We start from the raw sequence: 144,179 nt of genomic DNA, 5'->3' as shown, positions 1-144,179 counted from the left end.
AAGAAAATGTCACTCTTTTGAGTAACACATTAGACCCGACTTTGCTCGCCTCTTTGGACCGGATGCTAGCAGCTGAGGATGGAAGTATAACTATGGAACATCTTTTTCAACAAGTGCATGAGTACCGTAATGAGCATAAGCAACGCTTACTAGTTATTGGATCATCAATCACCGCCACCTGTATTTTTATCTTTGTCGTAGGTTTAGTATACTATCGGCTCAAGAGGAAGGTAGCCCAAATCCCGCCCCTTCCAACCTTTAACCTAAGGGTCCAGGCAAAATCACTGAACAGTTGTGATGCACTGCAGCAGAACAGTGAGTAATGTTTATGGACAAAGATTATACTGAGGATAGAAGTGAGAGAACACAGTGTAAACAGTGAATCAATCGCATTTTGCGGTGTTTCTGAAGTGAACTGAACTTGTTTTGACTTTTTTGTTGAATTCGGGAACGACATCTCTTTTCGTAAAAGAGAAGAATTGTAGAGGACAAGAGGTAATTGTTAGGAAATATGGTGCGAAATTGTAATTTAGTGTGTTTCGCTGTGCGATACGCCAGCCTCACGCAAACTGAGGACGAAGGCTGACCAGCGCGTTATGCAGGTGACACAGCTTTGCAACGAGCGTCGGTATGTGTGTACGTGCGCGGCAGCCATCAGAACGCAGCATTAGCAGAATTATGCTGGCGCGGGCCGCGTGTGGCGCGGTTGTGTTAGCCAACTCATCGAGAACATTCTAATAAACACACCACCGCGTAACCGGCGGTTTCAGCGGCGGTCTGCACTATTTAAGGGCATCAGAGGTGGGCGTCGGGATGCGGTTCGACGTCGGGATGCGGTTCGACCGACTGGGCGTTCGGTCGCTGTCACGTCGTCGTCATCAGTGACGCTTGAAAGGTGGCTACACTGAGCCACAGCGCCAAAGATCGCGCTAGAGAGTATTGTTCCGCCGCCTCCACTGGCAGTGCTTTATTGAGACGTAGCGGCAGGCAGTTCTTACCGAGAAGTTGTGGTGGACACTGCTTGTCGTGAAGTCAGAGTGAGATGTGGTAGTGGAGAGTGTTGTTCCATGTTTTATGCAGTGGTTTGATGGGAGAGATAGCAGATGTTGTTCTAATGGAGATATTGTAATGGTCAGAGTGCATTTCGTCAATATATATGGAGGTATTTTCTTTTATTCTTTTATTCTTTCAGTGACCTGAATAATGTGTCATTACAGGTTCAGTCAACAAAGCATCTGGCGTGTGTTCTTGTATTAGAGTGTAATTTTGGTTTTCTTGCACAATTATAGTATTTGTAATTTTCTTTTATCACGTCAGTATAATTGCTATTTAAAAATTCTTGTCTTGTTGAAGAAGAACCGTGCCAGATGTGCGTTGAGTCATACTACCACATACAGAACAGCTACACTTGTGCTTTGTTGGTTTCGTAGGTTTTATAGTTGCTGGGGACTTAATTAATTAACTGTGTTAACGAAAACTTTCTTACATTCTTTGTTGTCATTCTAAGCAGTCAGATTGCGTACTAAAACTAGTCAGGGCCAGCCGTTTACGAGACTTACGTAACCGGACAGACAGCTACAAAAAATAATATTTTCATTAATATTTAACTAAGCCCCCATGCACGCTGTCTCCGAGGACCGGTCGGCGGGGGGCGTTGCCCGCTGCTACACCGGCGACTCCCAGCGTCGTCACGAGCCGCCGCGTCTGCAGGAGGCGAGCTGGGCCAGGCCTCAGGCCGCTAACCTCCTACTGCCTGCGCAGCCGCTGACCGAGCGCGGCGTCGCGTTCCCCGGACTGCGTGCATCACCTCATCTCCACCACGATACGAGTGGTGGGGCTGAGCTACCGGAAAATGTATTGGGAGAAGCAACAATAAAGACGAAGATTGCTAAAAACAGCCACCGTCTTCTACCCAGCCACACCTTACAACCCCAACCATGTCACCCGCTCCGGTTATCCTATTACACTTGATATGGCACTGAAGACAAGTTCATTATGGCTGTCAGTTTCTCCTTGCCAGTACATCTTCCTCCTCGGGATCACAACATACCCACTAAGAGAAGAACAGCTATAAAAACCCGCAATTTCTTTTCAGTGCAGTATGTCATTTTTTTTTTTTTTTTTTGGCAGTATGCTGATTGGTATATGTAACCATCAGGCTAATAACCTTTTCATAAAAAAAATTCATTTTATTCTTAAGCACTCCTACCTTTTTTGTTAGATACAGTATTCATTACAGGTCATTCTACAGTTGATTCAGGAATGCTGTCTTTTGTCCAGTTACACCTTTCTTCTTTCCTAGAATTGTGTTTTGAAAAAGAATACCATTTACATTTTTTTTTGATGGAGGAGGAATAGCTGACTGAGATATCTGATGCTTACTTCCTGTATTATTTCTGTTGTTGCTACACATTGAAGATGTACCAGGTATTTGTTCTTTCTGAAAAGAATTTGTTTCCATTGGTGAATCTACAGTCAATGTCCGACTATGTGGGTCAGTAATCAAAACTTTTGCATTTAGCTGACTTGCAGGAAAGTTCTCTATTCAAGGATTATTCTCAGCACCTCTTTGTCAATAATGTCACCTGTGGCATTCAGAGGAGGAGTTAGGGCCACATCTACACGATTATTTGGTAAATTATCATGCTGTACAGAGTTTCGTATTGGTCATTTAGTGTAATCCTTTTCCTGCAAGTAAATCGGAAAGATATCACATATTCCTACCATCCTTCTGGAAGGATGTTTAGAAATAAGGCGCAAATACTACCTACGAAACTATTTCTAGATATTATTTTAGCACTATACATAAGATTAAACATTTAAAGTGTTATTAACATAAAAATAATATAAATAATAAATATTCATAATAATGTTGACTCACCCACGCAAAACTATGTCAGTCAGTTCATCCATTGCTGCAGAAGAGTGATTTTCAAAGCTCTATACAAATGACTGTGGCACCAGTATATCACTGTTGGCTACATTCTGTCAACATGGACTTAAAATTTTCGTTTTATTGTTTGAAAAATGTTCCACAATTCCAACAATGTGAGTTATTTTAATTATTGTACTTCTATGCATACAATTGTTCTGGAAGGATCATAGAGTCATCTGAGTTAAATATATACTGTATAATTTGTTTAAATTCAGGAACAAATGCTACAGTCGCAGGTTCGAATCCTGCCTCGGGCATGGATGTGTGTGATGTCCTTAGGTTAGTTAGGTTTAAGTAGTTCTAAGTTCTAGGGGACTGATGACCACAGCTGTTAAGTCCCATAGTGCTCAGGGCCATTTGAACCATTTTTCAGGAACAAAGTTTAGTTAGTCGATATACACTGCTGGCCACACCCTGAAGGAAGCATCCGAATCAAGTGAAATTTACACCATGGGTTTGCAGCGATGAGATATGCAACTGATTAGAATTTCAGCGCAGACGCACATCACGCGCGCCTGTGGCGCCACCTCATAGCGCCATTTAAGGCTTGGCGATTTCGACGAGTGTACGTTCGGCACGTGTGTTTACCTTGTGGTTGTTTCACAAGACGATCAGTTATGCCTCGTAGACAACAGCGAATATCTTTTGATCAAGTATCCGACTTCGACAAAGGAAGGATAGTGGCTTACCGAGATTGTGGATTATCATACAGAGAAATCGCTAGTCGTGTTGGACGAAACCAAACAACTGTAATGCGGATATGTGACCGTTGGATGCAGGAGGGTACGACGGACCGACGTGGTCGATCGCGTTCACCTCGGTGCACCACTGCACGTGCTGATAGGCAAATTGTGCGCATTGCAGTGACGGATCGCTCAGTGACATCCCGAACCATAGCACAGCACATTGCGTCTGTAACGTATCATCCAGTGTCTGCGCGTACCATTCGACGCCGTTTATAGCAGAGTGGTCTGTCCACAAGACGTCCATTGCTTCGTCTACCATTGACGCAGAACCACAGACGTCTCCGTCGCCAATGGTGTGATGACAGACGGATGTGGACGGCAGAATGGAATGACGTTGTCTTCACTGACGAGGCACGCTTCTGTCTGCAGCACCACGATGGTCGGATTCGAGTGTGGAGACACCGTGGAGAGAGGATGCTGGACAGCTGCATTATGCACCGCCACACTGGTCTTGCAACGGGTATTATAGTATGGGGCGGTATTGGATATTACTCTCGCACGCCTCTAGTATGCATTGCCGGTACTTTAAATAGTCGGCGCTACATATCCGAGGTGCTGGAGCCAGTTGTCCTTCCTTATCTTCAGGGCTCGGCCACAGCCATATTTCAACAGGATAATGCGCGACCACACGTGGCACGCATTGTCCAAAGGTTCTTCGTCAATAACCAGATTGAATTGCTTCCCTGGCCGGCTCGCTCTCCGGATCTTTCGCCGATAGAAAACATGTGGTCCATGGTTGCTCAACGAGTGACCCAGATTACATTCCCAGCTGCCACACCAGATGATCTTTGGCACCGTGTGGAAGCTGCTTGGGCTGCTGTACCCCAGGAACACATCCAACGTCTCTTTGACTCAATGCCGACACGTCTGGCAGCGGTGATCTCCAACAATGGCGGCTACTCTGGCTACTGATTCTGGCAGGAACCACATGTCACAGACGTCTGTAAATGTAATCATTTGATACTTGGTCAACATGTTATCGACAAAATAAATTTTGTTGTGCTACCTCTTGTCTTTCTTGGTGTTGCATTTACGGTGGCCAGCAGTGTACTACAGTAGTTCGAAAAGCGACACATGTGTCTGACACATTGTGGGTGGCTGTACGTGTAGCCATGTGCATATCTGCTTGTAATGAGGTGATACAGGAGCATCATTTTTCTGATGGTGTGTGTCTGGCAATATGCCCATGCTTTTCTTAGTTGACATAACTAAATATATTCAAGCATTTATTAAAAAGCTTATCTTGTTCTAGGAACAGATAGGGAAAAGACAGTTGGCACATTGGGGATCTTGTTTATGCAAAATCAAGAGATACTGGATTTTGACAGGTACGTGTCTTTGCTGCAAATAATATGGAATGAATTTGAGGACATACCGATTTTAAACATCAAGAGCCATATGTGAAAGTGTTACAAAATCCTTTTGAGGTTAAGATTGAAGACACAATGCAACACCTATAGATAGAGTTGACTGAACTTAAAAGTAATGAAAGCCTTAAAACTCCCCACCATTGTTACCTGCAGAATGAACTGATAGAATTTTATATAAAAAAATACATCAAACCTGATCAGTATCCAAGTCAGCGTTTCAACAAGGGTTCTTATTCGTAAGCATATGCATTTGAAAGCAGCTTTTTGAAGGAATGAGAATTTAGAAATCTAAAACAATATATTTGATAACAGACAGCTATCTGGGAGGAAATAGGAGAATTTTGACACAAAAAAGTTATTTGTCTCCTTAATCTATCGTTTTATTCATTTTATTTTTCATTAATTCTCATTTTCATTTAAAGTTTGTAGTAAGTAACCTAATATAAGCACATACTGCCTGACTATCTAGAAAAATAGTATTTTGTTACCATTGGTTTAGTGGCTTCACTGAATCTTTTATGTTTGACCCACTACACTGATAGAAGTTAATAACATGGCCCACTTCTAACATTAGTTGGCCACCCCTGGAGTAGAGTGTAGATTTTTTGAAAACAAAAAAACCGAAATATAGACATACCAGATTTCATACCCGATATTCATGAAAAATAAATCTAAAATCCGAAATATGGACAGCTGAAAGACATTTATTCTAATAATTTACTTGCTTCAATGCTAGAAGTTTTTAAAAAATCCAGCCTGTCACCACACCTTTTCTTATGAAGAGCAAATTACAGTTCACATCACAGGTTTCAGGAGGCATTTTAGATAACAACTGAGCAGCTACAATTGCACTGAATTTGAAATTCTTGTAACTTCTAGCAATGGCTAAAAACCATAATGTAAACCACTTGCAGCTTTCAGCCTCTCTCATGACTATTCTTTTTCGTTAATAATGGTTTGATGATGTTCAGCTGCTTCAAAATGTATCTTCCTTTCATTCTCAGATAATTACGAAAATCATCGGCTCCCACCTCCTAAGTAAGAGAGTGTGAATGAATTTCTTTTTTTGCAATAGCCACTTCTTTGTCCACAGCTTACTCTCGCCTTTTCTTGAGCTTGTTACCTCTAAAACAGCTAAAGAATATCCCAATCTTTGTTTCAATGTTAAACAAAGCAGCAGCTCGTTGAACATAACCTCAATGAGCTTACTATAAAAATTTCTAATCAGCGGTAGGCGATGCTGTAATCGCTAAGTGAAGTCAGACGAGAGATGCGCGAAGTCTATGACAAACAGTCACGAAACTTCATAGGGCTAAAAAAGTGCAGGCTATCGAGTCGGGTTGTACACCCCAGCCGCTTCAGCTGTTGAAAGTTTTGACAACTGTCTCCAAGAGACAGCTGTGTAGTAACAGAAACATGGAATGCTATAAATGGAGAACAAACTGTTTTTAATGGTGTAACTTCCACATTTTGCAGTAACTAAACGAGGTAGTGACTTTTCCAGTACGAAATGGAAAGCGTAATTATCCCGTTTCCTGTTATAGTCGGCATATAATAGTGAAATCTTGGTGCAACGTATGTTGTTGTTGTGGTCTTCAGTCTTGAGACTGGTTTCATGCAGCTCTCCATGCTACTCTATCCTGTGCAAGCTTCTTCATCTCCCAGTACCTACTGCAACCTACATCCTTCTGAATCTGCTTGGTGTATTCATCTCTTGGCCTCCCTCTACGATTTTTACCCTCCACACTGCCCTCCAATATTAAATTGGTGATCCCTTGATGTCTCAGAACATGTCCTACCAACCAACCCCTTCTTCTAGTCAAGTTGTGCCACAAACTTCTCTTCTCCCCAATCCTATTCAACACCTCCTCATTAGTTATGTGATCTACCCATCTAATCTTCAGCGTTCTTCTGTAGCACCACATTTCGAAAGCTTCTATTCTCTTCTTGTCTAAACTATTTAACGTCCATGTTTCACTTCCATACATGGCTACACTCCATACAAATACTTTCGAAAACGACTTCCTAACACTTAAATCAATACTCAATGTTAACAAATTTCTCTTCTTCAGAAACGCTTTCTTTGTCATTGCCAGTCTACGTTTTTTATCCTCTCTACTTCGACCGTCATCAGTTATTTTGCTCCCCAAATAGCAAAACTCCTTTACTACTTTAAGTGTCTCATTTCCTAATCTAATTCCCTCAGCATCACCCGACTTAATTCGACTACATTCCATTATCTTCGTTTTGCTTTTGTCGATGTTCATCTTATATCCTCCCTTCAAGACTCCATCCATTCCGTTCAACTGCTCTTCCAAGTCCTTTGCTGTCTCTGACAGAATTACAATGTCATCGGCGAACCTCAAAGTTTTTATTCCTTCTCCATGGATTTTAATACCTACACCAATTTTTTTTTGTTTCCTTCACTGCTTGCTCAATATAAAGATTGAATAACATTGGGGATAGGCTACAATCCTGTGTCACTCCCTTCCCAACCACTGCTTCCCTTTCATGTCCCTCGACTCTTATAACTGCCATCTGGTTTTTGTACAAATTGTAAATAGCCTTTCGCTCCCTGTATTTTACCCCTGCCACCTTCAGAATTTGAAAGAGAGTATTCCAGACAACATTGTCAAAAGCTTTCTCTAAGTCTACAAATGCTAGAAATGTAGGCTTGCCTTTCCTTAATCTATCTTCTAAGATAAGCTGTAGGGTCAGTAGTGCCTCATGTGTTCCAATATTTCTACGGAATCCAAACTGATCTTCCCCAAGGTCGGCTTCTACTAGTTTTTCCATTTGTCTGTAAAGAATTCGCGTTAGTATTTTGCAGCCGTGACTTATTAAACTGATAGTTCGGTAATTTTCACATCTGTCAACACCTGATTTCTTTGGGATTGGCATTATTATATTCTTCTTGACGTCTGAGGGTATTTCGCCTGTCTCGTACATCTTGCTCACCAGGTGGTAGAGTTTGTCAGGACTGGCTCTCCAAAGGCCGTCAGTAGTTTTAATGGAATGTTGTCTACTCCGGTGGCCTTGTTTCGACTCAGGTCTTTCAGTGCTCTGTCGAACTCTTCACACAGTATCATATCTCCCAGTTCATCTTCATCTACATCCTCTTCCATTTCCATAATATTGTCCTCAAGTACATCACCCTTGTATAGACCCTCTGTATACTCCTTCCACCTTTCTGCTTTCCCTTGTTTGCTTAGAACTGGTTTTCCATCAGAGCTCTTGATATTCATACAAGTGGTTCTCTTTTCTCCAAAGGTCTCCTTAATTTTCCTATAGGCAGTATCTATCTTACCCCTAGTGAGATAAGCCTCTACATCCTTACATTTATCCTCTAGCCATCCCTGCTTAGCCATTTTGCACTTTCTGTCGATCTCATTTTTGAGTCGTAACATATATGAATACGGTTCACAGAAGCAGAGTTGCAGTAGCATCACTGGAAAATCGTTTAAGACTAGTAATGAATGTGTTTTGGGTTCAATAGGAACTGTTTATGAGTAGACCTACATCAACATGCTTGGTATGTACTTTCTGATGATTTGTGTCGATTGCAGTTCGCTTCACGAGTTTCTTCGTAGATTTCAGACTCATTTTAATTTATTCAAAATTAGGTAAGATTTTTATAATCTTGGAGGTTTTTATACTGCTATAATTTATTTACAGCAGCGCAATTAACGCCAAAAGACGACATCATTTGCCTTTTGAGTTTTATTCTACACTCCATATATAAAATAGACCATTGTTATGTAGTGCGTTTATAAATGCCAGCAACTTGCAACGCTCCAGCAGCAGTTGGAAAAAGCTGTGGGAGTTTCACAACTGTTTGTGTGTAGACTGCAAACAAAGTTGGTTAGTCGGTCGATTGTTGCAGGTGTAGCGCCATTTAGCAATTATTAATTTTGACGGAACATTTTAGAAATTTACATAAAGAAGCTCCTTTTCGAAACAGCAAATTTGCAACCAAAGCGTAATTCGCTGAAAAATCAAGAACTATATCACAACAAAGGCCAATTCACATTGGCCGTCACGCTACGTCATGGTTTCGAGAGAGAAGAAAGTTACGGCAGTGTCGTCGTCTGCTAACTCCGGAAGTTAACCTATTTTCACTGTGCACACTGATTCTAGAGGTGGGGATTGCGTCCTTTTGTGTCATCTTTTTATTATTAATAATTATTATTGTTATGTTGCTTTCGTGGCTAATAGCAAATGCTGTACAACGACTTGGATACTGAGTATTCTTCCACAAGCAAGGTCAGATATTCGAAAGCGAAAAATTATTTAGGTTTTACAATAACAGCACGGAGCTGGCACCTAAAGACATAAGTTGATAATGCAATTTTCATTAAATAACATGCTAAGTGAAAAATTCATCTCTAATGGGGGAGAAAAATACGGTTGTTTATGACATTATTAAATGTGTGAGACAAATATGGATACAGTAACAGGCTCTGTTTATCCCCTCATATTTTGATGTATTTGTATGTATATATGTCTGCTAGCAAACAAATGTCGATGTTTTCAAATATTATTTCACTACTCGCACTTTACCTTACAAAGCTGATCAAGAATTTTTTTATGAATAAGGATGGGACTTCCTTTTTGAAAGTACACAAATATTGTTTTTTTAATACTCAAACAAGCTTTGCTATATCATCTTCAGTAGGCTTTTTTTTTCTTTTTCTGAAATACATACATACAGATTACGTAGATCGGGAAATTTGCTACGCCATTGTTGTTATTGAAATTATATATGCATTTTACCCTTTATTTTACATTGTGTGGGTCCTGTGGCTGCCAATGGAAATCAGGCACAGATCTCAATTTGTACAACATATTATCTGCAAAGGTAATGGGTGTTAGGATATCGTCTGCACTGAATTTTTGTTTGTAATCCAAATTTAAAGTATGGCTTATGTCCCTTTCTGGCCGTACTATTGCTGTATTTGGCTTGTCCTGAGCTATGACAGGTTTGTATTTATGTGCTAAACATGTTTTTGTGCAACCGGAATTTAAATCCATCAAGTTGGAATGACCTGTGGACTTTGCACGACTTTGGTATGGTTCGTTATTCATGGTTTATGTTTCGTATTTCAACAGCATTTACTCACGTTTTCTCGTTATTTCCGAGTACTGCGTCTTGTTTGTTTGATGTGGCTTGGACACATGTTTCACTGTCCAATTTAGGTTTTGGATGCACTTTTGACTTTCGTTTGTTTCACTGTTTTGCTTTCATTACAGGTATCTTATCCAGAAATTTCTACAAGTCTGTCTCATATATATACAGAGTAATAGTCTTTGCAGAATAGCTGGTACGTATCTGCATTGTTGAATTGTCTATGGTGGTGTTAGGTATTTTTCAATCTTTTCTGCAGTGTGTTGCTTGTTCTATATGCTGCACATGTACCTTGTTTCCTCAAGGATGATTGGATGATTTAGAGGGAGGCGACTAAACAGTGAGGTCTTCGGTCCCATTTTTTCATGGTTCTTGCTCTGTGTTACTTTGTTGTCACATGTCAGTTTGTGACAAGTTTTCCAATTTTTTGTGGTTTCTTCATCTTGTGTGTTCTCTGTTTTGGTGGTTGGTGAACCAGGTCTGGATATTAACGATAACTGTGTATTTGCGAAGAGGTGTGCTCACCCTTCATTCATCATTATTTTCTGCAAGCTCAGGAACTGAGCTAAAATTTCCATTATGATACTTCATAGCGTTTGGGTTTGCCATCATTAAACTTTATCATTGTTACTTTAATTCCAGTACCATACGCTGACTTTTTGTGTCATTGTGCTCACTCATACTGTGAAACAAGATAACTTTGGGGCAGTTTCAGATGTTCTTGTCAATGCCTAACAACTCAGAACACTTTTAAGATTTGATCTGTAGTGCAAAAAAATTGACCTATCCAAATATGGATAGTAGTATTCTACTTTATGAACATTGCAATTTTCATAAATGCCCTCAATCAATGTCCCAATTTTACATTGACATGTGGAATAACATTGGGACTGCACCATTTTCATTCTGAAATACTATGAAAAATCACTTTTTCCACTGTTACGCTTCAATCATTAAATTATGGATACACAAGGCAAAAAAATATATGTACAGTAAATTTGTCACATTTCTTTAATGTGGTTAATCCATATAAAATTTATGTGAAGGTGATCCCATAAGTGAGGTTTCCGAAGCGCTGGGCCAATAGAAAAACTGTTTTTGTGGCTGTTTGGCCACATTGTTTTTCCCCTTGCTCCCTCCACACTCTACAGAAACCATTGGACATCTGCTGGAGCTTCCAGTCTTGGCTTGCGAGCTAGTTGTAATGGAGCTCCTGTTAGCCACTAACATCAGGTGCAAAGTTCGCCCAGTTTTTCGGTTTTGAGAGCGAAAGGCGTTAAACCAATTGACGTTCATTGACAATTGCGAAGGTTGAACAAATCATGCCTCAAGATCGCTGGATCACACTTGATGAGCTCTGAAATGTTGTTCCTGACGTTTCTCAAAGCACCATTCAATGGACCTTGACTGAAATGTTGAAATTTCTGAAGGTGTGCTATGTCCCAAGAATGCTGACAGACTACCACACACAGCAATGCAGCGAAACTTCCAACAAGTTTCTTCCACGCTATGCAGATGAATAGGACAACCTTTTGGAATCAATAGTCATGGGTGATGGAATCTGGGATTTCCAGTGCACACCTGACACCAACCGCTAGTCATGTGCGGAAATGTAAAAGAACACTTTCTGCCAGTATAGTCATGGAAACCGTGTTTTGGGATCGAAGGGAGATATTGCTGGTCGACTTCATGGTTTTTTGGGACAGGTATTGTCAGGCATTAAAAAAACTCAGGTGGGAGATTCAGAGGCAAAGAACAGAAATGTTGAGCAAGAGCATAAGCCTTCTCCACAGCAACGCTCACCCTCTCGCCGCCCCCCCCCCCCCCCCACCTAAAGTCGCCCTTCAAATCCTGGATCTTCTGTAACAGTTTGGATGGGACCAATCCACCTTATAGTCTGGACTTGGCGCCCAGTGACTACCACTTGTTTCCCTAGTTGAAACAACATTTGACTGGAAGGCGTTTCAGTGACGACGGTGGCGTGAAAGATGAGGTCGCATGCTTCTGCAATGGCATAGTGCTGGACTGGTATGACATGGGCATACAAAAACTGCTACAGTGTTTACAAAAATGCATCGCTCGACATGGCGATTACACCGAAAAAATAGAAAAATGTTATATATAAATGTTATATATAAATTATATATAATTTATTGTATATATATAATTTATTGTAAATAAAAATAATACCCCCATCTTACAAAGGAATGGGTCCAATCCAACATGTCGAACCTTACCCTGGAATTTTTTATACATTAAGAATACACAGGAAGAAAATCTCAAAATTTTAGCTGTAAAGTATGTTTTAAAAATTTTGGAACTGCCAAATTCGTACCCTGGTAGGCGCCTGGAGGAATGTACACACCTATAGGAGCTCTGGCAGATTGGGTACGCGCAACACAGTAGGTACATAGCCATAGTTGATGGTACACCGGTAAACAGATACTCTGACAACTCAAGTTATATTGTGTTAAGCGAATTACAGTTGCCGTTGATAGTTTCTGACACCGTTGTTCACAGTTCCTATTCGCTGCAACTCATTTAACATCTATACTAACTACCAGTTGCCAGTTGGTTTTGTGGAATTTGTTTAACAATGGAAACAAAGTCGAACCATATTCATTGTGTTTTCTTCATGTACATCTGCTAGTAGCACCTGTCATCACACAAGCTTCAGGGTTTCACAGCAATGTGGAATCCATTTTATGTTCTCAAAGTTGCAAAGATGAAATATAAAGAACATGGTGTCCAACCAAAATCACCTACTTCTCCTGAAGACTTACATATGTGTTATTTGCTATTTTCTCGGCCATTAATTAGAATGGCATCAATATTTCGTTAGAAACTGTGGAAACATTAGAAGTCTTGACAATTCCGTGAACTGTGGTACGAACAATGATGGTTGTCCCAATAGGAGTGGAACAAGAATACCTTCCCAGTCCTAAGGAAATGTGTGCAGTAATAGCTTTCTCCTGACATAGAAAAGGCTGTGTAGTTTTTGTTAAACGAAGGAGGGAGAAAAACTTCAGGAGTGTGCAAAGCCAGTTTCGTTTCGTAAAATCTGAATATGAATTGTATAAATAATTATATGAAGCAAGAAAGATGCCTATCACTTAAACTCTCAGAAGTGCGAAAGAAAAACCTATTTGAAAGACTGCTCGTGAGAGACCGTGCATCATTACCGATGGAGAACTGCGAGACTGCTCCTCCAAACTATATGTTGATGAAAACTACTGATTTACAGGCTTATTCGGCTGCTAACATCGCTGTCAAGGCTTATTCGACCTAGTTATGCAAATTCATGTAACTGTACGGCATATGAAGACGAAAATTACGACGTTTGCAGCAAGTAAACATGTAGAGATGCCATTGACAAAGATTCATAACTGACAAAGACGAAGTTATTATCCCCGCTGTGCTGTGTACAACGCTGATCAGCCAGGTTTCGTGAAAGAACTGCATGCAAATAGCACTATCATTCCTATGAAACATTCGTGTACAACAGCGCCAGTGATAAGCGTGAGGGAAGTTCTGTTTCCGCTGACTTACATCTGTCCTCAAAAACCTCAAGGCAAATCAAGACCTAACACTATCATTTCGCATTGCCACATTTTATAAATTGGGTGAAGTATACCTTATACGTAAGAAAAAAAAGGAAGAACAATGGCTGGGACTATTTTTTGCCTCATTTTCTTCTATCAGATAAGCTCATCATCATCATCATCATCATTTAAGACTGATTATGCCTTTCAGCGTTCAGTCTGGAGCATAGCCCCCCTTATAAAATTCCTCCATGATCCCCTATTCAGTGTTAACTTTGGTGCCTCTTCTGATGTTAAACCTATTACTTCAAAATCATTCTTAAGCGAATCCAGGTACCTTCTCCTTGGTCTGCCCCGACTCCTCCTACCCTCTACTACTGAACCCATGAGTCTCTTGGGTAACCTTGCTTCTCCCATGCGTGTAACATGACCCCACCATCTAAGCCTGTTCGCCCTGACTGCTACATCTACAGAGTTCATTCCCAGTTTTTCTTTGATTTCCTCATTGTGGACACCCTCCTGCCATTGTTGCCATCTACTAGTACCTGCAATCATCCTAGCTACTTTCATATCCGTAACCTCAACCTTGTTGATAAGGTAACCTGAATCCATCCAGCTTTCACTCCCATACAACAAAGTTGGCCGAAAGATTGAACGGTGCACAGATAACTTAGTCTTGGTACTGACTTCCTTCTTGCAAAAGAGAGTAGATCGTAGCTGAGCGCTCACTGCAATAGCTTTGCTACACCTCGCTTCCAGTTCTTTCACTATGTTGCCATCCTGTGAGAATACGCATCCTAAGTACTTGAAACCGTCCACCTGTTCTAACTTTGTTCCTCCTATTTGGCACTCAATCCGTTTATATTTCTTTCCCACTGCCATTACTTTCGTTTTGGAGATGCTAATCTTCATACCATAGTCCTTACATTTCTGATCTAACTCTGAAATATTACTTTGCAAACTTTCAATCGAATCTGCCATCACAACTAAGTCATCCGCATATGCAAGACTGCTTATTTTGTGTTCACATATATTAATCTCACCCAGCCAGTCTATTGTTTTCAACATATGATCCATAAATAATATGAACAACAGTGGAGACAGGTTGCAGCCTTGTCTTACCCCTGAAACTACTCTGAACCATGAACTCAATTTACCGTCAACTCTAACTGCTGCCTGACTATCCACGTAAATACCTATAATTGCTTGCAAAAGTTTGACTCCTATTCCATAATCTCGTAGAACAGACAATAACTTCCTCCTACGAACCCGGTCATATGCCTTTTCTAGATCTAAGCATAGATACAATTCCCTGTTCCACTCATAACACTTCTCCATTATTTGCCGTAAGCTAAAGATCTGGTCCTGACAACCTCTAAGAGGCCTAAACCCACACTGATTTTCATCCAATTAGTCCTCAACTAATACTCGCACTTTCCTTTCAACAATACCTGAGAAGATTTTACCCACAACGCTGATTAAAGAGATACCTCTGTAGTTGTTACAATCTTTTCTGTTTCCATGTTTAAAGATTGGTGTGATTACTGCTTTCGTCCAGTCTGATGGAACCTGTCCCGACTCCCAGGCCATTTCAATTATCCTGTGTAGCCATTTAAGACCTGATATTCCGCTGTATTTGACGAGTTCTGACTTAATTTCATCCACCCCAGATGCTTTATTGCACAGCAATCTATTGACCATTTTCTCCACTTCCTCAAATGTGATCCTATTTCCATCATCATTCCTATCCCATTCTACCTCGAAATCTGAAACATTACTGATCGCATTTTCACCTACATTGAGCAACTCTTCAAAACATTCCCTCCATCTGCCCAAGGCATCCACAGGATTCACCAGTCCAAAATACTTGTCATTTCCTTCTTACCTCCCTTTCGAAGACTGCTAATTACACTCCAGAATGGTTTTCCAGCAGCTTGACCCATAGTCTCCAACCTGTTTCCAAAGTCTTCCCAAGATTTCTTCTTGGATGCTGCAATTATCTGTTTGGCTTTGTTTCTTTCTTCAACATAACTTTCTCTGTCTACCTGAGTTCTAGTATGTAGCCATTTCTGATACGCCTTCTCTTTCCTTTTACAGGCTGCCTTGACTGTGTCATTCCACCAAGCTGTTTGCCTCATCCTACTTTTACACACTACTGTTCCAAGACATTCTTCAGCCACTTCTAGTACTGTGTCCCTGTACCTTGTCCATTCCTTTTCCAATGACTGTAATTGACTACGTTCAACTAACTGGTACTTTTCTGAGATCGCTGTTATGTACTTGTGCTTGATTTCCTTATCCTGAAGTTTCTCCACTCTTATCCTCCTACATATGGACCTGACCTCCTGCACTTTCGGCCTCACAATCCCAATTTCACTTCAGATTAAATAATGATCAGTGTCATCAAAGAATCCCCTGAATACACGTGTGTCCCTCACAGCCTTCCTGAATTCCTGATCTGTTATTATATAGTCAATGACAGATCTGGTTCCCCTGCCTTCCCAAGTATACCGGTGAATGTTCTTATGTTTAAAAAAGGAGTTCGTGATTACTAAGCTCATACTGGCACAGAAATCCAAGAGTTATTTCCCGTTCCTGTTGCCCTCCATATCCTCTTCAAATTTACCCATAACCTTTTCATACCCTTCTGTTCGATTTCCAATCCTGGCGTTAAAATCACCCATGAGCAGCACACTGTCCTTGTCCTTTACTCTAACAACTACATCACTGAGTGCCTCATAAAAACTATCCATCTTATCTTGATCTGTCCCTTCACAATGTGAATATACTGACACAATCCTAATTTTCTTGCTAGACACTGTCAAATCTATCCACATCAGTCGTTCGTTTACATACCTTATTGCAACTACGCTGGGTTCCATTTCTTTCCTAGTGTAAAGCCCTACACCCCATTGTGCTATTCCTGCTTTGGCTCCTGACAGGTAGACCTTGTATTCTCCCACTTCCTCTTCTTTCTCACCCCTTACCCGAATGTCACTAACAGCTAAAACGTCCAGCCCTATCTTACTTGCAGCCTCTGCCAGCTCTACCTTCTTTCCAGAGTATCCCCCATTGATATTAACAGCTCCCCATCTCATTACCATTTGTTTGCCAAGTCGTATCTTAGGAGTCCCTGGTTTGTCAGTTAGAGGTGGGGCTCCGTCACCTCCAAAGGTCCGAGGCATTTTGCCCTGATTTTTGCCAGCATCATATTTAAAGTACCAGGGAAGCAGGTTGCTAGCCTTACTTGCCCCGAGTCCCATTGGGTTTTACCCCTAACGGCTGAGGGACTGACCGGTGGATTTGGTAGTCTTTGTCGTATGAGCACAAAGGTGACCACGACTCCGAATATGTCCGAGATGCCCAGCCTTATTCCAAAGTAACTGCTATCCCAACTGTCGGGACCACTTACTTGGCCACTCATACGTTGCCCGTGGTTCATGAACTAGGACATGACTACAGGAACCCACACCCTGAACCACATCAGATATGCTTGGTATAATAAAAATGTTTGCTTTTGTTGTTGAACAGACACTTCCGTATTTCTGTGTCGACTATAGGGAATAAACAAGCAAATGTTATACTGTTAATAAAATGTACAGTATTTTACAAAATAAAAAAGGCCCGATGCTAGTAGGGCTCGCGCACTGAGGTTCCGTGCAGACTTACTTATGAATGTATACAGTTCAATTGATTCCGTGAATAGAGAATCTTGAAGATTTTTGCCGTTTACCCACCCTGATACTCGCCTGATATCGCTCCCACGGATTCCTAGACTTTCGAGAATTGTTTTAATTTCAAGCTTGTGGTCGAATAACAAATAAGAAAAGAATTATTTTTCGTGTTACATTACAAATTAGCATTTTATGATTTATTTTCCTTTACTTGTACTGTGAAACTTCTTCCCAAATTTTATGATTCTAGACCAGTGGGTAGTACTAATACCTTGTAGGTTTTGATGAGCGAGTTTGCGAGAATCAAAATACCGTACAGTGTGTAAACTTTTAGATGGCAGACCTCTCCCTAGTCCTGAATCGGTAGAAGTCGGTAAACGTCGGGAGGCTTCGGTAGGCACGCAGTTTAGACTGCTGCCAACATTACGTAGCTGACTGTGTTGTACAAAGTAGCCATTGTCGTCTGCTTCGTTATTGTTTTGCGCTGTACTGTTCTGCGTGTTTTTTTTGTGCAGTTGTGCTAAACATTATCAATATGAGTGAAGAGGCAGTTGCTGGCCCATATCGGGAGTCGCCAGCAACCCCTACCGGTAGGCCTACGGTTAGAAGGAAACCAGCATTACGTAGCGATGCTCGCAAAATTATATTGTGTGTGATTGAATGCTGCGAAAGGGAGCAGAAAAAATTGCTTCACCCCATTTACAAATCTTCAGTGAGAGCTGCTACATACACAGGACAAAACATGCGTAGCATTGGGAGATTACGCCCGTGATTTTATATACTTTAACACGTTTCCGGAACGTGTTGCGAATAGTGTTAGTAGTGAAGAAATAATAGAACAAAACGTCATGCCTGACGCGGCACTTTTTCACTCATCTCGATGTTTACCACGTCATATCTCCTGAATTATATGTCGTAAAGGTACATAAATTTGCCGGCGCATTTACTGATATATGTGGATACTGTGTGCGAAATATGTTGCGATTAGAGTTAATAGTAACGAAATAATACATTAAAACGTCATTCCTACTGCGGCAGGTTTACGGTATGTACTGAGAAAACCTAATAAGCGACAACCTTTTTTCCTTTCATTATTTTGTGGTGGGTGTCAGCGAGAAAAATTTTCGTAAAAGTTTGAAATTGTATGTAACGTTCGTTGCTAGTCGCTATGTGCTCTCATTCTCAAATAGTGGATGCACAAACACAAATCTGGGTATTTTCCCGCGGTGGCATCTCATTGTTTATGACGTCATATCTCCTCAAGAATGTGTCTTATTTCTTTTTTTTCCGGCTAGGAACCTTCGTGGGAGTACGGAGAACAAATCACCAAAATTTCATCGCAATCGGATGAATGGTTTGGGAACGCACAGAGGGCAGACATACATATATTCATTTATATATATATATATATATATATATATATATATAGATTTTAATGTACATGACGATTTCAGTTTCGTTTACGAACAACATTTAAAGCGAGTTTTAATTCCAATCCTTTCGTCTAAGCATGACGCGCAATTTGTAGTGCCAGCACTGCAACTGGTAGGCTCGTCATTTAGCACAATTCAGAGGGCACATCTAGCTTGGGAAATATATATTCTACAGACTTTATCATTTTCTCCCCTGATCATCCCAGTGTACTTTAACAGTGCTGGCGAAAATGCAAAGTGCTTAGATTCACCAGTATGAAGCCTACAATTACTTTAGATCCTGGCAGAAACATTAAATTCTGAGAAGTTTTAGTCACATGTTAAGTCAATCAATATGTTGTGGATATACCTGCTGTTGATATTAAAGGCAGAAATTTGTAAACACCTCATTTAAAGATGTATTCATGTACCAAAGTTTGACCACTGCACAGACATAAGTAATGAATACCGAAAAGGAAATAAGAGTGGTGAACATGAAAGAGGCAACAGATCCTAACACACAATTCAAGTTTGGTTTTACATTGAATGAACACACTGAATAAGGTCGAGACTGGAGGAAGAGTGCAGGTCACCACTACTAATTTTGCAAACAGGACACAAAATAGGATACATAGAATTACAGTAAAGTAATAGTGACACCCATAGGTTTTATGATGATATGTAGAAGAAAATAAGTTTCTCTCAAAATGTCGAGATGGCTTCAGAAAAACCAATGTGAAACACAGATTGCTTTATTCGTACGCCTTGCAAACAATAGATGCAGATGAACAGGTAACTTGTGTCTTCCTATGTTTGCAAAAGATGATTGACACTACAACAAAGCGTTGACTGCTAACCAAAATATGTGATTATACGGAATATCTTAGCAAATATGTGACTGGTCTGAGGAATATGACTAATATAACCCAGTATATGAATTGGCTGATCACATAAAATCAGCATTGAGGAAGATGAATTGACGACTTTCGCTGGAAGGTTTCTGTTCAAGTGCAGTGCATCTGTAAATACAAGATGAATCAGTCTTTGGAGTCCCTCTCATGACAACAGACATTGAACAAATTAAAGACACACACTGTGCTAGAACTGTAATATCTCAGACAGCCTGCACAAATGCCAGGAAACAAACTCTAAATCTGCAGAACAAAGATGATATAATTTTCCTGAAATCGGTAAATTGTGTATCTCACGTAAGAATCAAGAGGATAAGAGATTAGAGCAGCTACACAAGCACTTCGACAATCTTTTTTTCCCTTGCTCAATGTGCAAGTGGGTTACAAAATAAAACCTGTACTATTGATAAACTTTACCCTCTACCATGCACTGTATAATGACCTGCAGAGTATACAGGGTGAGTCACCTAACATTACCACTGGATATATTTCGTAAACCACATCAAATACTGACAAATCGATTCCACAGACCGAACGTGAGGAGAGGGGCTAGTGTAATTGGTTAATACAAAACATAAAAAAATGGACGGAAATATGTTTTTTAACACAAACCTACGTTTTTTTAAAATGGAACCCCGTTAGTTTTGTTAGCACATCTGAACATGTAAACAAATACATAATCAGTGCCATTTGTTGCATTGTAAAATGTTAATTACATCCGGAGATATTGTAACCTAAAGTTGACGCTTGAGTACCACTCCTCTGCTGTTCGATCATGTGTATCTGAGAGCACCGAATTACGTAGGGATCCAAAGGGAACGGTGATGGACCTTAGGTACAGAAGAAGACTGGAACAGCACATTACGTCCACATGCTAACACCTTTTTATTGGTCTTTTTCACTGACGCACATGTACATTACCATGAGGGGTGAGGTAAACGTACACACGAGGTTTCCGTTTTCAATTACAGAGTGGAATAGTGTGTGTCCCGACATGTCAGGCCAATAGATGTTCAATGTGGTTTCCATCATTTGCTGCACACACTTGCAGTCTCTGGCATAGGGAATGTCGTACACGCCGCAGTACATCTGGTGTGATGTCGCCGCAGGCTGCCACAATATGTTGTTTCATATCCTCTGGGGTTTTAGGCACATCATGGTACACGATGGCCACCACATTGAACATCTATTGGGCTGACATGTAGGGTCACAGGTCTGTAAGACATGTAGGATAGTGTCACAGAGATGCTGAAGAATCTGAACTGAAGAACACCTTAAGAAGATAAGTTTGTGTCTATCCCAGAAGGCTTGCTTAAAAGGTTTCAAGAAACAGCTTTAAACAATGACTCTAAAAATACAATGCAATCCCTACACATCATCACTTCCATATGGATTGTGAGGACCAGATTAGATTAATTACAGCACACGCAGAGGTCATCACTCTTCCCATGTACCAACCATATGTGAATGGAACAGGAAGAAGCCCTACTAACTGACACAATGGGAAGTAGCCTCTGCCCTGAACTACACTGTGGTTTGCAAACTACTGACATAGATGCTGAAGTACACAGTATAGACTATGCACTAAGTAAATCAATTTTAACTGTGCAGTTTTGTGAAACTGTTCTCAGAAGAGATTGAAGGCTCACTATCATGTAGTTTTTAGCTCATGCTGAACTACAAACAGGACTTCACTTTACCAAACACATTAGTACCTTCAATACATACGAGGAAAAACCAATAACACCAAATGTAAAAGAAATGATGCTCATGTACTGACCATATTTTAGTATTATTTTGGGCAGACTTTTACTGTATATGGTTATGGTAAAACTATCCAGGGATTGGTTCCTTGTTTACTTCAGGTAGTTTCAATAGGTTTTTTTTAATACCTCAAGTGCTCCTATCAACATTATAAGTTTGTGTGTGTGCGTGCGTGTGACCATCTTGTATTATCTTACTGGGTAGACATTCATCAATCTTGACTGTTTCATGTTTGAGTACTGCTCTTAAGTTTGTTAAGAGCTGAACTACCAGTATTTTGTCTTCTAAACAAGATGTTTGTATCAATTCCAACATGCACAAATACGCTCTGCTTTTGACAAACTTCTTGCTTCAGTGAGTATCATTGCTGTAATGGCCTTATGATTGCTAACCTTTTTGTCTTCAATTACAATCTGGGTCTGATAGTAGCCAGATGAGCTAAAATATTTGTCTCGTTTGTTGGCTGTTGACCTAATTATTGAAGGCAACTATTTTATAACGTGTTCAGTATTAGTCCAAAAGACCATCCCTATCTGCTGGTAAGGTATGTGTAATTTATCCAGTAAATCTTACACACATTAATGTGACCCTCAACTACCATTAAATAATTCGACTATTTCCATGGCCGGTACAAACATCTCATCCCACACTCGCTTATTACTTTTGTCAGTGCTATTTTGCAACTGTAAACTTACTGGACTTATATGTTTTAGCTTCTCATAAACTCTTTTAAATGTTTCCTTCCTATATGTAGCATGTATTTATGAAAATTTTCCAAAACCCTACTCCAGTTTTCAACCATTTCACTTCTTAATATTATGTGAGAGTAACTGCTTTTGATGGTCTCTTTTCTAAGAGAGATTATTCTGCACAAGGAAAATGCACATGCACATTACATCCGTCTAGTTATTGTAAATGTTTCCATATACTAGCAACTGAAAAGCCTACAATTAACAACTCATCCTTTCTTCTGTGTCTTTACCTGGACTTTGAAAGAATCTGCTGTTTGAACACACTGTGAGCTCTGTTTCATTATCAGTGAGAGACAGGGCCTTTAACATATAACTTACGAGAATGCAGCAACCAGTTCAGCCATCTGCCACACAACATAGTTCTGAATCTCTGCACAACAGGCCTGCCACTATCAGGTGATGGTTTGGTGACTGATTGGTTACATCTGTTGATCAGGAAAGGCTAACATTCCCATTCATAAAAGGAGTTATAGTCCTTCCAGTATATCAATGCAACTACAGTTATCACTCAAAATGAGCAATGAGCACACCCCACCAACAGAGTCAAAGCTTCAACCTGTCAAGGATCCCTCCCCTTTTCATCCAAATCTAAATCTTTGCATATTTGACACACCAGCCTCTCATGTCTACGACAAAGCCTTAGTTACCCACCTCTGTTAGATTTCTTGTGTGAAACTTCCTGGCAGATTAAAACTGTGTGCCCGACCGAGACTCGAACTCGGGACCTTTGCCTTTCGCGGGCAAGTGCTCTACCAACTGAGCTACCGAAGCACGACTCACGCCCGGTACTCACAGCTTTACTTCTGCCACAGCTTTACTTCTGCCGGATTTCTTGTGTCTTTTACTAATATTTTATTATGTACTTACCTTGTTAATCTTCTGTCCAAGAACAAAATTGAACTATGCCTATTAGGAAGTCAGTATCACTTAAGCAACATTGCAATCATTTTTCAATACTCCTTGTTCCAGAATAAAAACTGTACATTACATTAAAGAAAAAATAAATATGTAAATATTTAATGAAGGCCCAAACAAAGTTTGGCTTAATAGTTTCACACAAATACACTGTGTCTGATGGAATGCACTTATCCGAAACAGTATGTCATGCTCCCACTTCACTGTTTAAAATGTTTTCACAAATAGAGGATGCACAGACTAATAAATATTTTACATAGATAACCTACATTCGCTCACATATGCAGTATTTATAAAAGCACTCAAGGGATTAGTACACAGTTATTCTAAAGAGCAGTTGCTTCTTAAGCATAATTCTCAGGCTAGAAATCAAATATGATTTCAGAATTTGCAGACTGTACACCATCCTGAGAGAAAATTCTATGTACCTGATTATAAGAAAAACACAAGAGCTTGTAGCTATTTCACATCAAAACAAAATTCCAATAGTTTACATAATACATACACCAAATATCAGAATCAAAAGCTGAAAATTTCATGGCTAATTTGGCATACTTCGTACACAATAGCTGTTTTGCCAGGATACTTGACCCTAAGCACACTTGCAGTTGATGATATAATGTAAACAAAAATAAGATCTACAAGCTTCGCTGAAGTGTAGTCGTGTAAAATTACTTTTTAATAGTTGTGGCATGAAAATACAACATTGTGTGGAAAATTACATTGTGAATATTGTTTCATTTAACAGTTAACATAAGAAACAGTATACTCACAAAAAGGCGACTACTATTGACTTACAACTGAAAGTCGTAAAACAAATATACAATTCAAAATTTGAAGAGTGTCTCAGTTCAGTCGATTTATCGGGTATTACTTGGCTGCCTGTTTATTTTAGTATGATACTTTCCTTCCTAATAACACATTTCCAGCCACTTTCACAGATCAGCTAAATGTTCATAAAGTTATAAGATTTACAGAAGCCACATATGGTCAGCAAATATGCGGCTTACACATTTACACATACAACTTCACCACTTTCTACAAACACAACCATAGAATCCACTTTGGTTAAACTTAAAAAAGTGGCTGTCTTTCTTTAGATTACACAGATTTGTTGCCCTGTTATACAGATGATGGCTTCTTTTTATTACATGTGTCCAGAAATAAATACAACACTGCACAAATTCCACTGTTAAGTATTTATACTACCTATTGTTTTCCGTCTGCTCCTTCCTTAAAACACACACACACACACACACACACACACACACACACAAACACAAATATATATATATAATCAGTCTGTACAATTTCAGAATTGAGAACAGTCTTACTAACCACTGATTCAGACCATTATGAGCTATTATAAATTATACAGAATTACTGTAATTTCCACATGAAGAAATTTTTACTTACTTTTAACTCAGTATCATACTTTTCCTACCCATCGAAATAACAGCTAAGACATTAAGCAAGACAACTAAAGAGCAATCCATACTTATAGCAAGATATAGTAACTATTCATCATCTAATTTGCGTCTCTTCGAAGGTATATCATCACCAGAAATGGGAGATGAGCATTCAGAATCAACCTGACTTATCTCTAGGCTCTTCCTTCTTCGTAACCGTTCTTTTACTGCATGCAGTGAGTCTTCCCCATTTTCTCGGAATGGAGTGTCATCATTAGTTTTGTTTTTTGCTGGGCTATCTTCTAGTTCTATTACTTGTACATTACTTCTCTGCTGAAGCTTATGCTTGAATCTCTTTGGTCCTGGGGCACAGGGTACTTTAGTTATAGTTATTTCATTCCGACCCTGACCTGCTATTAATAATTCATCATCAGAGAGTTCAATAACATCAACACCACTCTTATTATCTGCTATATGGTCAAGTACCTCCTGTGACACATGCTGACTACAAGTTGGACAGTCTTCCAACCTACACACTTTCACATTACACAATCGCAGGTGTCGGCGTTTCATGTGGCCCACATACATAATATAACCTGACGGACCATCAAATGTTGCCTCACACTGTTCACAGTAATAGACCTTTTCCTGTTTTTGCTGCATTGCTGCCGGTATTGCACCTGTTCTACTTGCAGGACCTGGGCGTGGTCTTGCTGGCTGTGGAATTATTGTTATCTCATCATTAATTTTCAATGGCTTCAGTATGGTGTCACCTGACTGCAACCTTGGTGGCTGCGTAGTTTTCTTGTCCACGACACCTCTCTTTGCAACTACACTGTGAGCAGAATACACATGGTTCTCGAACTGTTTATACATTCCAAATGTTGCCGTGCATACTGTGCATTTGTATGACAGGTGTGCTGGTTTTAGAGACATATTGTGATCCCTTGCAACATGACTAAGAAGTTTCCATTGATAAACCTGGAATGAAAGAAACCTATGTAATTATACAGCATTCTTGTAAACAAATTATTTTATTTCATACAAACTACAGAGAGAAAGCACAACACACATGACACTAAAAATAGGAGTTGGGAAGAATAAATTCATAACTTAAGATTTTCACATGATGTATATAATTAGGCATGATGTGAAACAGCATGTACTACGCACCAATAATTTACAACCTCAATTCATGGATACATAGAACTAATGGCAAAGAGATGCACAACAGAAGTCACTTGATCACAATAACTATTACTGACGTACACTGCTGGAAGCACTATATGCCTCAAATTTAGCACAATATATGCAAATAATGAAATTATTTAACAATATTATGAAAAGGAAAGTTGCCATTGACCATGTAGCAGAGATGCTGAGTTGCAGATAGGCACAACAAACAAAAAGGCTGTTACAAATAAGCTTCAGGCCAGAAAGGCCTTCGCCAAGAATAGACCACACACACACACACACACACACACACACACACACACACACACACACACGGCAACTGAAGCCACACTGTGAGTAGCAGTAGCAGCAGCAGCAGCAGCAGCACCAGTGCATGATGGGAGTGGTGACTGGGTGGGGATAAGGAGGACGCTGGGGCGGACAGGTGGTGGAATAGTAGGGTAGGGGTGGGGGACGCGAAGTGCTGATGGGGGAGTGCGCGGGAATGAGGTGGAGGGACGGTTGGGCAGCTATGTGCAGTCAGGAGGTTAGACGGAGGGCAGGGGAGCGGTGGAGGGGGTAGCGGCTAAAGGAGAGAAGTAAAAGGACTGGATGCGATGGTGGAATGAGGGCTGTGTAGTAGCGGAATACGAACAGGGAAGGGTCTGGAAGGGCGAGGACAGTGTTACGGGAACATGGGATGTATTGCAGGGAAAGTTCCCACCTGCACAATTCAGGAAAACTGGTGTTGGTGGGAAGGAACCATATGGCACCGCCTGCGAAGCAGTCACTGAAATGAAAAATGTCATGTTTGCCAGCGTTCTCCACAACAGGTAGGTCCACTCGTTTTTTGGCCACATTTTGTTGGTGGCCATTCAATGCAGTCAGTCAGCTTGTTGCTCACATGACTGGTTTCACAGGTAGCCCTGCCTTTGATGGGATAGGTGATCTTTGTGACTGGACTGGAGTACTTGGTGGTGATGGTGGTGGTGGTGGGAGGATTTATGGGATAGGTCTCGCATCTAGGTCTATTGAAGGGATATGAGCTATGACGTAAGGGATTGGAAGCAGGGTTGTGTAGAGAGAGACGAGTATATTATGTAGGTTCGGTGGATGGCAGAATATCACTGTGGGAGGGGTGGGAAGGATAGTGGGCAAGATGTTTCTCATTTCAGGGTACGATGAAAGGTAGTTGAAGTTCTGGCGGAGAATGTAATTCAGTTGCTCCAGTCCTGGATGGTATTGAGTTATGAGGGAAATGTTCCATTGTGGTCTGACGGTGAGACTTTTGGGAGATCGAGGGAGACTGGAAAGATAAGGCACGGGTGATTTGTTTTCGTACAAAGTTAGGGGGATAACATTGTACAAAAACAAATCTTCCGTTACATTATCTCACCAGTTTCCTACCACCTCCCAAAGTCTCACTATCCAGCCACAGAGGAGCATTCCCCTTCATAAATCAGTGCCACCCAGGGCTCTAGTAACAATTGCATTATCTGCCAGGGTTACGACTACCTCTTATCGTGCCCTGAAATGAGAAATATCTTGCCCACTACCCTTCCCACCCCTCTCACAGTGATATTCTGCCATCCACCGAACCCACACAATATACTCATCCATCCCTACCGAACTCCTGCTCCCATCCCCTTACCTCATGGCTCATATCCCTGTAACAGGCCTAGATGCAAGACCTATCCCATGCATCCTCCCACCACCATCTACTCCAGTCCAGTCACAAATATCACCTATTCCATCCAAGGCAGTGCTACCTGTGAAACCAATCATGTAATCTACAAGCTCAGCTGCAACCACTGTGCTGCATTCTATGTGGACATGACAACCAACAAGCTGTCTGTCTGCATGGATGGCCACTGACAAACTGCAGTCAAAAAACAAGTGGACCACCCTGTTGCTGAGCACACTTCCCAACATGATATCCTTCATTTCAACGACTGCTTCACAGCCTGTGCCATATGGATCCTTCCCACAAACACCAGCTTTTCTGAATTGTGCAGGTGGGAACTTTCCCTGCAACATATCCGACATTCAGGTAATCCTTCTGGCCTCAACCTTTGTTTGCCATTGTCCTCACCCATCCAGCCCCTTCCCTGCTGACCTGAAGCTTATTTGTGACAGCCTTTTTGTTGTGCCAATCGGCGATTCAGCACCTCCGCTATATGGTGAGTGGCAAGTTTCCTTTTCATAATATTGTTATCCCCCCATGAACCATGGACCTTGCCGTTGGTGGGGAGGCTTGCGTGCCTCCGCGATACAGATGGCCGTACCGTAGGTGCAACCACAACGGAGGGGTATCTGTTGAGAGGCCAGACAAACATGTGGTTCCTGAAGAGGGGCAGCAGCCTTTTCAGTAGTTGCAGGGGCAACAGTCTGGATGATTGACTGATCTGGCCTTGTAACATTAACCAAAACGGCCTTGCTGTGCTGGTACTGCGAACGGCTGAAAGCAAGGGGAAACTACAGCCGTAATTTTTCCCGAGGACATGCAGCTCTACTGTATGATTAAATGATGATGGCGTCCTCTTGGGTAAAATATTCCGGAGGTAAAATAGTCCCCCATTCGGATCTCCGGGCAGGGACTACTCAGGAGGACGTCGTTATCAGGAGAAAGAAAACTGGCGTTCTACGGATCGGAGCGTGGAATGTCAGATCCCTTAATCGGGCAGGTAGGTTAGAAAATTTAAAAAGGGAAATGGATAGGTTAAAGTTAGATATAGTGGGAATTAGTGAAGTTCGGTGGCAGGAGGAACAAGACTTTTGGTCAGGTGATTACAGGGCTATAAATACAAAATCAAATAGGGGTAATGCAGGAGTAGGTTTAATAATGAATAAAAAAATAGGAGTGCGGGTTAGCTACTACAAACAGCATAGTGAACGCATTATTGTGGCCAAGATAGACACAAAGCCCATGCCTACTACAGTAGTACAAGTTTATATGCCAACTACCTCTGCAGATGATGAAGAAATAGATGAAATGTATGACGAGATAAAAGAAATTATTCAGGTAGTGAAGGGAGACGAAAATTTAATAGTCATGGGTGACTGGAATTCGTCAGTAGGAAAAGGGAGAGAAGGAAACATAGTAGGTGAATATGGATTGGGGGGAAGGAATGAAAGAGGAAGCCGCCTTGTAGAATTTTGCACAGAGCATAACTTAATCATAGCCAACACTTGGTTCAAGAATCATAAAAGAAGGTTGTATACCTGGAAGAATCCCGGAGATACTAAAAGGTATCAGATAGATTATATAATGGTAAGACAGAGATTTAGGAACCAGGTTTTAAATTGTAAGACATTTCCTGGGGCAGATGTGGATTCTGACCACAATCTATTGGTTATGAAATGCAGATTGAAACTGAAGAAACTGCAAAAAGGTGGGAATTTAAGGAGATGGGACCTGGATAAACTGAAAGAACCAGAGGTTGTAGAGAGTTTCAGGGAGAGCATAATGGAACAATTGACAAGAATGGGGGAAAGAAATACAGTAGAAGAAGAATGGGTAGCTCTGAGGAATGAAGTAGTGAAGGCAGCAGAGGATCAAGTAGGTAAAAAGACGAGGGCTAATAGAAATCCTTGGGTAACAGAAGAAATATTGTATTTAATTGATGAAAGGAGAAAATATAAAAATGCAGTAAATGAAGCAGGCAAAAAGGAATACAAACGTCTCAAAAATTATATCGACAGGAAGTGCAAAATGGCTAAGCAGGGATGGCTAGAGGACAAATGTAAGGATGTAGAGGCTTGTCTCACTAGGGGTAAGATAGATACTGCCTACAGGAAAATTAAAGAAACCTTTGGAGAGAAGAGAACCACTTGTATGAATATCAAGAGCTCAGATGGCAATCCAGTTCTAAGCAAAGAAGGGAAGGCAGAAAGGTGGAAGGAGTATATAGAGGGTTTATACAAGGGCGATGTACTTGAGGACAATATTATGGAAATGGAAGAGGATGTAGATGAAGACGAAATGGGAGATAAGATACTGCGTGAAGAGTTTGACAAGAGCACTGAAAGACCTGAGTCGACACAAGGCCCCCGGAGTAGACAACATTCCATTTGAACTACTGATGGCCTCGGGAGAGCCAGTCATGACAAAACTCTACCATCTGGTGAGCACGATGTATGAGACAGGCGAAATACCCTCAGACTTCAGGAAGAATATAATAATTCCAATCCCAAAGAAAGCAGGTGTTGACAGATGTGAAAATTACCGAACTATCAGTTTAATAAGTCACAGCTGCAAAATACTAACGCGAATTCTTTACAGACGAATGGAAAAACTGGTAGAAGCCGACCTCGAGGAAGATCAGTTTGGATTCCGTAGAAATGTTGGAACACGTGAGGCAATACTGACCTTACGACTTATCTTAGAAGAAAGATTAAGAAAAGGCAAACCTACGTTTCTATCATTTGTAGACTTAGAGAAAGCTTTTCACAATGTTAACTGGAATACTCTCTTTCAAATTCTGAAGGTGGCAGGGGTAAAATACAGGGAGCGAAAGGCTATTTACAGTTTGTACAGAAACCAGATGGCAGTTATAAGAATCGAGGGGCATGAAAGGGAAGCAGTGGTTGGGAAAGGAGTAAGACAGGGTTGTAGCCTCTCCCCGATGTTATTCAATCTGTATATTGAGCAAGCAGTAAAGGAAACAAAAGAAAAATTCGGAGTAGGTATTAAAATTCATGGAGAAGAAGTAAAAACTTTGAGGTTCGCCGATGACATTGTAATTCTGTCAGAGACAGCAAAGTACTTGGAAGAGCAGTTGAACGGAATGGACAGTGTCTTGAAAGGAGGATATAAGATGAACATCAACAAAAGCAAAACGAGGATAATGGAATGTAGTCAAATTAAGTCGGGTGATGCTGAGGGAATTAGATTAGGAAATGAGACACTTAAAGTAGTAAAGGAGTTTTGCTATTTAGGGAGTAAAATAACCGATGATGGTCGAAGTAGAGAGGATATAAAATGTAGACTGGCAATGGCAAGGAAAGCGTTTCTCGAGAAGAGGAATTTGTTAACATCGAGCATAGATTTAAGTGTCAGGAAGTCGTTTCTGAAAGTATTTGTATGGAGTGTAGCCATGTATGGAAGTGAAACATGGACGATAACTAGTTTGGACAAGAAGAGAATAGAAGCTTTCGAAATGTGGTGCTACAGAAGAATGCTGAAGATAAGGTGGGTAGATCACGAAACTAATGAGGTGGTATTGAATAGGATGGGGGAGAAGAGAAGTTTGTGGCACAACTTGACTAGAAGAAGGGATCGGTTGGTAGGACATGTTTTGAGGCATCTAGGGATCACACATTTAGCATTGGAGGGCAGTGTGGAGGGTAAAAATCGTAGAGGGAGACCAAGAGATGAATACACTAAGCAGATTCAGAAGGATGTAGGTTGCAGTAGATACTGGGAGATGAAGAAGCTTGCACAGGATAGAGTAGCATGGAGAGCTGCATCAAACCAGTCTCAGGACTGAAGACCACAACAACAATATTGTTATATTCCATCTTGAATTTACCATTGGTTGAAATAATTTATCAAACACAAAAATTTGGCTGGGCAAAGAAGATTCAACACATTATCAGACACACACAAGGAACAGAAAATCAATGTCTATTGTAACTCCAATTACAATTGGTGAATCTAATTGTCAAATAACTATTATATGGATACCTGTCACAACACAAAGCATGCTAATGGAAACACAGTAATTTCCACAATGACATATGAACTCTCACAATTCCATTAGGTGAGAGAGACAATTTCTCACCTAACCACTATGACTATAAAGACAGGGGAAGCTATTTTTTTTCTTTCTTTCCAGTTTTGGAGGAAGAGATTGTATACCTATAAGCCAACAGATAAAAAGAAACGAACAAGTGACAGAAGTACACAAACCATATGCCTTCCCAAACAAAGAGTGTATGAAAGTCTGGTGCTAACATAATAATGGCTCTCTTCTGCTACTAAGTAAGATTACGGACACTGTGAAAGCAGTTCCAAATGTCAGTGCATCAAATTTTTTTTATATCTGTTGAGTGTGGAAGTCAGTATAAGATGAAAATGAAATAATGAAGCTGGTTCAATTTCTATATCCCTAAGCTACGGTTCTCAATAACACAAAGGACACATTCAACTGATACAGTTTAAGCTCATTGCTGCAAAGGGAAATCTTATTTGTCTTACAGTTATATACTGCTAACTGGCAGTAGTGCATAATATTATGCCAACTGCATCAACAAAAGTGGAATCAACAGGACACCTAACAGTCGAACAGTAACAAATGAACAATATTAGTGACTACTTCCCATAAATCTTGGGGCATGTCAGATAAGATGGTTGGTTGGTTGTTGCGGGGAAGGAGACCAGACAGCGTGGTCATCGGTCTCATCGGATTAGGGAAGGATGGGGAAGGAAGTCGGCCGTGCCCTTTCAGAGGAACCATCCCGGCATTTGCCTGGAGTGATTTAGGGAAATCACAGAAAACCTAAATCAGGATGGCCGGACGCGGGATTGAACCGTCGTCCTCCCGAATGCGAGTCCAGTGTCTAACCACTGCGCCACCTCGCTTGGTGTGTCAGATAAGAAAAATAGTACCAGAAAATGGTATAGCGGTCTGTGTTCTAGTCTGGGACACAGTTTTAACCTTATATGAAGGTTCAATCATGAAAACGTTGCATTATTTCAAGATGTCTCCTTCACCCTGAATCTGTCATAAGGCAACAGTTGAACTACATCACTCAAAAAATGATCAAATGTGCGTGAATTCCTAAGGGACCAAACTGCTAAGGTCATCAGTCCCTAGACTTACACTAACTTATGCTAAGAACAATACACACACACACACACACACACACACACACACACACACACACACACACACACACACACACAGGAGGGAGGACTTGAACCTCCAGCGGGAGGGGCCGTGCAATCTGTGACATGGCGCTAAAGTCACACAACTACATCACTTATCAACGAATGTCAATACCACAGCGAAGTTAATTACTTTAACATAAGATATTCATAAGAAACGATAGCATCACTCACCCGTCCACAGACTGGACACCGGCCACTATCTTTTCCTTTATTTGATGCGTCCTGCATACTAGAAGTAACAAGCCCATGCGAACCGAGTAAGTGACGTTCCAGGCCCTGATCTGTGAAAAATCTGAATTGACATTTTTGACAGTTCAATGGTGGCCGATTATATATCATCTTCGGATGAATTTTCACTTTGTGAATCCACTGCATATGGTTCCTAAGCTGCTCCAGATCCTAAAATAGAAATGTAACATTTTATTTGTAAGGCAACAATGAGAGAAAATTCTCAAAAGCTGGTAACTTTTTTCATGGTTTACATACCTTTATATAACCATCACATATTTCACAAATTACAAATGTGGGTTTCGCACCCGGCGTTCCTGGATGACCTGGCAGACCAGGATGTTTAGAATTTTGAGTATTTCCTTGGGACACTCCAGTTGTCTGTCGAGGTAATGGAGTAATTGATATACTGGGCTGCTGAAGGAGCTTTGCTGCTGGATTCTTGCTATTTGCACTCTGAAATCAATGAAAGGAAAAAGAAATGACTCAGAACCAAGGAAAAAGGACTCTCCTCCCAAATGCTAAAATTAAAGAGAGCCAACACACAAGCACCGGTAGCTACAAATAAATGGCAATTAATTTAGTACACAAAAAGTATGGTTTTTGACAGAGGAACTACCTAACAGAGCAGAAAAGATTTTGTAAGTACATTAATATCCTCTCAACTATCAGTTTTACAAATACAATTCCATATGTATTGCTATCTACCACCTTCCTGTTCAATAGTACAGCCGTGCTGGAACACAAAGATATTAGAAGAAGAAGTTCTACAGATCTATTATATCTGGCCGGGATGGTCGTGTCCAACTGACCAGAAACACACCACATGTTGCTATCAGATTAAAATGAACAATTAACACGATTACACTGAGGTGACAAAAGTCACGGGATACCTGCTGATATTGTGTCGGATCACCTCTTGCCCGGCACAGTGCAGCAACTTGATGTGGCATGGACTCAACAAGCCATTGCAAGTCCCCTGCAGAAATATTGAGCCACACTGTCTCTACAGATGTCCATAACTGTGAAGGTGTTGCTGGTGCAGGATTCTGTTCACAAACTCACCTCTCGATTATATCCGATAAGTATGTTCACAGAAAGGCAGCACATTTTATATTGTCGCGAAATATGGGAGAGAGTGTCACAGAAATGACACAGGATTTGGGATGGACATCATTAAAAGCAAGGTGTTTTTCGTTGTGACGCTATCTTATCACGAAATTCCAATCACCATCTTTCTCGTCTGAATGAAAAAATATTTTGCAGACTCGGACTTACATAGGGAGGAACCATCACCAAGATCAAATAAAGGGAAATCAGAGCTCGTACAGAAAGATATAAGTGTTCATTCTTCCCGCGCGCTATACGAGATTGGAATAATAGAGAATTATGAAGGTGGTTCGATGAACCCTCTACCAGGCACTTAAATGTGATTTGCAGAGTATTCACGCAGATGTAGATGTAGATAGATGTTGCCACCCTGACTTGTGGCACTCTTGGGACTGGTTCTCACTGCATGACAATGCAGGACCCCATACTGCTTTATCTGTTAATCTAGCTAGAAGTTTTATTGCAGTCCCATATACACCTGACCTCTCGCCTTGCGATTTTATCTTGTTTCTGCGAGAAAATTGTGGACATCCAACGAGCTGTGGCAAATGAGCTTACAAGCACTGCAGTTGAAAATTTCCCTGTTTGCTTCCAAGACCTCCAGAAACACTGGCAACAGCATGTAGCTAGCCAAGGTACTACATCGACAGGCACTAGCATCGTTAACTGGTAAGTGCAATTTTCTATTTTTACAAAAAGGATTGCATAACCTTAAATGTAATTGCCTTATATTACGGATCATGGTTTATCCATATAGAGTGGCAAATACCTCACATCATGATTAAAGATTATGATCAATAAGGTTGTTCTGGAACCAGAGCTTCAACTGCAAACATACCAATAACTGAAACGTAACAAATGTAAATGAAACTCAATACACTGGCACCTGCCCTCCCTCAGTGAGCTCACTGCTTTAATTTTTTTTTATTTATTGTGGGAAAGGAGTGGGAGTCTGTTGATGGCAGCAATAAAATGGTATAGTACAAGACAACAGAGTACTTAATAGGATCAAATCTTTAGATTAAGGCTAGCATGAGACTAGTAAAATACAGATTAAATGTGTTGCTGCCTCTGGACTTTATCAACATGTTCATGCTTGTACTGATAACTATTTTCAAAGTTGTTTAAGTCCACCTCTTTAATAATAATAATAATAATTTAAAAAACAAAAAACCCACACGAGATATCATCTGACAGAAAAAGTTTAATCTAATTTAATCACAGATTAAGTGACCTCATTTGTTTATGGACTTACTCCATCTTCAAAATAAACAGTCCAGAATAAGGCCTGTACTCAATTGCGTGAGTGTACTGTTGTTTAGAACGATCATTGTAAAGAGTTGCCAGAGATATTGATCGTGAACAGACATTTTGATGGGACATCAAAACTAACTGCATTTAATGTGTTGCAGTAACTTATTTAATTATACTTATTATGATTCATACTGGACCATCACATGTTGGAAGCTATGGAATACTCATGCTGCTTGTTCACCCTGACCACACATTTTTACAGTACGCGTAACTAGAGACGTGGTTGGAATTTTCCTTCTTTTAATTTTTGCCCACATCAATAAGAGATAATATGGATGTGGAAATACAATTTAGCGTCAAAGAAACTGGTGTAGCCATGTGTGTTCAAATACAGATATGTAAACAGGCAGAATAGGGCGCTGCAGTCGGCAACGCCTATAAATGCCAACAAGTTAGTGGCACAGTTGTTAGATCGGTTACTGTTCCTACAATGGCAGGTTCTCAAGATTTAATGAATGTGAATGTGGTGTTATAGTCGACGCACAAGTGATGGGACACATCATCTCCGAGGTAGCGATGAAGTGGGGATCTCCAAATAAAACCATTTCACGAGTGTATCGTGAATATCAGGAATCCAGTAAAACATCAGATCTCCGGCCTCGCTGTGGCCAGAAAAAGGTACTGCAGGAACAGGACCAACGACAATTGAAGAGAATCATTCAACATGAGTGAAATATAATCCTTCCACAAACTGCTCCAGATTTCAATGCTGGGCTATCAAGAAGTGTCAGCATGAGAACCGTTCAACGAAACATCACTGAAATGGGCTTTCAAAGCTGAAGGCTCACTCGTATACCCTTGATGACTCTGCATGACACAAAGCTTTACACCTCGCCTGAGCCTGTGAACAACAATAATGGCTTGTTGATGACTGGAAACATGTCTGCTTGGAAGAGTCTCTTTTCAAATTGTATCGAGCGGATGTACGTGTATGGGTATGGAGACAACCTCATGAACCCCTGGACCTTGCAAGTCTGCACAGATCTGTTAAAGCTGGTGGATGCTCTGTAATTGTGCGGGGCATGTGCAGTTGGAGTCATGTGGGACCCCTGATACATGTAGATATGCCTCTGACAAGTGACACGTACAAAAGCATCCTGTCTGGTCACCTGCATCCATTCATGTCCCTACTGCATTCTGATGGACTTGAGCAATTACAGCAGGACAATGTGACACCACACACATCCAGAATTGCTACAGAGTGGCTCCAGGAACACTCTTCTGAGTTTAAACACTTCCCTTGCCCACCCAACTCCTCAGACATAATCATTATTGAGCATACCTGGGATGCCTTGCAAAGTGCTGTTCAGAAGACATCTCCACCCCCTTTTACTCTTACGGATTTATGGACAGCCCTGCAGGACTCATTGTGTCTAATTCCCTCCAGCACTACTTCAGACATTAGTCGAGTCAATGCCACATCGTGTTGCGGCACTTCTGCATGCTCGTGGAGGCCCTACACAATATTAGGCAAGTGTACCAGTTTCTTTTGTTCGTTTGTGTAAATGATTCATATTATGAATCTGTAATTACAAGAAGAAAAAAAAGTAGAACACCAAGAATACTCTAATCTCTTGAGGCAAGGATTTTGTTCATGTGTGAAATGAAGATGAATAATTAGTTAATGAAGTGAACAATCTACCACTGAGGAGGATTCCAAGTCCGATTCATTCTTATACGAAGAATTGTTAGTTGAAAATGTTGACCGCAGTAAATGTTCCTTTATACAAATTGTTCTTCACTTATCATATATTTTGAATGATACCTGATGAAACAAATATGCAGGGCAATGCTTAAATTGTTTATCTAGCAGCAGAAGATGCCAACATGCCTAGCAGCCTGTGGTGAGAGGCAAAATGAATACTTTTGTTGGCATACTGCTTATTATGGGTATAATGCCACACCAGAAAACACATTATATTGGTCTAAAAAGGACATCTATACGTACACACGCATAAAAAATGCCACAGCACACAATTGAAAAATATCCATATGGAAATTTATACGGGTTTTGGACAATAAATTAGCTAAATCTGAAGATCAATTGAACAAAACTTGGAATATTGTACAAGCAATTGCTGATACTTTCAAAAATGCCGTTAAATCTTGCAAAAACACCTATTGGCAAAAGTATAGTTTCAAGGAGAAGCTGACTTGGTTTTTGCCAATAATCCAGGCGAGCACCGTTAAGTATGGTCAGAAGTATATAAACTGTGTCTTCTTGAAGGTTACACTTATTGACACATACACCAAAGGAAATGCAACAATTGAGAAAACAACATTAAAATGATGTTGTAAATGGATTAGTATTCAAGGGCTGTAAATTATTTATAAGCAGCTATTACATGAGTGTCCCTTTGACTGAAGCTTTTTGTTAATTTATTTGTGGTGCTGTGAAAATAAACAAAAGATTTCTACTAACACAGGCAAACAAAGTACAGAGTGAAATAATGATGTATGAAAGCTGAATTTTTAAATGGACTGACAAAAGACTAGTGTGTAGGTTAACTACATGTGAGAATCACATTAGTACAATTGGCCAAGGGATAGGTAAACTGAAGCACAATGATGATGATGATTATTACTGTAATATTAACACATACAAAAGAGTGTCAGTTAATCTGACAAACTAAGTGTTACTGCAGCAATTAAATGGTATAGAAAAACTGTTACACAATTTATGCATGGGAATTGATTAATAAATGCACGGTATACATGATGTTCCAAAAATCAACAGCAAAATGTCAGGAACGGAATCCTCATCTAACAAGATGAAAAAACATCTAGTTAAAGTGGACTCTAAAATGCATACTTAAGAGCTATGAGCACTTAATCTTCAATACTGTGAAAAAAATTCCCTTCTACTGCAAACTCTTTGCTTTCCATATTTTTGGAGGAGGTAGTATGAAACAAAATAAGAAAAAAATGTTCAGTAGACATGCACTCTAAAATACACACATTAAGAGGTATGAACACTCTAGCTTTTTTCCTTCTTGTTAGATGAGAAATCCATTCCTAAAGTTTTGCTGTCAATTTTTGGAACACCCTGTATAAATCAAAGACTGTGTAACAAACAAAACTACATTAAAATTTAGACAGGGTGTATACGGGGACAAGGGAAAAAAATTCCCGGATTTCTCCCGGATATCCCGTTTAAAAAATATGCTTCTTCCTGGGCGAAAATACACTTTTTCTGTGCTAAGTGACAGCAGGTTTTACGTAGATTTTCCCTCGGAACTGTAAAACTTATCAATCCTTTGAATGGTTAACGTTTTATACAATTGCATAGAACTTCCCGGAAAAAAAGAAGAGACAGGGCAAAGAAGTTTTGGAGAGACTTTTAATAAAAACAAAGGAGAGAAGTTTTGGAAAGACCTTCGATTTGCAGCAACATATACACTGCATATTTTCGTATTACGAAAGTCTAAATTCAAACTGCACCAAACACAGCACGTTAGTTTCCGGAGCATTGAAACCGAGGTTGCGATGTCCTTTTGTAAGCGAGTCATATCTCAAGCCAAGAGATCTCGCCAGCTGATGACAGCAGCTATTCAGAGCATAGGACACGTGTTATAGTCGGCCAACAGCAAGATCAGTTCGCGCTAACGGTTTACATTAATGTACACAGTACCGTATATCTACAAGAAAAGCTAAGCTTTCACATTTAATATTGATCTTTTTTTTGCGCGTGTTATACTTTAAGACACATCACACAAATGTGTCAGTAAATTTAAAATTATGCCATTAATGTCTCGGCTCGAAATTCGTGTAAGTGGCTGGTCCTCAAACTGTTCAGTTTCAAACGCTCTGTGATTTAGATATCCATCCCACTTTCTCACACGTAACATAATTCATCTTGCATAAAAAGAAATTTACTTTGAAAGTAACGCTTTTCTAACCACCGTTCGCAATACTATCCGGAGACTGTTAGAAATAGGTTCGATTTACCAGTTGCCAGAGAGCGTCAGAATACAGGCACTATTGTGCGTGTGCAACTGCAGTGGTGTAGGAAGCCAATATGTTCTTCTGTATAAAGCACTAAGAGAGCTTACATTACACCATAAAAGAAACAGGGCATCAGAGGATACTCCACAGAGCATCGGAATTTTGTAAACCATACTAAAATGCATAATTCGGCTTGAAGTGCAAATTGGCTTTTTCCAGATTCACAATGAAGTAGGTCCCATCTGATATTAAGCTTTTCAGTGTGGTTTTTGGGATGTAAATTTTCTTGGAGTACCAGTACTCTACGATCTCATTTTTGGTTCTGTATTATGGCATAATGCCATATATGGCAGAAGATAACGTGCACTTGAAATTCAGCGAAAAGTTGGAACTAGCCAATACTGTGGAATGAAACACTTCGTTTCAAATAAAATGATTGCCTTGGCGGAAAGATTAATAAAGCCAAATTTCTTTAGCAAACTTGCAAAAATAACTTCACTGTTCTGCAAGGCAATTAATGCTCGACTGCTACTAACTTGGAAATAAAATAAAATCAGAAAACTGAAATTAATAATATATTTTTGCCCTCCGTAATTATGTGAATGTATTTTAATTCACTTTGTTAGCTCCCGGCCACAGAAATCCATTTTGTTTTCATTTTACATGGGAGCTGTACACGAAGAGAAGCAGCGAAATCACTTAACGTTAACACGGGTCACGTGGAGGTTAACCCCGTCCCCACTACAACTCAGACAACTCTGTGAAAGCGTGAATCTGGCAGCTAGAGTGCGCGAGAAAAAATTTTCTCATTTGCATCTGGCTGCTTGCTGCTACTACCGATACAGCTAACAGCCAAACTTCAAGTAGCGGGAGAAGGTACTGCTTATACGTGAATCAAATGCGCATGCGCAACAGACTGCTGGCAATTGCTCAAACGAACCTAATGTGAACAGTTGTGATGTCATGCTCGTAGCAAGCAGTTTATTGTTACGAAGAATTACAGTCTGCGCCCTACGGCCTTTGACATATTTTTGCTATTTTCTGACGCTTGTGTGTGCACGGTTTTTTGTTGTTGTAAATTGCACATTTCCTTTGCCACTGAAGTTTTATTTTCTTCCCTCTCGTTTGTATTTGATTGCTGCAGTATCATTCTCCAGCAGCAGGATACAATAACATTCTTTGCTAGAGAATCAATTCTGCAGTCAAAATTACAAAAATTTAACTGAAAGCTAAAACAATGAAAAATTCCCGCAATTCTGAAAAATTCCCAGGTTTTTCCCAGTTTTCTCCCGGATCAAAAAATTCCTGGGTTTTTCCTGGATTTCCCATTTGTCCCGGGTCATATACACCCTGTTAGAGAAAAAATTATTGATCATCTTTGAGTTCACTGCATTGAACAAATAAATACTGAAAGAAATACTTTAAGAAAGAGTGACATTTTCTTGAATCATACAGACAGCCTGCAAAAAGTCAAGGAAAAAATGCAAGGAATGTGACAAATGGCCTTCATTACATGGAAAAACGAAGTTTGTAATATTTTTAAGTATTATGTTTTTACAGTTAAATTTCTGTCTATTATAATACACACATCAAAAACGGTTTTGCATCAGCCCAGTTCCCAGAACTCCTGAAGACAGACATTGACTGTGGACATTGTATCACAGAGACAGTCCCTTTGACTGTTCATCGATGTCACTAAACCCGCCCAAGGATGTAAGCAGCCATTCACGAGCAGCGTCTGTTAGACGGAGGGGTCCAACAGCCAATCAGTTCCAGTCATTTCACCTGGAAGGAGGTACGCGGCTCATGTTGTCTATAGTTCAACTATGCCTAGACGGTCAATACCGCTGTTCAATTGTGTCCGCATTTTTACGTTGTGCCAGGAAGGGCTTTCGACAAGGGAAGCGTCCAGGTGTCTCGGAGTGAACCAAAGCAATGTTGTTCGTACACAGAGACAGGAACTGATGATGACCCGCCTCGCTCAGGCTGCCCAAAGGCTACTACTGCAGTGAATGACTGCTACCTACTGCCTATGCCTCGGAGGAACCCTGACAGCGATGCCACCATGTCGAATAACACTTTTCGTGCAGCCAAAGGACGTCGTGTTACGACTCAAACTGTGCGCAACAGACTGCATGATGCGCAACTTCACTCCTGTCGTCCATGGTGAGGTCCATCTTCGCAACCACGACACCATGCAACCATACAGCGCGGTAGAGATGGGCCCAACAACATGCCGAATGGACCGCTCAGGATTGGCATCACGTTCTCTTCACTGATGAGTGTCGCATACACCTTCAACCAGAAAATCGTCAGAGACGTGTTTGGACACAACCCGGTCAGGCTGAACACCTTACATACACTATATAGCGAGTGCAGCACAGTTGGGGTTCCCTGCTGTTTTTGGGTGGCATTATGTGGGGCCAGTGTACACCGCTGGTGGACATGGAAGGCACCGTAACGGCTGTACGATATGTGAATGCCATCCTCCAACCGATAGTGCAACCATATCCTCAGCATAATGGTGAGGCATTCGTCTTCATTGACGACAATGCGCACCCCCACCATGCACATTTTGTGAATGACTTCCTTCAGGATAACAACATCGCTCGACTAGAGTGGCCACCATGTTCTCCAGATATGAACCCTATCGACCATGCCTGGGATAGACTGAAAAGGGCTGTTTATGGACAACATGACCCACAAACCACTGAGGAATCCACGCCGAACTGCCGAGGAGTGGGACATCTGGACCAACGGTGCCTTGATGAACTTGTGGATAGTATGCCATGAGGAATACAGGCATGCATCAATGAAAGACGAAGTGCTACTGGGTATTACAGGTACCGGTGCGTCCAGCAATCTGGACCACCACCTCTGAAGGTCTCGCTGCATCGTGGTACAACATGAAATGTGTGGTTTTCATGAGCAATAAAAAGGGTGGAAATGGTGTGTTAATCTCTATTCCAAATTTCTGTACATTTTACGAAACTCTTGCAACCGAGGTGATGCAAAACTTATTTTGATGTGTGTATTATATTTAGTTAATTTTATGACACTGAATTGTGTTTTCTTACTACAGAAATTTTGTTGTTATATTTTTCAGATGAAATAAAATAACACTTATTATGTTAAACAGAGTGAGTTACCGATGGTACACGCCAAGATAAGACGACTCCTGCATGAGTCACTGCTGGTACATGTGGCCTGATGGGTGACTCTGGTGAGAGTCATAGAGGGGCACGTGCCGACCAACAAGAGAGCTGAGTGCAAGCTACCGCTGGTATGCGACTGGTGTGACTGTGTTAAACACCATGGACTAGGAGGGATGAGCAGTCAGGGTCAACCAGTCGAGAGGACGATATCACTTAATGAAGTTAAAAACTGAGGTCTGGTTAATGTCAATAAATCTATCGTGGTAAAGTAACAGTTGTTATTTTATTCATAGTGACAAGCTCTGCTAGTTTTTGTGTAACAAACCACGGGTTAGAATACTTCACTGACACACTCATCAGAGATGGCACTCCAGGGTTGGGAAGAAGTCAAAACTTGTACTTATCTCAAAAGTCACCTTGCAAGACTTCACAGAATTCATGAGTAGCCTAAATTACAATTATTCTGTAATGACAAGCTACCATAAAATTTAAACACTTTTCAAACTACGTCATTTCAATCACATATCAGCAAAAGACCTGCTTAGCTAATCACAGAAACGAGTTTTCTGTTGTCCATAGGAGTTTCAAACAATCCATACTGTGAATTAGAACCTATCTGCTCCGAATGTGCCCAGCTCTTACATAATTACACACTTTAGCTATAAACATATCCTTTGTTAGTCCTTTATATCTATTAAATGTGAAGTACTCTAGGTTATGTCGCAAATTCTGTACTGAGCTGCAAGTCTTATTTGAAGCACATGTGATGCATATATAATTCTCTTTGATCTGAAGGCCAGCAATGTCGGCCTTCAGACAAGTGACTTTTGTATTATGACATTGTCCACATCATAACATTTACCCAATAATACTGTATTATTGTATGACACTTTACCTGTATAGTAATGGAATTGCTTGGAGCAGAGATGTTTGGAACCAAAGCTACGGGGGCTGGAACGGAAGCCACTGCACTTGCAGTGCTTGGTGGCATTATTGTAAGACGTGGTACAGATGGGATGCCAGCAGGCATCATTGGCATCATCTGGCCTGGACTTCCAACCATCTGCAAAAAAAAAAAAAAATTACTTCTTTGTGACAGATACTAAATGAGCAGAAACTAATGTGTCCCAGGAATGTTGTGTTTACAGATGTTCCGGTTAATGTAGTGTGTATACAAGCTCTGCTAGTGCTGCACAACATTAGTAAATAAAATTGGTATTAAAATAATGTGCATCAAATGCTTTCACTCCTATCTAGTGTAAAATTCATGTCTGGGAGATTACCAATTGTAATCTTAAAAACACAATCAATTGCTACAGCATCCAACTACTTTTTAAGCCAAACACACAGTCCATGAAGTAAGAATATGCTCCTCTAACTGCACTAAGAATTTATTATTCTATTGCACAACTGGTTTCAAAGCATTAGAGATCCATCCTCAGGTGCTAACTACAGAACAGACTGGACGGAAAGGCTAGTTTAAAGTCCACACAAAGAATTACGAAAAATGACAGTCTGCATAAAGCTGGCTCACTCAATTAAAAAAAAATCACACATGCATGGTGGTTGGGTCAGTCAGTATGTTGAGTCAAGCACATGCACTCTCATGTGTAGTGAGCTGAAAAAACCAGGCGTTTAACAGCCGAAAGTGGCATATAAAAGGCAAATATAACCAACATTTATCCTATGAGCACCCAGCAGAGGACGTCACTGAGGCAATCAAGGCACTGTGTAATTCGATCTACCAAGGGGCTAGAAGGGCGTGACAGCGCATACATCAAACGTGAACCAATACGAATCACGGACAGTACCACAAAATTCCACAAAAAAGGGCTGTTAGTCCGTCCATTTACAATGCGTAGATATTAAAATAACTTCATTAAAAAACTGCAAATAGAAGAAGGGAAGTCTCGTATAATATCCAAGATACAACCATTCTACCATCATAAATGCAAAAGGTAACTCTGTGTTACCTTGTTACATTCCATCCTGGATTTTCCATTGTTTGATCTATGTTACCTTTTCTGACAAAACTGCTGAACTGTTTTTGATAAAATTTGATATGGGGTTAGACTGAATACTGAGAAAGAACACAGGCTACTTTAGAAGGTGTGTGGTACAAGATATTTATTGATCTGAAGAATGTTGAATGAATTACGGAAAAATATATACTCTTTGGAAAACTATTTACTCTTTGACTTTTGAACACACTTATTGCTTGATATTTCCTATGTAATACAATTGAAGGTAATGAACACAAGACTTATACAATCCTCAGTGTGTTTAATCCATAGTTCTAAAGTGTGAAAGCAACTGTTTTTGGCAAAATTTGGTATGGCGATAGCTCGAATCCTGATGAAGAACATAGCCACTTTAGCAAGTTAAATAAATAAACAAACAAACAAAACACCAATAAAGAATTGTCCCCTAAAAGGGTACAGCAGAGAATGGAGTATCTTTTTTTTGTAACCATGATAAAAAAATTATTAAATCTGTTGCACAATGTACATGCTGTATAGTGTATAGCTATTGTGCATGGCACACCACAAGCTATGCTTATCTGAACAGGGAAATACGTCAAGGCAGCTGATGTTCTTGCAGCACAATAGCTCACTTGTTCAGCTTCACTCAAAATAACAAAACTAATGAAATGTGAGTCCAGCATTGGGTAACAGCTATGAATAAATGAAACTGTATCAATAATACGTAAAAAATTTAACAAGCCTGAATGTAAATGAGAGAGGCAAGATAAAAGAAAGGGAATAAAATATTATACACTATATACATCATAAATGAAGAAGCCATACAATGCATGAAAAGGAGAAGAGGGAATAAATGTGAGAGGTATAGTCAGGATATTGACTACAGTAACGCACAGCATATGTAGTTTGCATATATATAACCTACGAGTAACAGATGGTGGCAACTGTATAAACTTTATAGGCATTAAAAGTACTACACTCAAACTATTTTACACAAAGTAAGCTTAAGATGTGATAAATAAGGCAAACCACATTCAATGACAAAGCCATATAGACTTGTTAAACGGCATGCTTACATGTGATACATGCACACGATACAATGGAGTAACAGTCAAGAGTGTGTGACGCATAATGTAAAATGACAGCAAAAGTTGTGCAGTAAAAGGAATCAAATATTGGTCCTCAACTGTAGCATGTACATTATGAGTGAGCTAACAGTAGTAAACAATAAACATGCAACACTACTCACAGGCAGAATGATTATAATAGTACACCAGCACCGTGGAATTTTTTGAATGATTTTGTGATGCTTTCAGCTGCTATTCTCTTTATTTGATGTACGACTGTACATTTTCAACTTTAGCTCTTTTTCATGTATTAGGTTGCTGCATAAATTTGTAGAGTTTTACTGCACAACTGGTACACGTAACAGTGACTTCAGTTATCAATAATATATTCACCTTCACTATTTACAATAGTATGCCAATACTGGGACAATTTTTTTGATTCTGTGACTGTAGAAATCACGTGGTTTTGAGACGAAGAACTCGTCGAGCCATATTCAGAGTGAATTTTCATTTGGGAAGGAAATTCCTGAAAGGTTGTTCAATAGGGAGCAGGAAAGGAGTCAATCCATATGAAGTTGGTTGCTTGACGATTTTTAAATATTTTAATTTTTTTTATGTGCGATTGCCCTATATTTGAGAAATTCTAACAGTTTTTTAAAATAATTTATCTTGCACCTTTACTGGATGGTGGCCATTTTTATTTGTGGGCTCGCGACAATTTTTCAGTCTGGAGACATTAGCGAAAATTTTAATATCTCTGCACTGGGTTAGGTTACAACATTGCAGTTGACATGATTGTTTTCAGAAAAGTGTCCTCTACAATGTTGTATATTACACAAAATACCTTAAATTAAAAAATAACCAATCAAAATGACCTAAGTTTGGTATCCAAATTTTCAAAAATCCACTCTTTAGGCTGAAAAATAACAAACAAGGAGTGATTTATGGGAGTATCTGACTGTGAACAAAGATATGAATTTTTGAAAATGAGGAAATAATACACATTACTCTACAAATGATCTTACGGCTGTTGCCTATTTAAGTGGTTTATTGTTTAAGTGTAATAAAATTTTTGACATATATTTAGTTAACACTATCGCCCAATATTAATTTAGCTTATTTATTTTTAAAAATGCAATATTAAACAATACGAGCTTTTGCTTTTGTTCTATGGTAATTAAATGCCCATTTACATTTAGGTTTATTGTTTATAAAGAAATACATTATTGCTGGGTGTGGCATTGTAGAAGTACATTATTGCTGGGTGTGGCATTGTATAAGTACATTATTGCTGGGTGTGGCATTGTATAAGTACATTATTGCTGGGTGTGGCACTGTTTTAGTCAGTCTGTTCTGAAACCTCTGTTAGAGTGGATGTACATACTTCGAGAGTGTAGAATGTGTTATGTGCTTTGTTCTATGTGTAATTTGTAATTAATTTTGAAAGATTTACTGGAATGGAATAACATGGATGAACAGTGCTCTGTTGGACAGTTAGCAAGTGAAGTGTGTCACAAAACAGTTTACGGTTCAGTTTCAAAAAACTTGAAAAATGTCAATGACTTTGATGAAGCTAGACAAAATTTCGAGTAAGTTCTTCTGTAACATCAGTGTTTGAGTATCATGAAAAGAAATATATTCTGAAGTACAACCACGTTTTTGGAAGGAAGTGCTGTGATCCACTTAAGTTCTTAAAAAGCCTATTACTAAAGGTTTGAGGTAAATAAATCCTGGAACATTTGTCCTTGTTATATGAGAGTGAAACAGCTTCCCAAGTGAAATGTAATAATTCCCTGTGCCCAAATCATTACTCAAAAATATTTGTTGTGAATCCAGAACCAGAATCATGTAACATTGTTAATGACATTTATATTCCTAATGAGGAAGCTGTTAGCATATTGGATTTTGCTTGTTCTAAGTTAGACATATCTCCTGCTTCGAAAATAATAAAATTAAGTAGCAGAAAAAGAAAAGCAGCTGTTGAAAATAACGTACAACAAATTTCAGACAAAATTAGAAGACTTGGAATCATGCTTTAATAATACACATACCAACATTTTTTCTAAAGGAGAAGAAAACCTACCACCAGCACCATCTGACACTGAATATTTGGGCTTAACAGAGAAATTAAAAGTTCCGTGACATGTAAAGAGGCAAAAGTTAAAAATTTTAAGTTTGCTCCCTGATTCATGGTCGAGAGATAAATAGTTCAAGAATTCAATGTTTCTCATCGTTTGGTTAAACTAACCCGAAAATTAGTGAAAGAGCATTCTTGCAATTTTAGGAAAGAAGAAAGGAGTAGGTATAAGTGAAGAAACAATTAAAAAGATCCGTCAGTTTTTCGAAAATGGCGAAAACAGTAGAATGTGCCCAGGTTGCAAAGATAGCAAAAGAGTTGTTACAAATGGAGTTAAAGTAACAAAGCAGAAACAACTAATGCTGTCACATTTAAATGAACTTGATGTAGCTTTCAAAAATTCTCATCCTGAATGCAAAATTTGAAGGTCAACATTTTGTGACCTCTGCGCCAAGTGGTGTATTTTGGCTGGATCCTCAGGGACACACACACTGTATGTGTTTATATCATCAAAATTTCAAACTGATGATTGCGGGTGCAAAACCCAGTGATCTTAACTGCAAAGAGTTACTAGATTTAATGGTCTGTGACACCAACAATTATGAATGCATGATGAGTTTGTGTAATAAATGCTCTGGTAAGAAAACCGTTACTGAATTGTTTCACAAATATGAGCCAGACAGTATTACGTTCAAACAGTGGGTCACAACTGGACAGAAATGATAACAGTGTTAAGTCTCAGGAAGAGTACTTGGAATCTTTAACTGATGACTTACAAAAACTCACCACTATGTTTCTAAAATCCAAAGTATGTTTTTGAAGGACAAAAAAGCACAACTTCATGAAACTGAATGCATAGTGCTCACTGATTTTGCAGAAAATTTTACATTTGTGATTCAGGATACAATAAAAGGGTACCACTGGGTCAATGACCAGACAACAGTGCATCCAGTTGATGGACAGTCGTGGCTTGTAGAGGTTGAAAGAATAAGTTTGTAAAACAATGATGTTTTTGTGGATTTTTACCACCATGCTGGCCCAAGAACATCATTCAAGAAATCTACTAGTGACAAAGTTTGGATACCAATGAAAAATGTTTCAACGAAACTTTCAGTGCTTCAACTGGGAGGTCTTATTCTATATCACTGAAGCTGTCTGAAGAAATAAGTGTTCCTAACATTCACCACCAGGTTTAGGAACAGTTGCATCTCAAAGGATGTTATTGAAAATATTTATTTTAAGTATGTCAAAATAATATAAATGTTAATTTCAGTGGTGTTTCCACTTTTTGTATATAATTTAGTACCTTACTTCAATAATAATTGATTATATCCTGCCAATATCACACATGAATTGGCAACAGCCATAAGCTCAGTTGTAGAGTTATGTGAATTATCTCATCATTTGCAAAAATTTGAATTCCACCAAACACTGAATGTCACTTTCCAAAGCATTGAAATCAAGACTGCGATGCGCTTTTGTAAGCCAGTCATAGCTCATGTCACGTGATCTCGCCAGCTGATAGTATAGGACACGTGATGTAGGTAGTCAGCCAATAGCAAGATCACTCTTAAGTAGCACAAACACACAAATAAGAAAAGTTAATGGTTTAAATTAATATACATAGCATTCACATATAATATTGGTCTTTTAAGATTAATAAGCTGGAAGAGAAGCTAAGCTTCCACATATAATGTTGATCTTTTTTGCGCGCGTTACACTTTAAGATACATTACACAAATGTGCTAGTAAAATTTTTAATAACGACGTAAATGTCCGATGATCTGGGCTCGAAATTCTTCTAAATGGTCGTCCTCAATGAGTTGATTTTTAAATGAAAGTCAAACACTTTGTGATTTAAGAAATTCATTGTACATTCTCGCACATAGTTCATCTTGCGTAAAAGGATATCTGCTTTGAATGTAACTCTTTTCAAATCACCATTCGCAATGTTTTCTCGCGACCTGTTAGAAATAGGTACGTTTCAGCAGTTGCAAGAGAGCGCCAGATTACAGGCGTCACTGTGCTTGCGCAGTTACGATGACGCAGGAAGCTCATATGTTCGTACATGTAAAACATTAAAAGATCATTATGTCATAAAAGAAACAAGACATCATAGGATACTCCAAGAGCATCCGGATTTCGTGAACCATACTAAAATGCATAATTCAGCTTAAAACGCACATTTGTATGTAAATTTTCTTGGATTACCAGTACTGTATTATCTCATGTTTGGTTCTTTATTATGGCATAATGCCATACGTTCACTTAAATGCAGCAAAGAGTTGAAACTAGCCAATAGTGTGAAATTAAACACTTCGTTTCAAATAAATTTACTGCCTCAGCAGAAGATATTAATAAAAGCCAAATCTTTTTAGCAAACCGGCAAAAATAACTTCATTGATCTGCAAGGCAATTAATGCTTGACTGTCAGAAACATGGAAATGAAATCTGAAACTAATAACATATTTTAGCCTTCCGTAATTATGCGAATGCATTTTAATTCATTTGATACTCCCGGCCACAAAAATCCATTTTGTTATCATTTAACGTAAGAGCAATAAACGAATAGGAAACAAAAACATCACTGAATGTAAGCACAGGTCAAGTGGAGACGACCCACCTCCCCACCACAACTCAGACTGCTCTGTGCATCAGCCCCAGATTTACTACATTTCCGAACCGGGCAATATTAAGTAGTGGTGCCCAGCTATGCTTCTGTAACCAGAAGAAGGTTCTACCGTATTTACTCGAATCTAAGCCGCACTTTTTTTCCGGTTTTTGTAATCCAAAAAACCGCCTGCGGCTTAGAATCGAGTGCAAAGCAAGCGGAAGTTCTGAAAAATGTTGACAGGTGCCGCCACAACTAACTTCTGCCGTCGAATATATGTAGCGCTACACAGGCATCTTTTGTACGCACAAAGATAAATACTGGCGCCAAAACCTCTGCGTCAGTAAATAAAATTTAATAAAAATTGGAAGACGAGTTTTTTTTTTCTCCGCCCGAATTTCGACCACTGCTTTTTCATACATTATCCAACGAAGTAAACACAAATTCCGTATTGTTCATCTTAGAATTTCAATGTACTACGAAAATCCGACTGGTAATAATGGGATTTTTGTCAATATGGCCAACTCTACGTTCTGAATTTTTTCCTACCTGTGAGAATAGATGGTTGCTAATAGGCACCTGATGAAATGTGAATCACATGCAGTATTCTCTTCACCATAAGAATAATACGAATATAAACATTTTGCCATGTATTCTTTTGTGTTTGCTTCTATCTCATTTAAATCCTGTCTGCCAAATAAACTACGAAACTAGAGTGAGACAACAGCACATGCGGAATAATATATGTATCGTGTCATGTTTATATTCGTATTACTCTTATGCCTAATAGTGATACAGTCAGAAATGAAGCACGGCAACTGACTAGATTTTTAAATCTAAGATGCCTAATTTCTGTGCAGAATTTGATGTACTAAAGAAGCGGCCGCAAAGAGTTTCAAACGGAGAAAAATTTTCGCCAAACTCTCGTTCAGAACATGTTCTATCATACGCAGTCTATTATTTGGTTCTTGTTGATCATTATCAAAGAAAGCAGCAGTGTAAGTAACAACAAATAGCAGTCTCTTGCCATTGTTTCACTAATGAGACGATTCCTCTCTTTTTTTTAATTGTAGGCGGCGGTAGCGCGCACAAAAGCAAGCCATGCCGCGAGCAGTGGCAGGCCGTAAACATGCACTATCGAATGCGTCAAACAATGCATGACACAGTATAGTAATGCATTTTCAGCTTAGAGTGACTGACTTAAACACCTATAACATAGAAAACGGCACTTATCAGATCAAAGCAAAATAAGCAATCGATTCAAACCAGACGAAGCACGTGAAAAAGGAAGGGTATCCGTATAAATACGGATGGAGCGCCTGACGCATAGCAATGGCTACCTGGTAAAGCTTAACTGCTAAGCTTTCGACTCGAACCAAACTACTGTAGCTGTATCGTCATTAATTGACCTAAATTGTGTCTCATATTACAATGGACCAACTTTGTTTCGATTTGGAGGTGCGGCCTAAAACTTTTCTCTCCCCTTGAATTTCGAGTCTCAAATTTCAGGTGCGGCTTAGATTTGGGAATTTTTTTTTCCTTTATTTCGAGTCTCATTTTTCAGGTGCGGCTTAGATTCGAGTAAATACGGTACTCATACGAGACTCAACTGCGCATGTGCAAGAGCCCGCCCACAACTGCTCAAACGAAACTAATTTAAACAGTTGTCACGTCACGCTCATTAGAGGCAATTTGTTGTTATGAAGCATTGCATAGTCTTCCTAAAACCTTAGACACACTTTGCTCTTGGCAGATGCTTGTATGAGCACTGTTTTGTTGTTGTATATGGCGCATTTCCTTTGCAACCTAAGTTTTATTTTTGTTCATGTTTCGCTGCTGCAGTATTATTCTGCAGTAGTGGGTACAGTAACAGCCTTTATTAGAGTATTGGTTCATACCAGTCAAAATCACACAAAATTTAGCTGAAAACAAAAACAGTGAAAAATTCTCGGAATTCTAATCAATTCCTGGGTTTTTCCTGGTTTTCTCCGGGATGAAAAAATTCCTGGGGTTTTCCCGGATCTCCCGGTTGTCCCGGAGTCGTATACACCCTGCTCTATCACACTCAATAACAGAAAGACACGTCGGACATGTTCTAATTGCTTTATTTGGCACACCATTTTCTAGTGTTGACAGCTCCACTCACTATCTCCAAACGACAATACGCAAATTCAAATAGCAACAGTGAACTACAAACAAAAAAATCTCTGAGCATTATTAATAGAGATACTATCTAAGACAGTGTTGCCAAAGCAGAGTTACTAAACACAGCCTTCCCAAATGCCTTCACAAAAGGAGACAAAGTAAATATTCCAGAATTCGAATCAAGAACAGAAGCCAACATGAATAATGTAGAAGTAGATATCCTCTGAGCAGTCAAGCAAGTCTTCCAGTTCAGATTGTATACCAGTTAGGTTCCTTTCAGAGTATGCTGATACAATAGCTTCATACTTAATAATAATAATAATAATAATAATAATAATAATAATAATATACAACCATTCGTTTGATGAAAGATCTATACCGAAAGACTGGAAAGTTGCACAGATCATACCAATATTCAAGAAAGGTAGTAGGAGTAATCCACCGAATTACAGGCCCATATCATTAACGTTGAGTTTGGAACGCATATTGTGTTTGAACTTTATAGATTACCTCGAAGAAAACGATCTACTGACACGTAGTCAACACGGATTTAGAAAACATCATTCTTGTGAAAAACTAGCTCTTTGCTCACATGAAGTGTTGAGTGCTATTGACAAGGAATTTCAAATTAATTCTGTATTTCTGGAAGGCTTTTGACATTGTACCACACAAACGGCTTGTAGTGAAATTGCGTGCTTATGGAATATTTATCAGTTATGTGACTGGACTCATGACTTCCTGTCAGAGGGCTCACAGTTCGTAGCAATTGACGGAAACTCACTGAGTAAAACAGAAGTGATTTCTGGCATTCCCCAAGGTAGTGTTATGGGCTGCTGTTCCTTATCTATATAAACAATTTGGGAGATGATCTGAGCAGCCGTCTTAGGTCGTTTGCAGACAACGCTGTCATTTATCGACTAGTGAAGTCGTCATAAGATCAAAACAAATTGCAATATGATTTAGAAAAGATATCTTTATGGTGCAAAAATTGGCAACTGACCCTAAATAATGAAAGTGTGAGGTCATTGACACGAGTGGTAAAAGGAATCTGTTAAACTTCAGTTACATGATAAATCAGTCCAATCGAAAGGCCGTAAATTCAACTAAATACCTAGGAATCAGAATTACGAACAATTTAAATTGGAAGGAACACATAGCAAATGTTGTGTGGAAAGCTATCCAAGACTGCATTTTATGGCAAGACACTTACAAAATGTAACAGATCTAATAAAGAGACTGCCTACACTACACTTGTCCATCCTCTTTTAGAATACTGCTGTGCGGTATGGGATCCTTACCAGATAGGATTGACGGAGTACAGTGAAAAAGTTCAAAGAGGGGGACACATTTTGTATTATTGCTAAATAGGGGAAAGAATGTCACTGAAATGATAGAGAATGTCACTGAAATGATACAGGATTTGGGATGGACATAATTAAAACAAAGGCATTTTTCATTGTGGCAGAATCTTCTCAAGAAATTTCAATCACCAACTTTCTCCTCCAAATGCGAAAATATTTTGTTGACACCGACATACATAGGGAGAAACGATCATAATAAAATAAGGGAAATCAGAGTTCACATGAAGAGATATAGGAGTCAATTTTTTTCTGTGTGTTATACGAGATTGGAGTAAAAGAACTGTGAAGACTGTTCAATGAACCCCCTGCCAGGCACTTAAATGTGATTAATAGAGTATCCATGTAGACGTACAATGACAATAAATCAAATAAACCCATAGCAACTGAAATAACCAATACACAAAACAGAAACACAGTGAACTTGTGTACCAACCTAATATTTTGTGGACGATTCTTTATTGGTATACTATGCCCTGTATGTCATTGCTACTATGACTGTGTGTTAGTGTCACAAAATATACTATTTAAGAACCATTAATAAAGTACTTGGAAATGGCTTAAGGCCACAATTTTACAACTGTACATAAAATAAAGAGAATGGCAGCTCCTCAAGGCATCATCACGAAATCATTCAAAAAATTAATCACAGTTGCAGAACCTATCGCAATGGAGATTATAGAACCACAGAAGTTCGAAAAACACTAACATCTCATCTACTGGTTTAATGTTTCAAGCTCATTTGCTGCTGTCCTCCACAACAAATCCTTTGTGTCAAATGGAGTATCAAATCGAAGAGGAAGGCGGGCTGTGCTCTCTACTTCATTGTAAATAAACACTGTCCACACCAAATACTTTTAGAGCAGAAAAATAATATTTAGCACAAATCATTCTGACTAGCAAACCTTATCTTTCAGTGAAATATAGTAAATATTTTAATAAATTATTTTAACTGTAAGCAAGTCTTGCAGTCAGATAAAATTGCCGATTTCTCTAAATTTCAATGTGGCCCGATATGAAGCAGAATGACATTTTTTCTCTGTGTCACAGCAATATATGAGGAGATCCTGCATTCACTACGATGTTTTCAGTCTGCTAGTAACTAACTGCCAGAACTTTTTGAATCAGATTCTGGATGAATATATGAACAATGAGTCACTGCCAGAACTGGCCAATTCATACTAATACATGAGTGTACCACTTTGTCACGATATGAAATGGAATGATCTCACAGGCTAAGTTGTGGGTAAAGCAGGTGGTAGTCTTCAGTTTATTGGTTGAATACTGGGGAACTGCAATCAGTCTACGAAGGAGATAGCTTACAAATCACTTGTGTGAGCGGTTCTACAATCGTGTGAGCAGTTCTAGTATACCACACAAGTACGTTGGACCTGTAGCTATTTCAAGAACCAGCTTCAAATGATGACTCTACGAATATACTACAATCCCCTACATATCACATATATAGGGATCGTGAGGATGAGATCACAATAATTAACACACACACACACACACACACACACACACACACACACACAGGCATTCAATCAATCATTCTTTCATTCTTCCCACACTCTATGCATGAATGGAACGGGAAGAAACCATAATATCTGGTGCAATGGGACATACCCTCTGCCATGCACTTCACGGTGGTTTGCAGAGTCAAGGTGAAGATGATGGGGTCAATGACACTGCTATGCAAGTGTACTACAAAACAGACGGCATATTATTTTAACATTGAACAGAAAACATTCAATTCTGGGCATAAATAAGGCAGCATATCACACTGTACAGGACATTTGAGGAACACAGGGTGAACCACCTAAAATTTGCACTGCAAGTATTGTGTAAATGTGAAGTGCTATTGATGTGTGGTTTTCACAGAATGGGTTGGTAGTCAGGGGGTCGTATTATTATCCAATCAACAGACTGCAATAATCCTGAAAAAGTGCATTTTTTGTGCAAAGATACACTTTTTTAAATGGAACAATGCCACTCAACATTAACAAACTAAAAGTAGGGAAAAGTAGAATGTCAGAGGTGTTTGTTGCAGAATTCTTGTGGGAGTTGTTTAGGAGACACCATATCTTGAAAAGTTCCCATACTGACAGTTCTTCAATACCTGTGGTAGCACACACTAAAGAATACAACAAGTGTATACACTAGTTACGTGGATTCTGACCAGTAAATAGGCAATTGATATTCACAGGTTGTGTTCAAAAGACCACTGGTAGCGGCAATACATGCTCCCAGTCTGATATGGAATAACTGCTGCAAACATGCTAGCATTTCAATGGAGATGTTTGAGCAGGCTGCAGTAACACACTGTTGCATATCATTGGGTGTAGTTGGTATGTTCTTTTAGAGAGCGTCTTTCAGCTTTTCGCACAGAGAAAGTCTACAGGCATCAAATCTGGGGAACATGCCAGCAAAAATACAGGTCCTCTGCACCCAATCAAACTATCTGGAAACAATTTGTAAAGACATGCTGTAGTACTTCATGCACTTTCGGTTGGACAGCCATCATGCTGGTAACACCACAGGCTCCTCCTAGTCTGCAGAGGAACGTTTTCTAGCATCCATGGAAGGTAGTCTGTTAGGAGGTTGTGATACTTAGACACAATCAGTGCAACAAAAACCACCAACACTGTATTTTACTCTACTTGCAGTCTGTTAATGTCAATAGGCATTGTTCCATTTTAAAAAGTGTGTTTGTGCAAAAAATACACTTTCAAAATATTAATACAATCTGTTTACTGGCGAATAACATGAGCCCCTGACTGTCAATCCATTCTGTGTAAACTGCACATCACAACACTTCCCATTTCTGCAATATTTGTGGTGCAAGTTTTAGATGATTCACCCTAACTGCCAAGCAATGTTAAGGATGGAAACATCACAGTGGTTCAACAGGTAAGGTAGAAAGACATCATAAAAGCATAATGAGCTTTACCACTGATTCTGGACTTTGTGTGTTAGCTTTATGATTATATACCAATTTTGTGAAAGAACTTCATATGTTCTGCAAGTCATGAAGGGTTCCATGCAATTGGAAAAAGTTGCAGGTTATTCTCTTCTTCAAGAAAGGTAGCGCAACAGATGCTTATTATACAGGCCTAGACCGCTGACATCAATTTACTGTAAAATTAAGGAAAATGTTTTATATTTGCATATTACAACCTTTTTGGAAAATAAAAATTTCTCTGTAATATCAACAAGGATTTTACAAACAATCATATTGTTAAACTCTGCTCACTCTGAAACTGTCCATAACAATATTCCGGTTGACGGCATTTACCCCCAAAATTCTTAGTTTCTGACGGATTTACACAACTGCACGAAATTATTAATATATAAAGGGGGGTTTCACAATTCCTACTACTGGCTTCTAGCAGTTGCAGTGGCGACTTAGTGGAGATAGTTTTTATAAGGAATGTATGTCCAGAAATGTACGATTTGGCTATAAAATAACTTTGAAGACTGAATCTCTTTCATTTATCCCACTTCACAGTATCCACACAACAGAGACAATGAGCTCTGACTTGCGTGCTCTACAGAAAACCATGGCAGGAGCAATGTTTTAAGTACTTGTTGTCAGGTCCTCTTCACTTGATGTCACCTTGGAGGTAGAGATTTTGATATCAATGTTTGAAAATCCTTTGAAGTTATCTCCTTTGGCACCAACACACCCTGGAAGGCATTGATGGGACTCTGCATTTAAGCCCCTTTCTTGTTGTAACTGACTGCTCAAGACAAGTGTCTCTGGCATTTTATTCCTGTACTAACAAGGAGAGGATCATAGATGCAGAACCCACTTTTTGTAACAACCTAGGCAGTGATTTAAGTTAACCCTAGGACGCCTAAGGGGGGGGGGGGGGGGGGTTCCGTTGAACCCACTTTTTTCATGTCCCCTGCTTTTGCCGAAGTTACTTTCATACTACATATTCCCTTTAAGTTATTGTTTGTTGGCTATTTTATGAAACGTTAGTGTCAATATATTTTATAGAAAATTCCTGCTTTGAAAGAAAAAATAGATAAACTTATTATGGGTCCAACAACCCCCCCCCCCCCTTTAGGCTTCCAAGCTATAGAAAATTTCCCTTAGTAAGATTTCGTATTTCTCATCTCTACAACAATGCAGGTTAATCTCTTGTTGGTTGGTATTCTTGATATTCACAACAATCGGTTTACTTTCAGAGGAAGTAATTGTTGATGTCAGTCAGCTGTTATTTATCTTGTAAACTTGCAGTGATTTAGTGCAGTTCCCAACATGCAGGCCTCCAGTAACTTTGGTGTCCTACACAGCAAAAATGAAACCAAGTAAAAACTTGCTGATGTTGTCAACAATGCACCAAGACACTCTTGTAGGAGAGAAGAGTAAAAGCGAGATAAATGCATATTATAATTCCACTAAAGGTGGAATTGATACTGTTGATCAAATGGCGCGTATGTACACCTGCAAGAGGGGAACAAAGAGATGGCCTCTATCTGTATTTTGCTCTCTCATCGACATTTGTGCTATCAATGCAACCACCATATTCATCCAGCAACATCCAATATGGGGGAAAAAAACCACACACACAACAAATGAAAACTATCTTCTGCAAGCTAGGATGGAACTAGTGAAATTGCAGGTAGAAGAAAGAAGTGCCAATGCAAGAGGGTTATCTAACCAAATTGTTCAATCAATGGAGACTATTCTACAAAAGAAAATCAAAGAAGTGACAACAGAAGCACGTCAGCCTCCTGCAGGGAAAGGTCGGTGCCTTATTTGTGTAAGAAAAGCCAAAACAAAGAAGCAGAAGTACAACAATCTAAGTAAACCAAACCAGACAGTGTCAAACATGTGTGTAACACACATTCAGAAAAAATTGTGAAGTGTGTCTCTTGCCTTGAAGTTGAGGACTCAGAGTAGTCTATTGTATATGAACACATCTCTATTTTGTATTGTAATATGTCAATTTTTTATTCACTCAATCCAATATTTATAACAATTAACAGCATTTATAAACCAATGCCTTAGTTAAAATACATAAACCATTCTGAAACTAGTAATTCGTCAGTAAACTTATTTAATACCTGTGGGCTCGCCAACCCCCCCCCCCCCCTTAGGCATCCAAGTGAGAAAAAAAGGCTTGGGCGTCCTAGGGTTAAGGTCCCAGGTATTACCCTGCAGCCATTCACTCTGGTGGGTCATCATTTGCAAGTAATAGATGAAAAAAGATTTCCAAATCTTGTGATGCTCTACAGCTTTAAGAAAGGGGTGTTTAACAGACTAGTTGCTCAGCATAATGGTTGATATACAGGCTCCACATGCAAAAGGTTGTGGATTCGTGGCATCAGACGCTCTGAAAACATTTATTTTTTGACCTTTATCACAATGACATTGGTCATTATTTTTAATTTGATTTATTGGTTTAAAAAATATTTTTATTTCCATTGCCTTGTCATATTGTTGTAATCAGTGTTTTATCTTAGATTAAATTTTTACCATTTTACCAAGCTTTTTTAATTCACGTTATTGCATTCATACAGGGGCGGAAACAGAAAAACATCTGGCTCAAGTCTTTACTTCGTGTATACAGAATGGCAGCATCCCAACCTGCTGGAACAAAGCGAACATAAACTTACTACATAAGAAAGGAAGTATTCACTATCTGAAGAAGTACCACCCCATTATTTTACTTTCTGTTTATATATAAAGTGTTCACTAAAGTCCTGATAAGTCACATTAAAATGGTAGATGAACACTGCACAGCCCATAGAACAAGCTGGATTCCGCAGTGGTTTCAGTACAATTGACCATATAAACACACTGCGTGTGGTAATTAGTCGAGCCAATGAGTATGAAATGCCACTATGCATAGCCTTTACTGAGTTCAAAGAAGCTTTAGGTTCTGTCAGCCACACTGCAGTCAAACAAGCAATGGCCGAGCAAGGCGTGGAAACAAAATATATAAACATATTGTGCAACATTTATGACACCTATGTGGCATCTATCAACATAGGAAAAAACAAGTGGGAATTTCCCATTGGAAAAGGAGTAAAGCAGGGCAATCCTATATCCCCGAAGTTATTTATAGCAGTTCTCGAGATGGCTATGTCCAAAATTATTTGGAACAACAGAGGGATAAGGATAAATGGTAAAAGGTTCACCAACCTGAGATTTGCTGACGATATAGTGGTCCTAGCTAACAGTAAGATGGAAATACAGTCCTCTACAAAAGACTTAACTGATCGCTGTCAGGAAGTTGGACTTAAAATGAATCACTCTAAAACTAAGGTTATGCATAGTAAGTGGGCAGCTGCAGGACAAATGTTACAGAATACGTTTATCTGGGGCAATTAATTGACACAAAAGGGGGTTTGAAACCTGAAATTTTTTGTCGAATTAAACTGGGTTGAAGGGATTATGGAAGGAATGCAACAGTTTTCAAATCTAACATGCCAGTCTACTTAAAAAAGGCAGTTTTTGATCAGTGTGTCCTACCGGTTTAACGTACGGTTGTGAAACTTGGACTTTAAATTAATTTCTTAGAACTGCTCAGAGAGCTACGGAAAGGCCAATGTTAGGTCTCACTAAGAAAGATCGACAGAAAAGTGAAGACATTCGAGCAATAACAGGAGTAAAAGATATTATACAATGGGTTAAGACTCTAAATTGGCAGTGGGCAGGACATATTGCACAAACGAAGGATGGAAGATAAACAAAATCAGTTTTAGAGTGGAGTCCCAGAGAAAAACTAAGACCACCAGGGAGACCACCTGATCGCTGGGATAAGGAACTCGGGAGAGTTGCGGGCTTCAACTGGCAGAAGACAGCAGCGGACAGAGATGCATGGAAAAACATCTTAAAAATGTATTTAATAACTTAAAGAGGCTACATGTTGTATAGATTGAATTAGCTGAACAATAAATAAATTGCATTTATTAACTCCGTTTCTCATTTTGCTTGAATTTAGTTTTGTTTGAATCATTTCTTTCTTTTAGATCTTCATCTGCATTTTTTGTGCACAGTGCAATAATAATTTATATTTTAAATGTTTGTATAACGATTGCTATCCAAAAAACTGTTCATCTTGTAATAAAAAACGCATTTTTGACACATCTGGACAGTCAATGTAAATATATTATTTCGACTCTGGGTTTTTAACCAATACATTGGCAATTTCAAGTGTTTAATAGCAAACATAGATAAATAAAAAGAATTAATTCACATGCACGCGGATTCAGAGTGAACGAAGAATGATAAAAAAATGAGAGTAACTGAAAAAGTTAATGCGATGATTAAAATGACATGACAATAGAAATAAAAAAATTACTTTTAATCCATAACAATAATGCTCAAAGTCATTTTGGTAAAGATTTCACAATAAAAAATTCAGAGCACCTGGCAAGATGCAAATCTTTTCCGTGAGAGTTCTGTACCTTGACCGTTCCTCTGCGGAACCAGCTCATTGAATGTCCCTTCTTTTAAAGCTGCAGAGCGCCATGCAATTTTTTTCTTCTCTTTTTCAAAGTTCATCAATTACTTGCAAGCAAAGCCTCACCAGGGAGAGTGGCTGAACGGTGTGATAACTGACACACTAACATACATCACTTCATAGATTATTTCAAAAAGTCAGTCCCACTACTGGGGGCCTCGCCTTGTGAGTCGTCTGTTTTGAGTCGTCATTTTCGTCTACACATCCGTGAGAGTGTTGTGAGAGCTGTCTGCCGAGCAATTGGCTTCTGAACTGTGAAAGTGAGCTTACGAAAGACTATTCTTTTTATGAAAAAAATTTAAATATAATAATACAATGTAGTAATAAGCAATGATGATAGAGTTTATTCACAAGCAAAGCAGAATTCATAGTAGAAATTCTTGTCAAATGTCGTGTGATAAATTCTTTACTCTCCTGAGAATTGACAGTGCTGGAAATGTGTCGTCAAACATTTCAGAACATATAAATTTTATCTGCTCGAGAAAATATGTACTTGCAAACACATCAAACAATATCTAGGACACAGCAAAGTGTAACAGCTGTGCAAATGTCTTTTTTTCCACTGCACTAGCTTCTTTCAATATTTCTAAACACAATGTTACAACATTAGTTTTAAGGACTTTTCACTATACATCGTGTTTGTAAACACAGCTGTCTGTGTTTGTCTTTCATATCTTGTTTTCTTGCTAAGTGTCAAACTGCTTTTACCTTTAACAGGAATGTTACTATTACAAACTGCAGATTATCACCTACAACATTTTTTTAAACTAGTTATTAGCCAAGGGAGCCCGAGCCCATGCCCAAATGACACAAACAAATTGCTCAACATTTTGTTGTGCTGTGCAATTATGTAGTAACAGGAGCATGTGGCTTCAATTTGTTATCAACACACGTAACAGAGTTGTTTTGTTTGTGGCGGTGTTATGGTACTCAACAGAAGTTTTGTCTTAAAATGTCTAGCTGTGCAGTAACAGCATGCCTTTCATACAGCAGGAAGTCTGGATTATCGCCATTGAAAAGATTCCTCCAATGTAAGGCCACAAACCATGTGTCCAATATATTTCAAGCCTGATGATTATGTATGTGACTTGAAAGCAGAACTTCTTAGTCTATCGCTGATAAAAATGCTTAGGGCCAGACACAGTGACAAGTGTAAGCATACAACGAAGTGTTCTCGGCGCAAGCTGTAATACAATTGCTGATGGTACAGTTCACCAAATAGGGCAGGCAGGTTGCATGCAAGGAAGACAATGAAATATGCTCTTGAGCACTTTGTTAATGCCCCCCCCCCCCATATATATATATATATATATATATATATATATATATATATATATATATATATATATATAAAAAGAAAGATGATGAGACTTACCAAACAAAAGCGCTGGCAGGTCGATAGACACACAAACAAACACAAACATACACACAAAATCTAGCTTTCGCAACCAATGGTTGTCTCGTCAGGAAAGAGGGAAGGAGAGGGAAAGACAAAATGATTTGGGTTTTAAGGGAGAGGGTAAGGAGTCATTCCAATCCCGGGAGCGGAAAGACTTACCTTAGGTAAGGGCAGCGCTTTTGTTTGGTAAGTCTCATCATCTTTCTTTTTAAATATATTTTTCCCACGTGGAACGTTTCCCTCTATTATATATATATATATATATATAGAAACATTACACGAAGGAAAAATATGTCTAAAAACAAAGATGATGTGACTTACCAAATGAAAGTGCTGGCAGGTCGACAGACACACAAACGAACACAAACATACACACAAAATTCAAGCTTTCGCAACAAACTGTTGCCTCATCAGGAAAGAGGGAAGGAGAGGGAAAGACTAAAGGATGTGGGTTTTAAGGGAGAGGTTAAGGAGTCATTCCAGTCCCGGGAGCGGAAAGACTTACCTTAGGGGGAAAAAAGGACGGGTACACACTCGCGCGCACACACACACATATCCAGCCACACATATACAGACACAAGAGTTACTCTTTGTCTTTAAATATGTCTGCTTGTGTCTGTATATGTGTGGATGGATATGTGTGTGAGAGTTACTCTTTGTCTTTAAATATGTCTGCTTGTGTCTGTATATGTGTGGATGGATGTGTGTGTGTGTGTGTGTGTGTGTGTGTGTGTGTGTGTGTGTGTGTGCGCGCGCGCGTGCAAGTGTATACCCGTCCTTTTTTCCCCCCTAAGGTAAGTCTTTCCGCTCCCGGGACTGGAATGACTCCTTACCCTCTCCCTTAAAACCCACATCCTTTCGTCTTTCCCTCTCCTTCCCTCCTTCCTGATGAGGCAACAGTTTGTTGCGAAAGCTTGAATTTTGTGTGTATGTTTGTGTGTCTGTCGACCTGCCAGCACTTTCATTTGGTAAGTCACATCATCTTTGTTAAACATTCCACGTGGGAAAAATATATTTAAAAAGAAAGATGATGAGACTTACCGAACAAAAGCACTGGCAGGTCGATAGACACACAAACAAACACAAACATACACACAAAATTCTAGCTTTCGCAACCAACGGTTGCCTCGTCAGGAAAGAGGGAAGGAGAAGGAAAGACAAAAGGATATGGGTTTTAAGGGAGAGGGTAAGGAGTCATTCCAATCCCGGGAGCGGAAAGACTTACCTTAGGGGGAAAAAAGGACAGGTATACACTCGCACACACACACATATCCATCCACACATACACAGACACAAGCAGACATTTGTAAAGGCAAAGAGTTTGGGCAGAGATGTCAGTCGGGACGGAAGTACAGAGGCAAAGATGATGTTGAAAGACAGGTGAGGTATGAGCAGCGGCAGATTGAAATTAGAAATTAGCGGAGATTGAGGCCTGGCGGATAGCGAGAAGAGAGGATATGCTGAAGGGCAAGTTCCCATCTCCGGAGTTCTGACAGGTTGGTGTTAGTGGGAAGTATCCAGATAACCCAGACGGTGTAACACTGTGCCAAGATGTGCTGGCCGTGCACCAAGGCATGTTTAGCCACAGGGTGATCCTCATTACCAACAAACACTGTCTGCCTGTGTCCATTCATGCGAATGGACAGTTTGTTGCTGGTCATTCCCACATAGAACGCTTCACAGTGTAGGCAGGTCAGTTGGTAAATCACGTGGGTGCTTTCACACGTGGCTCTGCCTTTGATCGTGTACGCCTTCCGGGTTACAGGACTGGAATAGGTGGTGGTGGGAGGGTGCATGGGACAGGTTTTACACCGGGGGCGGTTACAGGGGTAGGAGCCAGAGGGTAGGGAAGGTGGTTTGGGGATTTCATAGGGATGAACTAAGAGGTTACGAAGGTTAGGTGGACGGCGGAAAGACACTCTTGGTGGAGTGGGGAGGATTTCATGAAGGATGGATCTCATTTCAGGGCAGGATTTGAGGAAGTCGTATCCCTGCTGGAGAGCCACATTCAGAATCTGATCCAGTCCCGGAAAGTATCCTGTCACAAGTGGGGCACTTTTGGGGTTCTTCTGTGGAAGGTTCCGGGTTTGAGGAGATGAGGAAGTGGCTCTGGTTATTTGCTTCTGTACCAGGTCGGGAGGGTAGTTACGGGATGCAAAAGCTGTTTTCAGGTTGTTGGTTTAATGGTTCAAGGATTCCGGACTGGAGCAGACTTACCCAACAAAAGCGCTGGCAGGTCGATAGACACACAAATAAACACAAACATACACACAAAACTCTAGCTTTCGCAACCAACGGTTGCCTCGTCAGGAAAGAGGGAAGGAGAAGGAAAGACAAAAGGATTGGGTTTCAAGGGAGAGGGTAAGGAGTCATTCCAATCCCGGGAGCGGAAAGACTTACCTTAGGGGGAAAAAAGGACAGGTTTACACTCACACACACACATATCCATCCACACATACACAGACACACGTGGAATGTTTCCTGGGCACTTTGTTAATGTCCTCCCTCCCTCCCCCCCCCTCCCCCCAAAATAGAGAGACAACAGCTACAGACGAGTTTGAGATTGATAGTAAACAAATGTGTAAACTTAATAACTAATTATAATGTAGGAACAAAACACAGACAGCTGTGTTTACAAACACGATGTATAGTGAAAAGTCCTTAAAACTAATGTTGTAACATTGTGTTTAGAAATTAAAACAAAAGCAAAAATATTGAAAGAAGCTAGTGCAGTGGAAAAAAAGGCATTTGCACAGCTGTTACACTTTGTGCTGCATTTAAGAAGTATTGTTTGTTCTCACAGATTAAGTTGGTTTCCCACTTCCGGGATTATCAACACTGAAAACATGGACATCACGTCCTTTCAGATGCTTTCCTGGTGTGCTCCCAGTCATCTGTATCATCAAAAGTTTAAACTGTGTGTGTGCGCTCTTATTTGATAAAATAAATTTAGGCAGTAGTATTACATACAAACACAATTCTGTTGAAGATTATGTTGTAAGATCAAACAATATCATTTCATTTTTAATGGTACACAGTTTACTTTCAAGATGAAAGCAACCAGTCCACTACATTTTTGACACACAAGTAAACACAATTTACCTGCTCCATACATAATGATGGCAACAATGTTGTTGCAGTAGTATTCAACCGCAGCACACAAAAATTAATATGTTTGGAAACGGCTCAATAAGATGGGAACGAATTCCTAATTTCCCAATCCTCAGTATGGAGAGAAACAAAGTACAGATAGTTCAACTGTCAAAACATTCACAGTAAATTGTTGAAGTACTCTTGACAAAGTACCTGAAGTTATTGCACTCAAATTATTCTCGGAACCTATAACTGGTTGAAACCTGAAGTAGAAAGCTCTGAAATATTTAGCGAAGAATAGAGCGTATCCTGAAAAGCCAGAATAGACACCACAGGAGTAGTGTTCATTGCAGTCACAAAAATATTGTCAAAATTGAGTCTAGCTGCAAGTTTTCTGGATGCGAGAAACAGGCCTATGTGAATTTAAGTTATTGGATGATTTTACCATCCACTCAATCCCACTGTGACAGATAGAGAATCATTCAAAAGTAATCTACACTGTATAGCATAGAAATTCCCAGATTATGCAATATTACTTGAAAGTGACTAACCTACCAAGTATAGACTGGAATGTCGACAAATTCATTGCAGCTGGTATGGACAGGCAGTCTTGTACAGTAGTTGTCTTGTACAGTAGTTTTGAACATGTTTTTGAAAACATGTCTTGAGAAGCTAGTTCGACAGTCCACTCACAATGGAATAAATTTCTAAGCTCATAGCTGCAAACAAACCTGCCTTATTGACAGTGTCAGTATAGAGACAGATTAGTGATCATGGGGTCATCATGGCAATGATGGTTGCTAATGTTAATAAACCGAATGAGGCTAGGAGAGCATTTTTAATAGAAACAGCAACTAAGCAGTTTTTGGAATCTCATTTAGACAATGAATGGACATCATTCTGCTAGAATATGAGGGATGTAGAAGGTTGGACAATGTTTAAACCGATAGAAAATCACCCTCTGAAAAAGTGTGCCGAGCAACTGGATTAAGGACAGAAAAGGCCAACTGTAGTTTAAAAACAAAACTCAGAAAATGTTGAGGAAGCAGTGACAGTTGCACTCTCCTCAAAAGAAAAAACACAAATGACGACAGGTAAATAGAAATTCATGCATCTGTAAAAAGATCAATGCCCAAAGCAAACAACAACTTCCATTGTCCTCCTACCTTAGCAAAATATCTTGCCAAGAACCCAAAAAAATTCTGGTCTTGTGTAAAATCGCTAAGTGGATCAAGGGCTTCTATCTTGTCACTTGTTGACCAGCATGGTATAGCAACAGCTAATCATCCATGCAGGAGTACTGTACAAACATACTGCTGTTTCACCTTTGCACAGACTGCTATATGGTTGACAGGCATTCTTGGCACAGTAAAGCAACTTAAAGAATTGAAAACAAATAAGTCACCAGGTCTGGATAGAATCCCAATTCAGTTTTACAGAGAGTACTCTGTGGCATTTATCATGAATTATCCGCCTATCATAAAGTCCCTAGCATCTGGGAAAAAGCACAGGTGACCCCCATATATAAGAAAGGTAAAGAATGGACCCAAAAAGGTACAGGCAAATATACTCAACATCGATTTGCTGCAGAATTCTTGACCATATTACGAGTTCAAATACATCAAATTTCCTTGAGACAGAAAAGCACCTGTCCACAAATCAGTACCATTTTAGAAAGCATTGCTCCTGCAAAACTAGGCTCGCCTTTTCCTCACATTAAATTCTGTGAGTCATAGATGAAGGGCAACTTGCAGATTCCATAATCCTTGATTTCCGGAAAGTGTTTGACAGGGTGCCCCACAGCAGACTCGACATAAGTCCAAGCATATGGATTTGGTTCCCAGATATGTATGGGCCTTGAGGACTTCTGATGCAATAGAACCCAGTACACTTCCTCAACAGCAAGTGTTTAGAAATCAGGGTATCATCAGGAGCGACCTAAGTAAATGCGACAGGACCGCTCTTCTTCTCTACATACATTAACGATCTGACTGACATGGCAGCAGCAATCCACAGTCGTTTGCTCATGACGATCGGCCATAGGGGAAGATGTCATCACTGAAAGACTGTAAGACAATACAAGATGACACACAGAATTTATAGTTAGTGTGATGAATGCTATATAGCTTGCTCTAAATGCACAAAAATATAAATTAATGCAGAAGAGTGGGAAAAACAATCCCATAATGTCCGAATGCAGCATTAAGGAGAGCACGTACAGAACACTAGTGAGGCCCATTCTTGAGCACTTCTCAAGTGTTTGGGATCCCAACCAGGTCGTATTAAAGAAGGGCATTGAAGCATTGTGAACTGCTAGATTTGTTACCGGTGGATCTGATCAACAAGAGAGTGTTATGGAAATTCTTCACTAACTAAAATGAGAATTCTTGGAGGGAAACCAAAAACACTACTGAGAAATTTTTAGAACGAGCATTTAAAGCTGACCGGAGAATAATTTTACTGCTATCAACGTACATTTTACATAAGGACCATGAATATAAAAGAAATTAGGGCTCATACAGACTTACTTCATTCTATTTGTGAATTGAACAGGAAAGAAAGCAATTAGTAGTGGTACGAGGAACACTCTCCACCATGAAAGAGAGCTGCAGGATATTAACATTCCTCTTCAACATGCACCAGAAAAATCTGCTGTTAAAGAAGGTGTGACTTCTCGGCAGAAGAATTTCTCAACCTGGCTGGCTACATTGCATAACGCACAAAGAACTGACAACTGGGAACATCATCCAGTGTTATAAAATGTCCTCCTCCTACAGATATAGAACATTCTGGTCGGAATGAAGTCCTGTCTTGTGGTGGCCTCACAGTTCTTACAGATGACTGTTTGCATAAAATGTTCAGTTGGAATTTATTTTTAACAAATTTACTGGTTTGGAGAATGTTTCAAAAGAAACAAAAACAGCAAAAACAAATTGTGCTGCTGTCCAAAACTGTTCATCAAAACTAGACATTTCATTCACATGTGATTCCTGAATACGAATTTGAAAATGCAAAAGGCAGCAGCATCATAAAAGCAAAAATCTCTTCACAATACACAAGATCGCATTTCAATAATTTAGAAAGCTGAATTATATCTTCTACAATATAGTTCAATCATACTGGACATTCTTCACCAGTTCATCCATTTCACACTAATATTGCACTCAACAATACCCATTACAGCACACGTGCCTTGTTTACCATAAATCTGATGCAGATATCTGTGGTCTCGTTTCGACTTTAATAAATTTCATGGCTGAAAAGTCTCTTCTTTCTTTGTATGTTGTCCCAAAGAGACTTTGGTTTAAATAACTACAAGCAAATGTCCTTCATTCTAGGAAATGTTCACTACGTAATGAATGCCCAAAATTAATTACTGCACAATCATTTCTGTATAAAAAAAGCTTACAAATTTCCTACTTAATAATGGTTTTGTTTTTAAACTAATCAGCCATGTTTCTATGTCACCAGGGATCTACTTTACATTTCGTTCTCTATGTAAAATCAGGTTTAAAACTTGTGGAAATAACTTTCATTGACCTCTGTGCAATATTAAGGTTTTTCAGTATGTTTGATCAAAGTGCTGCTTCCACAGCACATTCACCTTGTTCTTGCAGGAATATAAATTGACACAAATTCTAGTTATCTAAGTCAGAGATGATCAGTTTCAATATAATTTTAAATGAACTGATGCTTCCGCCTTCTTTTTTTAAAACTAGGCTCTGGGATGCCAACTAACTTCAACTAAATATGCAAAAACAAAGTGCTTGTTGTCATAACAGGATTCTTTCTTCAGGTAGTGTATTTTTCTGTTAAAAAATATAAAATAAAATAAAGCCAGAAACAGCATTTTTAAGCAATGTTAAGACATGGTTGGAATATCAACAATATTATGAGGATGCACTGTTACTCACAGTAAAAATGACACGTGGTGTTGGGACAGACACAATGGAAAGACTTAACACTGAGTTTTTGGTCAAAGTCTTCCTCAGAAAAGAAAACACACACACACACACACACACACACACACACACACTCACAAGCAGGTACACCTCACACACATGACCACTATTTCTGGCCACTCTGAGCAGACTGTCCTGAGATAAAAGTCCAGTGTGCATGAGGTTTGCCTGCTTGTGTGAATGTGTATTTTCCTTTCCTTTCTGACCAAGGCTGTGGCCAAAAGCTCAGTGTGTAACTGTTTTTTCATTGCGCCTGTTGCAACCCCACATGTCATCTTGACAGTGAGTAGCAAACTATTCTTTTCATAACACTGTTGAAACGTCTTTTTCAATTGCCAAAATATATTCAGAAGCTTTTCTTTAGAAATGCTGCAGGTCCGAATAAAACACAAGTTCACCAAACTTTAAATCCAACTATTCACAGTACCCTCAGAATTCTCGTATAGTTCATGTCCTAGCTCTAATTTTATTCACATATTTCTGAACCGATGGCATAAAATGCTGTATATTTGAGATTTTAAGGTTTTTCCACACAGTGTCTCTCAGTGTATAATGCAGTAATGTTATAGAACAGGACAATTTAAAAAGTTTTCAACCGAAGTTGCAGTGCAGTTGATTTGTACCTATCATTGACACCTTACCTGTCAGTATATATACTGATGACGTAACTGTCACCTAGTTCCAAATTTTGGTAGGCACAGTTTGACTTTCTCAAATATTTCTCATCCTCCTGCTTTAGCACAAAGTGTCTCCAGCCTAGCAAGTTTTTCGATTATGTTAAAATTAACATCAATGCCTGTTATAAAGGCAGCAAACTGGGCAACATCACATGTCAGTTAATTAATCTAAAGTTAGAAAAAAGAAGTACAAGCATGGACAAGGTCTTCCAGAGATACATCCTGAGAGTGTTCCTAGTTTTGTTTTAACTATTTGCCCTGATACAGCATCCCCCCCCCCCCTTTTCCTTTTTAGCTCGTCTTTTAAAATAGCCTTATTATTAAAAGGGCATGCAGATAATTGGAGAGCAAGTTTAACAATTTCTTCCACATCAGAAAAAGGTTTATCTTATCTACATCCATACTCTACAAGCCACCTGACAGTATGTGGCAGAGGCTAGCTTGTGTACCTCTATCGGTTCTCTCTTCTATTCTAGTCTTGTATTGTTCGTGGAAAGAAAGATTGTCAGTATGCCTCTGTGTGGGCTCTAATCTCTCTGATTTTATCCTCAGGGTCTCTTCGCAAGATTGACTCCTTGGTGAAGGCATGTTCTCGAAACTTCAACAGAAGCCCATACCGAGCTACTGAGTGTCTCTCTTACTGAGTCTTCCACTGGAGTTCATCTATCATCTCCGTAACGCTTTCACGACTACTAAATGATCCTGTAACGAAGTGTGCTGCTCTCTGTTGGATCTTTATCTCTTCTATCAACCCTATCTGGTACCGATCCCACACCGGTGATTAGTATTGAAGCAGTGGGCGAACAAGTGTACTCTAACCTACTTCCTTTGTTTTCGGACTGCATTTACTTACGATTCTTCCAATGAATCTCAGTCTGGCATCTGCTTTACCAACAATTAATTTTATATGGTCATTCCATTTTAAATCACTCATGCCTACTCCCACATAATTTATGGAATTAACTGCTTCCAGTTGCTGACCTGCTATATTGTAGCTAAATGATAAAGGATCTTTCTTTCTATGTATTCACAGCACATTACACTTGTCCACATTGAGATTCAATTGCCATTCCCTGCACCATCAATTCGTTGCTGATCCTCCTGCACTTCAGTACAATTTTCCACTGTTACAACCTCTCAATATACAACAGCATCATCCACAAAAAGCCTTAGTGAACTTCCGATGTTATCCACAAGGTCATTTAATATATATTGTGGATAGCAACGGTCCTACAACAGTCTCCTGCGGCACATCTCAAATCACTCTTACTTCGGAAGACTTCTCTCCATTGAGAATGACATGCTGTGTTCTGCTAATGCTAAAAAAGTTTCATGTGAAATTTGTGTCACTGCCAACTCTTCACAACTTACTTTACCAAAACATAATTTTTCTTTCTTTAGCTCCTTCCTTGTTCTTAGTCACATAGGTCAGACCCTAGAACAAGCTACATGTCTTCCTTCTTAGTCTAATTCCATTGTGAATAACAAGGTTCAAAGACATATCATCCAAATCTTTGTCTTGTTTTTACAGAACTCTTATGTTTTTTTAATTATTTAAATGGTATACTGGAACTAGTGTACGATCACGTTCATCTTCCGAATATGAAAATAAGTCTTCACTGCCTCCAGTCAATGGATTAAAACAGCACTGTGAATTCTCACTACAGCATTTCCATTGTTCTTCTAAGTCCACAAGGCTTTGCACTGCAAATTAAATGTACATTACCATTATCATTAAAAATGCTACAAAATCTACCTTTGCCACAATTTTACTGTAAACGGTTAACTTAAAAAACAAAAACACTACCTAATATTGTGCAGATTGCTAACCAGTTGAGGGTCAGATTATGTGTTCTTGTTAGCCGAGGGCAAAATTTTCAGAGTGAAGGTTCTAGAATCTGACATACTATGGAGACGTTCTGGTAAGAAGTGCAGTGCTCTTTACACTTACCTACTGGAAGCAGTAAAATGGAGGGGGGGGAGTACGTGTTGCTAAATGTTGCAAGTGCTTAGATTTGTATCAACTCACTTTTCTGATCAAAAGGCTGCATGTTAGTGAACTGGGTCTCTCATCCTAGTGTGACCATGTGTATTTTATGTAGTGAAAATAAGCTTCTCATTATTGTAATAACCTCATAAGCTATTATCTGCACAAAAAAAGCATCATTAGGATTTTCTGTAGAACTCTTGGGGATCTATTCAGAATTGTGATGATCATTTTTTTTCACAAATCAGGTAACTAATTTTTTACATGATTAATGTTCTCCCAAATACAATTCTTCCCAAAAATTCTGCACAGAAAACACTAGTGTAGATTAATCTAATCCCGTCCTCATAATCACTATGGGAGCAATACGTATGGGGGCCCAATGAATTCCAGTGCAGTTTCTTCAGCATTTCTGTTGGTTGGTTAACTGGCTGGCTGATTTGGGGTGGGGGTAAGGAACCAAACAATGAGGTCATCAGTCCCTCAATCCAAGAGTGGTGCATCTGGGAGCAGAGACGTCCACTGAGAACATTTTCTGGTCTAGTCGGGAGATTCATAGCAGGAGAGTAAAAACGTAATGGACATTTTTTGTACTGTCAATAATAAAAGTAAAATGAAGAAAATAAAGAAGTCAAGAGGTGGGCATCCCTGGGCCTCTGCATATGACAGGAAACATCCCACTCACAGTTGTCCCGCTAGTGTTTTGCAGATTCCTTGACTTGCGCCATAGGGTGGTGGGGTTTCGGGTTCCGCTGAATACGTCAGGAGTTCACCACACTCAGCTGGCGGCTACAAGGGTAGCGGAGGCTGTGTGGTGTGGACTGGGTGGTTTTTTAGGTTAGAAAGCCTCGGGGAAAGTACGGGGTGGGCTGCAATCTCAAAAGGTGCATGGCAAATACAGGACGTGCTTGGATCAAGGAACAGTCGGAACTGTAGTTGTAAATTGTTGTAGTTGTGCTGGGAAAGTTGTAGTTGTGCTGGGAAAGTTGTAAATTGTTGTAGTTGTGCTGGGAAAGTCCCTGAGCTTCAAGCGCTAATAGAAAGCACAGAAGCTGAAATCGTTATAGGTACAGAAAGCTGGCTAAAGCCTGAAATAAGTTCTGCAGAAATTTTTACAAAGTCTCAGACGGTGTTCAGGAAAGATAGATAAGGCATAATTGGTGGTGGAGTGTTTGTCTCTGTCAGTAGTGGTTTATCTTGGAGTGAAGTTGAAGTAGATACTCCGTGTGAATTGGTGTGGGTGGAGGTTATACTTAACAGCCGAAGTAAGTTAATAATTAGCTTCTCCTACGGACCCCCAGACTCCGATGATATAGTTGCTGAACAGTTCAGAGAAAATTTGATTCTCGTAACAAATAAATACCCCACTCATACGATTATAGTTGGTGGGGACTTTAACCTTCCCTCGATATGTTGGCAAAAATACTTGTTCAAAACCGGTGGTAGGCAGAAAACATCTTCCGAAATTCTCCTAAATGCTTTCTCCGAAAATTATTTCGAGCAGTTAGTCCACGAACCCATGCGAATTGTAAATGGTTGCGAAAACACACTTACCTCTCAGCCACAAACAATCCAGAGCTAACAGAGAGCATCATGACTGATACAGGGATTAGTGATCACATGGTCGTTGTAGCTACGCTCAATACAGTTTCTTCCAAATCCACCAGAAACAAATGCAAAATAATTTCATTTAAAAAAGCGGATGAAGTGTCACTAGAAGCCTTCCTAAGAGACAATCTCCATTCCTTCCGAACTGACTATGCGAATGTAGACGAGATATGGCTCAAATTCAAAGATATAGTAGCAACAGCAATTGAGAGATTCATACCTCATAAATTGGTAAGAGATGGAACTGATCCCCCATGGTACACAAAACAGGTCCGAACGCTGTTGCAGAGGCAATGGAAAAAGCATGCGAAGTTCAGAAGAACACGAAATCCCGAAGACTGGCTAAAATTTACAGACGCGCGAAATTGGGCATGGACTTTAATGCGAGATGCCTTTAATAGGTTCTACAACGAAACATTGTCTCTAAATTTGGTAGAAAATCCGAAGAAATTCTGGTCGTATGTAAAGTACACAAGCGGCAAGACGCAGTCAATACCTTCGCTGCGCAGTGCCGATGGTACTGTTACCGACGACTGTGCCGCTAAAGCGGAGTTATTGAATGCAGTTTTCCGAAATTCCTTCACCAGAGAAGACGAATGGAATATTCCAGAATTTGAAACACGAACAGCTGCTAGCCTGAGTTTCTTAGAAGTAGATACCTTAGGGGTTGCGAAGCAACTCAAATCACTTGATACGGGGAAGTCTTCAGGTCCAGATTGTATACCGATTAGGTTCCTGTCAGATTACGCTGATACAATAGCTCCCTACTTAGCAATCATATACAACCGCTCATTCACTGATAGATCTGTACCTACAGATTGGAAAATTGCACAGGTTGCACCAGTGTTTAAGAAGGGTAGTAGGAGTAATCCATTGAACTACAGACCTATATCATTGATGTCTGTTTGCAGTAGGGTTTTGGAGCATATACTGTATTCAAACATTATGAATCACCTCGAAGGGAACAATTTATTGATACATAATCAGCATGGTTTCAGAAAACATAATTCTTGTGCAACGTAAATAGCTCTTTATTTGCACAAAGTAATGGCCGCTATCGACAGGGGATCTCAAGTTGATTCCGTATTTCTAGATTTCCGGAAGGCTTTTGACACCGTTCCTCACAAGCGACTTCTAATCAAGCTGCGGGCCTATGGGGTATCGTCTCAGTTGTGCGACTGGATTCGTGATTTCCTGTCAGGAAGGTCGCAGTTCGTAGTAATAGACGGCAAATCATCGAGTAAAATTGAAATGATATCAGGTGTTCCCCAGGGAAGTGTCCTGGGACCTCTGCTGTTCCTGATCTACAAAAATGACCTGGGTGACAATCTGAGCAGTTCTCTTAGGATGTTCGCAGATGATGCTGTAATTTACCGTCTAGTAAGGTCATCCGAAGACCAGTATCAGTTGCAAAGCGATTTAGAAAAGATTGCTGTATGGTGTGGCAGGTGGCAGTTGACGCTAAATAACGAAAAGTGTGAGGTGCTCCACATGAGTTCCAAAAGAAATCCGTTGGAATTCGATTACTCGATAAATAGTACAATTCTCAAAGCTGTCAATTCAACTAAGTACCTGGGTGTTAAAATTACGAACAACTTCAGTTGGAAAGACCACATAGATAATATTGTGGGGAAGGCGAGCCAAAGGTTGCATTTCATTGGCAGGACACTTAGAAAATGTGACAAGTCTACTAAAGAGGCAGCTTACACTACACTCGTTCGTCCTCTGTTAGAATATTGTTGCGCGGTGTGGGATCCTTACCAGGTGGGATTGACGGAGGACATCGAAAGGGTGCAAAAAAGGGCAGCTTGTTTTGTATTATCACGTAATAGGGGAGAGAGTGTGGCAGATACGATATGCGATTTGGGATGGAAGTCATTAAAGCAAAGACGTTTTTCGGCGCGGCGAGATCTATTTACGAAATTTCAGTCACCAACTTTCTCTTCTGAATGGGAAAATATTTTGTTGAGCCCAACCTACATAGGTAGGAATGATCATCAAAATAAAATAAGAGAAATCAGAGCTCGAATAGAAAGGTTTAGGTGTTCGCTTTTCCCGCACACTGTTCTGGAGTGGAATGGTAGAGAGATAGTATGATTGTGGTTCGATGAGCCCTCTTCCAAGCACTTAAATGTGAATTGCAGAGTAATCATGTAGATGTAGATGTAGGTTACAGTCAAGTGTGCACCCTATGCAACAGAACTGCAACACCCGGAATAGAAAATTGGGTGCGGTAGAATGGAGGCAAACAGAATCTAAAAGTGATTAATGAGGACAAGAGGGATGAAGGATTAGTCAACAAAGTAGGGTTGGGAATCCACGAGACCTAGCACATAATGCGAGATGCCCCATTCTCGACCATCCAGGCCATGCTCTAGAGGTAGATTAAAACCTTTCAACTGAGAATAAAAAACTTTCACGGAGAAAACTGAGAACCAGTTCATCCAACTGTGAATCATCTGCCAATATTAGAGGCAATGAGTGTGGATGACCGTACTTGGCACAGAGAGCCAAAAGGAGGGAGCACTCCATCAAGAAATAAGCTAATGTCTGTAATGCTCCATAACCACAATGTGGGTGTGGCTTGTTACACATGAAAAACTATGGGTTAACCTGGTATTACCTATATGGGGACAACTTAAGACTGTTGATTCCTGCTGGGAGAATTGGAAGGGGAGCACAATAACCCACCAGATGATGTTCAATTTCCAAGCAAGCAGAGATCATGTGTGCATCCACAAATCCACACTAGTGTCAGCAAAGCAAACGGGGTGTAAGTAAGTGCTCCACTGATCAAACTGTCTACCACTTCATTCCTTGGGATACCCACATAACTTTGGAGGCAGAGAAAGACAACTGACAGAGAGAGGTGGCGCAGCAGTTAGCACACTCGACTCTCATTTGGGAGGACGACTGTTCAATTCTGCGTCCAGCCTTCCTGAGTTAAGTTTTCCATGATTTCCTTAAATTGCTTCAGGCAAATGCAGGGATGGTTCCTTTACAAGGGCACGGCTTACTTCCTTCCCCATCCTTCCCTAATTTGATGAGACCGATGACCTCGCTGTTTGGTCTCTTCCATCAAATCAACCCAACCAAAGACAACTGAGCAGACAACATGACAAAGATCAGTGAGATCACAAATAACTGAAACCAAAGGGTTGGCAAGCATAGCATCAGTCAATAGCCTGGAGACTGCTCACTGAGTTGGTACGTATTAATTTAATAAAATGGAGGGTTCTGCTTGTGGGTGTCAACTGTGGCATACACACACTACATGTTCCTGGCAGCGAATGACATTCCATACTGGCCGATGTGAAAGCATATCCCATCTGACAGCGCCCATGCAGGACAGATATCAGGAAGATGACACCCATCATAAGTAAAGAGAATGGGAACTTGGGATGATCAGGGAATTTTTTAATGGTGATTGCATATGAGTCCAAGAGCTGCTACCACTGAAGAGATGGTATCCCTTTCACCAAGAAAGTTTTCTGTGGGACCTGTCCGGAAGGTAGCACTGGCTAGACATATGCCACGATGGTGGACTGGATCTACCAGTTGTGAAGCTGGAGGAGCCATTATGCCATAAAACTGGCAACCATAGCCCAGTAAAGATGAAGCCAGGTCCCAGTAAATACGGATAAGAGTAGCATGATCCTCACCACACAACATGGAGGCAAGGAAGCAGAGAATGTTAAGCTTCTGCATGCAGTTAGTCTTCAGGTGACGAATACTGGACAGCCAGGTCAGCTTTCTATCAAAAATGAGGCAAAAGAAATGGGACCATACATTAACATCCTCCAGGAGCAAGATGCCTAAGTAGAGTCCCAGGTCAGGATGGACTGTGGTACAATGGCAGAAATCCATGACCTGCATTTCTGAGGAGAGAATTATAAACTATGGGAAAGAGCCCATGCTGGCACCCTGGAGATTGTGTTCATGAGAGGATACCTACTGGAAGCTGCACCAAATGCAAAAATCATTGACATACAAGGCACGGGTGACCAGCAGCCCAACACAGTTCACAAACCCATTAAAGGCAACAAGGAAAGAGTGACACTTAAGACAGAGCCCTGTGGGATGCAATTCTCTTGGACCTGCAGGGAGCTGACTACACTGTCAACTCTAGCCTGAAACAACCAGTAGGATAAAAACTGATGAATAAAAATTGATAGAGGTCTTGGAAGCCCCAGTCATGGAAGGTGAGCAAAATGTGATGACGCACGGTGATGTCATATGCCTTACACAGGACAAGGAGGACTGCAACAAGTTGTCGGCATTTAGAAAAAGCCTGTCGGATTACTGCTTCGAATCTAAACAGATGGCTGATAGTGGATCGTCCCTCCCAAAAACCACACTGATAGGCAGACGAAAAGTACTGAGATTCAAGAACCCCACTTAATCTGCAGACAACTATCCTTTCTGGTAGCTTACAGAGTGCACTGGTCAGGATAATCACCAAATAATTATTGAGAGGCATGAAGTCCCTGCCTAGCTTAAGAACTAGGACAACTATGCTACCTCGCTTTGGTGAAGCGAAGGCACCTTGGAGTCAAAGATGGCTGATAACCCTGCGAACATATTGCCTTCTGGAGAACTTTGATGAGTTTTATCATCTGATTGTGAATTGAATCTGGGCCTCTGGCTGGGTCATGGGATGAGATAAGAGCCTGCAAGAATGGATGAATCGGTACAAAGACCATCCTGTACAAGAAGACCTGTAACAGCTGTTGAACATTGGCAGCCCAGTAAGACCAAGGAGCTAGGCCCACTTCTGAGATGAAGAGATGCATTCCCAGAGAGGATACATACGGCTACCAGTAGTCTTTCTTACTGTGCTTGATTAAATAGCCTTAGTGGGTAGTCACTAAAAAGTGATAAGGTTTGTCTGCAAAGGATGTTGTTTGGATCACTGTAGGGCTCGTCAGCGATCTTGACTTGCTATTGCAGTGTCTTTGGTCCATCATTGCACTGGTTAATGATGTTGTTGCTGCTGCTGCTGCTTGTGTGTGTGTGGGGGGGAGGGGGGGGGGGGGGTTACCTCCTGTAGAAAGGGGAACAGCAATACAACATCGTGAATGATTGCTTACAAGAGACCTTACACACCTCTAGCACTACAATCCGATAGAGGGGCAGCGAATGTAACAGAAGAAGCGTACAAAGGCTAGTTGGTTCTGTAAATGTCAAGCGTGGGGGTCACTCTGTCTGGTGGTTGCAAGAAAACAACAGGATTGCAAGAAAGTGTTCACTGTCACATAGATCACTGTGCAGTGACCACTGTAGTGAAGCACCAAAATTAAGGGAAGAGATCATTAGATCGATAGCTGAAAAGGTGACATGGGCAGCACTGAAGTGGGTACAAGAAACTTCACTGAGAACACACAGAGAAAAAGTTGTTGGATTAATGTGGTCAACTCAACATATCAAAGTGGGGTACCTGGAGGTAGGTAAATGTTACAATTGTTAATTGCTGAACTCATTTGCACCAGAACCGCTATTGTCTCCAATGAGGTATGAAGGAGCTTCCATTCACCAATGTCATTTGTACAAACCAAAGTACAGACACCTCCAGATGACCCCTCGAGACCAGTGCAATTCCAAAAGAACACACAATAACTATGGAGAATTGGAGTATTGTCATCACTGAAGTGCATTTCTTGGCGAACAATGCAAACTTCAGAAGAAGAAGAAGAAAAGTGTTGCAGTCCGGCAGGTAACAGCAGTAACCATTACAATATCACTGAATAATTGGTGGCCAGGTTAGGTGTGAAGGGGCCAGGAGAGGCGGTCACACTGCAGGATCACTGCTCACCACTGGAGATGAATCATATCCACAAACATGGGCACCACAGGAGCATTGTACCAATTCTTTCTCTTTTCCTCAGTACCCTTTGGTGGGCAAGATTCATTCAAGGTGTTGTCTGCATTGCGTGTGGGGACAAATGAAGAGCGGGCAGCAATGGAACGCACAGGCCATGGCTCCTTCAGCTACTGCTTGGCATTGGGCCTCCAATCTGCGGGTTACTGGGAAGATCGATCCCAAGTGGGAGCACTGTCACAGGTACATGTCGCAAAACAACGTTTCTCGGGCCAGGTGCGGAAAGTGGTTCCCGAAGAACGTAGGAACCACGGGAGAGCACGGTAGTGAGACACCTGGTTTGGGGGAGCGACAGTCATGATGTTAGGGTAATTGATAGACATATCTGCAGTATGTTGTGCTCGTATTTCTTCTGTGCCTCAGTATACACAGTACATACAGAGCAAGAAAACATATCCTTGACTTTTCCCCCATATAAAAATACACATTTTTCACAGGTGAAAATACATTTACATATTAAGTGACAGTATACTTTTCCTTGGAGCTGTAAAACTTATCAATCCTTTTAAAGGTAAAGGTTTTATACACAGGCGTAGAAATTCTTGGCACTTCATGATCCAAAACCCTGCAAAAAAACAATGTGTTTTGAAAATATCCTTGATCCACAGAAACATGTACTTTTCATATTTTCATACTATGGAAGTATAAAGACAAATTCCACCAAAGCACAACATGGTAGCTTCCGAAGCAGTGAAATCTTGATTGCTATACACTTTTGTCAACCAACACAGCTAACGTGATGAGGTCAGTAAAAAGCGACATTACTCTCAAGCAGCGTAAACAAACAGGAACAGTTAATTGTTGAAATTAATATATACAGAGCCCTGCGTGGAGGGGTGGGGGTGGGAAGTATCGCAATTTTTTTCTCCAGCACGATGTAGACGCGGACAAGGAAAAAAACTTCCTGTACTTTTCCCGATTAAAAACACATTTTTTCCTGGGTGAAAATACACTTTTTCCATGTTAAGTGACAGTATACTTTCCCTCAGAACTCTAATCTTTGAATGGCTATGGTTTTATATACCGGCGTAGAATTTCTCAGCACTTTAGAAAATGAAACTCAGGGGAAAAACAGTTTTGGAAAGATCTTTGATGTGCAGCAACATTTTTGCTGCATATTTTCGTATTACAAAAGTATATATGTGAATTCCATCAAACACCGCCATGTTACTTTCAGAAGCATTGAAATCGAGATTACGATGCGCTTTTGTAAGCCAGTCACAGCTCGTCACGTTATCTCACCAGCCAATGACAGTGGATATTCACAGTAAAGGACAAGTGAAATAGTCAGCCAACAGCAACATCACTGTTAAGTAGCGCGAACACACAAATAGGACGAGTTAATAGTTTAAATTAATATACATAGTGTTGCTACAAGAAAAGCAAAGCATTCACATATAATATTGATCTCCAAGATTTGTGAGGATGTAGAACTTCCAATAATATTGTCGCAGTAGAAGCTGAGTAGCACTGTGGTGTAGTGGTTATGATACTAAACTGAAGCACGGAGGGTGTCGTGAGTTCAAAACTCACCTGGACTATACAATTTTAATTTCTATATTCGGTTTGAGTACATTCTAGAAGTATCCACAAATGCCAAGAATCATTGTACAGGAATGTTCTGGAGTTGTATATATACTGTATGTGTTCTGGCCAGAGGCAGTTTGCTCAATGCTCTTCTATGTACAAGTGCAGAATAAACCTTCATTAAGTGAAGTCAGTGTTCGTCATTCATCTAATTACACCTTCTTCTACATGACAATATCGCTACCCTACCGCAGCGAGAACAACTGTGTCTACCAGATCAGTTCTCTGTAGTACACACACTATGCTACACGAATTGTGTATACGCTGTGAGAATTAAAAGTATTCACAGTAATTGACGGAAGTGATTATTTATCATTGTAATTACCACACCCGCTCTCCACTACCCACAGATTAGTAAAATGCAAGAGAAGCTAAGCTTTCACATATAATGTTGACCTTTTTTGTGCGTGATACAATTTAAGATACATCACACAAATGCACCAGTAAAATTTTTAATAGCAACAAAAATGTCTGATCTTCTGGGCTTGAAATTCTTCTAAATGGCTTGCCCTCAAAGACTTGATTTTTAAATGAGAGTCAAACGCTCTGCGATTTACGAAATTCATCATACATTCTCGCACATAGTTCATCTTGCGTAAAAGAAATTTACTTTGAAAGTAAAGCCTAGTTAACAGGACAACACTAGATTGCAGGCAACTGTGCTACTGGCCGCTGCACATGCGCGCCACGCTTGCCCAACTTGTTGGTGCAGCTAAATACTTATGGTGTGTTCAAACTTTGGCGACACTCGTTGCACGAGCTTTGAGTTTGTGTGTGTTCACAGTGTGTGGACAAACTGATATATGAAGTGGGGAACGGAGAATAACGTTCGCTTTTCGAATACTTATGCTTTGTATAGGTGTTGTGGGATTTCAATGATGTCGATTACAAAAATAAGCAACATATTGATGCACCTGAGATCATAATGTGCGGTCACAGAACATAGATGGTTTGACAATATCTGTGCTGCAGGCCAAAATTTATTGAATTAAGAGCACATACACAACTCAATTAAGAAAAATGCAAGCAAGTACAATTCTGGCAGTGAAAATTCTCTCGTCTACAAGATTAAAATCCTATCTTTTGAGTTGGCCGACTCTTTTAAGGAATATTTTTGACATGAGGGAAGGGTACAAAAATCAAAAAGCTGCATTCTTTATTCAATATTCATCTCTTTAAAACATCGCAGCAAAGCTCCCCATTCACATATGTTTGAATTTTGAAATGGTGCCACTGTACAGATCTATCTTCAAGACAGTAGTTTGCAAACCATTCTCTTCTTCATGCGGCCTGCTTCGAATAATTATTGCCGTTAATGTTAATAATTATTAGTATTAAAGATGATAATTATTGGTGTTAATGAGCGAGCATCATCATCAACCAAAACTGCATATTCTTAGCATGCCGAGTGTTCTAGATAGTAATGCACATAATGTGCTATGAAATTTCAGAGCTTCATGCACTGCAGTATCTTTCGCGTATCGCATAATTAACTCTATTTAGAAGAAACGTGAACAGTTCTGGTGACATTCTACTATAATTAAAGGAACTTCTTGGGTCTTCCATTATAAATTATTTCAGCAAGATTGCTGAGCAACTGAGCTGACATTTTCTTCATCCAGTCATGAATCGAAAAATGTTTCTTTTTTTTCCCTGATGCAGCGATTCTGCGTAACAAACTTTAACTCCATCACAACTCATGCAACATGCAGCTGCCAAAACTTTCATTTCAGACTCGACTCTGAAACCCACCAAACAATGAAACTGAAGTGTATGCTGGCTTCGCCACGTCTACAGTGATATATGAAACAATTTGCACGCAACTCATTCAACACAATGAGTTGCGCAGCCCAAATCATCGTGTAAACTAGGCTTAACGCTTTTCAAACCACCATTCGCAATATTTTTCCGAGACATGTTAGAAGTAGGTCCATTCCAGCAGTTGCCAGAGAGCGCCAGTTAACATGCATCACTGGGCTTGCGCAGCTACAATGATGTAGGAAGCACGTATGTTTGAATGTGTAAAACATTAAAAGATCTTACGATATTTTCATAAATACTCCATGAGCATCGGAATTTCCTGAACCATACTAAAATGCATAATTCAGCTTACAGTGCACATTCGCATGTCCAGATTCCCAATGAAGTAGGCCTCGACCTGATATCGAGCATTTCAATGTGGTTTTCATGATGTAAATTTTCTTGGGAGTATCAGTACTACATTATCTCATGTTTGGTTCTTTATTGTGGCATAATGCCATAAGCGCTAGAAGATAAAAACGTGTACTTGAAATGCAATGAACAGTGGAAACAAGCCAAAAGCACAGAATTAAACACTTTGTTTCAAATAAATTGACTGCCTCGACAGAAAAGATCAAAGTCAACTTTCCTTAGCAAACAAACAAAAATAACTTCATTGTTTTGCAAAGTGATTAATGTTTGACTGTCAGAAATGTGGAAATAAATAAGATCTGAAGCTAACAATTAATCCGTAATTACGTGAATGTAGTTTAATTCAATTGATAGGTCCCGGCCACAGAAAATCTGTTTTGTTTTCATTTGAAGTCAGAGCAGTAAACGAAGATGAAACAGCAAAATCACTAAATGTAACGAAGGGTCATGTGGAGACTACCCACTTCCCCACTATAACCCAGACTGCTCTGCACATCTGCCCCGGATCTACAATAATTCCGAATTACCCCCCCCCCCCCCCCCCCCCAGCAAGTGTTAGAGATAAGACACCAAAAATTTAAAAAATCGACTTTTCAAAAAATGTTCATTTTGTAGCACACATCTTTCTGAACGGTCCAATACATTAAACATATATGTTCGAGGAAATGTAATACGTGTTATTTGGTATTAAGTGTGCCAAAGTGCAGTGCCACGCCTCTTCACACAACATTCTTCTATCGCACATCACTGTATTTCGCTCTGTGGAATTCAAACATGTATATTTTGTAATGGATGCCATCAAATTATATTCATGACAGTGTAAATTAAAATGTCCTGTGGTGCCTCTCCTGCTCCCAGTCAGCCGGTTTGCCCTCACAATTAATACTGGATGGGATTATTTGTAACCGTGAGAATAAGAAGTCTTCAGAAAATTTGCACTCTTTATTGCCTATTAGCTAATAACTTGCTGTTTTGTGTGACATAAAATCAAATATTGGATACATAAAGACCAGAGAAAAGATAACAGTACACATTTCTTCAATCCTTAGGTCCTAGCATTTTTTTCTCTCTAATATTGCTAGAGTTTTACATGACATGCTTTCTTTTCTGCAAAAGGATCTATTACCTCAAAGTTCTTCAAACATTTTGCTACATGAAAAATCAGAATGTCGTTGTCTAATGCTGAAAAGCTGTTAATACAAATAGTATCCACGACTGGTGATATTTTTCGATCTGATTACGTATTTTTGTTACTGTCTGCCACATGAAGTGAAATAGGTCTGTCTAATATTGCAGCAGTAACACACACCAAATAAACGAGACTGTTTTTGGCACAAATGGTCATTTTTATAGCACAACAGAATATAATTCACTAAGTACCAATATGAAATGCCTATCAGGCCTACTAAAAGCAAAAAGCTTTATGTTAGGAAGTAGTTTCACATTTCATTCATATGCTCAAGCTTCTCAAGCATGAGATTGGAAAGTAGTAGTATGAAATTATTGTATAAATTTGGGGTCGTCATATTCTTCCACAATTTGTGTGATTTCACCGATTCTTCTCCTTCCTCGGTCTAACAAACAATCTTGTCATCACTAATTCTGTAACTATTCCTGCCAGTGTCAAGACTCATTCTCCGGTAAACTTCACGAACCCTGCCACAATCACCGGTTTAGTTCTCCTGCATTTATTCTCCTGTTTGGCGTTATTACGTGTTCGTAATTTGCTGCTGTCCTCCACAACAAATCCTTTGTGTCAAATGGAGTATCAAATCGAAGAGGAAGGCGGGCTGTGCTCTCTACTTCATTGTAAATAAACTGAGTGCCCATGCAGTAAAGCTTAATAAAAGCCAAATACTAACGAAAATAACATGACTGTTCTGCAAGACTATGAATGCTTGATTGCCAATGACATGGAAATTTTAAAAAAATCTTAAAACTTAAACTAGTGACATATTTTAGTCTTTCATGATTATATGAATGTATTTTAATTCACTTGATAGCTCCCGTCACAGAAACCTGTATTCTTTTCATTTGATATGAGAGCTGTAGACTAAGAGAAAACAGCAAAAAATCATGAGAATACACGTCACGTGAAAACAGCCCCCTCTCTACTACAACGTTTGACTGCTCTGCAGATGCACAAATCTGGCACGTTGGATATGCCAGTGAAATTGTTCTGGATGGCATCTGGCTGCTTGCTGCAACTACTCAAACAGCTAACAGCTACACTTCAAGTAACCAAGAGCAGGAGAAGGTGTTACTCATACAGACTTCAGCTCTGTGCATGTGCACAAGTCCACTGACAAGTGCTCAAACGAACTTAATGTAAACAGTTGTGATGTCACACTTTTTGAAAGCAGTTTGTTGCTGTGAAGTATTGAATAGTTTTCATCCTAAGGCCTTTGACACATTTTACTGTCGGCAGACACTTTCATATATGTGTGTGTGTGTGTGTGTGTGTGTGTGTGTGTGTGTGTGTGTGTGTGTGTGTGTGTGTACCCAATGACAGAATTCTGTCTTATAAACATCACCACGAAGTTAAATGTACATCAGTATGAAGATATGTGGCAGTATAAAGAAATATAATTCTGCAGGACATGATACAGAGAGGAATTAGCAGTTAAAATGTAACTCGGCAGTCAGGTCTTATCTTAACCAACACCTCTGAAAAAGGAACATGTTCCGAAAGAAGCACCAAATGTGAGCGACAATTATAATTGTTTTTAAATCATTTAGGCTTTGCTTGCTATTATTTTCCAAACTAACCACTGTTTTGGAAATCACCACACAAAAAAAAACACAACACCAGTGCAGCATACATCAATTCATAATGTGTCACTGCAAATTGAAGCTGGTGCGTATAAAAAATTCTTTTAATGAAATAATATACCAAAACTTCCAGTCTGCTTCACAGTTTTCTTGCAAGGTGTGCCACATCGGTGACAGTTTGACTGCAGTTTTGTATATTATCTAAATGAGGGGCTACCATAGCTCTTGTTTATTGTTGTTGCTTTTCTTATATTCAGACTAATATTGTAGTTTTAACCAAAACCAACACTTCTTTCAATAATGCAACTATGAACAACACTACACACAGTATAGTCTCTGTTAGTTTGGCACTATTAGGAGATAAAGCACTAACACTGGAAACTGTTCACACTTTTAACAACTTCTACCAATTCAGAACTAAGGAGCTGAAAGCAGAGGAGGAGGCAGAGGAAGAGGAGGAGGAGGATGATTAGGGAAAGATGGAGAAGGAAATCAGCCATGCCCTTTCAAAGGAACCATCCCCGCATTTGCCTGAAGCATTTAGAGAAAATCATAGAAAACCTAAATCAGGAGGGCTGGACATAGGTTTGAACCATCATCCTCTCGAATAAAAGTCCAGTGTGCTAACCAATGCACCACCTTGCTAAGTGTGAAAGCTAAAGAAAATGTATTGTGTAATGTTTGTAACCACTACTTGAAAGCTTATGCTTTTCCAGTACCATATCTCAATTTAATGTTTTTTCATTACATGTAAATGGTGGAAACACTATAACACAAAAGCGCGTGGAAATCATCATACCACACATAGAGTGTTTGACAAAATGATTAAAAAATATAAAACAGTGAGTTAATATGTTTATGAACTAAAGGAACATAAAAGCAGGGTTATGCTTTACTTATGTAGATATACTGACATGTCAACAATGTATCATTCAAATGATTGAATGTGACAATAAAGCTTCTATTCTATTTAACAGTTTATCTATGTTATTGCCTACAATGAATATATGACATTATTTCTACAATACTAATGAACCAATGCCATTATTACCTTTCTTCATAAAAAAAAAAGCAAAGGTCAGACTAAATGTTGTACCCTTTTTGGTACCAGGAAAGAAGGTATGTTGCCACTGTGATTTCATGGTTAAAGCCATTCACTTGTTGCACATGTTTAAGTGATCTAGTGAAGGAATTAGGTATTTCTTTTTCTACAAACAACCAAATTTTCACACATTTGCAATTTGTATTAATTTGCATGTTTAAAAAAATACTGGCTTGCTGGATTTCATGTGAATTACAACGTTACACTGTAATTTGCAACTGCCGCACTGTGGCAAAACAGTGTCTTACATTTCAACAAGAAATGTAGACATTTCTCAAACCTCAGCAATGATAATAGTTCTCTAATTAAAATTGTGTAATGAGCCAATTCAGTTGCAATTTAAACAGCATTCTGTGATAAATTACTTACGAACTGCTACAAAGGAATACTTATCAGACGTTTTTCAGCTCTCTGGGTAAGTGCTTGCCTTTGAAACAAACACGTCAACCTCCAGACATTTTTTTTTCATATTTCCACTAGATAATGTGTTATGAAATAACTTTTTCAGCTCTCTGGGTAAGTGCTTGCCTTTGAAACAAACACGTCAACCTCCAGATTTTTTTTTTTTTTTTTTTTCATATTTCCACTAGATAATGTGTTATGAAATAACTATCTGGGGGTAACTCACTGCTTAGAAAGAAAATACTGTTTGCACAAATGCGAGCCTTTACTTACGTCTGCTTGTGTCTGTATATGTGCCGATGGATATATGTGTGTGTGCGCGCGCGCGAGAGAACGAGTGTATACATGTCCCTTTTCCCCCCTAAGGTCTTTCCGCTCCTGGGATTGCAATGACTCCTTACCCTCTCCCTTAAAACCCACATCCTTTCGTCTTTCTCTCTCCTTCCCTCTTTCCTGATGAAGCAACCGTGGGTTGCGAAAACTTGAAATTTGTGTGTGTGTTTGTGTGTTTTTTTTATTGTCTCCTATCAACATACCAACACTTACGTTTGGTAAGTTACAGCATCTTTGTTTTTAGATATATTTTCCCACGTGGAATGTTATATATAAAAATCGTCATGAATAATCCATCACAATTTGAGAAGAACAGCTATGTCCATACCTACAACACTAGAGCAAAAAGGGATCTTTATTACCCGTTATTAAAGCTGTTGTTGCCTCAGAAAGGAGTTCAATACATAGCAAAACAATTTTTGACCACTTGCCCAATAATATGTCTGACAGACAGCAAAGTTTTAAATCTAACCTTTTTAATTCTCCTGAACAACTCTTATTCCATGGACAAATGAGTGTGACTAAAAAATAATGGGTTCATTAAGGTTAACACTACGCATGTATACATAGCCAGTAAACTGAATTGTACCTGATCATTTTGATCGAAGACTCTTTCAAATGATCTAAGGAACGTTTAATGAACTTACTAACTAGTGCTTAAATGCTCTTTGAAACCTGGAAACAATAAGCATCAAATTTCAGACCTTTAACTATTCTGTTCTCGTATCACAAAGACAAGCCCTTCTCTCTATTTCCATTACTAAAATTTCCACATCTATTTTCTCTCTATTTCTCCAATAACAAACAATATTCAAAACACATAAAATAAGGGCGATGTAAACACCCATCTAGAGCAAACCGAAATGTGGAACACAGACACACACAACAGCAAATAGTATTCACATCAGCTTTTGAGCTCTTGCTTTTTTTTTTTTCTAGCGACATTCATGCGGACACCCACACTATCACTCCCACACCTGCATGTGAATGTGTACACTTTTAATGGAAAAAGAGCAAGAGCTCAAAAGCTAGAGAGAATACTTTTTGCTGATAATGTTTCTATGCTCCACACATCAGCCCGCTACAGGTGAGCGACTGTCTTTCCCGTATTTTACATATTGTTCCACTCGTGAATTTCCAACATTTGAAACAAGACAGACACACAAACATGAAGAACCAAAATTTGAAAGCAACTACAGACTGACTTCCCAAACAACAAAACCTCTCTAGCATTTATCGGCAAGAACTAAAAGAAATTAATTTCTCACATAATTCGGCAGCTTGGTTACAAAATAATCATGCAAACCACCACTAAGTATCGCTCAAGTGTGTATAATCAATACCAAGTATAAATAATAGGGGATACGGCAAATACACAAAGAAGAGCAACAAGAATTGTCACAGGCTTGCCTGATTTACAGGAAAACTCACAAAAATGTAGGAATACCTGAACCGATATAAACTTCAAGACAGACATTAACTACTTCACGGAGGTCTACTTACAAAGTTTAATGAAACAATATCAAATGAGGAATCTGGAAACATACCGTATTTACTCGAATTTAAGCTGCACTCGAATCTAAGCCGCACCTGAAAAATGAGACTCGAAATCGAGGAAAAAAATTTTCCCGAATCTAAGCCGCACCTGAAATCTGAGACTCGAAATTCAAGGGGAGAGAAAAGTTTTAGGCCGTACTTCCAAATCGAAACAAAGTTGGTCAGCCGTAGTAGTTTGGTTCGAGTCGTAAGCTTAGCAGTTAAGCTTTACCAGGTAGCCGTCGTTATGCGTCAGGCGCTCCGTCCGTATTTATACGGGTACCCTTCCTTTTTCACGTGCTTCGTCTGGTTTGAATTGATTGCTTATTTTTCTTTGATCTGACAAGTGCAGTTCTCTTTGTTATCGGTGTTTACGTCACTCTAAGCTGAAAATGCATTACTGTACAGTGTCATGCATTGTTTGCCGCATTCTGATAGTGCGTGTTTACGGCCTGTCACGGCTCGCGGCATGGCTTGCTTTTGTGCACGCTACCGCCGCTTACAATTAAAAAAAAACAAAAAAAAAAAAAACAAAGAGAGGAATCGTCTAATTAGCGAAACAATGGCAAGAGACTGCTATTCGTTGCTACTTACACTGCTGCTTTCTTTGATAATGATCAACAAGAACCAAATAATAGATTGCATATGATAGAAGATGTTCTGAACGAGAATTTAGCGAAAATTTTTTCCGTTTGAAAATCTTTGCAGACGCCTCTTTAGTACATTACATTATGCACAGAAATTAGAGTCATCTTAGATTTAAAAATCTAGTCAATTGCCGTGCTTCATTTCTGACTGTGTCACTATTAGGCATAAGAATAATATGAATATAAACATGACATGGTATGTATATTCTTCCGCGTCTGCTGCTGTCTCACTCTAGTTTCGTAGTTTATTAAGCGGACAGGGTTTAAATGAGATAGCAGCAAACACGAAAGAATACATGGCAAAATGTTTATATTCGTATTATTCTTATGGTGAAGAGAATACTGTATGTGATTCACAATTCATAAAAGTTCCTATTAGCAACCATTTCTTCTCAAAGTTAGGAAAAAATTCAGAAAGCAGAGTTGGCCATATTGACAAATATCCCAAACAGTCTTGCCAGTCGGATTTTCGTAGTACATTGAAATGCTGCTACGTCCGAAGAGAAACAATACGGAATTTGTATTTACTTCGTTGGATAATGTATGAAAATGCAGTGGTCGAAACTCGGGGCGGAGAAAAAAAAAAAAAGCTCGTCTTCCACCCTTTTTTTATTTATTTACTGACGCAGAGGTTTCGGTGCCAGTATTTGTCTTTGTGCCTGCGAAGCATGCGTGCGTAGCGCTACATATATTCGACGACAGAAGTTAGTTGTGGTGGCACCTACCAACATTTTTCAGAACTTCCGCGTACTTTGCACTCGATTCTAAGCCGCAGGCGGTTTTTTGGATTACAAAAACCGGAAAAAAAGTGCGGCTTAGATTCGAGTAAATACGGTATGCAGCCTCTTAGGCATTTCTACCTTGGTGACCCCAAGAATAAGATTACACAAATTACAGTGTGTACAGAGGCATTTAAGCTGTCATTCTTCCCAGGCTCCACATGCGAATGGAACAAGAAGAAACCCTAATATGTGGTACAAGGGGAAGTACAATCTGCCACGCAAAATTACAGTAGTTTGCGGAGTATATATGCAGATGTAGAATGACATGATCTGAACAAAGATGCTTCATACATTAATACTTGTAGCAATTTCAAAGTTACAAGAAAATTCCTGTAACTTCCAGCATGTTTTAGGTCCAAAAAATTAAATCTAGTGCTTTTACACAACATGCAGAAACAATGTTGTACAACTGTTCACATGCATGAAAGAAACACTTCCCAACTTTTACATTTGTCACAGATTCTCACAATGTCACTATCACGACAAGCCGTACCTCCGCCAATGGTTTCCATTAAAATTTTGTTCCTAAGCATATCGTAATAAGATTTGATTCTTCACAAATACAAACAATACTGAACACTGAACAATTTACTTACAATGAGATATACTGAAATTTTTGTTTTTGCAGTCTATCAATATGTGAGAAACTGATTAAAATACTGCAGCACCAATTTCATATTTTACAGCACAGTTCAATCAACTAAAACAACACAAAATGAGCACTAGACTTCTTATCAATCGAAAATATTCACAAGCCTATTCTTTATTCACTAATACTTTAAACTTATTACTTAAAACAACAAACACAGCATACAATTCAATCTCACTGATGTAAACATCTAATATATTTCAAGTAGTCAGGGATTAACAATTGTCTAATGCAGTGGTGGACAGCGAAGATAACAATCAAGATCATTAACATTGTTTTTGTTGTTCATGTGATCTTACACTGTCTATTTGACTCTTCTGCTTCTCACAGTTTTCCACTGCACATGAACAATCAGCAGGTCATGTAAGTAGAAATTTTTTTTCAAGCTAACGTAACACTTTTTTCAAAATGAAACACAGCCTCAAATTGTGTGCAAACAATTTTTAAAATCAGAGCTACTATCAACTGTAACAAAACTGGTTATGCATATAGTAAATCAAGGGTCCTACCATTCAGTTTCAATTTTTATACCGGACATGATTTTTTTTTTTTTTTTGGAAGTGCTTCTTTTAAAGTCTGTAATTTCCAAGCTATTTTGTCCACCATGCAAAGTTCCCATGCTTATGCAAAACTAATAGAATGTTGTTACAAAAAGGAAAAAGGACTGTATATAACTTATACACCATCAATATTGAAAAGAAATACCACATAACTACAAATGGAAAGATACAGAAAGGGTCAGGATAGGGAGATTTTGGAAAGACAGACCGAGCCAACTTGTTGCAAGTAAACATTAAAATGACTCACCATTGGTGAGCTGGCAAGAAGGTACTTTGAACCCTGAAATTACATGGCATGTATAAGGAGTTGCTTCAATGGAAACAAGTAGAAAATCTTAAGACTGTAAGCAAATTTCACATACTTATTTCTGTTTTTCCTTTACACCTTACATATGGCATTAAAAAGTACTATCGTATACTAAGCACATGCCTAGCATTACACTTTTATAAAATGAAACCATTTTCCACGTTCAACTTTGTTTCAATGTGAATGAATATATATGTCTGTCCATTAACAAAACAAATATTGGACACTTAAAATCCTGCACTGTTGTTACAGAACTATGACACTTCCATACAATATTTGTGATATAACACGACAGTGTGAAATACAATTTTCCTTGTTCAGTGTCCCATAAAATACATTTCAAAATACTGTAAAAAAGTCAGCATTTTGAGATTTTTTTTTTTCAGAATATTGAACAACCATCCGACTTTCTATGCATAAGGGCTGAAAGGGAATTCTGGCTTCCATTTTTTCTTGGAGAAAGTACAAATGCACTGTAAAACTCTTCATGCATAACTTGCCCCCAAAACACAAAAGTTCCAAATTGAAACACAACAGTAGTTGGCAACAATCACCTGAAATCTACAGTGCAATGGTCATTTGTCAAAAGCTGACTTGTATGATATAATAAAGGTCTCTTGATTAACCAATCAAAGAGACTCCAAAGATTCTAGTGCTTTTTCCACCTATTTGCCACTGGAGACAAAAAGAAATTGCACTGTTTTATCAGTTCCGCTAATTACACGTATTTCAACACAGCTTTCCTGGCAAATGACAACATTTTCCTCATTCACAGTGTCCCCAATGTGGTTTCTCTCTAGACAAACTCCTTGGGAATACTGGCTTTATAATTAGTGTCCACATATCATTTTTCAATAGCAAAGTGAAAATGTACTATGCAACGGATTTTAAATTTTAAAAGTGTTTCTGGATGATATACGTATATGATACAGAATCAATTTGTAATGGATGTGTCAGACAAGATTTTTGGATATTTGATTAAGTATGAGAGCTGATGCAGATGAGGAGATGGTGACACTATTAAAGAGGAAAACATCTATTTTCATTGATTATTTGGCAATAAAGTTTCTTCAGCTCCAGTCTCAGTCTTTTTTGAATGATCCTCATTTATTGGTCAAGACGCACACAAGAAGCTTAAGTGCCAAAAGTGACATGAGAGAAAATGTACAATAATAGAAGCAAAAAACTTCCATCAGTACAGATCCTCAATTAGCTGTTTGTGCTATAACTACAAACATGTGGTTATAAGCAGCAACTAATTTCCTTATGAATTATTGTCCTAGTTAGTAAATATATTTGAAATGTCAATTTCCTGGTCTAATTGGGCTCAGCACTTCAGTAAGTTACATGTTAAATTTATAAATTTTCTTATATATGGATCCAATACTGCACTTGTATCTGCACTGAGTTGCAAATTCTTTGAAATACCCACAGATCATTTCACAATCTTGACAAGCTGTTGCAATTTGCCACTCAAGTTCAACTGTTTCAACAGGCATGCTATACACTTTAAATAACCACAAACACAAAAATCTAAATGACTAAGGTGGAGTGGGAGGCCAAAGTACAGGCCTTGCTCAATCACTCCCTCTTGGTGCATATGATGTCGTCTTACAGCAGCAGTAGCAATGTCTGCTGGTACCCCATCATGCATTTACCATATTCCCTAACCTTTAACCGCAGGTGAAATATAAGAAAAATTAGACAGAGACATAATTGAGAAGTTAACATTCCAAACAATATCTGCACTAACTAGTAGACATTATTGTGATCTCTCGGGCACCCTTGCTGTGACTGATTAAATGGTGTGCACTTCCAGATGTCCAACCAAATTGCTGTTCCAATTTTATATACAATTTATACAAATAACAGCATAATTCTCAGCACTTGAAGACAATTGGGCCCGCCATCAAAATATTGTGCATAAAATGGAAACAACAATTCAGTTATATAGTCTGAAGCACACCATTAGGATGCCATTTCATAATGAAGTCAGTGATTTATAACCACACATTCACAATTAGCTCCCAAGCAGCTCGTTGGCAGACTTATGTTTACTGAAATGTTTTTGTCTTATCACATACTTTCACTTATCAGTTTTCACTGTTATGACACACACACATACGTAAAATATTTTTGTCAGAATCCAGGGCATACTTTTCAAGGCGTAGTTGTTTCTTTTAAGTAGAAACATTCACTAGAATAGTGTTATCATTGTCAATATAAGTACTATAAAAAAGATGCCTAGATCCAAATGTGTTTAATCCAGCATAAGGTTCTGTTTTTGCCCTTTTTGTACTATTCTGAGTCTCTTCTCTACCCAACTTTCTGTTTTATTTCCTCACGCCCTCTCGGATATTTCGGAATAGTTTTGTTTAGCTCAGCATATTCTATCACGTTCCTATCATCAATAACTCAAAATTCTCATCTTCTCAGTTGATTTTTTCCATTTTGAGATTTACTTTGTTTGTACTTGTAATATCTTTTGCTTTTGGCTGTGTACTTACGTTAAATACAAATAATTACCCCTTTCATCTATGTCCAATTTTAATTTCCTGAGATATTAAACATTTCTACTTTAATTTGGTATGCTTCACCATTCACAAATGATATTTCTGACTTCTCACCTGATGACTATTTCTTTGTGTTTTTTCTTACCTTGCTTCTTACAATCTGAAAGCAGTTTGCAGTATCATGTAATGTAAAAAATCCATATTGTTTGATAAAATATGGTCAAATTCACTTTCATTCCATTTGGTTCTTGCCTAGTCAATTTTATACTTTTTGTTCCTTTTGACCCCCAGTGCCCTGAGTACTTGTTAGTTCAGAGGAACATTGATAGGCTGATTTTATACAGAACACTGTTTGTATTGAACGTGATACACATATAATAGTCACACCATGAAGGAAAGATTACAATGAGTGGAGTATCCTACAAAAGCTTTTGGATAGCTTTGTAATAGCTATCGCTGATGGCATAAATGGCCTCTGTAACTATAAATGAAGCAAAAAGAACACATATGTGCAATGAAATCAGGATGCAAATACAACTATGTGGAAAACCAGGAGGAACATGTCAACATCTTAAGCTCCTGCCGGTCTTGAGACTGCATCTATCTTTCCACGGACACCAAGCATCCATGCCAATCTAGCCAGTGGCACTCTACCCCTAATGAATAATAACTGACTCAAACAAACTTACGTATTATAAATCACAAATAATGTAAACAGACAAAAACCATAATAATAACAGTGCTGTAACTTTTAACCACACAGTAATTATTATTGCAGATAGCCAAAGAGAATCTTGCTGAAGACAGCACTGACGCAAGCTTTTGTTCAAATGTGTGTGGTATTTCTAAGGGACCAAACTGCTGAGGTCATTGGTCCATAGACTTACACACTACTTAAACTATCTTACACAATGGACAACACTCACACACACACACACACACACACACACACACACACACACACACACACGAGGGAGGACTCGAACCTCCGGTGGGAGTGGCCGCGCAATCCGTGACACACCGCCTCAAACCACGCGGCCACTCCGCGCGGCGGCTTTTGTCCACAAACTAGTTACTACTGCGGATATCTCCTCCACATGACTGCAACACTCAAATGGATCTAACCCTAAAATACAACAATTCCCACAAAAATCAAAAGGAACACAGCTAAGACTGCAAGGTATAATGTGTTAAACCCAAAAATCAAATACAATATAGTACACCCAGCAAAACTGCACTCTGCCTTTTTTCATTCTTTCCAAAATACTTAAAACGCAAAACTGGAAATCATTTGAAATATTCTCAGACATCCTGAAAGTACGAAAATTGCACTGTTTTGTAGCTTACCTGGTACAGCTGACTGTTACTCAACTGGTATGTAGTTGGAAGTAACACCTGAGACTGGTTCGGAGGTACTGCTTGTCGGTAGAGCATTCCTACAAGGATATAAAACATACAAGCAGTGAAATAAATACAAGACTGACACCAGCTACAATGTAAAACATTATATCAACTTTAATTTGATTATTTTGTTCATGCAAAGCCCACAGTAGGAAATATACTTTTATGCTCGTAGCAATCTCACGCTTGCTTACTTGGGTCATTTCATCCACTAATTAACAGACAAAAACTTTTAGTAAACAAGCACAGTATATGATATTCCATACCCAACCACTGTTTTTTTACACGTTATCAGAGAATATCTATTATATTGCTTACAAGGGGAAATGGAAAATAAATTTGAATGCCATCAAGATTGAAATTGTTACGTAATATTGTTAATAACACGGAATTCCAGCAAAATCTTTATAAACTTACAGCTAATCATATATCAGTAAGGTAGGTGTGTGTGTTGAGGGGAGTGGGTGGGGGCAGGCAATCGTGTGTTTTTAAACACACTTGCAATAATTTTGCCAACAACTACAAACCACCTCAGTCTATATCACCACTTCCAACCAGATTTTACAGTCGTTAAAATAACTTGGACAAATACTGTTCTGCAAATTTCCCCACACTTACACAGGATGTCTTGAGGAGGAATGGTCAATATTCAGGTATATGACAGGAAAGATCATTTGAAGCAAAAAAGATTGCTAAACATGTGCTCTAAATACATACCTTACAACATATGAGCAGTTGTTGAACAGAAGAGATGTGTTTCATAATAGCAATGATGAACAAGTATTCACACACACACACACACACACACACACACACACACACACACACAAGGATTTAACTTTTACAAGCTTTCGGAGCCAGTGGCTATTTCTTTTGGCAGAAGAGTTGAAGGGGAAGGTAGAGTGGTGAAGGAAAAGGACTGGAGAGATTTAGGGAAATGGGTGAAGTTAAGAAAAGTCACCCAGAACCCCAGTAAGTCTCCCCTGATCCTGGGGTTCTGGGTGACTTTTCTGAGCTGTACCCCTCCCTTTCGCTAAACCTCTCTAGACCTTTTCTTCACCCCTCTTTCCTTCCCCTTCAACTCTTCTGCCAGAAGAAGGAGCCACCAGCTCCTAAAGCTTGTAAAAGTTAAATCTTGTTGTGTGTATGTTCCCCTGTCGCCACTTGGTGAGTAGATTCTTTATCTATGCGTTTATATTATAAAACACACTTAAAGTTATCAAATGAAATTTTTAATTAAACTCAGCAAATGTCCGATATGAAGTTGCCAACTGCACTGTATATTTCTTTCTATCATTAACCAACATATTTCTGCTTTAACATGGTGAACTGCAGTGTATTATAAAAGTTTATCTGCTACCAATTAACACACCCACTGCAGTCTGTAGTGCTGGTAATCGAGAGTTAGTGATAGTAATTACAGTACGCAACACACAAACATTCTTTGCAGGATATGTCACCAGAAACTGCTGGTAGACATCCTGCGATTTCAAACTGGATTCTACTATTGAATTAATACAATGATTGTCAGTGAATGATGTGCCTAATTGTATTGGTCATGAATTTGATAGGTGATCCTCCATTTTGTCAAAATGAATTACCTAAGTTTATTTCGGGTGTAGCATTTTTCACATTGTATTTCAACAGACCATATGAGAGGTGTGGATTAACACACAAGTCTTTTTATGTTTCAACTACTTACACTGACATTACCGCATACTAATATATGTGTGCAACTGTGCGTAACAAGCAAATTTTCATCACTATTGTTTTATTTTCATTGGGTAAAAAACAGCTGTTAGATGGAGTGCTCACCTTGTCTTAACTGTGTTGGTGCAACATGGCGTGGCTGTGGCGGTGGCTGCACTGGCGCAGGCCTCAGATCTTGTGGTGTGTAGAACCTGCTATGCAGAGGTGGTCTACCCCTTCGCATAAGTCCTCCAACAGGTGGTGGTAGTGGTGCACCCTGAACAAGTTTGGGCAACAATGGATGTTGGGAATAAGTTTTCCCTTGTACTGCTTGATATGTAGCTGCGCCTAAGCCAAGTGGTGGAGCAGCACGACTTCTTGGAACTTTGGGTATTTTTGCTGGAGGTTCCCAATCTATGGGTGGTTCCTGGTTTCGTTCAGGTTTGTGTTTCTTTGCACAGGATAGCAAGTGTCTAGAAAGTTTTCCTTTCTGGTTATCTTCAAAAGGACAATTAGGGCACTGATGAAATGCTGGTGCTCGTTCGAGGCGACCCCGTACATTGTGATCAGCCTCCATGTGAAATAATATATCATGAGGGCTTCGAACTTCCAATGGACAAAAATTGCACCTATATACATAATTACGCATATGTGGAGTTTCTAAATGTTGTGCCATAACTAAAGATGATTCAGTCTTAAAACTACAGTATTCGCATTTTTTAAGTTCCATATGAAATGGTTCATTGTTTTCTTTGCTACTTTCCAGTGTCTTAAGTAAAGAATTTATAGCAAATTGAGTCTCTGTGTTCGGTCTTCCACCTTCACGATCCCTTCTTCGTTTCTGAGTTCTTAGCAGTTCTGTTTGCACATATTCATGAACGAGGCTCATTCCTATGTCAATAAAAAATTTTCCTGTAGGTTCATCAAAAAAGCTATGAGGTTTTTCCTTGTCCTCATCAGTTTTTTCTTCTTTTTTCTCCATGTCCACATTTTTTATAGCAGATTCTACAGTCAAAGGATCTTTAGGATTCCTTTCCTCAACAGCGCCCAGCTTTGTCTCAGACGTTTCAGTTTTTATTTTATTTTCTTGATCTTTGGTCTTTGATTCATTTGTTCCACATGTTTCTTCATTTGCCAACTTTTCTGTGCCAACAGTATTTATGCTCTCACCAGCTGTTTCTGCCTCTTTTTCACTTTTAGACTGTGAGGCAGGTATATCATTTTTCTCTTTATTGTTCTCTTCTTCCAATTGTTTTCTCAGCTGAGCAATGAACTGTTTCAAGGGTTTGAGTGGGGGTTTTTCATAAACATAAGGGACAATAAATGATGGTGCCTCTACAACAAACATGTCATCAGTCAGAGTAGGTAGCAGTGGAGTAGAAGGAGGGGGAGGTGGGGGTGGTGGTGGTGGTGGCTGAGGCTGTGGTTGTGGCTGTGGCGGTAGTTGCGGAGGAGGCAGTGGTGTAGTTAACCGAGGTGCATGTGCAGAAATAATTGGATTGCTCATGCGAGGATACATACCCTGAGCAGGGATAGCAACTGGTAAAACAGAGTAAGTAGAATTGGATGAAGGACCTGCCAAAGGCGGTGGTTCCTGAGTTAAAGGTACTGGCCCCTTACCAGCTAGTATTGAATTTGTGTCTATGATAACCAAAGTTGGTTCTTTTTTACCCTTAATGTGTTTTGTACCCGCAGCAATTTCTGCCAAACGTTTTGTGTCATTAACAACAATAGTAGTTTTCTTGGAGTTCCTATATTTGCTGTTTTCTTTGTCATCTCTTAAGGGATCTGTAATCGCCAATGGGTCTACAGGTGCTATTTCCTGAATGTCTGGATCGTCCTCCTTCTCTATGTAACTTTTCTGCTTATTCAAATTACGCGAACTACGCCGTGGTGTTAGAGGTGCCACAATGGGTTTGGTTTTCTTCTTATTTTTTCCTAATGGGTCCCCATCAGTTTTGCTTTCGAGATCTTCCTTATCACTCACTTTATCTAAACTATTTCCACTTTCACTGCTGTTCTGCACAAATTTGTTCTCACTAGACTGTACACCCTCATCATCTTCACTGAGTGCTTTAGAATCACTTTGAGCACTTTCTTGTTCACTGACACACTCATTTGAAACACAAAAGTTCTCATCATTCTTACCACTGTCTTGCTCCTGGATTGACATGACAGCTGCACCTTCAACTGACACACCTCTAGAATCCCCAGTATCTCTCTTGTCAGAAACACTTGTTAAAGCACTGTTACCTGTTTGCTGATCATCACACACACTTGTTTCACTGTCATTTATATTTAAATCTGCAGCATTGACACTATCTCTACTGTCGTCTTTGTCAATACTTACAGGCTGATTCTCCTCAGTATCTTCTGTGCTGGACATATGTTCCATAGGAACTTCATAATTACTGGTAATATTCTCAGACTGATGAGAATCTGTGGAATTAACTATTTCTTTTACACTATTATCTACACTGTCTGCCACAGAATCTTCACTAATGATACTCGCTGTACTTACTTTATTCACAGTTTCTGTACAAGAATCTTCTTTCAGACTCTCTACAATTTGTTCTGCTTTACTTTCACTTGAAATATGATAAAAATTGTCTTCATTATCTTCTTTTGAAATGTCACTGTCCTGTGAATTACACGACTTGTCTAAAATCATTGCTGAAATATTATCCTCCTCAATTTCACTGGTTTTTATTTCCCTCTCATTTTCACTTGTACCACCCAATTCCATTGGTGTTTCGCTATCAAAGTTCCCTTCACTACAATCCTCTTCTTCCGTTCCATTAAGGAAATTGTCAACATCTCTAGACTCACAAGAATTTTCTGCATCAATTCCACAGTATAAACTATCTTCAGATGGGTGGTGACTGAGCACATTCTTCTCCGTGGGCATTGGATTTTCTAAAGATGACAGTGACCTTTGATTACTTTTGTCCTCTCCAACTTCTTCATGCTGAGTTTCTTCCTGGCTTTCACCACTACCCTCATAAGAAGCTTCTGATGCAGAATCTTCCTTAATGTCGATTTCTTTTGTCGTCAGTTCACATTCTTCACTGTTGTTCATTTTTTCTTCCGGACTGGGTGCCAGTGTACTATCATCCATACAGTCATCAGAAATGTCTGATAATTTCTTTGTTGAAATTAGCTTTTCTGGGCTATGAATACTGCATACTTCCATTGCTTCAACTCCATTCATTTCTCCATTAACATGGACATCTGCAAACAAGAGAAAAATTGCAATTACAACCATGCCCGCCAACTAGATAACAGAATTTAATGGACCATAGTAAATTTCCCTAAACAAAACAGTATAGTACCAATGGCAGGGCTATATTAATGGTAGGACTGCATTCTAGGGCACAGAGCAGACCACATTTAAAATTTTCAATTCTAAGGCACAGAGCGGACTGCATTTAAAATTTGCAGTTCAAACGCACAAGTTCAGGTCAATAATGGAAACTTATTCAGCCCTATTCTGTAATAAAAGTGGTAGACAACATTGTTATTACAGAATAGTTGTCTTTTAGTGCTAACCTTTCAAAGATCACAGGAAAAACCCTGTTGTATAATGTAGAAAGAGAAAAGCACATTGTGAATGGACGTCATTATGATGCCATAACAAGTCACAGCAAAAAAATAATTTTACGAGTAAAATCTTGCTTTATTAACTCCAGTAACTCCCACATAGAGGAAAAAAACCTTGTGTTTACATAACAAACATTCCATCATATAAAGCAGACTCTTTATTGAGTGCTGTGTTGCGTATACAAATAGTAAATTATCAGAAGAACCCTAATACCTACTTTAATTTTAATTTTTTTGCACATCAGAGGTAATTGTAGTAGTTGAGGTCTGATGCAGCTCTCTTCGCAATGCTATCACGTGGCAGCCTTTTCATCATTGCTAATTTATATCCAACTGAAACTGCTTTATATTTTTAGGTCTTGATCTTTTTCAACGATTTTTACTCCCTAAGCTTATATCCTTTACCAAACTGATGATTTCTTCATGCTTAAAATATATCCTATCAACTGTTCCTTCCCCCCCCCCCCCTCCCCCCCCCCCCCAAGCAAAAATGCAAGCAAAATTTCTGTTCTCCCCAATTTGACTCAGTAAGTCTTCATTTTGGCCTGCCCGGTTAGTCGTGTGGTCTAGCGCACGGCTTTCCAAACTGTGAAGAAGTGCCTGGTCCCCGGCACGAATCCGCCCAGCAGACTTGTGTCGAGGTCCGGTGAGCCGGCCAGTCTGTGGATGGTTTTTAGGCGGCTTTCCATCTGCCTCTGTGAATGCAGGCTGGTTCTCCTTATTCTGCCTCAGCTACACTATGTCTGCATTTACTGCGCCAACAAGTTCTCCACGTACACGTACACCACCATTACTCCACCAAGCAAACACTCATCTGGTGTGAGACGGACATTCCCTTGGGAGGGAGAGAGGGGGGGGGGGGGGAGTCCACCGGGGGTCAAACCGCACAATAACCCTGAAAGAGTGGTTCAGTGTGGGGCGGGGGAGGGTTGAAGTGGACTGCGGTAGTCGTCGTGGAGTTATGGACCACTGCGGCTGCGGTGGAGACGGAGCCTCTCTGTCATTTCTAGGCCCCCAGTTAACATACAATATAAGCCTTCATTTATTACCCAATAATCCATCTAATTTTCAGCATTCTTCATTTCAAAAGTTTCTATTCTTGTCTGTAGTGTTTATCATCCGCATATCACTTCCTTAGCAGTCTACACTCCAGACAAATACTTTCATAACATACTTCATAACACTTACACTTATATTCAGTGTTAAATTTGGCAACAGCATTTTGTATCCTCTTTACTCCTGCCATCAAGAGTTATATTGTGGATCAAATAGCAAAACTTGTCAACTTGTAAGATTCCTTATCCTAATATAATACCGCCCCCCTGCACCAAACTATTTCTTCAAGCACAATCTAGTACCTTTGTTGATGATCTTTACCTTATATAACCTATTTTCAAGACACTATCGATGCCATTCAACTGATTTTCAAAGTCCTTTGCTGTCTCTAACAAGAGCACAATGTCTTCAGCAAACCTCGAAGTTTCTCCTTGGCTTTCTTTACTGCTCGTTCATTATTTGTAGTAAATGTGTATTATTTCGGGATCAGAGAAAAGAGCATTCCTTCTTTTACGTATTATGAGTACGCAACGTATTATGAAGGTACAACACTAAGAACCTAGGGTATGGTAAAAAGCCAAATTAAATTATTAAAATTATGTTTCAGGATTAAATATTATAGTTAAAAAGAAAATTTTAAGACAACTCCTTGCAGACAAAGAAATGAAAACCTCAAAGTAGACAACTGGTCAGTATGCAATAAAGTTACACTGATCATAAAGAGAACAAATGCCATGAATTTCAGTTTGAAGCCGGAACACACACACACACACACACACACACACACACACACACACCGGGTGGTTACAATTAAACAGTGTTCCAAGTGCTACAGTGTGGGCTGTATACATCGCAGGACGCTGAAACATCGGAGGTATATTCACTATCTGGTGTGCTCACAGGGTGCACCGAAAAAAATAACAGTTCCAGTTTCAGCCACCAAGAGAAAATACATCATTGAAGCAATCAGAATGTGCAATGTTTTCTGCTTTGACATCAGTATGCCGTTTGTCGGTTAGCAGCATTTGTTGATTCCTTCTGTGAAGTGACGGTGTAAACAGTTAAGAAGGCTGAAGTTTTCAGCACGAAATGCAATGGCTATTGAGAAGAAAGACCATACACTGCTGGTAAAATTGATTTATCAGAAAAGCAGCAATAACAGCACTGCATTGATGGAATACTGCCAACAGAAACAGCTGTGTAGAGGCCCCACGTCAATAAATCAGCTAAACAATAAATTGAGAAATCTGACGAAACAGACAAATTAGGTGGTTCAGCTGGTAAAGGTCAGTGGTCCATTCCCATGGCAGTTGACAAAGTTTTGGTAGCTATAGTCGACTGTGCCTCTTCTGCAAACCAGTGCTCGAGCTCTACCCCCCCACCCCCCACTCTGCCCACAAGTCAACAGTTCAACAGATTTAGCAGCGCATTTTACATTGGTATCTCCACATGATTCTGAATGTACACCAAATGAAGTCCCAAGATAGGCTGCATCATGACTTTGCCCTTCATTTTTTGGCATGAATGGAGAAATGGATGATACATGGCCAGGGAATATTCTTTGGACGGATAAGGCACATTTATTTTGGATGGTGCCATGAATGCACAAAATTGTTGCCTATGGGGTTTTACTCTGCCACATGTTGTGCAGGAACATCCACTGCTCTCTGCTTATGTGACTATGTGGCATAGTTTCACAAGCTGCTTCGTTCTTTGTCCATTTTTCTTCAAGGAGATGACACCTTGTGGACAAGTTAACTGTGCAATTACATCTGAATGTTATAAGGAGGTCCTTGTGTGACATGTCATTCCAGTTTTGCAAAAATGCAACTGTGTCCACACCACACTGTGTCCACACACAAATTGGTTCGACAGCACACGACACTTACCAAGTGAAATATTTACTTCTGGGAAACCGTTGGCAACAACCGCAGCATCACTGGACAATTTCAAGATGTGTGACCTTCCAGATCCTCCGACCTAAATCCATGCGACTTCTGGTTGTGAGGATATGTCTATTAGGCATGTATCTGGAATCTTCCTGATGTGAAGGATAGCATATGATTACACTGGATACGTCGACCATGCTATGTTATGGATGCAGTAAGTTGCAAGTTGGGAGACCGTACTGAATACATGTTGTGACCAGGGACCATATCCTAATAAACGTTCCAGAACAACAAACAGTTATCAGTGTTTGATCATTCCTCCTCTTTTCCTGTACCCACACTAGATTCTGAGAGCTTACAACAGCATATTTTTACCTCTGGCAGAAAGTGGAATACTTTTTCAGGATATTCCATGAATACATCAATTAATGAACATACCTACGATGTTTCAGCATCCTGTAGAATTCTTTCCTGGAGAACAAATTTACAAAATATGAACACTCTTCAAGCTACAGAAAAGGGTCATAATAATAATAATAATAATAATAATAATAATAATAATAATAATCAAAAATTGTAATTGAGTTCATTGTAAAGATCCTTTCAACATACTGGGGATTTTAACTGCCATATGTAAGCACTTCAAAAATAACATTGATGATTACTGCATGAATAATCTCTTCCCATGAGCACAGAACTGAACTTACAATTACCAAAAAAGAATAATGTAAAACTCAAAATCTCATTTTCTACTAAGGAATAAAGTTGTACAATAAAATGCAAAAAAGAGATTACTAAAATAAATTTATTTAAAAAGACAGTAAAAAAATTATCTTTTAAGCAATACATTCTACACAAGTGAAGGCTTACTTGGGGAAAAAAATGTAACAAAGGCTATTAACAACAACAAAATATGTTTGTCATTTCACACTGTACTTTTTTTCCTTCCTTTTTCTGGAAGACGTTATACCAAAGCTCTGCAATGGATAGAGCTAATATCTTATCCTCTTTCTGCACTCAATATCTCATTGGTTATAGCATAACACTGACTATTTGCCAGGCTAGCAAACGGAAAGTTGCAGTATATCAAATGAAAACCAAAGTAACGCCGGACCTACAGCTTACAGTGAGTCATGTTAAGGTTATGACATAGTGTGAGCATTTAACTGGTAGTGTGAAATGAATGAACAGTATATCAGAAGCCTTTCACATAACTTAGTTCCAAGACAGCACTGTATACTAGGAATAAACCAAATGAGGTACCACTGTTTAAATCGAACAGGCAATGTATTTGGAAGGATAGAGGCTCCAATCTTCATTTGGACATCCTGATTTAGGTTTTATGTGGTTTTCCTAAATTATGTCGAGATAATTACGAGTGGTCCTTACTATAAGGCCATGGGCAATTATCTGTCCCATCCTTGTCCAACTATATGTAAAGTATATAAACATATACGTAAGTATATAAACATCTGTACATATAAATTATGTTACTTTGCTGTTCTTAAATTGTAATACCATGACATGTCCAATATTTTTGTTAAAATTATCCACATATTAATAAGACAACGACAACGGCAACAACAACAACCACTTCCACCTACTGAATAAGACGTTCACACCATGCAACACCTAAACTTGGACAGCCTGGTGAGGATTTGAACCACACACCTCCTGAATGCAAATCCAGTACCTTTAAGCCCGCTTCTCACTCTGCACACATCTGGCATTGTAGGTAAATGTTCTGCCGTTGTGTGTTTCATTGTCATGAAGTATGCCTTCTTCTTGGTGGTTTCTGAGCTATGTAGGCTTGCAGTTCATAAGATGTTGTTTTAACTGTCAGCAAGTTTAGCTCATGCCACAGTTCCTCATTCTTTATTATGCTGTCATATTAGCAAAGACATTCCTGTGCTGGTCTGTAACATCACATCTAATGGCACATTCACAGATGATATGGTCCAGGGTGCTAACTGCTCCACATTCACAATTGTCTGTAATATGTTGTGGTATTGTCAGTAAGTAACTGGGATATCGGCCATGTCCCAACAATTGGTGTCTAGATCCCTTCTTCAGAAGGAAGTATGAACGCTCTTAACTTTTCTTTTGTGTTAGGAAGGAACTGAGAAGTTCTCCCTGTTTTACTCTGTTCCAGATTTCTTGCCATTCTGTATCAGCACATGCCTTTATTTGAGTCTGGCCTTGGCAGCCACAGATAGTAGTGTGTGTGTGTGTGTGTGTGTGTGTGTGTGTGTGTGTGTGTGTGGGCGCGCGCATACCCCTGTTGTCTACTCCAGTAGAAGGCCTTTTGGCCAAATGCTTACTTGCTTCACATTCTTTCTGTTGTGCCTATCTGCGACTCAACATTTCCACTATTGGTGAGTGGCAACTTATCCTTTTCACAATATTCTCACTCCTTTATTTCCTTATTTGATGTAGCTATATTGTGCAACTCTCTTTGTTACTGTTATGTTTAGAGGTAGCAAATCACCAGCAGCACCTTAGTTGGTGTTGTTCTATATGCGCTTGTCAGGCGCAGGAGTAAAATTCTCTGTGCTCACTGCAGAGCCTGCGATGTCCCACCTTTCTGACTATGACCCTAAGTGCTTGATCCGTAACACTCTACACTGATTATAATTGTGTTGTGGTACATTCTGGTTGCACTTAACGGCAGTCAAAATTTTCTTTGGCCAATTGTTGCTATTTTGTTCACAAGTTTAATGCCTCTCTTGTAGAAAATAAAGGTTTTGCTTTTCATCCATATTTATACCAAGGTTCCTACATACTTCCTTCTTTTGACATGTTGGTCATGCATGCTGATTGCGAGGTTTCTCATCCTTGATAATGTTCCTTTTAATAATAAACAGGGTGGTTTGTGTGCTGCTATTGCTTGTTTCCTACACAGCAGTTATTTAGTCCCTCAAGAACAAACTTACAATTTTCATCGTATTTAGCCCTTGAGTTGGCAGATATTATCATTAGGAGATTGCCTGTGTAGGCGATGCAGTATCTAGTGTTTGTTATACTCTGTAGCTGGTTCAATAACGGCTCTACGCCAACATCTCAGAACTCAGGACTGAAAACGGAGCTCTGCGGGCAGCCATTGGTGATGTTTTTTCACAATTTTCTTTCCGGGACGTTGTAATTGCACCTGTCTGTGCAATAACCTTATAGGCTGTTACAGACACACCTGTGACAGTCCACCTGTTTCAGTCTTTTGAACAGAGCAGGCCATTACAAATTACCTAATGCCCCAGCTATATTGATAGATATGCCTATAAACACTGAGTTTTTCACAATGTTCATTGCGTGACCTATCGCATACTCAGTGGATTTCCCTTTCCTGAAACTGTAGCGCAGGGGGCTCATGCCTCCTACCTGTCTGTGGTCCCTCAGATGATGACACAGAATCTTGGCTGGAGCTTTAACCAGGCAAAATCAGCCAGTTAAAATTTTGCTTCTTTGGGTCTTTGTCTTCCCTTTTTTTAGTATAAACATATTCGAGATTTTCTGGTTTCTGGGCACACGTCCCCACAAAAGATATTCATTGATTAACACCGTTATATATGGTACAATTTCATCCTCAAACTGATGCAACACTTCTGCCATAATTCTTAACAGACCCTGGGGCTTTCTTCTTTTGTAACTTCTTTACAGTCAGCTTTACTTCCTCCTGAGCAAATGGAATCACGACAATGTTTTTCATATGCTGCTCTAGTAATTGAGAGTGAAATTGCTGATGGTACTCTGTGTCGTCCATCATTGTACTGTCTGCCAACAGAATTCTGAGTATGTACTGCACTGATGTCCCATAGTCTGTCGCCATCGGACCATATCAGGGTTGAAAATATAGTGGGTGATTAAACATTGTTTGTTGCAAGTTTGTACGGAAATCGTCAAACATCTGTTACCAACTGGTCCTTAATATATGCCCCATTTCTCTAGTCTTGTTTGGTGTAGTAGTTCTTTATATTGTTGTCTGACTGATGGGAACTCAGCCTTCTTTGTCATTCCATTTCTCCTAAGGATCTCTGTTACTGTCTTCTTGCTTGCCTTGCTCTGCATCTCAAGGAATGCAGTGCAACGGTCTGGGGAATTTTACACCCTTTTTACTTCCAAACACATGTTGGGATAGCATTCCCTTGTATCGCCTACAATGATCACACCAATTCATCAGCTTTGCATGTCCACGACGGGAAATCACTTCATTATTAAAATAATACAAATGCTTATGGAAAGCAGAAACTGCAGACAGACATCAGAAGTAGTTTGGGATAAAAGCCACAGTGGTAAACCCAATAAAAATGAAGGCTGACCAGCAGATTATACACAGTCCAGTCAAATTAATGTGACCACCGTCTACATTCAATGTCACTGTGCAATAACCACTGACAGACGGCAGGCGGCAGCACTAGCAATGGAGGGTATATAAAGTATATCGAGGGATGCAGGAAACAGTACAGTCATTGTCGTAATGCAAAAATGGAGCAGTTTATCTCACATTCAAAAGGCATGATCACCGAATTTCAGGCCAAGGATGTATGTTTCCGAAATGACAGTTTGTTAACAGCTCACATGCCGTTATGGTTGAGGTATACCATGTGTGGCAAAACGGAGCTAACCAAAAGTGGCACCAAGGCAACTGTGGTGCTCCATAGGCCATTGATAAGGAGGAATGTCAGCTGCAGACATGTGTATGGGTGAACAAATGTGCAAATGTCAAGCACCTGTCGCCCAGATGAGACAAAGGCTACTAACAGTCTCTCCTCAACAATCATTCAGCAAACTTTGCGGCATATGGGCCTACCCAGAAGGTGCCTGGTTCGTGCACACATGCTGACTGCTGTTCATATGAGACAAAAGCTGGAATTTGCACACCAATACCGCAACTGGACGTCCATGAGTAGCAACTGGCGGCTTTTTTGGATGAATCATATTTCATGCTCCATCGGACAGATGGCCATTTGAAAACAAACACCCTGCAAGAATGATCGGAAGGGTCCTGGGCAGAGGAGGGAGTGTTATGGTCTGGGAATATTTTTTTTCCCCCCTTTCCTGGGTGATCTTGTTATTCTGGAAGGCACAATGGATCAACACAAGTAGGCATCTATCCTTGGGGACCTTGTCCTCTCCTACATGTGTTTTTCCTCAAGATGGTGGCATTTACCAACAAGATAATGCAACACAGCTTGCAGCTGTGGTTCGAAGAGCACCAAAATGGGTTTACCATACTCCCCTGGCCACCAACCAAACTTCCTGGATTTAAACCCATTCGAGAACCCGTGGGGCCATCTCAATCAGGCTGTACACACCGTGGATCCACAACCATGAAACTAGCACAGCTGGCCATGGGCTGGTGTTAGCACAGCTCCGCATCCCTGTCAATACCTTCCAGAGCCTCGCTGACTATCTTCCTGCACATCTTGCAGTGGCCCGCACTGCAAAAGGTGATTATTCCGGTTTGTGGCAGGTGGTCTCATTAATGTGACTGGGCATTGTATCTCGATATTCAGCTTCCATCTCCTGAATTTTATATTTGACTGACATTGAGAATTGTGACCAAGTGACATGAAGAAAGAAGGAACAACAGGACATCCTGACCAAGACAGGGTTCAAAGATTGCAATTTATCGAGACAAAACACTCACTTGTCCTGGATTTTGGAATATCACTGCCCACTTCACTATAGAATACACTGCCACCTGTTCGGCCTACCGATCTTGGGATGGATGCTTGAAGAATCACCCCAGTATTGTGGTCGACTATGTCCAACATCCTTTCTTGTTTCAATGGCTGTGTGTCCATTTCATCTTGCCATACTTCAGAAAGTGATCTACTTTCAGGAGAGTAAATCCATACTGGCATATGGTCACCAGTACAAATCACCATGACCTTTCCACTGAGCAGTAAGAATAGGAGAGCAGGAATGACTAGTGCCTGGTATCAAATCTGCAGCAATGCTGAGGTGGATCTCTTTCCCACTGTACACAAACAAAAGAGGAAGCATTTATAACTCACCCTTGGGGCAAGTGTTAACAGAGGCAATATGTTAAGTAAGTTGAAATCCCCAATGAGAAGAAATGATGGTGGTAGTTGCCTGAGAAATTCTTCAAATGCCTATATGTACACAGGGCCGAGTAGTGACTGATATAGGCAATGTTGACACCAAGCACTTGAGCATATTTTACCTTCCAACTCTACTATAGCATAATTTTGCAATAATTGTACGGACATATTGTTTTACACATACTTCTCTATCCCTTACAAGAAGTCAGAAAGAAGGGTTGAAGAGGACAGAAAAGGGGTGAAGGAAAAGGACTGGAGAAGTCTAGGAAAAGGGATACAGTTTACAAAAGTCACCCAGAACCCTAGGTCAGGGGAGATTTACCATACAGGATGAGAAAGAAAGACTGATTGTTGGGGACTGCATCAGGTGAGATTTGAAAGCCTGAGAGCTTAAAGGTGGAAGACAGGGTAATATGCAGACAGAGATTACTGCTTAAACATCATGCATTAGTTAAAACAGAGTGAAGCAAAAAGTAGTTACAGTGAATAAATGCTGGGACAGAAGAAATCTATATGGCGTGTGTGGTGAAACCAGCGCCAAGGTCACAAATGTCATGTTATAAAGCATGCTCTGTAACAGGATATTGCGAGTTGTCAGTATACACCCTCTGCCTATGCCCATTCATCCTAATTGATACTTTGACGGTGGTCATGCTGATGTAGAAAGCCAAACAGTGTTTATGTAACAGCTGGTATATGACATGTCGTTTCGCAGGTGGCTCTCCCTTTGATAGTATATGTTTCAACAGTTACAGGGCTATTATAGATAGTGGTAGGAGGGTGCATAGGGCAAGTCTTGCAGAGGGGACAATCACAGGGATAGCGCCATAGGGTAGGGAGATGGGTGCAGAAGGAGCATAGGGTCAGACAAGAATATTGTAAAGATTGGGAGGGCGCAGGAAAGCTATTCTAGGCATGGTGGGCAAAATTCCAGACAGAATGGATCTCATTTCAGGGCATGATTTTAGGAAGTCATGGCCATGTCAAAGTACCTGATTAACACATTCCTGACCAGGATAATACTGAGTCACCAATGGTGTGCTCCAAACCTGTTTTTTGAAGGGATCAGCAGTACCAGGATTGGATGTGATGGCCCACAAAATCTGCTTTTTAATTAGGCTGGTGGGGTAATTACATGCAGTGAGGGCTGTGGTGAGAGTGGTGGTGTATTGCTGTAAAGAGTCTCCATCCGAACAAGTATGTTTGCCTTGGATCCCAACGCAGTATGAGAGAGAACATTTGACATGGAAAGGATGGCAGCTGTCAAAATGTCGTTGGTCAGTTTAACATGGATGGAAGAGTGTAGCTGGCCCTCAGTGAAGACGAGATCAAGGAAAGTGGAATGGGATTCAGAATAGGACCATTTGAAATTTAACTGGGAGAAGGTATTCAGAGATCTGAAGAATTTTAGCAGGTCAGCCTCACCCTGAGTCCATATGGTAAAGATGTCATCAATGTATCTAACCAAACCAGAGGCTGAACCAGGAAAGGCCCCTCCAAGCGATCCATGGAAAGGTTAGCTTAGGAAGAAGCCATCCTGGTTCCCATGGCCATACTCCTGATCTGTTTGTATGTCTGCCCCTCAAAGGTGAAGTAGTAGTTGGTGAGTATAAAGTTGATTAAGGTGAGAAGGAAGGATGTCATAGGTTTGGAATCAGGCAGGCGCTGGCTGAGGAAATGTTCAGCAGCAGACAGGTCATGTACATGGGGATGTTGCTATAGACAGAGGTGGCATATCAATGGTGATCAGCAAGGTGTGTGGTGGGAGCAGGACAGGTGGGAATTTCAGAAGATCTAGGAAATGGTTGATATCTTTGATATAGGAGGGAGGTCTTTGTACTCCAGGTTGCAGGTGCTGATCAGCTAAGGCAGATATACGTTTGGTGGATGATTGAGTTTTGTGGGTCTTAGGAAGAAGGTAAAAGGTGGGGGGGGGGGGGGGGTGTAGTTTGGGTGGGGTGAGAAGTTCTGTGGATTGTAGTGTTAGTCCTTGTGAGGGGTCTGTGGTTTTAAGGAGGGACTGCAGGTCAGTTTGAATCACATGGGTGGGATCTTGATGGCACACACTGTACGTAGCGGGGTCAGACAGACAGCTGGTGTAAACCTTCATTAACATACCCCTTTCAGTCTAGTACTACAGTGGTAGATCCTTTGTCTACTGGGAGGATAATGATGAAGTCATCAGCTTTTAGGGAACATAGAGCTTGGAGTTCTGCAGAGAACAGGTTAGGGTCATGTTGTAGAGACCTGAGGGAGGGTGATGAAGCAATGCTCGATGCGAGGAATTCTTGGAAGGACCTACTTTCATTCACAAGTCAGACATTGGAAATATCAGTCTGCAACCCAATCCCAAAACCTTTCCAACAGCAAACCTGACACTGAACCCTACCTCAAAGCAGTTCAGACCACGATCCCAAGACGTAGATTTTTCACCTATCCAATTAAATAATTTTATCAATGTTGTTATATGTATACTGATAGTATTAGATGTTCTGCTATGTTTCCTTGGGGCACATGCAGTGTTACTTTCATTTCTGAAGAATATTTGCTGCATAACACTGGTTTCTAGTAGTCTAATATTAATCAAGTCAATCATTTATCTGTAAGATATTCCATACGATTATATCTTGGTTAGTAATCAACGAAGTGGTACAGTGTCCAATGCTCTTCAGAAATAAAGGAAAGCGGAATTACATGTTCGCCTGAATCTACCGTTTCAGAGATGTCATGTATAAATAAAGGAAGCCGTGTTTCGAACGAGTATGTTTTCCAGAATCCATGTTCATTCTTTGGGAGAAGCTTATTTTCCTGAGGAACTTCATATCGAGCATATTCTAATATGCTCTAGTATCCCGGAACAGGCAGCCAAAAGCATTGTTTTTGTCATCAACATCATCTTCGGTAAATGGAAACATCTCCAGGTAACTATTGCAGCTTACATCTATTTGAGGCTGAAGCCTTGGTCTCCCTCTACAATATTTATCATCACTGTCCCACCACACTTCCTTTACCAAACTGGTAATTCCTTCCTGTTTCATGATGTGAGGCCATCGGACAGCCAACCTCCATTACAAGTAACATTAGTGCGATCACATATAGTACGAGCACTGAACTTTAGCACGAGTTTTAAAACATTTAAATATGATTCACTTAAGGTTCACAGAGATGAGAGCCAAACTTTCAGTGAGGTCGTCAACACTTCATTTACACATGATACATAACATAATGAAAACATGGCAGTATCTCAGTCACATTCAAACACAAATCCAGAAAGAAAAAAAATCATTAACAGTATCTTAACAAAGTTATTTTTTGTCAATGTAATGTTAAGGAATGGTGATGTGGGAACAGTTATTTTTTAAAAATGAATTTGTTGTCAGCAGTTGTAATTACTCATTTCTAGGCAAAACAAAACTGTGAGATTGGTCTGACTTTACAATATGTTAGGTGCTTAACTGTAAAGCAGTTCAGTGCATAGTTGATGTCCACCACAAAGTTCATGCTGGATGTACTTAAACAACTCCCTCACAGACTTACCCATAACAACAAATGGTCTCTCTCCTTGTATGAAATGGTTTCCTCCGCAAAAATTAATATCTGTATTGGCCACTATCCATCGCCATTCACAAATCAGGCCTTGTATGCACCCTGCTGGTCATTGACTCATAACTACTAACCATTCATCTTTGTTCAATAACAAAACAATTTTTTATCTAAGTAGTGCAACTCTCTCTCTCTCTCTCTCTCTCTCTCAAATGTTAGCTATTTTTTTTATAAATGACTTAAGATTTTCATATTTAATTCACTGAGAAAATAATTATTAGTGAATCACTGTCAAGTAATAAAAAAATATTATCACTCTGCACAGACAATATAAAATGTGAAAAAAAATTCACATTCAACTAACAGGTGACGCTGGTTGTTATTTTCGAAAAACAATGACACACATACTGAATTGCTTCAGCGTTATTAATTGAATTAATAACTAAAAGAAAGAAAAATTAAATTGTGTTAATGTATCTAATTTATTGGGTCATTACAACTTAATCAGAAGTTACTCAATCTACCCAACTAATCTTCAGCATTCTTCTGTAGCACTCAGTTCTCTTCTTATCTGACTGCTTATCATCCAAATTTCCTTCAGTGCAAGGCTACATTCCAGACAAATACCTTCACAAGAGACTTCATAACACCCAAAATTATATTAGATGTTAAAAAATTCCTCTTTTTCTTCTGATGCTCAAAATTTTAGAGTACCATTTCCTAATCTAACTTTCTCCATATCACCTGATTTAATTTGACAACTTTCTATTATCATTGTTTTACTTTTGTTGATGTTCATCTTATGATCTCTTCCAAGACACTAATCTTTCCAAGTTCTTTGCTGTCTTTGGCAGAATTGCAATGCCATCGGGAAACCTCTAAGTTTTTAGTTCTCGCACCTGAACTTTAATTCCCTTTACAAATTTCTCCTTGTTTCCTTTACTGATTGCTCACAATGTACAGATTAAATAACATAAAGGATAAGCTATAACCCTGTCTCACTCCCTTCTCAATCACTGCTTCCCTTTCATGTCCTTCGACTCTTGCAACTGCAGTCTCGTTCTGCACAGGCTGTATACAATATTTCACTCCCTATAATTTTTCCCCTGCTACTCTCAGAATTTCAAAGAATGTATCCCAGTCAACATTATCAAAAGCATTCTCTACTTCTAAAAGTGCTATAAATGCTGGTTTGCCTTTCTTTACCATATTTTCTAAAGATAAATCATAGTTTCAATTCTGTCTTGTGTGTTTTTACATTCCTCCCGAACCCAAAGTCAATTTCTGCTAGCCTTCTATATAATTCATTTCAGTATCTTACAATTATGACTTATTATTAACCCTTTCGTGAGCCATGGGAAACATACTTCCCACTACAATGAACTCGCTCCTAGCCCCTGTGGGATTCACAGTTCCACCTCTGTATGGTGCTGCCACCTAGAGAACAGTTTAAGGTACTACTTTCAATCGGAAGTTCCTGCCGTTTTTGCTGTACCTTCGTGCAGAGGCATTGTATGGCTGAGTGTTGCTCTGTAGAGGGGCCTTTCAGTGCTGTTTGTGTAACATTTTGTGATTTTTTTCCTCAAAGCTATAGTATAGGGTAAATACTTTTTTTGCTATGGTGTCTTATTGTTTGGTGTTCCCGGTTTGTTGCAAAATGTGTTTTACTTACATTACTTGTGGACTTTACTTGCAGTATTTGATTTTGTGATCCTTCCCATCGCCTCTTTGGTAGCCCATTGTTTTATGTCTCTAGAACGAATATTTCTATATTTTGCCATATTTATTTGACATTTTTGACTTAGTGGGTTTCAGAAATAATGCACAGATCATTATGTTACTAAAGAATGTCAAGTTTACCATACCAAACCAAGTGCTTACTTCTGTTGAATTGACGTAGTATTTTTTACTCTCTCCAGTTTTCTATTTCTTTGCATTGCTTTCCTTTCAGATGTCTCATTCCCTAGACCTCAGCAATCCTAAACATGTTGACGAAATTTACAATGTATTATTTTCAATACCTGATGAAAGTGATTCAGAAACTGAAGAAGATGAAGGTGCTGCAGATGAACTGAATGTTCTAGATAACACGGTCACCAGTGATTCAAGGAATGTTTCTGTGAAACAAGACATTTATGGTGATGAACATGACAGTGAATGATTCGTGTTCCTGACTGTTGCCGGTAGTGATACGTTGGACAGTGAAAGTGAAGAAGAATGGAACTGCGACTGTTCTTACTTCGACAATGTAAAGAACAACTCTGAAACACGAATGGAAGGAAAACCAAAATTTCTCCGTAATGCCAATGATCGGGAGCTCACTTATTTTTCAAGTTCTTCGATGACAATGTTTTCACTCTCATTGTAAATGAAACAAACTTGTACGCAAAACAAAATTGTGGTAGTAGATGTCCATCAAAAACCTGGGTGGACACAACTACTCAAGAAATAAGAGCTTATATAGGATGTCATATTCTAATGAAAATTCACCAACTTCCTGCTCTCTCTAACTTCTGAAGTTTAGACCCTATACTAAAAGTAGAGCCAACTGCTAATGTAATGACAAGCAAAAGATTTAAGAAGATTGTAGAGAATATTCACTGTAATAACAACGAAACTGCAAAGTCAAGAAGAAATCATCCAGAATATGATAAAATGCATAAATTACGGCCATTAATTGAAAAGCTTTTGCAGAGCTGTAAGAATAATTATGAGCCCTCATCATTTATGTCAGTGGATGAATCGATGATTCCTTTCAAAGGACGATCATCTGTGAAACAGTATATGCCAATGAAGCCAGTGAAACAAGGCTACAAAGTGTGGTGCTTGTCAGATGCACTCACTGGATGTAAAATGAACTTTGACGTTTACACAGGCAAGTGTAAGGCAGATAGTAGCTTGACATTGGGCCAAAGGGTTGTAATAGATCTAAAAAAGGAAATACATAATCACTTTTGAAGAGGGATGTGTATGGATGTGGAACAGTGAAGACCAACAGGAAATATTTACCCAAATTTATGACAGAAAACATAAAATTGGAATGAGGAGAATTCCAGTTTGAAACAAAAGGAGCCATTTCTGCAGTAAAATGGATGGATAACCATCCAGTCACTTTCCTGTTCTCAATTCATGACCCATGAGAAACAGCCACAGTGAACAGGAAAAACAAGGATGGTACTAGTACAGAGATTTCCTGTCCTGAAGTTGTGGCAGAATACAACAAAATAATGGGTGGTGTCCATAAGTTTGATCAATTATGAGAAAGGTATGCTTTTGGCAGACGTTCTGTAAAATGGTGGCACAGAATATTTCATTTTTCCTGGTGGATGTTGCTATAGTGAACAGTTTTATCCTGCGGAAAATAAGTAAAAGAGAAAGTGGACAGCATGATCAGCTCACATACAGGATCCATCTAGAGAGACAATTGATCGCTGGCTTCTCATCCCAAAAAAGGCGTGGACAAAAACCTGTTGTTCTGGCAAAAAGGGGTAAAGCAACTGAAGATTTTCATCATGTGGCTGTAGGGGAGCATCAACCCATTTTAGGAGAAACCTACAGAAGGTGCCGTCATTATAGTACCAAACCTGCAGAAAAGCGCACTCGTTGTGTTTGTACATACTGTCAAATACCACTTTGCATAGACCCACGTTTCAGAAAATTTCATGGCAAGTAATTGTGAACAATCACTGTAACAAAAGATGTAAATTTATCAAATAAATGTGACATATATTGAAAAAGTTGTTTTTGTCATTTAACTCCAAGGAAGGGCAGTGGGAAGAATACTTCCCACCTTGTTGTGTGACCTCACTTTCACAGTTGAAGCAAATTTGATATTCTGTATGATAAATATACCTATCTGTTAATTACTATCTGCTGTCCATTCACTAAAAAAAAATTGCTCAATAATTTTGATCACGAAAGGGTTAAATTGATAGTTCAAAACCTAACAGCATCTGCTTTCTTTGGAACTGGAATTATTACATTCTTCTTGAAGTCGTTCACCTGTGCCGTATCTTGCAACCAGTTGTGGTAATATTCTGATGGTGGGCTCTCAATAATTCTGAGTGAATACTATCTACTCCAGAGGCCATGTTTTGGCTTAGGTCTTTCAATGCCTTATCAAATCATTCTTGTTGTTTCTCTCATCCAATATTAACTTGTAATCCTGCGCATTCCATCTTTTGTTTTCCTTCTAAAACGAGAGCAAGTCACACAACTTTCAGTCATTTTGGACTACCTGTTGCTGATGAGCTAGGAAAGGGCCTAATTCTTTAGGGCACTCTACATTAAGTCTAACTGGAATTTTGTCAGGACCTCGCACTCTCATCAGAGATTATTTTTCAATACTAATAATGTGAATAGTCCGCAACTCGTGGTCTAATGGTAGCATTCTCACTTCCTGAGCACGGGGTCCTGGGTTTGATTCCCGGCGAGATCAGGGATTTTCACATGCCCCGAGATGACTGGGTGTTACTGTGTCATCGTCATCGTCATCCCCCCTCCCCATTACCGTTGGAGGAAGGCAACGGCAAACCACTTCCATTAGGACCTTGCCTAGTATGGCAGTGAAGGTCTCCCGCATTGTTCCCCTACGCTCTGTCAAGAAGAATGGGACTTCATTTCGAGTAGCACAAACATCAATTTCTCTTATTCAAGAGTTTGTGTGTCATTCAAACAATGGTACTGTAGTAACTTCATCCATAAATACATCTTTAAATGTAAAATTTAATACTTCTGTTTCATGTCTGTTGCATTCAATTTCAACACCACATGGGTCCACAAGAGATTGGAAAGCAAGTTTTGCTTCTGTTCACTGACTTTACATACTACCACAATGTCCAAAGATTTTCTGACAGATCCTGTTGCCATAGCCTGAAAAATTAATGTACGCCACATGCATGGTCCTTAAGGACACCGAACTTGCTATTAATTTTGCCACACCAGTCTTCATGTAGTCTCTTTTGTAACAAGAGTGTAGTAGTTTGTTTTTACAACGTTCTCTGAATGGTGCCATTTATCTACAGTGAATTGTTACAGCTTTTTATTTCTTTGTCTGGTACATATTTATCTAGACAGTAGCTTATGACTTATTTTAGTTTATGACTTAATTTAACAACAACCTTTCTGTTTGCCAGATCTACACTAAATGTGTTCCTAACTTGCTTTATGGTTTTCTTTTTGTGATCGTTCTTCCTATAACAACATCATAGTCACTAAACCTGTCTAAAATGTTTTTCCATACTTGAGCTATTGGATTAGTTGTTACAGGCAGTTGTTTACTATTAATCTACAGGACTGCTTGCCTTCGTATAGATAATGTATGCTATGTTTTACCAACTGATACTGGATAGGCTGAAGTCACCACGCACTACTACTACTACTACTACTACTACTACATGGGCTACTCTACACTATTTATTTTAGGTTACTATGAATTTCTTTATGACCAATGCGTGTGAATCTGGTGGTTAGCAGGGAAGTCCACCAATCCCAGTTATTCTTGCCATATGTAATTTATTTTATTTTCACTGTTTGTTCTACGAGTTTCATTTACAGACAAGTGTTTTGCACTGGCACCAGCCTTACAGACATATTTGTGCCTCAATGTGTTAAGGATATACTTCAGCACAGGTTCTCTCCAACTCCATCTCACTGTATCTGTCAACAGCAAATAAAAGGCCAGTAATATTGAAAATAACTTATGGACAGTCTAATGCAGATGCTGATACCAGACTTGGCCGACAAGATATTAACACTTGAACTTAACGAAATCAGTCATGGAGCAAACTTCCCAGTCTTCTAAGTCACATCAAACTTTCCAGCTTTAAATGCGAACATTTTAGGTGAGGCTTTACCGTGACTGTTATTGACTTTAAATGAAACAACAAGTTTACTGTTACCACCATCACGGTGACTGGTAACAGTAAACTTGTTTCATTTAACATCCCAGCTTTGCTATAAAGTGTTTTCGAGAAGCCACAGAAAACAAAAATATGGCTGGCTAGACGGGGGCTCAAACCATTGTCTTACCATTGTGGCACCATGCTCAGTAATTCACTGTCACAAACATTTATTTTGCACCACACTTCAACTGTGACAACCACAGATATATTTAACATTTCTTCACAGGATAATTTCTGCTTCAGATTTCCTTCCTCTAATAAATTTCAATACTTTGTACAACACTATTTTGTGAAATCTAGTTTCATCTGACAGTTTACCTATAAATTTAATACAGTTATCAAATGTGTTTTCCAGAAAGGGAACTCATTAGGCTGTTTTAGCAGATAGTGTTACTTTCCCAGTTCAGACAGCAGTGTCCGAACTTAGAACTACTTAAACCTAACTAACCTAAGGACATCACACACATCCATGCCCGAGGCAGGATTCGAACCTGCGACAGTAGCGGTCACACGGTTCCAGACTGAAGCGCCTAGAACCGCATGGCCACATCAGCCAGCTACTTACGTTGCAGTGAGCGAACTTTGTGGGCTATCACTCTGAGATATTACTGCCCCAGACTTGATGATAAAGGTAGCTCTGCTGCCGGATACTGGGAAAAAAGATGCAGTATATTTGGAAGGTAAAGGTACAAAGCACATCACCACAGAAATGCTGCATCTGACCCCTGTAACACTTCTCTACAACACCTTCCCAACCAAGAATTTCTCTTAACTTGGGAAACAACCAAGATTAGCACAAGATATGGGATGTGTGAAATAAATACCAAAGCTACCTACCTAGAGAATTACATCAGATCCTGTGTGTCACATGCAGTGTGCATTATCATGGAGTGAACAAATTCACAGCAATAACACATCTCTACAATTTGTTATGAACAGCTCATAGCTTTTGTAATATTTCACAGTAAACATCAGCAGTTACAGTCTCAGACAAAAATGCGACAAGATATGTCACTTTCTGAAAGATTGTTGCAACGATTTGATCATGGGAGTTAAGTTTCTTAAATTTTTGTGTTAATGGTGAGTATGTAAAAGACAGTTCCACTGAGTATCAAGTATCATTTGTTCTCAGTATGAGCTGAGCAGTGTTAGTTTTTCCAAAGATAGAACTTAGTCATCTTGTTTGGCTACACTGGCAATTACTCTTGTATCTCTACACCAACATGCAAACATGTGCACATATCTCCAAATTGCTCGTGATGGGATAGCAAAGTTCCAGCAAATGAAAGCTGGGATATATGATTATCTGAAAAAACAATTTAGTTCTGTGCATATAAGTAATGGGGTCCCATTATGAATAACTCTAAGTGGATGAATAACTCTAGCAAAGACTCTATAAACTTCCAGCGAGATAAGAATAGAAAATTTTGTTTTGCCTATGGATTGCGTCAATAGGTTTGAGGAATGTTCTGAAATTGTTTACTGAAAAATCTATAAACAAAGATGTTTTTACTAACAGGGCAAACGGCGTTTTAGCAGGCTTGATGTCACAGTATGAAAAGCATATCATACTTAATAGGTTGAAAACAATATGTTGAAAACAATAGACTGGCTGGGTGAGATTAAGATATGTGAACACAAAATAAGCAGTCTTGCATATGCGGATGACTTAGTTGTGATGGCAGGTTCGATTGAAAGTTTGCAAAGTAATATTTCAGAGCTAGATCAAAAATGTAAGGACTATGGTATGAAGATTAGCATCTCCAAAACGAAAGTAATGTCAGTGGGAAAGAAATATAAACGGATTGAGTGCCAAATAGGAGGAACAAAGTTAGAACAGGTGGACGGTTTCAAGTACTTAGGATGCATATTCTCACAGGATGGCAACATAATGAAAGAACTGGAAGCGAGGTGTAGCAAAGCTAATGTAGTGAGCGCTCAGCTACGATCTACTCTCTTCTGCAAGAAGGAAGTCAGTACCAAGACTAAGTTATCTGTGCACCGTTCAATCTTTCGACCAACTTTGTTGTATGGGAGCGAAAGCTGGGTGTATTCAGGTTACCTTATCAACAAGGTTGAGGTTACGGATATGAAAGTAGCTAGGATGATTGCAGGTACTAGTAGATGGGAACAATGGCAGGAGGGTGTCCACAATGAGGAAATCAAAGAAAAACTGGGAATGAACTCTATAGATGTAGCAGTCAGGGCGGACAGGCTTAGATGGTGGGGTCATGTTACACACATGGGAGAAGCAAGGTTACTCAAGAGACTCATGGATTCAGCAGTAGAGGGTAGGAGGAGTCGGGGCAGACTGAGGAGAAGGTACCTGGATTCGGTTAAGAATGATTTTGAAGTAATAGGTTTAACATCAGAAGAGGCACCAGTGTTAGCACTGAATAGGGTATCATGGAGGAACTGTATAAGGGGGGCTATGCTCCAGACTGAACGCTGAAAGGCATAATCAGTCTTAAATGATGATGATGATTACTTAATAGGTATGAATTTCACGTTGTTTCAAACTTTCGCCTACGAAGTCTTGCACCCTATAAAGAAAGTTCTGGTGATGGAAAGCTGAGCGAAGACAGTGTAGTACCTGCTTCCAATAATGCTTACAGACAGGATAAACTGAAATTGCTTTCCATCTGCAAATCCACATCGCTTCAAAACCGTACATGTGCAAGAATCTCTAAAGTGCCTGGATGATAGGAGTACAATCAGTGAATTGGCTGATATTGTTTTATCGCAAAATGATGAGAGGAACTTCTCGTAAACAACAACTGAAAGGTGTCTCGCTGCAAAACAATCGACTAGTTTTCATTCCAAAACAACCAGCAAAATTCAGCACACTGATCACGGAATTACGGATGTTATAACACAGTTTCATTTCAAGTGTCTTGTACAACATTATCAGCAACATACTAACATGCTACAATCTGTGAAAGTGCTGAATCTGCTGGACACACTACATTTTATTCATTTTGTGGGATGCTGTAGAAACCAAAGTCCTCACAAATTTGTTTTTGGAAGGCCGGAGTTTCTGAGGAGAGTTTGTCGCTCTCTCAGTATTTTTGGGAAATGATTTTTGTTGTGTACATGATTGACAATATTTTTTGGTCAATATAAGTTAATGCAGAAAAGAGAACTGTATTTAAGATCAGAGACAGAACACAAATCAGAGCTCTTTCCTTTGAAACATCAAACGATGTAGGCAGTTACCATGATTCACAGAGACATGTTTTTAGGGAACATTAAACTGCCTGATGAGTTAACTTAGACTTAACAACATAGAACACTGCGCTTCAGGTGTTTTTCCAATATATGTTGGAAAGAAACTACTGAAAGTCCTGGTAGGAAGCAGAAGCAGCACTCTACACAGTAGAGCAATTAGTGGGAAGCAGGCAACGGTCCACTGAAATGCCTGTATCTTGATTCTGAAATGCACTGGAAGAATGACATGTATGTAAAATAATTTCATGGAGTGGTTCGGGGCTTGAGAAATTGAGGGCTCGGACAGTAGCCCTTGATGGGTGTATGTGGCAAATCATAGGCCCTATGGTGTGGATGTTGTGTTTTATAGAGGTCAACACCTTAGAAGTCAAGTTGGTAATCCCTCATGATCAAAAAATGGTTGCTTTCCCAATTGGGTAAGCTTAAAAGAGTTTGCAAGTGTGTTCCCGTGCATGAGTGTAGAGTTCTAATTTCATTTCCAGTCATCTACGTGATCGGCGAAGTTTGAGGGAGCACACACTCTAGGAGCAAAAGCAGACTGCCGATCCAGTAGATATCTGAAATTTGAGTTCAATGAACAAAACAGATACATTACATTTGTTTCTGTGAATTTTTTTTCCCCCACTGCGACCAGTTCCTTATTGATCTTAAACTGTCTTCCCATTTTATCTTTGTGTAGGACATGGGCAGAAGTTGCTATGAGACAGCTGGAGGCAGTATGTGAAATGAGAGCGAACTAATTTTTTCCAAACCAGTTATCGGCTTTCTCACTGTTACTTCTTACAGAAGAAGCCACTTAAAACCAAGCCACATACAAAACTTTTATCATTCCATGACTGCTTTACCCACAGACTCTTGGAGAGAGAACGATAAAAATTTTTCATCAAAACATGGCGGCATCAAGAGAAATACTATACCCTCTACAGCTGATGATATCCTTGTGTCTTCTTCTTTTTCTGTTCACTTTCCTATATTCCCACTGTACCCACTACACAGTAAATAGCATACAACAGATTCGAAGTTGTCACATGATTCTGATTTCATGCTGAACTGTGATAGATGAGCTCAACTATCCCGTAAGTTAATCTCTGTTTTTATTCCCCATTTCAAACCTGCCATTTTTTTTAAAAAAATAATTATCCAACAGAACACAATAACAACAGATTATTTTATGTTTCAAACTAAAAAATATCAGTAAATAAGATCATACACTTTTTGGAGATGTTTATTTCAAATGGAGGATCACATAAAACTTTCACCAAGAAGTATACAGAATTAAATGAGAAAGAAGAGTGGGATGAACTACAAACAATGTATGCAGTACTGCACTTATAAAGTCCTATTACTTATTCTCATAAGGTGTAAGTGCAAATTTCGAATTGTTAACTTATGGTTCAGATTTCATAACAGAAATATCTATCTTCCTTTAAGTGAATGTCATGCAAGTCAAAGCAATTCTTCTATGAGTTAAGGAATGTCTTCCTTCATTTCCCTCTCATTCCATTTTTCAACCTGTGCTGTGCTATTCAGTCCAAAGACAGCCTGATGGTGCTTTCAGCTCTAGTTTTATCCTGTACAAGACACCTTATCTGTGTAATTACTGTTACCTACATCAATTTGCACCTGCATTCTATGTTCAAGCCTTGATCCCCTCCATGATTTTACTCTCCCCACCTCCCTCCATTACCAAACTGATGATTACTTGATGCCTCCAGATGTGTTCACAACCAATTTCTTTAAGCCAAGTTGTAGCACAAATTTGTGTTTCTCCAGTTTGATTTTCAGTACTTCCAATTAGTTATCCGATTTACCCATTTGATCTACAGCATCATTTTGTAGCACTTCAACTTTCAACTAGTTTGTAGCACTTACTGCCCAATATTTCATTTTCATACAAGGCTACACACCAGGCAAATTAACATTGGAAACAATTCCTATGGCTTAAATTTATACTCTACATTACATGGTTACTCTGCAATTCACGCTTAACTGCCTAGCAGAGGGTTCATCGAACCATTTTCGTACTACTTCCCAACCATTCCCCTCTCGAATGGCATGTGGGAAAAAGGAACACCTAAATCTTTCTGTTTGAGCTCTGGATTCTCTTATTTTATTATGATGATCATTTCTTCCTACGTAGGTGGGTGTCAACAAAATATTTTCACATTCGGAAGAGAAAGTTGGTGATTGAAATTTCTTAAAGAAAATCACCTTTGTTTCAGTGACTGCAACCCCAACTCGCATATCATGTCAGTGACACCCACCCCTATTGCGCGATAACATGAAACGAGCTGCCCTTCTTTACACTTTTTCGATGTCCTCCATCAATCCTACCTGGTAAGGATCCCACACCATGCAGCAATATTCCAGCAGATGACAGACAAGTGTAATGTAAGCTGTCTCTTTAGTGAGTTTGTTGCATCTTCTTAGTTAACTCAATGTTAAAGTTTTTTTATTATTATTCTTATTATTCCAGAAAACTTTTCTGGCTGTTCCCAGTTAGTACTTTATATCGTCTTTCCTACAGCTATCATCAGTTATTTTGTAGTGAAAATAACAGAAATAGTACACTTGAAGAATCTCATTCCCTGATCTCATTTCCACCCGCATCACATACTGTTAATCTTGTTTCCCTTTCAATGGTATTTATTTTATAGCCTCTTTATTAAGACACTTACCATTCCATTCAACTGATCTTCCAAGTACTTTGGTGTTTCTGACAGAATTCTTGTCCCCAGCTAGTTTTATAGTCTTGACTTCTTCTTCCTGAGCTACTCCCTTTCCAAATTTCTCCTCTCTGGTTTCTTTATTGTTGGATATATATAAAGACTAAATAATATAAGATATTAGCCACAACCATATCTTACGCTCTTCTTGACTACTGCTTCCCATTTATGTCCTTCGACACAACAGCAGACTAATTTCTGCACAAGTTGTAGATGATCTTTCAATCCCTGTATGTTACGCCTTATTATCTCAGATTTATAAACAGAATATTCCATACAAAAGCCCTTTTCAAAATCTATAATTATGGGTTTAACAGATCATTGATGATGAGGTCATTATGGATGGAGTACAGTCATGTCATTTTCACAGGAACCATCCCTGTAATTTCCGTGAATAAATTAGACAAACAATGGCAAATATAAATCTGGATGGTCAGGTGGGGGGATCTGTTTTTCCTAATATGATGCGTATGGTTTTAACACACCAAAACATGTTTGTATGGAGCTCTCCAAGTCACTGATGTCTGCCATATGTCATATGGCTACAGCCGTCAATATAGTCACACAAAACTGCACTATCCCGATCTACGTTCCCAAGTTCCCACTGTGTTAGCCTGAGGCGACACTTGCCTAGCACTGTCAAATTAGACAGTTGGAGCCCCCTCGCATTTTCCATAGTTGATCTATAATATATTTACATAATACACACCAAAATACTAGACAGAAATTAGAATTAGCTAATAAAGGTTTTCTGAATTCACCTTGCAGTTCTTTTTCTAAATAAATTTGTTTAAAATAAGATGAAAGCATTAAATATGGTGCAAATTTACACTCAGGTTATACAAGATCAAACTGTTAACTCAACATTTATCACACATTTACATTCGCTGGCATGGACTGAAACTGGAGTGTTCAAGTGCATTTCCTTCATTGGAATGGAGGCAGGATGTACAATGTAACACTGTCAACCAGCACATATTCTCTAGCTCTGATCTGCACGACATGCTCCAGTTGTTCCCAAGGCAACTGATATTACTAGGAAATGCCACACATAGGGACATTCTTCTCATTTCCAAATCTCTTTTAAAAATTAATACACTTACAAAACTACGGCTATCATTATTAATGTAACACTTGTGATTGACTCATAACCACAACGAACACTACAGTGGCTCACCACATCAGCACTAACATAAAATCCCAAAGCCAAGATGTCACCACCCAACATTTTACATGCACATCACTATAACAATAAAGTGTGGAAGCTAAAAAAAGGCACTAGTGACACATCTCACTAATGCCTCCAATGCACCCACCAGGTATTTGCAGGAGACTGATTGTCTGCCACCACTTTCGTACACATGCAAGTTAAGTGTGTGATAAGAAAATTACAAACACTAACAAGACATCTAACTAAATTACACACTGCTAGTTACGAAATGCACCATGCATGAGGCACTTCATTACAAAACTGGAATTTCGGGTTATAAGAAAGTGGAAGTAAGATCGAGCATATTTTTCTGCATGTCAACAGAAATTATTAAGTCTATGCATAAGCAGCAAATTAATTTGCAGTGTACGTACTTTTTCTTGGAAAATGACTCACTAGATCTGTATCAATAGAAAGATGAAGAATTTTCAGTACTACGTTGAGCTACTCGCCATAACGACTTTTCTTTCCTCGGGGCTGTAGTTTAGCTGCAGTTTTCAGAACATCTATAATTTATATGGACTAATATTCAAATAATTAACACCCTTAGCAAACTGCCAATCATTGAACCACTTTGAAATCTTGTCAAAGTCTGACTGAATATTTATGCAATTTCAGTCAGACTATAATTTGTTATAGATAACTGTTATCATCGGTTAAAAGTATGAAGTTACAATTGATATTATGCACAAGAACATTTATACAATATGAAAAGCAAGTGACCCAATACACTTCCCTGAGGTAAGTTACACCCATTGAGGACCCTCCATCCAAAATAATATGCCGTGTCCTCCATACCAAGAAATCCTCAATCAAGTCACATACTTTGTCTGAAACAACATAGGATTGTCTATTGATAATAGGCCTAGGTGTGGTACTGACCCAAATGCTTTTCAGAACAAAGAAATAGTGCACTTATCGGACTGCCTCGATTCACGGGTTTCAGGATGTAATGTGAGAAAAATACGAGTTAAGTTTCACGTGATCTATGTTTTCAAAATCCATGCTGGTTGGCATGGACGAGGTCATTCTGTTCAAGATACCTCATTATGTTTGATCTCAGAATATGTCTCAAAATTCTACAACAAATGGATGTCAAGGATAGCTATTTGACAATTGTTTTGCACATCACTTCTGCAACCCTTCTTACAGGCAGCTTTCACCTGTGGTAAAATAGGTGACGGAGCAGTTGCTTGACTGCTGTAAGCAATAATAAAGAGGAATATTCGATCCAAGTCTGTGGCTTTGAGGAAACATGCGACATATGGCGTAAACAACAAGGAGTCTGTAACATTATTTACGTGATAATTTTTTTCAAACAGGCTAAGCCACCAAGTCAATCTGTCACCACAATCAAGTGTTGTTCTATTCATATTTGTTGACATCAACTAACAAATAACCTGCCACCTTTTAAACTAAAGCTAAGCTACAGATCAATTTGCCATCACAAACACCGATTCTGCCAACTAACAAAACTGAACATTTGCACCAAAATGTGATGACACAGCAGCCATTAACGATAAACCACTGGTTCAAGCTGATGATTAGTATCAAATAATCCTCTTGATGCATGGGCACTACAGAAATTCTTTCTCAGAAATCAAAGCTCACTGTCAAACTGAAGCGGAACTTATAAGACAATGCACTAAGTGTAGTAGGCTAACTGAAAGTAATGTAGACAGGGATGGTTCTCCCTGATTTGGGCAATCTGCGGGTGGGGACAAAGCAGCACTGGCTTCATCTGCTCCCGACAATCCTTGTAACACTAGGGAAAAAAAAGGGTACATGAATTGTTTGTCCTGAAGGTATTTTATACGTGCTGTTAACACAGAATACTAAATCTATACAAGTTAAACTACACGATTCATAAAAGCTGAGAGTTCTAGAACACCCACAATCGAAAAATAAAACAAAACAGTAAAAACAATAAATTCAACTAGCCACATAATACAAAACTATGAATTTGTTTTGTCAAACTATATACGTTGAATGTTGGGGTTTCCTGTGCTATAGCAATCTGGTAGAGCATAGGGCCTACACATTCTTCGCAGTATTTACCCGAGTATCAAAAGTTTCAAGTCAAATTTCACAGAGTGTAGCGCAGTCACAGACCTTCCATAATTCTTAATAATATCACTCTTAAGTAATCTAGTCCCTTCTCTCTTAACTATTTCATTGGCAGGTAAAAATTAAACAAAATAATACAACACGGCCATGTTTACACAGTAAGTTCACGAGCGATGAATAGCAGGTGTAAGCCTAATCTTTCACTATTCCCTGAGTTAAGGATTTTGCACATTATTGGCTGATTATGAGTACGAGCGGTTCACAACTGCTCTTAAATAATTAATCGTGTTCTGCAACCATCGAACTGCAATGAGATGCATGCCTATATTGCAAAGGTATGTAACATGTTTCTCTAAGACGGCTATTTCTAAAATCTATTAGTGCGTTTAAAAGATAAACAAAAACTATTTCCACCTCTGTAATCATGCTAACGATCTATATGGTTGGTACATGCCAAGAAAGGCTAGATCGGCACACACAGGCGTGACAAACTACGGAATGCGGCGTCTCGAAAGTATTCTTCACTTGTCATCACTTAAACACGTAGTATCACCGTACGTACGATCTTCTGCGAGGGCGTCAAGAGGAGTAAGTTTAGTACAAATACCGTACGTAGGGAAGAAACACGCCGTGTTTCGCGATCTCATTCGGCTAGGGCACAGTACCCTAATAACACCGCAGACCCACAAATACAGGGATATGATACAAAATCAGCACAAAATAACAAAATTATATGATCAGATACGAAACAACAACTCATACAACAAATGACAAGTTTCCAGTTACCTATATCACGGGACGCCGTAGTATTATCCTCCGGCTGAAGTTCATTTGCTTCTCCCATCACAGCCTCCATGGAGACGTCAGGTATCTCTTAACCTTAAACAAAGTACACTAGTTTACTTGGTTAGGTGACACCTTACGTATAATATTCTACTGATTATTCAAGATGGCGTGCCCTTATGTATACATGACTATTTTTGTGAGTGTGTGTGTGTGTGTGTGTGTGTGTGAACGAAACTACTTTTTTCATACAAGAACTGTCGTATGCGACGTTCTGATTTGCAATGCGTCAAATGATGTTAGCGGATACCTACAATGTTATTTTCTACATTACAATTTGTCACGGTTCGTCAAATTAATATCACTATGGTATCACCATGTTTTACAGTACAACACGCAGGCACCATTGTACTCACCGTCTAAATAAAATACAATTTCAGAACTCGATGGACTGAAATTTCTTTCTGTCAATGGGCTAATGTTAATGAGCACTAATTAAACAAAAAGGTAAATCAACTGTTTGTCAAAATGTTTTTCGAATCACATTTCACCATCTCGCGACTTTCAGTAACATTATTTTGCTTCCCGACACCACTCGAATCGCGACTCGCTAGAGCACAGCAGTGTTGTTTTTTATTATTATTATTATTATTTTGTACCCAACACGTTGTACACATTGCAACTTCTCATAGATGGCACTAGCTCATACATCACACTTAATAGTTCACCGCCTTACAGAATGTCTTACCGTTTTTAAAAGTTACTCCTTTAGGAGGATGAATGACAGGCACTAGTCCACTTGCACTAAGCCTGCGTTACATTTCTGACCTCCCGCCATTTCCTCGCCTAAAAAGACATCTGCCGCCAGTAGGGAAAGAGTAAAGCAAAGATACGCAAGAACAACGGCGTGGATTAAAATACGCAAGCTGCACAACTCATCAGAAGTTAGCATCTATCTCTGCTACACCATACATTACGATTTCAACGTCACATACTTTGCGAAAAGGTGACAAGCTACCACTACAAATTTTTGTTAGGACACGACGTCACTAACCCTGAACAACCTGAAACTGGCAAGATGGCGACCACGAGTCACGTGACCCTAGTACTGTGACGTACCCGCAAGACATAAGTGAGGGTCTTTTGTCCAATGATCTATAGACTTTTTCATCACGTGATAAAGTGTATTATTGCATCTAATTTTGAAACCTACTAAAAGCTTTGTCGTTATAGTTCGGGTGACAAGTGCTGATCACTTGGCGCCAAATGAACGTGCTTCACCTTTGTTGAAGAATTCTTATATACGTTTCTAAAACATTGTTGGATGGTAGTTACCAGGCAGGAAACCATGGTATACAGATTTCCAGAAAGCACACGAAACTGGATGGAACTTAGCAGTACTGCAGTTCCCATTATCCTTGTGGGAATTCTGACTGTTCCAGGTGTACATCATTGTTGGGTGTTTCCATGAAAAATACTTCTATCGTAAGGTTCAACACAGAAGTAGTTTGCCTGTAGGCAAACAGACAGCACAACTCATGTTACTGCCAACTCGGTTTAGTAATCAGGCACAGTAATATGTTCTTGCGACACACTGTTCAGTCTTATACGAGTGAGACGTACAATACTTCAGTGTACTGCAAATTGTCAAAGATTATTCCACGCCTCTATCAACCATCACGTGCTACAATTGTCACACTAACTTCATACCAATAATGGTATAATAGAGCCAATTTCCGGAGCATTATATAATTTTTCTTAAACCCAGACACTTTTTTTATCGTCGTAATGCATACACAACTTAAAATGCGCTAATCTGATCTGAGAGAGAAGGCGGAGATAAAAAAAAAGTGAAGAGTACACAGAAAACTACAATTTCTGCCCTTGACGCAGTGCGCAGAGCTCACCTTAGCGCTCATTTTTTTCTGTGATAATTGTTTCCCTATGTTATAAAAGTACAATGGTTATCACTACATATAAAATGTAATTTGTAAACGACGGCTATCGACTTTATACTACACACGATATGTAGACTCCATGGAGGGCTACTGAACGCGCTCCATGGAATAGCCAATCACAGGCCAGATACATTTCCCCCACTATCTCTCTCGTTTCAGCCCCTCCATTCCCGCTTGTTTGCCCGCCCCTTCTTCGGCCAGTTCCTCTCTACATTCTCTTCTCTTTCGCCTCTATCACGCTCCATACAGCCTGCCTTTCTGGTCTCGAATGCGCTGCGCTCTCTCTCTCTCTCTCTCTCTCTCTCTCTCAAGTACGGATGAGTACTGCAACATTGCGTTAGCCAAGAATGTCTTTGCAACCGAGTGCGATGAAAAATTGCTGAAAACACGCTCGATTCATTTGGAGTTCGGCAAGCAACTTCTAACGCAGGATACTAGAACCCATCTCTTAATTTGCAAACTGCGTATTTGAGGAATGAAACTAAATTTCCAAAGTTGGCGGACCTATCATGTCTTTACAGTCATTATAACTTTACACTGTAGTACAGTGCATACTTGTGCGCCTAAACTAGCGAGAAACCACATCAATATTTTGAACTTAAAAAGATTATCATTTGTATTTAGGACGGAGACATAGACTTCACCTGCAGTTGCGGTATGTCCGAAAAGCATATCCACACACGTAGTAATGTGTTATTGCGCGCTTTTCCCCCGTATGTCTACCGTATAATTTTTATTATTCCACGGGGAATTTACGAAATCTACCGCTATATATTGGGTTTATGGCGGTAAGTAATGAAGGCAACACTACACTTTCTTATCGAAAAGAAAATATAAGTAATTTCATTTTGCTGATATTGCAGAACTCTCACGCTGCTATAGATCATACACCAGCAAACATATCGTGCAGTACATTTCAAGGTTTCGATAAGTCATGATTCATTGTTGATAAACTGTTTGGTCATATGAAATACTGACACAATTTTAAAATAAAACACACAATTCTTTGCTTTACTACTTACTCAATTGCCGAATCGATAGACCGTAAGAAGTCGACGTGCTAGACAATCATGATAAAAAAACGTGCAATTTTTCTAGGGTGACTTGACAGCGAGGTTATTTTTTTAAAAATCTGTTGTCCATTTTCGAATCAAAAATTTAAGTTTCGCGCCGTAAATCAAATACTGTATACACTCGTTATCTCGTATCTTCATAGCACGACATGGCAACGCTGAGAAAAGGATAAGAAACGACCTATACCACTCAGTACCACGAAAGAGTGAAACTAATACAGACTTCAAACTAAGTATGGCACAGGGAAAACCCAATGAATTGGCGCACTGATTAAGACTGCCTACAGGGCTCGCACTGTGGACGAGCAGGGTTTAAATCCTCATCCGGCCGCACTCTTTTACGTGTTTCCGTAATCAGTGGAGGTAAATGTCGAGACCGTTGAACTCGATGTTGGCATGAAATTGAAACTTCTGGCTTACCTACTTTCTTTTTCTTTTCATACAAGAAAATTTCTAAATGATTGGATAAATGTAACTACTTCTACGAGTAACCCGAAAATGTTTGTTAAATCACTCGCTTGCTGCTTTGCTATCGTTATTCCAAGAAAAAAAATGGATTATTCTGAAGTCAGTTGTTCGGAAACGCAAAGCAGCTAGTAAGGTCGGACAAGGGATACTCGCTATAAAATAACACAGAAATTCAGGTTGTTGGGAACTATAGTATGATACGTCACCAGGAACAGTTCCTTTCGGGAGGTTGTGAAGATTTCTGTCAAGAACGATTCTTATTTTCGAGGTCGTATCTGTCAGAATTATTGAGATCTTTGGGAGAACTAGCCATGACAAAACGATTCCATTTGGTGTGCAAATCTGTAACAACTAACCCGGTTCATAGTGCACTTTAGAATCGTTCTGCAATCTGTCACAAATGCCTGCTCTATATACTTTCTCAATAGTATTGGACGTAAAGTGCTACTTCTTCACTCAAGGGATTCCCGTTTGAGTTAACGAAGCTATTCCGTAATACCTCTACATCCACATCTACACGGATACTCTGCAAATCACACTCAAGTGCTTGGCAGAGATTTCATCGAACCACCTTCACAATGATTCTCTATCATACCAACCTCGAACAGGCCGCGGAAAAAACGAACATCTATATCTTTCGGTGCGAGCTCTGGTTTTCCTTATTTTATTATGATGATCATTTCTCCATATGTAGGTCGACGTCAACAAAATATTTACGCGTTCGGAGGAGAAAGTTGGTGATTGCAATTACGTGAGAAGATTTCGTCGCGGAAATCTGCTTTGTTTTAATGATATCCACCCCAAATCCTGTCAGTGATACTCTCTCCCCTATTTAGCAATCATACAAAACGTGCTGTTCTTCTTTGAACTTCCTCGATGGACTCCGTTAATCCTATTGGTAAGGATCCCATACCGCGTAGCGCTACTCCAAATGAGGACGGACAAGCGTAGTGTAGGCAATCTCTTCAGTAGATCTGTTACATTTTCTAAGTGTTCTGCCAATAAAAAGCAGTCTTTGGTTTGCCTTCCCCCACAACATTTTCTGTGTGTTCTTTCCTATTTAAGTTGTTCGTAATTGTAATTCCTAGGTATTTAGTTGAATTTATGGCCTTTAGATTTGACTGATTTATCTTGTAACCGAAGTTTCATGGATTCCTTTGAACACTCATGTGGGTGACCTCACACTTATGATTATTTAGGGTCAATTGCCAATTTTCGTACCATGCAGATATCTTTTCTAAATCATTTTGCAATTTGTTTTTATCTTCTGATGACTTTACTACACGATAAACCACAGCATCATCTGCAAAAAACAGAAGACGACTGCTCAGATTATCTCCTAAATCATTTATGCAGATAAGAAACAGCAGAGGCCTTATAACACTACCTTGGAAAACGCCAGAAATCTCTTCCGTTTTATACGATGACTTTCCGTCAATTGTTACGAACTGTGACCTCTCTGACAGAAGTCAATAATCCAGTAACGCAACTGAGATGATATTCCATAAGCACGCAATTTCACTATAAGCCTTCCAGAAGTAACCAATTTGAAATCCCTTGTCAATAGCACCCAACACTTCGTGTATGTAAAGAGCCAGTTGTGTTTCACAAGAACGTTGTTTTCTAAATCCGTGTTGACTGTTGTGTCAATAGGCCGTTCTCTTCGAGGTAATTCATAATGTTCGAACACAATATACGTTCCAAAATCGACATTCATGATATGGGTACAACATTCCAGTCTTTGTATATGGATCTTTCGTCGAGCGAACGGTTGTATGGAGCTATTGGATCGGCATACTCTGAAAGGAACCTATTTGGTATACAATCTGGACCGGAAGACTTACTTTCATTAAATGATTTAAGTTGCTTCACTATTCCGAAGATGTCTACTTCTAAGTTAGCCATGTTGGTAGATGTTCTTGATTCGAATTCTGGAATATTTACTTCGTCTTATTTTGGGAAGGAATTTCGGAAGGTTGTGTTTAGTAGCTCTGTTTTGGCAGCACTGTCGTCGATAGTATTTCCGTTGCTACCGCGCAGAGAAGGCATTGATTGTGTCTTGCCGCTAGCATACTTTACACACGACTAGAATCTCTTATGGATTTTCTGCCAGGTTTCAAGACAAAATTCTGTTCTGGAAACCAATATAAGCATCTTGATCAGGTTACCTTCCATTTGGAAAGCGGTTGCACTCAGCGACTGTTATACAGGGTGATCCATTCATAGTGACCGGGTCAAATATCCCACAAAATAAGCACCAAACGAAAAAACTACAAAGAACGAAACTCGTCTACCTTGAAGGGGGAAACCAGATGGCGCTATGGTTGGCCCGCTAGATGGCGCTGCCATAGGTCAAACGGATATCAACTGCGTTTTTTTAAATAGGAACCCCCATTTTTATTACATATTCGTGTAGTACGTAAAGAAATATGAATGTTTTAGTTGGACCACTTTTTTCGCTTTGTGATAGATGGCGCTGTAATAGTCACAAACGTATAAGTACGTGGTATCACGTAACATTCCGCCAGTGCGGACCGTATTTGCTTCGTGATACATTACCCGTGTTAAAATGGACCGTTTACTAATTGCGTAAAAGGTCCATATCGTGTTGACGTATGGCTGTTGTGATCAAAATGCCCAACGGGCGTGTGCTATGTATGCTGCTCTGTATCCTGGACGACATCATCAAAGTGTCCGGACCGTTCGCCGGATAGTTACGTTATTTAAGGAAACGGGAAGTGTTCAGCCACATGTGAAACGTCAACCACGACCTGCAACAAATGATGATGCCCAAGTAGGTGTTTTAGCTGCTGTCGCGGTTAATCCGCACATCAGTAGCAGACAAATTGCGCGAGAATCGGGATCGCAAAAACGTCGGTGTTGAGAATGCTACATCAACATCGATTGCACCCGTACCGTATTTCTATGCACCAGGAATTGCATGGCGACACTTTGCAAGTCGTGTACAGTTCTGCCACTGGGCACACGAGAAATTACAGGACGATGACAGATTTTTTGCGCCTGTTCTATTTAGCGACGAAGCGTCATTCACCAACAGCGGTAACGTAAACCGGCATAATATGCACTATTGGCAACGGAAAATCCACGATGGCTGCGACAAGTGGAACATCAGCGACCTTGGCGGGTTAAAATACGGTGCGGCATTAAGCGAGGAAGGATAATTGGTCCCCATTTTATCGATGGCAATCTAAATGGTGCAATGTATGCTGATTCCCTACGTCATTTTCTACCGATGTTACTACAAGATGTTTCACTGCATGACAGAATGGCGATGTACTTCCAACATGATGGATGTCCCGCACATAGCTCGCGTGCGGTTGAAGCGCTACTGAATAGCATATTTCATGACAGGTGGATTAGTTGTCAAAGCACCATACCATGGCCCGCACGTTCACCGGATCTGACGTCCCCGGATTTCTTTCTGTGGGGAAAGTTGAAGGATATTTGCTATCGTGATCCACCGACAACGCCTGACAACATGCGTCAGCGCATTGTCAATGCATGTGCGAACATTACGGAAGGCGAACTACTCGCTGTTGAGAGGAATGTCGTTACACGTATCGCCAAATGCATTGAGGTTGACGGACATCATTTTGAGCATTTATTGCATTAATGTGGTATTTACAGGTAATCACGCTGTAACAGCATGCATTCTCAGAAATGATAAGTTCAAAAAAGGGTCACATATCACACTGGAACAACCGAAATAAAATGTTCAAACGTACCTACGTTCTGTATTTTAATTTAAGAAACCTACCAGTTACCAACTGTTCGTCTAGAATCGTGTGCCATATGTTTGTGACTATTACAGTACCATCTATCACAAAGCGAAAAAAAAGTGGTCCAACTAAAACATTCATATTTCTTTACTTACTACACGAATATGTAATAAAAATGGGGGTTCCTATTAAAAAAAAAAAAAAAAAAAACGCAGTTGATATCCGTTTGACCTATGGCAGCGCCATCTAGCGGGCCAACCATAGCGCCATCTGGTTTCCCCCTTCAAGCTAGACAAGTTTCGTTCTTTGTAGTTTTTTAGTTTGACGCTTATTTCGTGAGATATTTGGCCCGGTCACGATCAATGGACCATCCTGTATTGACTTGTGAACTACAAATTGCATCAATCAGTCGTCCTTGCTTGAAAGTTATTATGAAGATCTAGATTTCAGCTAGATGTTAGCCATTCTCAATGCACTATTATTTTCGCTGAAAGCATGTAAGTCCCTGTTGTACGGTTTCACCCACAGTTCATTGAACTATAATTTACAATTTGTAAGTATCTTGCATTGAAGTCCGCTCTAAATTTCGAGCTTCTGAAAGATCGCGCATTGATCCAACCTACAGGTAGCAAATGTAGCAGCACGCCTCTGGAACGCTACGTCGTCTTTCTTTAATCCGGCCTGTCGGGAATCCCAGACACTCGAGCCGATCTCCAGATTGTGTAGCACAAGTGCTCTGTGCAGAATAGCCTTATCAATGAGATATACTTTCCTATAATTCTCCCAAAACAACGAAGTCGACCGTTTACCTTCCCTACAACCGACCTTACGTGTTCGTTCCATTTCCTGTCACTCTGCAACGTTACGCCTGGATATTTAATCGACTTGACTGTGTCAAGCATCCCATCACTAATATTGTATTCGAACACTACAGGATCGTTTTTACTACTCATCTGCCTGAACTTAAATTTTTCCAGATTTAGAGGAGGCTGCCATTTACCACACTCACTCCGTCTTCAGGTCACGAGTGGCCTACCGGGACCATCCGACCGCCGTGTCATCATCAGAGGAGGATGCGGATAGGAGGGGTGCGGGGTCAGCACACCGCTCTCCCGGGCGTTATGATGGCATTCTTGACCGAAGCCGCTACTGTTCGGTCGAGAAGTTCCTCAATTGGCATCACGAGGCTGAGTGCACCCCGCCATTTACCACATCAAATAGAAATTCTGTCCGAGTCATCCTATGTCCTCTGACAGTCTCCCAACGTCGACACTTCCCCGCACACTACAGCGTCATCAGCAGACAGTCGCAGATAGCTGCTCGCTCTGTCAGGGCGTCTAACACGGTCACCCGTCCCAAAAGCAAATTGCCCACCTTTCAGGGTCAACAAAAATTTGATTTTCAGTATTTCGCGTAATTAGTGGTCTAATTTAAAGATTTGGAATATTGTAATCATCTACCGATTAAGAGACGTTATTTTATGATTAAGGTTTAACTAGTAAGACAGTTAAAAAGTGTGTAACTGATAGCGCGCAAATTGCACTGACTATATTCATCCAGTATTTCAGAATGAGAGCACTTAGCGACTGCCAACGAATTTTACACATAATTTGAAACCTTTACGAGACTTTTTCTCGCTGACACCCCTCACTAAATGATGTCAGGAAAAACGTTTATCACTTACTACATTTTCGCTGTTCACGCAGTAAAACTTCACCGCGCGGCATTATGTCTTCATTTATTACTTGTTTCCAACCAACTCTATTCGCAATACATTTTGCAGACAGTGTCCACGTATACTACATAATGTACCTGCGAAATTATATCATTGTGTGCAGCACATAGTTCAGCAGATATGACGTACATATTGAGATGCGTGAAGAACTAATATATGAGAAACGTGAAATACCCTCAGACTTCAAGAAGAATGTACTACCTCCAATTCCAAAATTGATAGGTGCGGCAGGAGTGAGTATTACCGAAATATAAGTTTCAAAGGCCATGATTGCAAAATACTGACATATATTACACTCCTGGAAATGGAAAAAAGAACACATTGACACCGGTGTGTCAGACCCACCATACTTGCTCCGGACACTGCGAGAGGGCTGTACAAGCAATGATCACACGCACGGCACAGCGGACACACCAGGAACCGCGGTGTTGGCCGTCGAATGGCGCTAGCTGCGCAGCATTTGTGCACCGCCGCCGTCAGTGTCAGCCAGTTTGCCGTGGCATACGGAGCTCCATCGCAGTCTTTAACACTGGTAGCATGCCGCGACAGCGTGGACGTGAACCGTATGTGCAGTTGACGGATTTTGAGCGAGGGCGTATAGTGGGCATGCGGGAGGCCGGGTGGACGTACCGCCAAATTGCTCAACACGTGGGGCGTGAGGTCTCCACAGTACATCGATGTTGTCGCCAGTGGTCGGCGGAAGGTGCACGTGCCCGTCGACCTGGGACCGGACCGCGGCGACGCACGGATGCACGCCAAGACCGTAGGATCCTACGCAGTGCCGTAGGGGACCGCACCGCCACTTCCCAGCAAATTAGGGACACTGTTGCTCCTGGGGTATCGGCAAGGACCATTCGCGACCGTCTCCATGAAGCTGGGCTACGGTCCCGCACACCGTTAGGCCGTCTTCCGCTCACGCCCCAACATCGTGCAGCCCGCCTCCAGTGGTGTCGCGACAGGCGTGAATGGAGGGACGAATGGAGACGTGTCGTCTTCAGCGATGAGAGTCGCTTCTGCCTTGGTGCCAATGATGGTCGTATGCGTGTTTGGCGCCGTGCAGGTGAGCGCCACAATCAGGACTGCATACGACCGAGGCACACAGGGCCAACACCCGGCATCATGGTGTGGGGAGCGATCTCCTACACTGGCCGTACACCACTGGTGATCGTCGAGGGGACACTGAATAGTGCACGGTACATCCAAACCGTCATCGAACCCATCGTTCTACCATTCCTAGACCGGCAAGGGAACTTGCTGTTCCAACAGGACAATGCACGTCCGCATGTATCCCGTGCCACCCAACGTGCTCTAGAAGGTGTAAGTCAACTACCCTGGCCAGCAAGATGTCCGGATCTGTCCCCCATTGAGCATGTTTGGGACTGGATGAAGCGTCGTCTTACGCGGTCTGCACGTCCAGCACGAACGCTGGTCCAACTGAGGCGCCAGGTGGAAATGGCATGGCAAGCCGTTCCACAGGACTACATCCAGCATCTCTACGATCGTCTCCATGGGAGAATAGCAGCCTGCATTGCTGAGAAAGGTGGATATACACTGTACTAGTGCCGACATTGTGCATGCTCTGTTGCCTGTGTCTATGTGCCTGTGGTTCTGTCAGCGTGATCATGTGATGTATCTGACCCCAGGAATGTGTCAATAAAGTTTTCCCCTTCCTGGGACAATGAATTCACGGTGTTCTTATTTCAATTTCCAGGAGTGTATTTACAGAAGAATGGAATAACTGGTAGAAGCCGACCAAGGAAAAATTTGGAAAAATAATGAAAGATCAAGGAGAAGAAATAAAAGCTTTGAAATTTGCCGAAGACAATGTAATTCTGGTAGAGACAGAAAAGAACTTGGAAGAACAGTTGAATGGAATGGATAGTTACTTGAAAAGAGGAAATGAACGTCAACCAAACTAACACAAGGGTGATGCAGTGTAGTCGAATAAAATCAGGCGATGCTAAGGGAATTACATTAGGAGCCGGCCCGTGTGGCCGAGCGGTTCTAGGCGCTTCAGTCTGGAACCGCGCGACCGCTACGGTCGCAGGTTCGGATCCTGCCTCGGGCATGGATGAGTGTGATGTCCTTAGGTTTAAGTAGTTCTAAGTTCTATGGGACTGATGACCTCAGATGTTAAGTCCCATAGTGCTCAGAGCCATTTGAACCATTTTTTAGATTAGGAAACGAGACACTTAAAGTGGTTGATGAGTTTTGCTATTTTGGCAGTATTATAACTTATGATGACCAAAGTAGAGAGGATATAAAATGCGTACTGGGAATAAATAGCATGAAAAGTATTTTTGAAAAAGAATAATTTGTTAACATATCAATTTTAGTGTTTAGAGGCCTTTTCGTAATTTATTTGTCTGGAATGTAACCTTGTACGGAATTGAAACGTGGAAGGGAATAGAAGCTTTTGAAATGCGGTGCTACAGAAGGATGCTGAAGTCTGGGTTCGTAGATCAAACGACTAATGGGGAGGTACTGAATCGAATTGTGAAAAAAGAAATTTATGGCTTAGCTGAAAGAAGGGATTGGGTGATAACACGAAGTTTGTGTGTATGTATGGGGGAAGGGGAGCGGGTCGGTAAAAATGTAAAGGGAGGCCAGGGCTTGAGCGCAGTAAGCTGGTTCAAATGGGTATAGATGGCGGATAGCTATGCAGAAAGGAAAAGGCTTGCACAGTATAGAGGAGTGTGGAGAGCTGCATCAAACTAGTTTTTGCACTGAAGGCCACCATACTGCCAACGTAATCACAGAACGTCAAATACAAACGCAATAAACCTAACGCCTGCGTGGCCAATGGGGTTTGAAAAGTCGAAATATAAGGTAGAAAAATGTTATCGTTAACTCGGCTGGTCATCTCGAGAAATGCGACTACAAGTCCCCGAACACCCACTGTTTTTCGTCCCACAGGTGTCGGCCACGTAAGTAATGACGTGTGGATCCTTCTTCAGTTACTGTACAGCGATTAATCTGCAAATCAAATTGTACTCTGAGTTCTCTGCACTGAAGACACGATTTGTTCTTATTCATCGTGGATCATGCAGTCGGGTATTTCTGTGAACTGATAGGGCAAGTAGACGGCGCTCCAGTTCTAAAGATGTACGTCTGGGTTCAGTTCGGGGCCTTGAACAGATTTGTCCTGTAAATCCACCCGATTTGCTTAAAATCACGACTCCCTGAGTCCTTGTTTCGCGAACAGGAGCATTACAATGTTCATACAGAAAACGTCGGATTGTTGCCGCCGTATGTTAAGTAATGTTAAATGTTTTTATTACATTTTCGTTCATTTTGTCAATAATCAAAAGTAATTGTTCGTGTTGAAACAAGGAAAAGCCAGCTTCACGTCATCAACACCCTCCAGTAAAGTTTATTACCACAACGAAGAATATACCAAGCGATAATTAGAGGGGATTTGAGAGGGGGGGGGGGGGGGGCAGATGCTCCAACCGGCCCCTTCTACCCCAGGGAAAAAAAAATATCTTTGGAAACTGAGCTGGCGTCCTGCACCGCCAGAGAGACAGACGTATCAGTTCTGTGTCAGTTTGATGAAGCCAGAACGTGTCATGGATATTGGCTAGTAGGAACTGTACCCAAAACCATTTGTCACGAAATACCGAGCGGAGTGGCGCAGAGGTTAGCACAGCTAGCACGCATTCGGGAGGACGGCGGTTCAAACAAACGTCCGACCATCCAGATTTAGGTTTGCCATGATTTCCTTAAATCTCTCCAGGCAAATGCTGGAATGGCTCGTTTGAACGGGCAAGGCCTATTTCCTTCCTCGTCTTCGAAACAATCCGAGCCTGTGCTCAGTCTTTAATGACTTCGATGTCGACGGAACGTATACACTAATATTTCTTCCTTTTTGTCGCGGAATACCAAAATGATTTCACCGGTTCCGCTGTTTTCCTAGCAACTGAAAATGCCAATTGGCTCTTGGTTTTAAAAGCTTCCATTGCCATTGGACCTCCAGTATGCGATGATTTTCCTCTTGTCAAAAAGTAGGTTACTAAAAATGTGAATGTAGAGAGTATTAAGCATGTTCCAGAACGTTAGCTGCTTCACAGCAAAACAATATGTAACAATCTCATATAAAGTATACTCCCCCGCTGGAGTAAATTATAGGTAGTAGATACCTGCTAACGTAAAATGCTCAAATTCTCCACACACATATCACGTCTCCACGCGCTGAGTGCAAAATCATTTGCGGTGACACGCCACTCCATAAAAATCCTCTTACACTTTTCTCCAACCCAAATAAAGCATTTAACGTTCCAAGCAAAGTTGGCATTTCTTTTATATTCAGTGGTTTGTGGATAGGAAAACTGAGACCTATCACCTCTCAACGAACCATTCTGTGAATGACTTCTGTACCCGAGATGCAACGTACGTCCTCTGGAATAACAGACGAGGAGGTCTATCCCAAGACTGATTCGTATAGTTAGTTAGTGTTTTGTGTTTAAGGCCGCTAGATGACGAGGTCATATGTCCTCTTACCTTAAATAGAGACGTATGTGGTTAAGATGTTTTTAAAAATAAATAAATTCAAAGAACCAAACTGTATCAAGAATTTCAAAGGAGCCAGATTATTGTTGCTGGGTAACTACTTAGAAATGATGGATGACCTAGCCAATCTGAAAAACACAAAAATACCACAACCAATATTTTGAGAAGGAGCTCTTGTCACACACAAGGACCGTTCGGGCTCTCAACGTCGATGTTATCAGCCGATGCTACGAGTCGTTGTCCCACTTTGAGCCTTGTAAGGGCTACTTCTTCAGCTCGTCGTGGTCAGAAGGCGACCAGCCATGGTTGCACTGAAGGTTTCACTGACCGCAGCTTATTTCTCCTCACTTCTAGCCATTCAGCCTCCCACCAAATCATGATTTTCCGGATCATGTACGTCGTGACTGCCCGGCAGGGACTGAATTGCGGGCACGAGGTTGAAGGGAGCAAGCCTCCTTGCCAGCCGCATCAACAAGC

At 39.8% G+C, this 144,179-nt stretch overlaps 1 protein-coding gene across 3 annotated transcripts; it reads right to left on the bottom strand.

Annotated features, from left to right (window-relative positions):
• Nucleotides 1-23,173: 23,173 nt before the first annotated feature.
• Nucleotides 23,174-131,303, bottom strand: LOC126179085 (MOG interacting and ectopic P-granules protein 1). Of its 3 annotated transcripts, none has more exons than XM_049924581.1 (9): nt 130,968-131,303; nt 130,223-130,315; nt 98,279-101,383; nt 96,410-96,498; nt 92,490-92,522; nt 43,268-43,435; nt 33,107-33,304; nt 32,792-33,019; nt 23,174-25,536 (listed from the first exon to the last, which is right to left on the bottom strand). In XM_049924581.1, the coding sequence occupies exons 2-9, from the start codon at nt 130,290-130,292 to the stop codon at nt 24,664-24,666; spliced, it is 4,764 nt and encodes a 1,587-aa protein (XP_049780538.1). In that variant the 5' UTR covers nt 130,293-130,315; nt 130,968-131,303; the 3' UTR covers nt 23,174-24,663. The 3 variants fall into 3 exon arrangements, with proteins under 3 accessions (XP_049780538.1, XP_049780540.1, XP_049780541.1); XM_049924583.1 differs by lacking the exon at nt 130,968-131,303 and adding an exon at nt 130,636-130,827; XM_049924584.1 differs by lacking the exon at nt 92,490-92,522 and having other exon boundaries at nt 130,968-131,297.
• Between the last annotated feature and the right edge of the window lie 12,876 nt (nt 131,304-144,179).

Source organism: Schistocerca cancellata, chromosome 1 (assembly GCF_023864275.1).
Source record: "Schistocerca cancellata isolate TAMUIC-IGC-003103 chromosome 1, iqSchCanc2.1, whole genome shotgun sequence".
In the NCBI taxonomy this organism is placed as follows: Eukaryota; Metazoa; Arthropoda; class Insecta; order Orthoptera; family Acrididae; genus Schistocerca; species Schistocerca cancellata.
The sequence above is the reverse complement of the archived record's forward strand: the minus strand, read 5'-3'. Positions and strand labels throughout refer to the sequence as shown.

Coding starts and splice junctions, on each gene's coding strand:
- LOC126179085 (XM_049924581.1), bottom strand. CDS start 130,292: ATGGAGGCTGTGATGGGAGAAGCAAATGAACTTCAGCCGGAGGATAAT. Junction 96,499..98,278: donor ACCAACACAGTTAAGACAAG/GTGAGCACTCCA, acceptor ATATCCTTGTAG/GAATGCTCTACCGACAAGCA. Junction 25,537..32,791: donor GGTGTCCAGTCTGTGGACGG/GTGAGTGATGCT, acceptor CTTTCATTCCAG/GTTTATCAATGGAAACTTCT.